Below are 121,896 nucleotides of genomic sequence, written 5' to 3' on the forward strand. Positions count from 1 at the left end.
TCTGTTACCCAGGTTGGAGTGCAGTGGTGTGATCTCTGCTCACTGCAACCTCTGCCCCCCAGGTTCAAGCAATTCTCCTGCCTCAGCCTCCTGAGTAGCTGGGATTACAGGAGCGTGCCACCACGCCTGGCTAATTTTTGTATTTTTAGTAGAGACAGGGTCTCACCATGTTGGTCAGGCTGATCTCGAACTCCTGACCTCAAGTGATCTGCCTGCGTCGGCCTCCCGAAGTGCTGGGATTACAGACGTGAGCCACCATGCTCGGCCAATTTCTAATTTTTTAAGAAATCCCCTGCCTCAGCCTCCCAAGTAGCTTGGACCACAGGCGCACACCACCATGCCCAGCTAGTTTTTGTATTTTTCGTAAAGACAGAGTTTCACCATGTTGTCTAGACTGGCCTCCAACTCCGGAGGTCAAGCGTTCAGTCTGCATGGGCCTCCCAAAATGTTGGGATTACAGGCGTGAGCCACTGCACCCAGCCACTATTTCTAATTCATTGGCCTCCATTCATCTGTTTTTATCTGCATAATAAAACATTACCCTCTATTGTAAGGTCTCCAATTTTTGGATCATCTTTGGGGAACTCTTTAGTAGGTAGAGGTGCTAAGATATCTTGCATATCTTTCATAAAGATATGAAAGAACAGATTTAGAGGTGAGGAAATAGACTAAAATTCCTCATGCTTTGTAGTAAAAGTTTATTATTATTTAAGATAGGAGACATACTGTGTAGCCGGGCGCGGTGGCTCAAGCCTGTAATCCCAGCACTTTGGGAGGCCAAGGCGGGCGGATCACGAGGTCAGGAGATTGAGACCATCCTGGCTAACACGGTGAAACCCAGTCTCTACTAAAAATACAAGAAAATTAGCCGGGCGAGGTGGCGGGCGCCTGTAGACCCAGCTACTCGGGAGGCTGAGGCAGGAGAATGGCGTCAACCCGGTGGGGCGGAGCTTGCAGTGAGCTGAGATCCGGCCACTGCACTCCAGCCTGGGGCACAGAGCAAGACTCCGTCTCAAAAAAAAAAAAGGAGACATACTGTGTAATAAATGGCTTATACACATATTCCTAGAAATAAATTCTGAATTAATTCTGGCTAACTTTTTATTATGTATGGATAAGTACAGCTGTAGATATTCAGGATTATAACAAATATGAACACTACTATTTTAACTCCGATAAATATTTATGGATTATGCAGTGAATTGAGAAAAATGACATCACTTTCTGTTGTTAGCTCTTCCTGAACTATGGGATGAATTCACTCAAGCCGTTTATTTTTTTTTTTTTTTTTTTTTTTTTTGTTGAGACGGAGTCTGGCTCTGTCACCCGGGCTGGAGTGCAGTGGCCGGATCTCAGCTCACTGCAAGCTCCGCCTCCCGGGTTTACGCCATTCTCCTGCCTCAGCCTCCCGAGTAGCTGGGACTACAGGCGCCCGCCGCCTCGCCCGGCTAGTTTTTTGTATTTTTTTAGTAGAGACGGGGTTTCACCGTGTTCGCCAGGATGGTCTCGATCTCCTGACCTCGTGATCCGCCCGTCTCGGCCTCCCAAAGTGCTGGGATTACAGGCTTGAGCCACCGCGCCCGGCCAAGCCGTTTATTTTTAATTCACTTGATTTTATTTTTAATTCCTTTGATTTTATTCAAAATTGTTTTTCTGCAAATTACAATGGAGCGCTTCTTGTAAATTAACGCCACCTAGACACCCTGGACATGATGATTCTCTTCATCTCCTTTTGTGTCTTCAATCATAGCTGCAGAACATGGTTTCCAATGAAGACGGATTTCATTATCAAGTCCTCTAAAGGAAAATGGCTAGCCAGGCATGGTGGCTCACGCCTGTAATCCCAGCACTTTGAGAGGCTGAGGCGGGCAGATCACCTGAGGTCAGGAGTTTGAGACCAGCCTGGCCAAAATGGTGAAACCCTGTCTCTACTAAAAATACAAAAAAAAATTAGCCAAGTGTAATGGCGCACGCCTATAGTCCCAGCTACTTGGGAGGCTGAGGCAGGGGAATCGCTTGAACCCGGGAGGCAGGGGTCGCAGTGAGCCGAGATCATGCCATTGCACTCCAGCCTCGGTGACAAGAGCAGAACTCAGTCTCAAAAAATAAAAAAAAATAAATAAAAAGGGGAAAAAAATGTCCAAACTCATATAGATGAGTAGTCAATTTTATTTTATATATATAAAAAATATATTTTTTTGATATATATATAATATATATGTTTTTGATATATATATAACAAATATATATATATCTCTCTCAAATTCCTGACCTCAAGTGATCCACTAGCCTCAGCCTTTCAACGTGCTGGGATTATAGGCATGAGCCACGTGCCCAGCTCAAGTAGTCAATTTAAATTAATTTATTATTTTGAGTTTGGTGAAATCCTTTAATGAATATTTGAGATATTCACTTATTTTTTCATTCAATAGACTATTATATGGCACCTACAATGCCCTAATTCATTCCTTTCTTATCTCAAACCTACTGAGTACTGAGTGCTCTGTTAGACTCTGAGGATACCATGTTGAGAGAGACGAACGTGCCATCTGCCCTCATGGGGCTTGCACTCTAGCAGAGGGAAAGACATATACACATCAGTGCAAACTACAGGTGCATGAGACTAGTATGCTGGGGAACAGTTCAGGGAAAAAGAATAAGATCAAAAAATGCATCTCAGCGAGAGGAGTCGTGTAAAAGATGAGGAGATGCTTATTGTCCAAAAGAATGATGATATCCTGACAGCGATGTGGGAGGAAGAAGAGGGAGAAGCTGGACTAGGCAGGAGGACAAGGTGACTGATGACAGGACCCTGGACTAAGGGGCAGCAGTGGAGGGAGAGAGAAGGGAAGAGATGCTGTATAAGGTAAAGAGATAGGAACATGTCTTGCCTGGATTTGAGGAGTAAAAGAAATAAGAGGTGACCGGGCATGGTGACTCACACCTGTAATCCCAGCACTTTAGGAGGCCAAGGAGGGTGGACTGCTTGAGCCCACGAGCCAGCCAGGGCAACATGGCGAGACCCTGTCTCTACAAAAAATAAAACAAAAAAAAAATTAGCTAGGCATGGTGTCGAGTACCTGTAGTTCCAGCTACCCAAGAGGCTGAGGCAGGAGGATCATGTGAGCCTGGGAGTTAGAAGCTGCAGTGAACCAAGATCACACCACTGCACTCCAACCTCGGCAACACAGCAAAACGCTGTCTCAAAAAAACAAAACAAAACAAACAAAAAACAAGGAAGACTCCTAAGTTGGGAAGCCTTAGAAGTTCCCTAGGAGTATGGATATTGCTACTGTCCCTGGACACGGGAACAGGTTTGGTAGAGACGAACAAACTGAGTTTGAAGCACCTGTGAGACCCTAAGTGTGTATGGGCCTGAAGTCAGGGAGAGTCTGGGCCAGAAACACAGATTTGGGAGGCATCTGTATCTAAGAGCTACACACCAATGACAGCTAGGAAACAGCCCAGTGCTTAGTTTAGTCTAAGCCCAACACTTAGACTCTCAATTATTATATTCACAGAACTACTCTTTTATTTTTTTTAATTTATTTTTTGTTTTTGTTTTTGTTTTTGTTTTGAGATGGAGTCTCGCTCTGTCGCCCAGGCTAGAGTGCAGTGGACGGATCTCAGCTCACTGCAAGCTCCACCTCCCGGGTTTACGCCATTCTCCTGCCTCAGCCTCCCGAGTAGCTGGGACTACAGGCGCCCGCCACCTTGCCCGGCTAGTTTTTTTTTGTATTTTTTAGTAGAGATGGGGTTTCACCGGGTTAGCCAGGATGGTCTCAATCTCCTGACCTCGTGATCCGCCCGTCTCGGCCTCCCAAAGTGCTGGGATTACAGGCTTGAGCCACCGCGCCCAGCCTTATTTTTTATTTTTTATTTTTTTGAGATGGAGTCTCATTCGGTCGTCCAGGCTGGAGTGCTGTGGCATGATCTTGGCTCACTGCAACCTCTGCCTCCTGGGTTCAAGCGATTCTCCTGCCTCAGCCTCCCGAGTAGCTGGGATTACAGGCGCCTGCCACTATGCCCGGCTAATTTTTGTATTTTTAGTAGAGACGGGGTTTCCCCATGTTGGCCAGGCTGGTCTTGAACTCCAGACCTGAAGTGATCTGCCTGTCTTGGCCTCCCAAAGTGCAAGGATTACAGACATGAGCCACAGGGCCCAGCCTAGAACTGTTCTTTCATTTCCACTATTTCAAATTATTCATCCCATAAAGGAAAATTCCCAGTAATAGTTAATCACAGCAACTGTAATGACTAACTTTACATTATAATCAGCTTGGAAGTTTGAAAATAGAGTCCTGGATCCCACCCCTGAGAGATTCTGATTCAGTAGATGAGGCAGAGACATTCAACGCTCATCAGATATCCCAGCCTCCCCGCTCCCAACCCCTCACTCCTACTCAGCCCCTGGCACTGAGCGGGCTCCTGGAACAAGTTCCAGCCACCAGCTTGTGAGTAAACGTGGAAGGGGCTTCCACTCTCTTCTTCTCCACCAGAGCAGCAGTAAGGGGACCTGTCTCCAGGTGATGGAGCCACGAAGAAGAAATAGCGTGCTCCAAACCTCTGCTTGACAGGTTCCCTGCAGGATTCTCAAACCCAAAGTGGATTTTACATGAGGGACAAACAAACTTTTTAGTGTTAAACTGCTGCGTTTTTAGTGTGTGTCTGTTACTGCAGCACAGCCTCGTCCGTCCAGCACTTTTTTTTTTTTTTTTTGGATGGAGTCTCACTCTGTTGCCCAGGCTGGAGCGCAGTGGCACGATCTCGGTTCACTGCAGCCTCTGCCTCCCAGGTTCAAGTGATTCTCCTGGCTCAACCTCCAGAGTAGCTGGGATTACAGCCACCTGCCATCATGCCCGGCTAATTTTTGTATTTTTAGTAGAGATGGGGCTTCACCATGTTGGCCAGACTTGTTTTGAACTCCTGATCTCAAGTGATCCTCCCACCTCAGCCTCCCAAAGTGCTGGGATTACAGGCATGGGCCATGGCACCAGGCAGAAACCAGCTTTTTTATTTTATTTTATTTTTTTGAGACAGTGTCTTGCTCTGTCACCCAGGCTGGAGTGCAGTGGCACAATCACGGCTCACTGCAGCCTCAACCTCCCAGGCTCAATTAATCCTCCCACCTTTGCTTTCCCAAGTGCTGGGATTACAAGCATGAGTCACCACGCCCAGCCAAGACCAGCTTTTTTTTTCTTCTTCTTCTTTTTTTTTTTAATGGAGTCTCGCTTTTTTATCCAGGCTGGGATGCAGTGGTGTGATCTCAGCTCACTGCAGCCTCTGCCTCCCAGGTTGAAGCAATTCTCCTGCCTCAGCCTCCCGAGTAGCTGAGATTACAGGCGCCTGCCACTGTGCCCGGCTAATTTTTTGTATTCTTAGTAGAGACGGGGTTCTGCCATGTTGCCCAGGCTGGTCTCGAACTCCTAGGTTCAAGTGATCCTCCCGCCTTGGCTTCCCAAAGTGTTGGGATTACAGTCGTGAGCCACAACACCCAGCTAAGACCAGTTTTTTAAACAAGCATTGGTGATGCAGGTGCAGTGGCCCCTTTGGGACCAAAGCCTGGACTGACATTTTATGATGGCATAGGTGTCACAGGTACCTTAGAAACTTTCTCAATCCCAGTAGGTTAGATCTGCCATAAAGGAGGCTTGGCTAGCAAATGGTGTGCGCTTCATTCAGAAATGTTAATGGCATATGTCATAAAGGAAGCATGACTCTTCAGTATAAGTAATGTGTTAATCACAGTTTGAGCATTTACTATGCACAAGGCATAGTACTAAGTACTTCACATGTGTGATCTCATTGTCTCCACCCTTGTGAGGTAGATAATGATTCTGCACAGGTTTGAAGTGTTAGAGTGTGATTTGAACCCAATTCTGTCTGATTCCAAACTTGTACTTTTACTTACATGCTCTCAATTTGCAAACTACTCCCTTGATACTGTAGAGCTGGGGGCTCACAGTTGAGGATGACTTTAGTTGCCCCCATCAGAATGATTTGCAAAGGTTGTGGTAATACTAAAGGTTTTTATAATTTTAAATAGTAAAAGAAAATTTTTTTTTTTTTTTGAGACGGAGTCTCGCTCTGCCGCCCAGGCTGGAGTGCAGTGGCCGGATCTCAGCTCACTGCAAGCTCCGCCTCCCGGGTTCACGCCATTCTCCTGCCTCAGCCTCCAGAGTAGTTGGGACTACAGGCGCCCACCACCGCGCCCGGCTAGTTTTTTGTATTTTTTAGTTGAGACGGGGTTTCACCGTGTTAGCCAGGATGGTCTCGATCTCCTGACCTCGTGATCCGCCCGTCTCGGCCTCCCAAAGTGCTGGGATTACAGGCTTGAGCCACCGCGCCCGGCAGTAAAAGAAAATTTTAAAACTGTTTTCAGGTTTTCAGTCTGGGCACGGTGGCTCACACCTGTAATCCCAGCACTTTGGGAGGCCAAGGTGGGAGGATCGCTTGAGCCCAGGAGTTTGAGGCCCTCCTGGGCAACATGGTGAGACTCCATCTCTACAAAAAAATAAAATAAAATATTAGCCAGGCACAGTGACATGTGCCTGTGGTCCTAGCTACTGGAGAGGCTGAGGAGGTTTGCTTGAGCCTAGGAGTTTGAGGCTGTAATGAGTTTTAATTGCACCACTGCACTCCAGCCTGGGTGACAGTGTGAGTCCCTATCTCAAAAAAATAAATAAAATCAGATCTTCAGCTAAGCATTTTTCAGGCTTTGGAGATTGCTATGTAGCATACTCTCAATTTTCCTAACAATACATGAGTATTTTTTTTATTTCTAAGGGCTGCAAATGACATTTGTTGTGGGATTACAATTCCTTCTCTGCAGATCCCAGACTTGAATGAGTTTGCATACCAACAAACCAAATCGAGAGTACATATTACTGATAACAGAATTTCTTTTTTTTTTTTTTTTTTTTTTTTGAGGCGGAGTCTCCCTCTGTCACCCAGACTGGAGTGCAGTGGCCTGATCTCAGCTCACTGCAAGCTCCGCCTCCCGGGTTTACGCCATTCTCCTGCCTCAGCCTCCCGAGTAGCTGGGACCACAGGCGCCCGCCACCTCGCCCGGCTAGTTTTTTGTATTTTTTAGTAGAGATGGGGTTTCACCGGGTTAGCCAGGATGGTCTCGATCTCCTGACCTCGTGATCCACCCATCTCGGCCTCCCAAAGTGCTGGGATTACAGGCTTGAGCCACCGTGCCCGGCCTGATAACAGAATTTCTTTACAAGTTCTAGGCATTGACTATGTCTAGAAGTCTAAAAACTACTCTCCAAATTGGCAGTCTACATGGTTCACGCTCCCTGGATTCTCAGCTACTCACTGTCCTCTTCTACTTAAAAGAAGAACTGTTTCTTCTTGAGGTGCAAGGATTAAATTCTCCCAATCTCCTCCTGGCCATTTTGCAGCCTCTTCAGGGCAGGTGGCAGGATGGTTCCTGCAAACAAAGAGAATGGTTATGACCCCCTCAGAGTTTGTCTAACTAATAGATGGACAGTGGAGTTGCTGGGAATGTTTCAGTAAGCAAGAACAATCACCACCACCACCAAATACCTCAGAAGCCTTCTCAGCAAGAAACACTGTCTTTCCAACAGACTGTGGATGTGCTTTTTAAACTGCTAAATGTCAAACCAACTGATAGGGTCAAATATTGACAAGCATTCAAATGGACTTTTTCTCATCAAATAGAGAACCTTGTTGTAAAATCATTATTTACAGTCTACAACAGTTGATTATCTTGTTAGAAACCTTGACTAAGGCTGGATGCAGTGGCTCATGCCTATAATCCCAGCACTTTGGGAGGCCAAGGTGGGTAGATGACTTGAGGTCAGGATTTTGATGCCAGCCTGGCCAACATAGTGAAACTCCATCTCTACTAAAAATACAAAAATTAACCGGACTTGGTGGTGCACGCCTGTAATCCTAGCTACTTAGGAGGCTGAGGCAGGAGAATTGCTTGAACCCAGGAGGCGGAGGTTGCAGTGTGCCAAGATTGAACCACTGCACTCCAGCCTGGGTGACAGAACCAGACTTCATCTAAAAAAAAAAGAAAAAAAAATTAGCCAGGCATGGTGGCACACACCTGTAATCCCAGCTACTCAGGAGGCTGAGGCAGGAGAATCGCTTGAACCTGGGAGGTGGAGGTTGCAGTGAGCTGAGATTGCACCACTGCACTCCAGCCTGGGTGACAGAGGGAGACTCCGTCTCAAAAAAACAAACAAATAAACAAACAAAAAACCTTGACTAAAAGGCCTGTTTTTTTGTTTTTGTTTTTGTTTTTTTTAGACAGGGTCTGACTCTGTCACCCAGGCTGGAGTGCAGTGGTACAATCACAGGTCACTGCAGCCTCGACCTCCAGGGCTCAGGCCAATCCTCTCACCTCAGCCTCCTGAGTAGCTGGGATACAGGTGCACACCACCATGTCTGGCTAATTTTTGTACTTTCATTGAGATAGGGTTTCACCATGTTGCCCAGGCTGGTCTCAAACTCCTGGGCTCAAGTGATCCTCCTGCTTCAGCCTCCCAAAGTGCTGGGATTACAGGTGTGAGCCACCACATTCAGCCTGGATTTTTTTTTTTTTAACTTCCCCTCAGAAATGTGTGGTATAGAGGGAGGAGTAACCATGAGGTACCATAACTGGGAAAGTGATTTTCCCTGCTATTGCTAAGAAGATTGGTTGGTTGATATAATTTAATGCCAACTTCCAGAACAGTTGAAAATTTTAGAATAATTACATGCAAGCCCACGAAATATAACCAAGCATAATTTGCTCAGGTCCCATTTATAAACAAAGGAGCATGGAAGAAAAATGCGCCTGCAGTTCCAAAGTGCCCCCCATCCAGGAATCCACACCTTGCCTGTCATGAGGAGCCACAGAGGAAGGAATTTGCCCTGGGTGGAAAGTTCATTGAACATGCTGTGCTGACTATTTGAAAATTGCTTGTTCCAAAAGCCCTTCAGAAACCAGTAATCCTATTAGCCTGGAACAGTTACCTACCTGCAGTAAAAGGTAATTACAAGTGTCAGCCCGCAAATAATTGCTTCAGTGTCTAAATGAATGGGGAATCTTCTCTGGGAAGAATTACTGTTCCTAAATGAGTCAGCTCAGCCCATTGTCTCTGCCTTGGTTGCAGACGAATTGGGACATCTGCCTACACCAGTGAGGAAGGGTAAAAGGGTGAGGGAGCAGGGAAGGACAGGGCCTGCCCAGAGCTCATCAGGAGAAGGGCTCTCCTGAGCTCTACTGGAATGGAGGTGAGTGCTCTGCTGAGCCACCTTCAAGACTTTCCTGAAGTCATGGGCACCCCGGGCAAGTTTCACGTCCCAGACCTTGGCCACTGACTGCATCATAAAACCTCTGCAGTTCCGGCCCTTTCCTTCCATTCTTTGCCAGTGTTCCCTGAGCTTGACAAAGGGGTCTAGTAAACTGGGATCCCTGAGTACACAACTGGGTAACAGTGTAGGGGCAATAAGGTAGACTGTTTCCAAAGGAAATGAATGGGAAGGGTCTGGTAAGGGTGGAGGATCCATTTGTACAAGGAAAAAAATCCAATATATTGGCATCATATCTTCCCAGTAATACTCAAACACGTAGGTGTTCAGAACTCCTAAAGCAGGGGTCCCCAACCCCTGGGCTGTGGACCAGCACCCGTCCATGCCCTGTTAGGAACGAGGCCACACAGCAGGCCAGCGAGTGGCGGGCGGGCGAGCATTACCGCCTGAGCTCCATCTCCTGTTGAATCAGTAGCGGCATTGATTCTCCAAGGAGCACAAACCCTTTTGGGAACTGCGCGGGCCAGGGATCTAGGCTGCAGGCTCCTTATGAGAATCCAATGCCTGATATGAAGTGGAACAGTTTCATCCCCAAATCATCCCTTCCCTTCAATCTCCCCTCCCCCTTCCCCGCCCCATCCGTGGACAAACTGTCTTCCACAAAACCAGTCTCTGGTGCCAAAAGGTTGGGGACCATTAGGGACCGCTATCCTAAGGGACCCTACTTGCACCTCCTGAAAAGCCAGCTCTCTTTTGTTTGGTGTTTCCACCGTCACCAATAGCTGGAAGGGCTGGGATCCCGCGAAGCCTACCCCGGACTGGGAGGAGCCAGGCTAAGAGCCAGCTGCCTGGTCTGTGGCTCAGATCTCAGATTTTCCAGACCTCCTTGTCATCTCCTGTAACATTTTACACAGGAGCAGTGGCTGTTGTGAGCTCTACTGTTTTGAAATTCTCCTCTGGGCTTAGGGCGCAGCTGCGCTGTGTCGTCTGAGCACTGGTGGAATGCAGTGGCTAGCCAGCTTTGGGGATGAGGGTTTGGTGGAGGGCTCCAGTGATTTTTTTTTTTTTTTTAAGATAAGAGTCTCACTCATCGCCCAGGCTGGAGTGCAGTGACACAATCTCGGCTCACTGCAACCTCCGCCTCCTGGGTGCAAGCGATTCTCCTGCCTCAGTTACCCAAGTAGCTGGGATTATAGGGATGTGCCACCATGCACAGCTAATTTTTGTATTTTTAGTAGAGGTAGGGTTTTGCCATGTTGGCCAGGCTGGTCTCGAACCCCTGACCTTAGGTGATCTGCCCACCTTGGCCTCCCAGAGTGCTAGGCTTACAGGCATGAGCCACCACACCCGGCCTCCAGTGATTTCTTTCTGGAGCTCTTAGAAGCTTAGTGGAAAGGTTTTTAGCAGGCCCTCTATGTGTGGATGCCCAAAGGGGCTGGCTTAAGTCCAGAAGGAAACTTAGAGACACATAACTGCTGCAGATTGGGGAAGGCATAGATTGTCAGGTGAGGCCTGGTCTAACATTGCTATGTGCCTGGAGGCTGGGACCTATGCAAGTGGCTGTACTTTCCTGGCCTTGATATTAGCCATTATCCTCTTCAAATAAAGACAAGCACTTGCCCGAACCTTCTACTAGTGAGCACCATGGACATGAAGAACAAGCCCCATCTTTTGAGCCACCAGCTTCCTGCTTGGTCTTCCATTTCAGTAACGCCTAATTAGGCAACTTGGGGCTGGGCACAGTGGCTCACATCCGTAATCCCGGCACTTTGGTAGGCCAAGGCGGGTGGATCACTTTAAGTTAGGAGTTCAAGACTAGCCTGGCCAACATGGTGAAACCTTGTCTCTAATAAAAATACAAAAATTAGCCAGGCGTGGTGGTGTACACCTGTAATCCCAGCTACTTAGGAGACTGAGGCAGGTGAATCTCTTGAACCCAGGAGGCAGAAGTTTCAGTGAGCCAAGATCATGCCACTGCATGCCAGCCTGGGCAACAGAGTGAGACTCTGAAAAAAAAAAAAAAATTAGGCAACTTGGAGTTGCCTGCGTAACAGGCGAGAAAATGGTTACGTAGCTGTGCACTAGCCCATTTTTTTGTTCTCTCTTCAGCCCAAGTTTAAAATTAATATTGATTCATAATATTGAACACCTAACTTAGCTGTGAACACATTTACTCCTTAGAGACCAACAATATCAGTTTAGAATGTGTTCTAAGAAGACCCGAATTCTCTCCTAAATAATTATGCCCAGAGTTAGTTACATTTGTAATAGTAATTAATCAAATGCCTGAGATGACTATTTATTAATCATTAATTCAAAGTGTATTTTCTTTCTCTCCACTTTAAATTGACTTTGTAATCATATCTATGACAAATGTGACTATAAACGTGTGTATTTACTATACACCTATTAAAGATGTCATTTGACATGCAGTGCACTGCTTTAAGTTGCTTAGCAACTACGATGCTTTTGTAAATAACCATTTTGAATGCAAGGACTAGGGCAATAATTCATCTACTTATTACAAAGTACTTTGTTCGACATATTTTGCTGGCAAATTTTGACCATGTGAAACTCCCAATCCCCTTTAGATAGGAAGGGGTTTTATTTTATTTCTTAGAGATGAGGTCTTGCTATTTTTTGAAGGGGGTTTGTACATCCTTATGAGTGGAATTGCTGGGTGATAGATATACATATGTTCAGCTTTAGTAGGTGCTGCCATACAGTTTTCCATAGTAGCTGTACCAATTTACATCCCCACCTGCAGTGCATGAGTGTAGGTTACTCCCTATCCTTATCAATCTGGGCATTTTCTTTCTTTTTCTTTTTTCTTCTTTTTTTTTTTGAGACAGAGTTTTTGCTCTGTTGCCCGGGCTGGAGTGCAGTCGTGTGATCTTGGCTCACTGCAACCTTCGCCTTCCAGGTTCAAGTGATTCTCCAACCTCAGCCTCCCCAGTAGCTGGGACTATAGGAATGTACCACCTCGCCCAGCCAGTTTTGTATTTTTTGGCAGAGACCATGTTGGTCAGGCAGGTTTTGAACTCCTGACTTCAGGCAATCCGCTCATCTTGGCCTCCCAAAGTGCTGGGATTACAGGTGTTAGCCACCTCGCCCAGCCTGGCATTTTCTTTTCTTTTCATTTTAGCTATTCTGGTGGTTAGGTCATAGTATTGTATTATTTAAATTTGAATTTTCAGGATGGCTAGTGAAGTTGAGCACCTCTCAAAAGTTAATTAGGCATTTATTTTTAGTTTTTAACTTTTATTTTAGGTTCAAGTTCTTGCTATGTTGCCCAATCTGGACTTAAACTCCTGGGCTCAAGCCATCCTCTCACCTTGGCCTCCTGAGTAGCTGAGACTACAGGTGTGCCCAGCTCCATATGTTTTTATTTATTTATTTATTTTGAGATGGAGTTTCGCCCAGGCTGGAGTGCAATGGCACGATCTCGGCTCACCACAACCTCTGCCTCCCGGATTCAAGTGATTCTCCTGCCTCAGCTTCCCGAGTAGCTGGGATTACAGGCATGTGCCACCACACCCGGCTAATTTCTGTATTATTAGTAGAGACGGGGTTTCACCATATTGGCTAGGCTGGTCTCGAACTCCTGACCTCAGGTGATCCACCTGCCTCTGACTCCCAAAGTGCTGGGATTACAGGCATGAGCCATCGCGCCTGGCCTCCATATGTTTTATTTTCAATATAACATTCCACATTTATTCTGTAAGTGTCAAGTGCTAGTCTCGCCTAAGTACTGGGCTAGGCGCCTAAGTGCAGTAGAAATTGAGAATAAGCACTTGACTGCTTTCTGCTTTTATTTACCTTGGAGCGTTCATCCATTTACAAGGGTTTACGCTCTGTGCAGATATTTTTTCTAATGTTTATTATATATTAACATTTATTATAATAATATTATTATGTATTACGATATATATCATATTAACATTTCCAAATATTTATACTCCGGAGCCACATGCCCACTCAGTTATTCTTCGTCTGAAACCAAACTCTCTCTGGGCCGGTCTTGGTGTGTGAAGCATCTTTTACTGGGTCTTGAAGTGTGGATAGGTGTGGGGAAGTGGGTATGGGAGGGGTTCTTGGGAAGAAAGCAGCAAACAAATTAGGAATAGAGGTGAAGTGGTGGCGCCAAGGTGAGTAGACTAGCCTGACTCCTGCAAACCTTTCAGACGAGACGAGACTGGGCGTGTTCAGGGTGGTATGGCTGTAGACTCCTGCAGATCGTTCAGACAGACAGGAGTGAGAGCAGCTAGCCCCTGTCTTCCATAGATTGAAGCAATGATGTTGCGTCCTTGTCCCGAATGGGCTGGAAGGAGGAGATGGGAGGGACCTAGTCAGGATGCTGGTTTTTGTTTTGTTTTGTTTTGTGTTTTGAGACAGGGTTTTGCTCCGTTGCTCAGGCTGGAGTGCAGTGGCACGATCTAGACTCCCTGCAACCTCCGCCTCCTGGGTTCAAGCTATTCTCCTGCCTCAGCCTCCTGAGTAGTTGGGATTGCAGGCGCTCATCACCATGTCCAGCTAATTTTTTTTTTTTTTTTTTTCCTGAGACAGAGTCTCGCTCTGTCGCTGAGGCTGGAGTGCAGTGGTGCGACCTGGGCTCACCGCAAGCTCCGCCTCCTGGGTCCACGCCATGCTCCTGCCTCAGCCTCCTGAGTAGCTGGGACTACATGCTCAGCTACTTTTTTTGTATTTTTAGTAGAAACGGGGTTTCATCGTGTTAGCCAGGATGGTCTCGATCTCCTGACCTCGTATCTGCCTGCCTGGGCCTCCCAAAGTGCTGGGATTACAGGTGTGAGCCACTGAGTCCGGCCTTTTTTTGTATTTTTAGTAGAGAAGGGGTTTCACCATGTTGACCAGGCTGGTCTCGAACCCCTGATCTCAAGTGATCCGCCCACCTCAGCTTCCCAAAGTGCTGGGATTAAAGGTGTGAGCCACCGCGCCCAGCTGCTTTTAGTAGTACTAGTAAGGGAGGAGACCACCCCTCATATTGTCTTATGCCCAATTTCTGCCTCCAAAGAAAGAAAAAGTAAAAACTAAAAGGCAGAAGTGAAATCCACAAACAGACAGCCTGGCACCACATCCTGGGCCTGGTAGTTAAAGATCGACCCCTGACCTAATTGGTTATGTTATCTATAGATTACAGACAGAGAAAAGCACTGTGAAGATCCCTATCCTGTTTTGTTCCGATCTAATTACTGGTGCATGCAGCCCCCAGTCACGTACCCCCTGCTTGCACAACCGATCACGACCCTCTCACGCGCACCCCCTGAGAGTTATGAGCCCTTAAAAGGGACCGGAATTGCTCACTCAGGGAGCTCGGCTCTTGAGACTGGAGTCTTGGTGATGCCCCTGGCCCAATAAACCCCTTCCTTCTTTAACTCGGTGTCTGAGGAGTTTTGTCTGCCGCTCGTCCTGCTACACTAGTATTACGTGGTGATGGCATGGATTAAAATGGCAGATCATTTTGATCCTTTTGGAGGAGGAGAGAGCCATGGATTCCTTGAGAATAGCATGAAAATGATGAGTCTTCAGAAAAATATGCATACATATACTAAGTAATTTGGGGAGGTTCATGAGTCCCTGTGGGTGAGAAAAATAAATGAATTTGGGATCCCAAAGGGAAGAGATATATTTGCACAGGGCAGCTGATGGAAATCAATAGGGAAACTTGAAAGAGGAAGTAGTTTGGGAAAGAATTTAACAAGTTTATTTTCATGCAACAGGACATGTGACCGGAGCTGTGCTTTTCGCAGCATGTGGGGGGCAGGGGGCAGAGATCTGAGTCATTTGGTTAAATCGCAGCGGTTCTATTTTGAGAATGAATGAGCTCCCTGAATTAACACAGAAGCAGACAGCAATTAAGTATTTCCCAAAATAAATAATAGGGGCAATATTTGTGCAGGTAACAGTCATAGAAGAGTATGGAATCACTGTGATTAAAACCATACAAAAAAAATAGACACCAGGTGAATTCCTAAGTAAATTATTCCACTAATATTCATTGTAAAGCTTACAAATTCAGTTGTAAGAGTCAAGATCAGAATAGAAGAAGATAATTTAAAATTACAGTTATAATAAGCTTGGCTGGACACCGTGGCTCACACCTGTAATCCTAGCACTTTGGGAGGCGGATCACTTGAGCCTAGGAGTTCGAGACCAGCCTGGCCAACATGGCGAAAACTTGTCTCCACAAAAAATACAAAAATTAGCTGGGTATGGTAGCACATGCCTGTAATCCCAGCTACTCCGGAGGCTGAGGCACAAGAATTGCTTGAACTCGTGAGGTGGAGGCTGCAGTGAGGTGAGATCACACCACTGCACTCCAGCCTGGGCAGCAGAGTGAAACCCTGTCTCAAAAATAAAAATATAATAATAAAATAAAATTATAGTTATAATAAGCTTAAGATGAACAGACACGTCAAGATCTCTGAACTTTTCAAAGTCGCTTTCCCAGCACCTCTTTGCTGCATGGAAGCAGTGTGAGTCGAAATAGCACACCTCTTTGCTGTTCTAGGTTCTCTGCCTAAATCACCCACTTGGCAGCTGGGGCATCAGGGTCTTTTGACCCTGTAACCTGTACTCAGATGGGAACTCTTTGGTGACCGCTTTCCTAAGAGAGGTAAGGGAAAACAATATGGTTAGTTTCCAAAATATCTGGGGCTCTCATTCACCTTGTACAAGAAATCATAACTCTGACATTTGGACTTGGGGAATTGATCAGTTCTGACTGGGAGCAAAGTGACACACCTATTCCAGACACTGAGATGGGAGGTCTCTCTGAATCTTCCCTCAGTCTCCCTCCCAGGCCGTTGTCACCTTCCCGAAGGGTCTGGTGGTCCTTGGACAGGCCACACAGAACACTGCATGGGTCCAGGCTGGGACTGACCATGCCATATCCACCCCAGCTATGAACGCCAGTCATGACTCTCAGAACCTACACCCTCTGTTCACTATAACTTGTACTTGATCTCTCCATCCGGGTTCTTCAGATAACCTGAAAGCAGACACTTTCAATTAGAATGCATTATTTGGGTATTTCTGGGCAGAGAGGTTTATTTGCTAAAATAATTTTCTGTGTCAGTTTCAGAGGCCAAAAGTAGTCTTTACTTCCCAGGGGCTACCTAGCCTTTGGGACCCATTAGGGTGGATATGGCATAATAGGCCTAAAAGACCGTCACTCTCCAGACCTTGCAAAAACTGGAATTATTATATTTTATTTATTTATTTTATAGATGGGGTCTCACTCTGTTGCCCAGACTAGAGTACAGTGGCACAGTCATAGCTTACTGCAGCCTCGAACTCCTGGCCTCAAGGAATCCCGCATCTTTGGTTTCCCAAAGTCTGTCATTTGTTTAGTTATTTGTTTATTTATTTAAGAAGAGTCTTGCTCTGTCGCCCAGGCTGGAGTGCAGTGGTACGATCTCAGCTCACTGCAACCTCCGCCTCCCGGTTTGAGCGATTCTCCTGCCTCAGCCTACTGAGTAGCTGGGATTACAGGCATGCACCACCATGCCCAGCTAATTTTTCTATTTTTTGGTAGAGATGGGGTTTCACCATATTGGCCAGGCTGGTCTTGAATTCCAGACTTCAAGTGATCCTCCCACCTCGGCCTCCCAAAGTGCTGGGATTACAAGTGTGAGCCACCACGCCCAGCCAGATGCATATCTGATTGCCTCCTTTGGAAAGGCTAATCAGAAACTCAGAAGAATGCAGCCATTTGCGTCTCACCTATCTGTGACCTGGAAGCTCCCTCCCTGCTTCCTGCCTTTGCTTCACGTTGTTCTGCCTTTCCAAACGGAGCCAACATACTTCTTACATATATTGATTGATATCTCGTGTCTCCCTAAAATGTATAAAGCCAAGCTGTGCCCCAACCACCTTGGGCACATGTTGTCAGGACTTTCTGAGGCTGTGTCACGGGTGCGTCCTCAACCTTGGCAAAATAAACTTTCTAAATTAACTGAGACCTGTCTCAGATTTCCTGGGTCCACAACAATAAGACTTGAAGCAAAAGATTTTTCTCCTTGGCTCCAAAAAAGCAAATGATCCAAACCTGCCTTGATTCTGCTCAGCTGGAGGAAACAGGGTCTGCTTGGTGGGCACCTGTCCTGAGTGAGGAGCTCCTGGAGGATCTTACACAGGCCTCATCAAAGGGACAGGTTTAAGTCAAGGAGGATTCAGGGAAGGAGCTCAAGCCTCAAACTTCCAGGCTCAAGCCATCCTCCCACCTCAGCCTCCTGAGTAGTTGGGACTTTTAAATTTTTTGTAGAGAAGGGGGTTTCACCTCCATTTCTGAGCATGCTGCTTTCAATGTGGACTTCATGAGCAAGAAAATTCACCTGACCGAGAATGGGATAAGGGCGGATATACAATAATCTACCTGGTTCATTAAACTCATGCAAGTAGGCCGGGCACAGTGGCTCACGCCTGTAATCCCAGCACTTTGGAAGGCCGAGGTGGGTGGATCACCTGAGGTCAGGAGTTCAAGACCAGCCTGGGCAACATGGCGAAAACCCGTCTCTGCTAAAAATACAAAAATTAGCCGGGCTTGGTGGCAGGTGCCTGTAATCCCAGCTACTTGGGAGGGTGAGGCAGGAGAATTGCTTGAACCTGGGAGGCAGAGGTTGCAGTGAGCCGAGATCGTGCCATTGCACTCCAGCCTGGGCAACAAGAACGTGACTCCCTCTCAAAAAAAAAAATAAATAAATAAAATAAAATAAACTCACACAAGTTGGAGATTTATCCTGGTTTCTAGGAATACTACTACTCTCATTGTGTCTACCCATTGGCTATCAGAACCTTAGGCTGGACCTCAATAGATTGATTTCTTTTCTAACCACCCAATTCTGCACGTAATCATAATTCTACCCTAAGTCATCTTTGATTTCTGGACCTAATAAAATTTTTCCCCTTCAAAAAAAAAAAAAAAAAAAAATTGCCAGGTGTGGTGGCTCACGCCTGTAATCCCAGCACTTTGGGAGGCTGAGGTGGGTGGATCACCTGGCTGAGGCCAGGAGTTCAAGATCAGTCTGGCCAACATGGTGAAACCCTGTCTCGACTAAAAATACAAAAATTAGCCGGGTGTGGTGGCGGGCACCTGTAATCGCAGCTACTCAGGAGGCTGAGGCAGGAGAATTGCTTGAACCTGAGAGGCAAAGGTTGCAGTGAGCTGAGATCACGCCACTGCACTCCAGCCTGGGCAACAAGAGTGAAACTCCGTCTCAAAAAATAAAAAAGAAAAGAAAAAGAAAAAAGACAAGTGGGTTTCACTATGTTGCCCAGGCTGATCTTGAACCCCTGGGCTCAAGCTATTTTCCCACCTTTGCCTCCCTAAATGCTGGGATTATAGGCATGAGGCAACACACCTGTCCTGAAACACTTCCCTTTCAATTGGCACATTTTTTTCCTTTTGTTTTTTATCGGCACATTTTAAATAACTGTAGATCTAGGACCACCAGGCAGAGTGGGCTGAACAGACTGGAAGAAACCTTCGCTCCAGGGACTACTTGCAATCCCTGTGGCTGTGTGTTTACCACAGTCAGGCCAGCCGGGCTTGCAGGTGCTGAATTTGGACTCCCACTGAGCCCATTTGCGGCTTCTGTCGCCTTGCCAACGGCTCCTCCTCTCTCCCCACTGCTCTAGAAGTGATTCTGGAAGCAGCCCAATGAGGCCTCCTCTAACCTTTCTTTGCCTCAGCCTCACCTCCCTGTGAGTTTTACAGCAGGGACCATGTTCCAGTGGCATGCCCCTCCTGGCAATGACACAGGGTTTCCAGGAGATTAAAGCCTCCCCCGGGAGCATGTCATCTTGCTGTTATATGCTCTCAATCCCTAGAGCACAGGACAGTGCTAGGAATCTTGTCAGGGCTTTATCAAATATAGGAAAAGAAATCAAATGCGTGGACACATTGAGGTCTTGGTGCATAGCATAGCAATCACTGATGGCACTTCTAAAGGTTTGTAGGATGATATGACACACTGTCAGTCCTTTCAAAATCTCAGCTTCCTCTTGCTAATACGCTGGATGCTAGAGATTCCTGCTTTTGAGCTCTGTGGATAAGGATGGCTTGCTATGACTTGTACAGTGACTCAAAGGCAGAAGACCAGGATTTCCCATGCATTCTGGTTGGGAAAGGTTCACTTCTGGAAGGTGATTCACAAGCTCACAAGCATGGAAACCAATGTCTCTGGCTGGCACATTAGAGATTCTAATGTAGTCTTTTGTCTTTATTACTGGATCCCATTTAAAAGAAAATCTCCCCAGCACTGTTTATCTGGTTTCTCAGAGTATCATGCTGTGATGCATAAAGTTTTACAGTAATCGAAAAAGTAATGACTAACACCCAAGGCGGTAAATAAATCACCAAGTGCATTAATTCAAAGCACTGAATGTCCACTACAGCACGATGTAAAATAACATTACCCGACAGCATAAAAATGGGAAAGTGGGAATTAATTTTAATTTTTAATACACTTTGGCTGATAAAAAAACATATTAAACGTTAACAAAATTTAACATATACGCTGGCATTTATTAAACCACTGATCTGTGAGCAAAATAAGTGACATGTTTTTTTTTTATTTTTATTTTTGAGATAGGGTCTCTCTGTGTCGCCCAGGCTGGAGTGCAGTGGTGGACTTGGCTCACTACAAGCTCCGCCTCCCGGGTTCACACCATCCTCCTGCCTCAGCCCCCTGAGTAGCTGGGACTATAGGTGCCCGCCACCACACCCGGCTAATTTTTGTATTTTTAGTAGAGATGAGGTTTCACTACGTTGGTCAGGCTGGTCTCGAACTCCTGACCTCTTGATCCACCCGCCTTGGCCTCCCAAATTGCTGGGATTACAGGCGTGAACCACCACGCCGGGCCAAGTGACATGTACTTTTAAAGCATTAAAGATTCCCTGGTGATAATTAGCTTGAAGGTCAAGGAGGAAACCATTATCAGCATATTCTGCAGAATCCCCTGTAGATTATACAGCCCATATGCTGAAGGAATGTGAAAAGTTGCAGTCAGCTGCTTGATACTCTTGAGAGATGTTGAAAGACATTATGCTCTCACTAGTTCTGATGAATCTGTTAGCGAAACATTTGAGGATAGTGAAAAGTAAGGGGGCGAATTTCCATCCTCGATGCCACCTTTCGGTCTAACGTGGAAAGATCTGTCTTCTGCTTAAGCCAATCAAGCTGCATTGTGGGGGTTCTGTCCATGACATAAGCATCTCTAATGAGGCAGGATGGAGAACTGCACTAGGAACGTTGCTTCGTCTAAATGACTGTCACCACCATGCAACATTTCATTGCTGAGGTCTTTGAATTTAAGGGCCCTGACTTGAATTTTGATTCTTTAAATACAAAAACGCCTTCAAAATAAGAAGCAAATAGGGATGATTTTTCACTAAGGGAAAGCGATGTCACGCCTGGGACGGAATTAGTCGGTAAACCAATCAGGTACAATACCAATATGTGCTGATGTGATTTTTTGTCCCTAGTTATAAAACTGGATTTATCTGCAGAATTCCATTCGGCTGGAATACACAAAACCCCTCTGTCCTTAGACCTAACTCATGATAGCGGTTGTTTTGGGGGAGACAGTGGATGCAAGTACATTCGGGTTTGGGGAGGGGTACCAAGGGACTTCGATTTTATGTATAATATTTTATGTATTTTATTTAAATTGGAGTTTTTCAGTCTCAGCACTACTGACATTTGAGGCCAGGTAATTCTTTGTGGTAGGGGCAGTCCTGGGCATTGTAGGATGTTCAGCAGCATCCCTGGCCTCTCTCCTCTAGATGCCAATAGCACCCCAAATTGTGACCACCCAAAGTATCTCCAGCCTTTGCCAAAAGTCCCCTGGGAAATAAAATTGCTTCCCCCACACCGCCCCCACTCCCCACACCATCATAAAAAGCAAATAAGCACAAATAGAACAAATGAAGAAAATCTTAGCATGTGCTAAATTGGGGGTGGGAGAGAGCACTTAATCATTTGTTTTATGATTATTATTATCATTATTTATTAATTCATTTTTCGAAAGAGAGTCTTACTCTGTCACCCAGGCTGGAGTGCAGTGGTGTGATCTTGGCTCACTGCAACCTCAAACCTCCCAGGCTCAATCCTCCCAAGTAGCTGGGACCACAGGGGTGCACCACCATGCGTGGGTAATTTTTATATTTTTTATAGAGAGAGAGTTTCACCACCTTGCCCAAACTGGTCTCAAACTCCTGGGCTCAAGTGATCTGCCCACCTTGGCCTCCCAAAGTGCTGGGATTATAGGCATGAGCCACTGCATCTGGCCTGTTTTATTATTTTGTATTTTTAAATTCTTCCCAAAAACTCAAAAGGAAAATGTATCTTTAAAAGACCCAAATCTGGGCTTGGCACGGTGGCTCACGCCTGTAATCCCTGCATTTTGGGAGGCCCAAGGAGGGCGGATCACGGGGTCAGAAGATCAAGACCATCTTGGCCAACATGATGAAACCCTGTCTCTACTAAAATACAAAAAAAAAAAAAATTATCCAGGCGTGGTGGCACGTGCCTGTAGTCCCAGCTACTTGGGAGGCTGAGGCAGGGGAATTGCTTGAACCCGGGAGGCAGAGGTTGCAGTGAGCTGAGATGCGCCACTGCACTCCAGCCCGGTGACAGAACGAGACTCTGTCTCAAAAACGAAACAACACACAGAAACAAACAAACAAAAAACAAATCCTTTAGCCTACCAGTAATCTAAAGTGATAAGTTGCCAACTGTTCCACGCCAGGCTGGTCACATGCAGAACTAAACCCTGGAGGTGCTGCTCTTTCATCTGCCTCTTCGCACACATATTTCACAGATATGTTTGTAATTCATTCTCTTAAACACACTGTTGTCCTAAATGTTAACTCAAAAAGAACAGTCTCACTCCTGATCACTGTATGCTGGCCTGGTTTATTGATCATCCCGATTCCTAGCCATCTGCAACACACCCTCCTTCATATTCTACCCTGTCTAATCCATTCTTTATACTGTCGCAGACTGGTTTTTCTGACACAAGTATTTGGTATTTCCTTACTTAAAACTTTTCAAAATAAGGTGTATGCATTATGAAATACTGCAACGCAATTCCTTTTTTTTTTTTTTTTTGAGACGGAGTCTCGATCTGTTGCCCAGGCTGGAGTACAGTAGCCTGATCTTGGCTCACTGCCACCTCCACCTCCTGGGCTCAAGTGATTCTCCTGCCTCAGCCTCACTAGTAGCTGGAATTACAGATGTGCCACCATGCCTGGCTAATTTTTGTATTTTTAGTAGAGACAGGGTTTCAACATGTTGGCCAGGCTGGTCCAAACTCCTGATCTCAAGGGATCCACCCACCTCAGTTTCCCAAAGTGATGGGATTACAGGCATGAGCCACTGAGCCCAGTCGACAGTGCCATTCTTATGTGAGGCACCCAGAGTAAGCACAGACTCCACAGATTCAAGGGCATAGTTCCCAGCTAGACCACCCTGACTTCAGATGCCAGCTACAAGTTCCAGATGTCCCCAGGCCACCCACTCTTTCTTTTTTTTTTCTCTTTTTTTTTTTTTTTGAGACAGAGTTTCACTCTTGTTACCCAGGCTGGAGTGCAATGGCACAATCTTGGCTCACTGCAACCTCCGCCTCCTGAGTTCAAGCGATTCTCCTGCCTCAGCCTCCGGAGTAGCTGGGATTACAGGCATGTGCCACCATGCCTGACTAATTTTGCATTTTTAGTAGAGACCGGGTTTCTCCATGTTGGTCAGTCTAGTCTCGAACTCCTGACCTCAGGTGGTCCTTCCACCTCAGCCTCCCAAAGTGCTGGGATTGCGCGTGAGCCACCACGCCCAGCCTCTCCTTCCTTCCTGCCTGCCTGCCTGCCTGCCTTCCTTCCTTTTCTTTCTTTCTTTCTCTCTTTCTTTTCCTTGCTTCCCTCTTTCTTTTCTTTCTTTCTCTCTCTCTCTTTTCTTTCTTTCTTTTTTTTTTTTTTTGGCAGGGTCTCGCTCTGTCACCCAGGCTGGAGTGCACTGGCACAATCTCAGCTCACTGCAGCCTTGACCTCCTGGGCTCTTCCTGATCCTCATCTCACCCTCCCAAGTAGCTGGGACTACAGGGATGTGCCATGACATGTGGCTAATTTTTGGTATTTTTTGTAGAGATGGGGTTTCACCATGTTTCTCAGGCTGGTCTTAAACTCTCCTGAGCTCAAGAGATCCTCCCGCCTCAGCCTCCCAAAGTGCTGAGATTGCAAGTGTGAGCCAGTGGCACCCAGTGGCTCAAGTGGCAACAAATTTGGAAGTTTCCATGGCACTCTCGGGTTCAAAAATTCTCTAGAATGACTTGTAGAACTCAGGAGAGTGCTATACTTACTATTACAGTTTTATTATAAAGGATACAAATCAGGGCCAGGCACGGTGGCTCATGCCTGTAATCCTATCACTTTGGGAGGCCAAGGCGGGTGGATCACTTGGGGCCAGGAGTCGGAGACCAACACGGCGAAACCCCATCTCTACTAAAAATATAGACAATAGCTGGGCATAGTTGTGCATACTTGTAATCCCAGCTACTTGAGGCTGAGGCACAAGAATCCCTTGAGCCTGGGAGGCAGAGGTTGCAGTGAGCAGATTGTGCCACTGCACTCCATCCCGGGCAATAGAGCGAGACTGCCTAAAAAAAAAAAAAAAGATACCAATCAGGACCAGCCAAATGACAGTTCTGAGAGGGTCCTGAATATGGAATTTCTGTGCCCTCTGAGAATCAGGATGCATGCTGTCGTGTTTACCGACCAGGAAGCTTGCTCAGCCTGTGTCTAGAGTTTTACTGGGGTTTCATGACATAGGAATGATGGACTGAATTACTGGCGCGTTATTCAATATGATCAAATTCAGCCTCTAGCTACCTTTACTCCCTAGAGGTCGGGCTGGCTAGAAACCCCTCCTCTCTAATCACAGAGTTGGTCTTTCTAGGCATCCTCCATCTGAGTTATCTTGTTAGCATAAACTCAGGTGTAGGCCACCATGAATAACAAAGACACTCCTATCCTATCACCGGGGAAACTCCAAAGATTCAGAGTTTAACACCTGGGAAGAACCATTATTATTATTATTATTATTATTATTATTATTATTATTTTGAGACAGAATCTTGCTCTGTCACCCAGGCTGGAGTGCAGTGGCATGATCTCGGCTCACTGTAACCTCCGCCTCCCAGGTTCAAGCCATTCTCCTCCCTCAGCCTCCTGAGTAGCTGGGACTACAGGCGTGCACTACCACGTCCGGCTAATTTTTTGTATTTTCAGCAGAGATGGGGTTTCACCATGTTAGCCAGGATGGTCTTGATCTCCTGACCTCGTGATTCCCCCGCCTCGGCCTCCCAAAGTGCTGGGATTACAGGCATGAGCCACCGTGCCCAGCGGAACTAGGGACAAATTATTAAACCACCTATGACATCAGAGTTCTTCATGTCCGGATCCCACACAGTCTTTGCAGGCCCCCAGCCTCTCCTATCACATTGTGGCCAGAGAACCCTTGAGGATCTTTGAACACACTTTGCTGTTTTATAACCTGGGACTTCTGTGCATGCTGCTTTCTCGGCCTATGTTTGTTTTCTCCTTCATCTGTCCCAGGGACTACTTCTCATTTGTAAGACCCGGGTAAGTAGCTCCACTTCCTTGGATTCATCCAAAGGGGCAGAGTTAATCTCCACCTCCGCGGTGCTGGTAGTAATCCTTTGTTCATTTATAGATCATCTTTGCACTTAACTCTTCAGGCAGACTTGTTTGTTGAGATGTCCGTATGTACCTTTGACACATAGCGTATGGCCTTTGCTGAATATGCTTTGAGTAGAACCTTGCCTTTATTATCTGAAGTTGTATTTGTCTGCTTTTTTTTTTTTTTTTTTTTGAGATGGAGTTTCACTCTTCTTGCTCAGGGTGGAGTGCAATGGTACAATCTCAGCTCGCTGCAACTTCTGCCTTCCGGGTTCAAACGATTCTCCTGCCTCAGCCTCCTGAGTAGCTGGGATTATAGGCGCCCACCACCACACCTGGCTAATTTTTGTATTATTAGTAGAGATGGGATTTCACCAGGTCGGTCAGGCTGGTCTCGAACTCCTGACCTCAGGTAATCCTCCCACCTCAGCCTCCCAAAGTGCTGGGATTACAGGCGTGAGCCACCGCACCCAGACATATTTATCTTTTTAGAAAGTGTCATTGTGCCCCTCTTGATTGCTTTTTTCACACCTCATTCCTCATGCTCCAGTGAAATGGCTGTTCGTCATCAACAATGTCTGTCTTGGCTGCTGGTGGACAAGCTACAACTTAAAATCCTATGGTTGGCAGGGCACAGTAGCTCACACCTGTAATGCCAGCACTTTGAGAGGCAGAGGTGGGTGGATCCCTTGAGGTCAGGAGTTTGAGACCAGCCTGGCCAACATGGTGAAACCTCCTCTCTACTAAAAATACAAAAATTAGCTGGGCATGGTGGTGGGTTTCTGTAATCCCAGCTATTTGGGAGACTGAGGGAGGAGTATCACTTAAACCCAGAAAGCGGAGGTGGCAGTGAGCTGAGATCATGCCACTGCACTCCAGCCTGGGTGACAGAGCAAGACTCCGTCTCAAAAAATAAAATAAAATAAAATCCTATGGTTGACAATCCTGACCAGCCAGTTCACAGTTTGGAGAACTCATAGATAACATTGATGAGATGACATAAGAGGTGAGGTTTGCTAAATACCTAGCTACAGGGAGTCATTAAGTATATTGTAATTCCATCCATTGAATGAAATATTATGCATCCTTTCAATGCCATTCCTCATTGAAAGGAATGGCAAAAACCACACTTACTTTTGCACCAATCTAATAATACATGTTTATGAGGTCTGTAATAAAACAGAAATGCTTTTGTATAACATTAAGAGAAAGAGCAATCACAACTATGATGAAAAAAATTATCCATAATCTAAGATACAGGAAAAACGTAAAAGAAAGAAAGACCTGTAATCCCAGCTACTCAGGAGGCTGAAGCAGGAGGATTGCTTGAACCCATGGATTTGAGGCTGCAATGCACTATGATCGTACCATGGCACTCCAGTTTGGGCAACAGAGCAAGACTCCATCTCTAAGAAAACAAAACAAAGCCTGGGCAACAAAATGAGACCCCATCTCTACAAAAAATTTAAAAATTACCTGATATGATGATGTGCGCCTGTCGTCCCAGCTACACAGGAGGCTGAGACAGGAAGATCCCTTGAGCCTAGGAGGCTGAGGCTGCAGTGAGCTGTGATCTCACCATTGCTTTCCAGCCTGGGGGACAGAGGGAGACTTGTCTGAATAATTAAAAATGTAAAATAAAATAAAATGTAAAACAAAACAAACTCCAAAATAATATTTGTCTTTATTTTGGGTAATGGAAACATGGGTGATCATTCCCATCTTTTTTATACTTTTCTGTATTGAAAACTTTTCTTGCATCATGCTTAAAATGGTAGGAGAGAATAGTTCCTCTCTGTATTCCTAAATAAATAGGCAAAAGGTGAAAACAAATTTAATATGGATACTTTCCCCTGTAACTGGAAATTTACAGGTGAAAAAATTCACACTTTCACTCTTTTTGGCAATGAGAGGAGGCAATGAAAAGAGGTGCAGATGTTAATACAAGGGGGAAGATAGGAACCAGCCAACACCTCTGACCACACTTTAAAAATGGGCACCCACAAGCCAGGAGAATTGCCAGAGAGACAAACATCAACAAGATTAAGGAAATTTTAAATGGAGACTGGGACCAAACCAGTTCTTAAAATGTCATTTTTCTAGTCAAAGAAAGGCAGCCTGAACAGTGGTGATTTAACTATTTGCCTATTTGTAAATCAGTTTTTAAAAAAGAGGTTTGTGTTGTTTCGTTGATCTCTTTCACTATCAACATAACATAAAACCTATCACCTTCTGGAAGAGCTATAATCACAACGAAAGCTGAAAATTGTTTCAGAGCATCTTGGGAAGAAGTGCTAGTTTAAGAGTGAGCTACCCAAGAAGATTGATTTAATCTTTTAAAACTCTGGTTAGGGCCAGGCGCGGTGGCTCATGCCTGTAATCCCAGCACTTTGGGAGGCCAAGGTGGGCAGATCACCTGAGGTCGGGAGTTTGAGACCAGCCTACCTACATGGAGAAACCCCATCTCTACTAAAAATACAAAATTAGCCAGGATTGGTGGCGCATGCCTGTAATCCCAGCTACTTGGGAAGGCTGAGGCAGGAGAATCGCTTGAACATGGGAGGTGGAGGTTGTGGTGAGCTGAGGTTGTGCCATTGCACTCCAGCCTGGGCAACAAGAGCAAAACTGTGTCTCAAAAAACTAAAATAAAAAATAAAATAAAATAAAAAATAAAACTCTGGTTAAAGTCACTCTTATCCAAGGCTCTTAAAAATGTACCCCAGCCTCCATTTAGGACAGTAAACCCAAGCAGGGTTCTCTTAATGATTATTCTAGACTACAGTATAGTTATTAAGTGTTATTGGTGTCCCTCTTCTCTATTTTCTGCATAACTTTACATATTTTAGCAGGTTCTGGAGTGCGTGAATTGTGAGTTAGGCATAAATAGGCTGGTTAACTATGACTGAAGATCTGTTACTTGGGATTGTGTCCACATATTGAGACATTTCCAACCTGAGACCCCCATCACCCCAAAACAAAACAAAATAAAATAAAACAGAAAAAAGATCACACCAGTGAAGTGGCTCAGGCTGTTTGATTTCCTTGCTGATATTTCTGATTTCCAAAGGGCACATTTTCTTTCGTTTGACTTCATAGGAACTACCAGAAAATTCCTTAAGATTGATGGAGTTGATAGACCCGTTTCTCCGGTTTTCTTGATCAGTGAGTGAGGATTCTTTCCCTCTTCAGATGAATGGAGTTTGTTTATACATGTTCTGAGTAGACCATTTTAAAAGTGTCATTTGTCATTCAAACTATCAACAATTGGAGTATCCTCAGGTTCGGAGATTGTGACTTTGAGTGTGGAAATGGTATCATTTATTCATTCACTCGTTCATTCTGTATCATTTAGGACTCTTGGTAGCAAGTGACAGAATTTGTTTACTGAAATGTGAAATGTATCATAAGGATATTGGGCTGTTTCCTAGAACGCAAGCCTAGGAATGAGGCTGAGCTCTAGGGAGAATTAGAATTTGAGTTCCAAAACCCCGGGGCCGTCCTGTCCAGCTCACTCCTGGTTTTATCTTCTCTCCACAGGCAGTTTACTCTGCATCTCTACTCCTGGACTATTATATCTTGCAGTCTACACACAAACAGAGATAACTTTTTCCTTTTCAGTTCTGGTTTCAAAATTCATGGAAAAGAACTTTGCTTGGCCTGGCTTGGGTCAGAGCTGGGTTGAGCACCTATCAACTAAGGACATGACCGAGCTGGGTCACGCACTTATCCTAACCCGTCAGATGGGGCTGGGACAGCCAGACCACATTGTGCTGACAAGACTTCTTGTGGATTCAGAAAGGAGCCTGCCACCTAAACTAAACTAAACAAAGCATGTTCACTACCTATTCCTTTTTCTTTTTTAAGTTTTATTTAAAAAATGATAGAGATGGGGTTTCACTATATTGCCCAGGCTGGTCTCGAACTTCTTGGCTCAAGCAATCCAACTGCCTCAGCCTCCCAAAGTGCTAGGATTATAGGCATGAGACACCATGGCTGGCCCCCTATTCCTTTTCTATAATATCCTTTTCCAAAAGTGAGTGGGAATTATATATGCAGTATTTTGCCAACAAACAAGTACTGACTACCTACCTATTTTGTATCTAGCTGCCTCTTGCCGATCCTTTTGTTCATATCATGTCTTCTGGAATGACCTAAAGGCTGTTTTCTATAGTTTTTAGCTCTCACTCATACCCACCTCTTTTCCGTTCCTTTTTTTTTACCTTTTCCTTTTTTTGAGACAGGGTCTCGCTTTGTTGTCCAGGCTGGAGTGCAGTGGTGCGATCATGGCTCACTGCAGCCTTGATCTCCTGGGCTCAAGAAATTCTCCTGCCTCAGCCTCCCGAGTAGCTGGGACCACAGGTATGCACCACCATGCCTGGCTAATTTTTAAATTTTTCTGTAGAAACGGTATCTCACCTTGTTGCCCAGGCTGGTCTCAAACACTTTATCCTCCCACCTTGGCCTCCCAAAGTGTTGGCATTACAGGCATGAGCCACTGCACCCAGCCTCTCGTTTGTTTTTTTTTTTCTGGACAGACTAGCTGCCTGCTTTACTTCTTTTTTTTTTTTTTTTTTTTTTTGAGAAGGAGTCTCGCTCTGTCACCCAGGCTGGAGTCCAGTGGCCAGATCTCAGCTCACTGCAAGCTCTGCCTCCCGGGTTTACACCATTCTCCTGCCTCAGCCTCCCGAGTAGCTGGGACTACAGGCGCCCGCCACCTCGCCCGGCTAGTTTTCTGTATCTTTTTAGTAGAGACGGGGTTTCACCGTGTTAGCCAGGATGGTCTCGATCTCCTGACCTCGTGATCCACCCGTCTCGGCCTCCCAAAGTGCTGGGATTACAGGCTTGAGCCACCGCGCCCGGCCTAAGTTGTTCTTGTGAGAAGGGTCTCCTGAGCAACATTCTCTTATACATTTGTAAGTACACAATATACCTAAATACCCAGATTCCTTCGTATTACAGAAACATTATTATGGTTTTAATTTCTTAAAACTTCCATATTAATTCTTACTTTTCTGGGGTGGAAAGATAGGAGGCATTGGGATAGACTATTTCCATCCCAGTTACCTGAAGTGATCTGCTGAGAAAGACAAATGCTGCCCCAATTAATTGAGGTAACTTAGAGTCAAAGATTTTGGCAGAACCTGAGATTTAAAGTTGAAGACATGCAGGAATTACTGCCCCTATTGTCATACTAAGCTCCTTTTTGTAAGTACTCTGCCAGGGACTTCAAAGCTTTAAGGGTGTCTATTTTGGACTCATAGAACCTAATTCTTATGCAGGTCTGCAGCCTTCGTTAGAGTCTATCCATTCCTTGATTAGATGATTACATTTGCATCTCTGGTTTCTAATGTATTTCCTATCTAATACAGATCTTTAACTCCCTGGGATCCTAATAAATATATCTTCATTTACCTACCTATTTTCTCTTGCAAATACTTCAGTATATATCTCTAATATATAAGAACTTTAAAAAGTCATCACAGGCTGGGTGCGGTGGCTCAGGCACAGGCACCCAACACTTTGGGAGGCTGAGGGGGGCAGATCGCTTGAGCCCAGGAGTTCGAGACCAGCCTGGGCAACATGGTGAAACCCTGCCTCTACCTGAAAAAAAAAAAAAAAAATTTGCCAGACATGGTGGTATAGCCTGTGGTCCCAGCCACTTGGGAGGCTGAGGTGAGGGGATTGCTTGAATCAAGGAGTTTGAGGCTGTAATGAACAGAGGTCGCACCACTGCACTCCAGCCTGGGCGACAGAAGGAGACCTTGTCTCAAAATAAATACATAAAAGTCACCTCAGTGATATCAGTACCTTAGTAATTCTAACAGAATTCACAAGAATTACTTACGAATTGCTTGTACTCTGCGTACCTTCTTATTTCTCCATCTATCTTAAAAAGGTCTTTTTACAGTTTGTCCAATCAGAATCATAATGAGGTGAGGCCAAAGATACATTGCATTTGCTTGATGTGTCTGTAAGATCTTCGTATCTATTACAATCTCCTGTGCTCTTAAAGCCATTGATATGTGAAGGAAGCACAGTTGTTTTCTATAATTTCCCACATACTAAATTTGGCTACTTGTTTCTTGGTGGTACAAAGTCTTCTAAGTTGTTCCTTTATTCTCTATATTTCTGGTAGCAGGTGTGATTAGATTTTCGGTGGGGGGAACCAGGGTCAAGAATGCTTCATAGACAGGTATTTCATAATTATCAAAGACCCTTGAACTTGATGGGACTTTCCACTTTTCCTTGTTGTGGGGTATTTAATATGATAACCTGATTGAAGTTTGGATATCTCACATGACTTTGAGCCGAACTTGCAATCATAATTCACAAAATAACTAACACATATTAAGTGCTTTTCATGGGCCGGACTCAATGCTAGGCCCTTTATAAATATGTTCATTTAATCTTCTCAACATTTTGCAGATAGGGAAACAGATGCTTAGAGCGTTTAAGTTGACCCAGTTAGCAAGGATAGTGTGAATTTAGGGGTCGAATTGGAATCCCAATTTCCTTAGTCCCTTTCCGCCGTGAACAATTCCCTCCCCCGGTTTTCGCAGTTCCGGTTCTCACAGGGTCCCAACCACTAGGAACCCGTCACTTCTCGCCCCGCCCCCCTTGGCCCCGCCCTGCCCTGATTTGCCCTGCCTCGCCCTGCCCCGCCGCGCCCCCGTCCCTTGGCCACCCTCCCCTCTGGGCCCCGCCCCTCCCGCTTCAGGGTCAAGCCCCAGCTAGCGCTGCGAAAACCACATTTCCCAGAGTGTACCGCGACGGCCGGGGTCCTCACACCGATGCTCGCTCGCCGACGCCATCTCTATAGAGAGGAACTGCGGTACGGCCTGTGGTCATGGCGCTGTTCCCGGCCTTTGCGGGGATTAGTGAGGCTCCCGATAGCGGGAGCTCCAGGAAAGGTAAGCACACAAACGAGCCGAAGAAGGCACTTGGGGGGCTTAAGAGGCCGTTTTTCGGGCCCAGGTCTAGCCTTTTGCCTTGGATTTTTGTATCCCAGAGTTCTCCGCGGCGCTGCAAAGCCTTCTGGGAAAGGCTCAAGACCTCCTCCGAGGTCTGGGGCCCAAAGGCCTGTTCTGGGCCGAGGTTGTAGAGTTATGGAGGGGTGGAGAGAGACCAGCAGATGCCCTGGAGCTGGGACTTCTCTACGATGTTGTTAGGTCCTGTTCTTTTTTCGAGCCTCAGTTACTTCATCTTTAAATTGGGAATAGTGATACTCGACATCTCAAGGAAACCCTTGATGCAAATGCAGAATGTTTTTATTACGTATTCCTTCCTTTCCTGTTTTACTTATTTGTGAAATGCTTATTAGGTTGGTATTACTTAGCAGCCTAGAGCTAGGGGATTAGTATCCAAAATCTAATCATTTTCTCTCTGGACGGGCACAGCACCCAGTGAAAAGAACTAACTTTTATTCTTGAGGGCCTACTGTATATCAGGTTATGGCTTTACACATTTTACTTAAGTCCCAGACATTTCCAGCAGAGCTGCATTGTTCAAAATTGGGGTACATAGTTCATTTAAGAAGTAATTAATCCTGGCCAGGAGCGGTGGCCCACACATGTAGGTGGAAGGATAGTTTGAGCCCGGGAGTTCATGACCATCATGGTCAACATAGCGAGACTCCTGTCTCTTAAAAAAAAGCTGGGCATGGTGGTACACACCTGTAGTACCAGCTGCTCAAGAGGCCGAGGTGAGAGGATTGCTTGAGCCCAGAAGTTTGAGGCTGCAGTGAGCCATGATCTTGCCGCTGCATCCCGCCCTGGGGGGCGGACCTTGTCTCTTAAAAAAAAAAGAAAAAGTAATTCTAAATTATGTGCCATATGCGACAGAGCCCAATTGAGTCTTACACGTCTGTTACATCCTCTCATATAGTTCCTACACTTTTTGTAACGTTTCTCCTAATTTTTTTTTTTCTTTTGAGACAGGGTCTCACTCTGTTGCCCAGGCTGGAGTGCAGTGGCGCTGTCATAACTCACTGCCGCCTCAGACTCCTGGGCTCAACTTCCTGCCTCAGCCTCATGAATAGCTGGAACTACAGGTGTGCACCACCAGGCCTGGCTAATTTTTTTTAATATTTAGTAGAGACGAGGTCTCACTGTGTTGACCAGGCTGGTCTCAAACTCCTGAGCTCAAGCGATCCTCTGCCTTGGTGCTCCCAAAGTGCTAGGATTACAGGCATGAGCCGCTGCGCTCGTCCTGTTTCTTATAATTGTGAGTAATTTCTTGTGTAAAGTTGTAGTCTTCCCTTACTAGACTGTAATCTCTATCAGGTTGTGCAGTGTTTGTCTGTTCATTGGAGCATAGTTAGCCCCAGCACAGGTCCAAAATATAATAGGTGTTAAATAAATATTTTCTAGATGTACAGATAGATAGTAGTTACTTAATAATTATGTGTTGCACGAATGCATGAGTGCACCTAAAAAGTGTATAGTACAAGATAGGATGTTATACATATCGTAGGTTAACTACAGGATTAATTACTTCTTCTTTTTATTTATTTATTTATTTATTTTTTGAGACCAAGTCTTGCTCTGTCGCCCAAGCTGGAGTGTAGTTGTACGATCTTGCCTCACTGCAGCCTCCTCCTCCCAGGTTCAAGTGTTTCTCCTGCCTCAGCCTCCCAAGTAGCTGGGACTACAGGCACTCGCCACCATGCCTGGCTAATTTTTGTGTTTTTGGGAGAGACGGGATTTCACCGTTTTGGCCAGGCTGGTCTCGAACTCCTAACTTTAAAGTGATTTGCCCGCCGCAGCCTCCCAAAGTGCTGGGATTACACTTGTGAGCCACTGCACCCAGCCCAGGAATAATTACTTCTAATAGAAGGTTCAAAGAAGGCTTTATGTAGGAACTAATTTTTTTTTCTTTTACTTTTTTTTTTTTTTGAGGCAGTCTCAGTCTGTCACCCAGGGTGGAGTGCAGTGGTACAATCTCAGCTCACTGCAACCTCTGCCTCCCGGCTTCAAGTGATTCTTGTGCCTCAGTCTCCCGAGTAGCTTGGATTACAGGCGTGCGCCACCACTCCCAGCTAATTTTTTGTATTTTTAGTAGAAATGGGGTTTCACCATGTTGTCTAGCCTGGTCTGGAACTCCTGAGCTTAGAGGATCCGCCCACCTTGGCCTCCCAAAGTGCTGGGATTACAGGTATGAGCCAATGTGCCCGGCCTGCTTCTTTTTTTTTTTTCTTAAGTAGAGACAGGGTCTTGCTATGTTGCCCAGGCTGATCTCAGACTGCTGGGCTCAAGTGATCCTCCTGCCTCAGCCTGCCAAAGTTCTGGGATTACAGGCATGAGCCACTGTGCCTAGCCAAGAGTTAAGTTTTGGATGGATCTTCAGGAGAGTAGGATTTGGACAAATAAAGATGGTGGAAGGGTATACCAGGGCCTTCAAGTCCTGCAGAAGAAAAACATGAGAACTGCAAATCATCTAGTTTGTTTGGAGATATAGTGGCATAAAGAGGAGCCTTGGGAAATGTGGTTGGGCTGGTGGTGATGAAGGGTAGTGATCTTCAATAACAAAGCTTTATCCTTTTATTTTGAGAGGGGGAAATCGAAGTTTTGCAGAGGAGTCTTACTCTTAAATAATATTTATTTGACATCCTCTGGATATCTACGATCAGGAAAATGTGTGTAAAAGTATGTTTTATAGCCGGGCGCGGTGGCTCAAGCCTGTAATCCCAGCACTTTGGGAGGCCGAGACGGGCGGATCACGAGGTCAGGAGATCGAGACCATCCTGGCTAACACAGTGAAACCCCGTCTCTACTAAAAATACAAAAACTTAGCCGGGCGAGGTGGCAGGCGCCTGTAGTCCCAGCTACTCGGGAGGCTGAGGCAGGAGAATGGCGTAAACCCGGGAGGCGGAGCTTGCAGTGAGCTGAGATCCGGCCACTGCACTCCAGCCTGGGTGACAGAGCGAGACTCCGTCTCAAAAAAAAAAAAAAAAAGTATGTTTTATAAAGTATTGTCTTTTGAAAAAATGTAAACACAACATTATCTCCTGTAGTGAAAACAAGCCATAGTTCTTTTCTGGTCATTTTCACTTACCAGTCAGTGTTCACGTTTCACAAGATGTTTCAAAAATGGGATTTTACAGTTGGATTGTTCAAGTCAATTTCCAAAATAAAGCCAACGTTGCATTTTGTGGATGTATGCCTTAGGTCTCTTTCAATATAGGTCAGTTTTTCCCTCTCCTTCATTCCATGTGGTCGATTTTTTGAGGAAACCGTGTTATTTGTCCTGTAAACGTTTCCCACCAAATCCTCATAGTGTCACTTAACATGCTTCTGTATCCCAGTATTTCATATAAACTGGTATTTAGCTCTAGTCAATTAGTTATTCAGATTTAATCTTTTTGTTGAAAGTACCTCATTGGGGGAGCAGTGCACTTACTATGGAATCATATCAGGAGGATGCCCTGTCTGACGTTTTCTGTTTTAGTGATGTTAAGATTGACCAGTGGATTCATGTGTTTGCAACCTGTTTCATCCCATATGAAGCAGCCTGTGAACCTTACAGCTAATGATTTTTGCAGCCATTTATGATTATTGTTTAGATTCATTATTATTTCATTGAGGTTGCAAAATGGTTATTTTCTAATCGTATCGTTCCTCCTGTATTTATTAACATCAGTTATTCTATGAAGAACTATTGGGATACCCTGAATACAGTTTAGGTAGGAAGGAAATATAGGATAAATACTTTTTTCTTTTTATCTTTTTCTGAGACAGAGTCTAGCTGTCGCCCAGGCTGGAGTGCAGTGGTGAGATCTGGCTCACTTCAACCTCCACCTGTGGTTCAAGTGATTCTCCTGCCTCATCTTCCCAAGTAACTGGGACTACAGGCATGTGCCACCACTCCTGGCTAATTTTTGTATTTTTAGTAGAGACAGAGTTTTACCATGTTGGCCAGGCTGGTCTCAAACTCCTGACCTCAAACGATCCACCTGCCTTGGCCTCCCAAAGTGCGTGAGCCACCTCGCCTGGCCTAGGATAATTACTTGATTACTTGATTCATTCCTTTCGTTAGTTTCAGAATAATGAGTTGGGGTCCCAGTAACTTCTCGAGGTGACCAGTGAGGTATGAAGTCTTTTGTTTTCATTATGAAGTCATGAATTTTTAACGTTTATATTTCAATCCATTGCAGGTAGGCTTTTTTTTTTTTTTTTTTTTTTAAAGAGATGAGGTTTCACCCTGTCGCCCAGGTTGGAGTGTAGTGGCGCGATCATAGCTCACTGCAATCTCCAATTCCTGGGCTCAAGCAGTCTTCCTGTCTCAGCCTCCTGAGTAGCTAGGACTACTAGTGTGCACCACCACACTCAGCTGATTGATTTATGTTTTTAGAGATAGGGTCTTGCTACATTGGTCAGGCTGATCTTGAACTCCTGGCGTCAGGCGGTGCTCCCGCCATAGCCTCCCAGAATGCTGGGATTACAGGCATGAGCCATCATGCCGGGCCTGACCCAATCATCTTTATTTAATAGCTTTCTTGCTTTCTGTCCAAAGAGATGTCCAGGAATCATCACTTATATTTTCTGTTGTGGCCTGGAGTTGGCCATTTCTCCAGGGAATCCTGGTTTCTTTTAGTGGAAAATGGTATGGATATATGAAAACCACACACTGGGTTGTTAGGGGTATCATCACCACTGTGTTGTCATTACTTCTAGACTTTTTCAGTGGATGGAACCAGGAAGAGAAAAATACATCAGGAATTCATATTAGTATTTCCACTCCAAATGTAAGATTATGAACCTTTTACTTCTTTGATTTAATTTTAAAATTTCTGTATATGTTCAAAATAACAGTGTTAATGTGACTAATACTAAGAGTTTCAGATTTTTTTATGGTTCTATTTGTTTTAAGGACGTAGCCCACAGTGGATATGCGGTCAATTTACTGAGTTTGAAAATCACTTGAAACAATTCCCTGTGTGATTTTACCACCAGTTTGATATATGGTGATATAAATGTAAATGTTTTCCATTTTTAGGCATTGTTTTTCTTTTTAATTTGATTTTGCTTTATAATGTTATAAAACACTTAGTCTAATGTTAAAATTGTAAACCAGGTATATTCAGAGAAGAAAAGCCTTCCATCTCTGTTTATCCAACATGTCACTTTCCTTCCCCTGCAGACTAACATTTTCATTATCCCATGGTATCTTCCCATTTTTTTTTCTTCCTTTCTGTATCTATAAGCAACTACATTTCCCCTCTCTTTCTTAAATGCGTACTATTCTGCATTTTACCTTGGATCCTGGAGATCGCTCTACACTCTATAGAGATCTTCCTCATTTCTTTTTACTAGTGCACAGAACTCCATCGTGTGGCTGTCACATGCTTTATTCAACTAGTCCCCTATTAAGGACATTTGGACTCTTTCCAGTCTTTTACTGTTATAAATAGAAGCAGTGTACTTTTTGCCTTACACTATAAAAATGTTATAAAAATGTAAAATAGTATTAGCAAGAAGTGGGTGCAGAGTTTCAATTAAAAAAAAAAAAATGTTAAACTCCTGGACAGGAAAGACAGCCAATACCAAAATGAGTGAGAGGGGCGCTGTTCTCCTCTTTCTGGCTGCCATTAAAAGTTAGGCCAGGGGCCAGGCACAGTGGCTTACACCTGAAACCCCAGCACTTTGGGAGGCCAAGGCGGGCAGATCACTTGAGCTTAGGAGTTTGAGACCAGCCTGGGCTCTAATAACAACAACAAAAACTAGCAGGGTGTGGTGGCGTGTTCCTGTGGTCCCAGCTACTCGGGAGGTTGAGGTGGGAGGATTGCTTAAGCCTGGGAGTTGGAGGTTACAGTGAGCTGAGGGCTCACCACTGCACTCCAGCCTGGGTGACATAGTGAGAGACTCCATCTTAGAAAAAAACAAAGAGGCCAGGATTTAAGTAGGTATCACATTCAGTAATGAGCCTGGTGGGGCTATGTTTAGTAAAATTCATTCTTTCAACCAACAGGAATAGGAGCATCCATTGTGTCAAGAGCAGCAGAGAGCGCCCAGTATCTAACCCCTTCAGTTCTGGAGCTTTTCTTCCTACCCTCAGATTGTTGACTAGGATTGTGTACCCTAAAACATTGTTGCTTGGGAATCAAATATTTGACAGATTTGGAATGGAAGATGGTGTATTAGTTTATTTAATCTTCGTATTATATGAAGCATATTATCCGTATTTGGGGAAGAAACTAAACACATTATCTTTTTCCTCCAAACCTTTTTCTTCTTGTGTCCAAACATCAGAAAATGGCACTACCATTCACCCAAACCGAAACTTAGACACACACCCATTCAGTTCTTTAGTCCTTCCAAACAACTCTGAAAGTCCTTAGTTTCTCCGTAGGCTTACTACCACTACCTAACTTTTGTCCCCTGGATTACTACAACAGCCTCCTAAAATAGCATCCCCACCACTAGTCCTACCATTGCTCCCTGAGCCACTCGCCACACTGTAGCAAGAATTTTAAAATGTCTTTATTTAAAAACAACACTATGTGACACTGGCTGGTTTAAATGCCTTACAACTACTAACCTACTGAATTCTCATAACAACTGTATGAAATTAATACTCTTCAAATGTAGGCACAGAGGGAGCCGGTAAGTAACTTCTGAAGGTCCCATGGTTAGTAAGTCACAGAGTCAGGATTTGAACTCAGGCAATTTAGCTTCAAAGTGTTTGCTCTTTTTTTTTTTTTTTTTTTTTTTTTTTGAGATGGAGTCTCACTCTGTCGCCCAGGCTAGAGTGCAGTGGCATCTCCGCCCACTCTGAGAGCAACCTCTGCCTCCAGGGCTCAAATGATTCTCCTCCCTCAGCCTCCTGAGTAACTGGGATTACAGGTGTGCGCCACCACACCTGGCTAATTTTTGTATTTCTAGTAGAGATGGGGTTTTACCATGTTGGCCAGGCTAGTCTCGAACTCCTGACCTCAAGTGATCCACCCGCCTCAGCCTCCCAAAATGCTGGGATTGCAGGCACGAGCCACCATGCCTGGTCTAAAATGTGTGCTCTTAAATGCTGTTCTTTGCTGCTGATCTTTCAAACAGTATATCTGATTTTGTCACTCTCATTCAAAACATGACCATCTACCCATTGCTCTTAGGGTAATGCTAAGCTCTCAAACATGTTTTTTAAGGCCCTACCTCTCCTGCCTCATTTTGCCCCCATTTTCCCTCAGTCCCAATGTCCAAGCCACAATCACTTCTCCTATTTCTCAGTGTCTATTTCCCAGACACTTTCTAGGAGCATATTTCCTTCACTCCTCCTCCTTTAGATCTTAGCTGAGATATTTTCTAAGGCAGTTTTCTCTGATTCAGACCTTGTTTGAATTAGGGAGCGTGCTCTCATTATTCCCTGTCTATTTTCTCTCTCTCTGCATTTGTCACATTGCGTAGAAGTGACTGCTAGTAGGGTAGCTCCATGAAGGGAGTGCTGGGTTTGTCTTACTCATCGTGCATTCCTAGCACCTAGACCAATACCTGGCTGTTGGTAAAAAATTGCCAAATGAAAAAAAAGAGACTCAGAGAAGTTACTTTGTTCAGAGTTGCACAACCAAGAAACAACCAGTTTGAACATAGGTCCTTCTAACTACAGAACTTGTGTTATAAACCATGCTATGGTATTAGAACATTGAGGTTTTGGTCCTTTATATAATACCTTTGGAATTCCTGGGCCTCTTCAAATTGTAGGTTAACTGCTATGGAAGGGCTGACTTTGCTCAGGTTCTCTGTAATAATCATCTTAAATGCAGTTCTCAGCCATGTTTGCTGGTGCTTTTTGTATAAATAAGTTTGTGCTCCCAGATCCTTTGTTAGGCTTATTTATTTTAAAGGAACAAATCTCTTCCATAATATATACACTACTTTATTTATACAATTGGCCCTAGAAATGTTTTTTGAATTACCGTCTCAGGAGGAGCACTTACGTCTGAGTTCACTCAAAGGAACTAGTAATCAGTGCTATTTCGTTATAATAGAAGGGGAATGGATGTAGAACTTGGATATTTTATCCAATTATAGTTAAAAATCTATTTTAAAGTTCAGATCTTTTCATGGCAATTCCTTCCTCCCTCTATGTGTAATAGAATTAAAGCATTTTTACTAGTGATGGAGAAATGGGGTTACATAATAAATGTTCATAAAAAGTATTTCAGCTGAAATTATTCAGTGGTGATTCATTATATTATTTTCTGTTAAATTATGCTGAAAATTTATACATGCTACATTTCTACCAGATACCTGCCTATTTTTGTTAGGCAGTAGTTCTAACGTGGTTTTTCTGCCTGATGTTTCCACATTGCTTGGTGTGTATGCATAATAAAATGTATGGCAGAGTGTTAATTTCCAGGCACATTCTAACTCGTAATTTACTAACCTGCAAGGACAAAAGCCTTGTCAGCCAGTGGGATTCTCTTTCTTAAATTGTAGGTATTTGGTGTGCTGCTGGTCTTCTCTATAAATGTTACATCTTGCTTAGTATTGGCACAATTACCTATGTACACATTTTATATCCATCAAGTATGTAAATTACGTGAGGATGTAACTGTTGAAAAGGACTTTGCAATCTGATTAATAAAGCGTCTGTTCATCTCAGATCACTTTCTCCAGAATTCTGTTGAATTAAAATTGAATTTAACAATGCAAGTTTTTATTTGACAGTGAAGGTTATAATTATAAGCCCCATGTGAGCAGAACCTTTCTTGTTCCCCACTGTACCCCCAATACCTCGACCTGTGCCTGGGCGTGGAGTTGGTGTTCAGCAACTTATGTCATGATTAAATATACATTTACAGTGAAGAAAGGAAGAATTATACTAGTTGTACTTTATACCTAGATAATGGATTTTTTTTGAAGATTTCAAATTTCTTCAGTTCATTTGATTAGGTGTTGGAGTATAAACATGCAAAGATGTGGTGCATATCCCCATTCATTTTATTTATTCAACAGATATTTATCGAGTCCAGTTGCTTTGTACCAAGGCACTGTGCTAGGAGTTGGGAATACAGTAGAGAATAGTCATGGCCCTGCCCTCATGGGGCCTATAGTTTGGGAAGTGACAGATGGGAGGAGGGGAGGGAGCTGGAAACTTGGATATAAGAGTTGTAAGCCAGTGGTGTTTCTTTTTTCTTTTGCCACTTGTGTAGTATCACAGTAGTCATTACTAATCTGGTCCCTATAAGGATTTGAGTTGTTGACCCTTGGCTTAGAGTATAGTGGGAAGATAATGAGATTACAATGTGAAGATTGCCATAAGAGCCCCGTGTACTAACTGCAGGGAGACTTTAGGAGAACAAGCCCCCTTAGCTGAGAAAGTGAAGAGAAGCTCCCATGGTGTGGGATGGAGAGAACTGGATGAAGAGTCACAGATTCAGGTTCAGATGCTTGCCCTTGGCCACAGCTGGGACTCCAGCTGTTGGTCTATAAGGGAGGGGGTGGTGTCCAGGTTGAGCTCTGAAGAGCCATCTCAGACCCAGCCCCTCCCTCTGAACTCCCAACTAGAGAGCATCCCTGCCTTTTCTGTTCTTCATGTTGGACTTCTCTGCAAGATTCTCTTTGAAAAGTGAGTTCCTTGGCTAAGAAAAGTTTGAAAATTCATGGACTAGAGGACTTCCAAAATCTTTCCAAGCCTGCCATACAGTGAGTATTACTTCTGATATTCCCTGCATGTCTACTGCTAATATGCTATCAAAAAATAAAATAAAACACAACTACTTGTCAGGTGAAAATACCTTTTGCTCCACAGAAGGTCATTTGATTGTCATGAAGGTCACAGAGGATCCATCATGATTCAGGTTCAAAACCCAAGAGCTTTTTTTTTTTTTTTTTAAATAGAGTTGGAGTCTTCCTTATGTTGCCCAGGCTGGTCTTGAACTCCTGGGCTCAAGTGGTCCTCCCTCCTCAGCTTCCCAAAGTGCTAGTATAATAGATGCACTGGCCAAATTTTCTTTCTTTCTGAATTTTTTTCCCCCATAGTAGTGCCATACAGCAAAGCCTCAATTGCATCCTTAAAAGCCTGGCACAGTGGTGGCACGCCTGTAGTCCCAGCTTCTTGGGAGGCTGAAGCAGGAGGATTGCTTGAGCGTAGGAGTTTGAGACCAGCTTGGGCAACACAGCAAGACCCCATTGCTCAAATTTAAAAAGCCTTTCTTGTGTCTTCTGAAGGACTTTCTTTGAAGAGTCTCGCGCTGTATGTTGTGATGTCTGTATTTCTTTACATTTTCTTCCAGCTGTCATCACTATCTAGAATATTTATGTAGAAATATACTGGAATTGTTTGAGAGCATCTTTTCCTGAATTCTGTTTGTTCCATCTTTTTCCACTTTTCCTTTTTCATGATAGAATCTGATTATTGTGGAAATAATTTTGATCTCAGTGAGCAACAGGAACTAGTTTCACATATCTTTTGCCAGGAATTAGGCCCAAGTGAAGGGAACCAACCTCAGAAGGAAAAAAACAGTAGAAAGTTGCATGAGCATTTGTTTAGCATTTACTAGGTATGACCTTACTAATTACTTAACCCCTTTGAGTCTTAGTTTTCTCTTCTATAAAATGGTGATCATAATACCTGCCATAGAGCCTTGTTGTGAGGATTAAAAGATGAAAAGGATTTAAGTGATTAGCCTGGTGTTTGGCCTGCTGTAGGCACTTAAGTTGGAATCTGTCACTTCTTTCCCTTTTTTCTGTGCTGTTTAATATTCCTTCCTTTCTTTGAGATTTTTCTTCCTTCCTCTTTTCCTTCTTTCTCACAAGTATTTGTTGAACACCTACTATAAGCCAGTGATTAAAACAGCACCTGTTGTCAGGAGGCATACATTCTGGTGTCTCCTCCATACTAAGATGCAAATACTGATACGGTTTGGCTCTGTGTGCCCCTCCAGATCTCATCTTGAATTGTAATCCCTATAATCCCCAAGTGTCAAGGGAGGAACCGGTGGGAGGTGATTGGATCCTGGGGGCAGTTCGTCCCGTGCTGTTCTCGCGATAGTGAGTGAGTTCTCATGAGATCTGATGGTTTTATAAGGGGCTCTTCCCCCTTGGTTCTTTACTCTTTTCTCTGCTGCCACCACATCAAGAAGGTCCTTGCTTCCTCTTTGCCTTCCACCATGATTGTGAGTTTCCTGAGGCCTCCCCAGCTATGTGGAACTGCAAGTCAGTTAGACTTCTTTCCTTTATGAATTACCCAGTCTTGGGTATTTCTTTATAGCAGTGTGAGAACGGACTAATACAGTTACTGTAAGGAGCTAGTATCCAGAATAAAGAACTTCTTCAAAGAATATCTGTGATTGGCTAATAAACACATGAAAAGATGTTCAGCATCATTAGTCATTAGGGAAATGGAAATCAAAACTACAGCAAGATAACCCATCACACCCACTAGGATGACTGTAATAAAAAAGATAATATAACAAAAAAGGATATGGAGAAATTGGAATTCTTGTACATTGTTAATGAGAATCTAAATGGTACAGCTACTTTGGAAAATAATCTGGCAGTTGCTCAAAATGTTAAACGTGAGTTACCGTATCACCCAGCAGTTCTGCTCCTAGGTGTCCACTCAGGAGAAGTGAAAATATGTCCATATGAAAACTTGTACAGAAATATTCCGAGTAGTAGTATTCATAATAGCTAAAAAGAAATAATCCAAGTGTTCATCAACTAACGGACAGGTAAAATGTGGTAAATCCATAAAATGGGATATTATCTGACAATAAAAAGGAATGCGGTTAGTGATAGACACTACAGCATGGATGAACCTTGAAAACTTTGTGGAAGGTTACAGAAGACCACATATATTATATGAGCTCATTTATATTAAATGTCCAAAATAGGCAAATCTAGAGCGATAGAAAACAGATTAGTGTTTGGCTAGGGGTGAGGTGGGCGGGGCAGGGAAGCAGGAGGTGGGTGATAGGGATGGACTGCTAATAGCTCTGGGGTTTTGTTTTGGGATGATGAAAATGTTTTAAAGTTCTGGAGATGGCTGCGCAACTCTGTAAATATACTAGAAATCTGTCAAATTGTACATGAATAATGGCTGAAACTTATGGTATGTAAATTATATCTCAATAAAACTGTTCAAAAATGCAGTTTCCCTCTTCTTTTGTATCTTCAACCATTTAACAGGTTCTTCCTCTTCAGGATATGAATATTCGCTGGCCTCCCATCCTAAAACAAAACAGGACAAAATACAAACCCCACTCTGGGCTCCCTTGCTGCTGCCATCCCATGTTTTTTCTTCCCTTCACAGCTAAGACTCCTAAAAGTTAGAAAATAAGTAATTTAGAAATAGTTCACTGTAGAAAAGTAAGAAATTATGGATAAGCAGAAAGAAGAAAATCTTTAGACATTTAATATAATCACCTAGAGATAATCACCACAGTATTAACATTTATATAATTTTACATTAAAAGTTGACATCTTGGGTTTTTATTTCCAAAGAAGAGTACTATTATAAGGAAAGGTTTGTTAAGTTAGTGTACTAAGGTAGAACATGGAATATTTTAAAAAATATCTTAATCTTCTGTAATAATGTTAAGCATGGTGGGCTTTTATGCATGATTTGATTTTGTTTTGTTTTGTTTTGTTTTGTTTTGTTTGAGGTGGAGTCTGACTCTGTCATCCATGCTGGAGTGCAGTAGCGCGATACTGGCTCACTGCAACCTCTGCCTCCTGGGTTCAAGCGATCTCCTGCCTGAGCCTCCCCAGTCGCTGGGTTTACAGGCGTGTGCTACCACCCCTGGCTAATTTTTGTATTTTTACTAGAGATGGTTTTTCGCCATGTTGGCCAGGCTGGTGTCGAACTGCCAGCCTCAGATGATCTGCCCTCCTCAGCTTCCCAAAGTGCTGGGATTACAGGTGTGAGGCACCACGCCCAGCCAGTTTGATTTTTTAACTTTTAGGAATTGTCTGAATCAAATTTGAGGTCATAAAAACCTAATGCATTGGAAGCTTTCACTCTCATTAGACAGTGTGGGTGGATGGAATGCATAATGCCTTGTTGCCTTTTAGCCCATACTTATTACATGGCTTTTGCTTAAGCTGCAACTTGATATCATGGAAGGATTTTGGTCTTGAATATTTTCGGGTGTTTTAAAGCCATGCCCTGTGAAATAAAAATTTCATGGATTCTGTTCAGCTTCTGCGGACTTTGGACTGACTGTTCAAAATTGGCTGACATTGGCTGTGAATTAGGATGTCAGCTGATAAGATGGATAGATCTCCTGCTTTAGAATCATATTGAACTAATTTCATTGATCTTTTCTCCTTTTGCCTGTGCAGAGTTAGACTGGCTGAGCAACCCAAGCTTTTGTGTTGGATCCATAACGTCCCTGAGCCAACAGACTGAAGCAGCCCCAGCCCATGTTTCTGAAGGGTCACCGCTGACAAGGTAGTTTTTGTTTGACAGATGTGTTTTCGTTTTTGTCAGTTTACTATCTATAGCTTAGCTGAAATGATGCTCCTTAGAAAACTCTAATAAAAGAGCTATGTAAAACTCTTACTTAAAGTAATGAGGTGATCTTTGACTATTTTCCCTTACCTCTTGTATTAATTTTTTTTTCTTTGCTTTGCAGTGGCAAGTACGTGACACAGTTAGTGCCTGTAATTAGGCCAAGAGGGAAATGGCATCATTGTGATTCTCAAGTAACTTTACTAGCCTCATTAGTAACCTTTAGAATATCATAATTCAGATTTTTTTTTAGTTGCATTTTCAACCCTTTTGTAAAAATAGAGGGAGCTTGTATAATATAAGATTAAAAATGGCATGAAAACATCAGGGAAAGCAAGATGGCACACATCTCTCCTCAACTGTGAAAGAGTTTTGTTTTAGATCATTGAACTGAGAAATAAGTTCTCTCACAAATATAGACTAGATGATTTCATTAATAGGGTTAATAGGCTATGAAACCCCATACTCTAAATGTGTAAGAAGCCTCTGGAAATTGAGAATAGTTGATGCGTGAGAGGAAGCTGGTAGATATTAGATACTTCAGTAATGAGGAAGAAGAGCTCATTGTCATCTCCGAAAACACGGACCACAATTAAATGTTTTGTTTTTTTCTATTAACGACATGCTGACATAATATGTGGCACTGAAAATAAACCTTTTATAATGATTTTTTTTTTGAAATTTGTTGTTTTTTTTTTTAAATAAAGATGAGGTCTTGCTACGTTGCCCAGGCTTGTCTCAAACTCCCGAGCACCTTCAACAGTCCTCTTGCCTTGGCATCCCAAAGTGCTAGGATTATAGGAGTGAGTCTCCACACCCAGTCAACCTTTAATAATGTCTTAAAAAATACTATATTTGATAAGTGGTAGGTTACTTTCATTTAAAGATGTGTAAGTATGAAAGTATAGGTTTAGAAACTATTAAAATTAGAATTTCTTCACCTGTTTTTATTTTAGGTCCAATTCCTGAGTCTTGCAGGTAAGGTGTAATCCAGGAAGTTACTGTATAATATATGGGCAAATAGTAAATCTGTGTGAACATGTATAGAGTTCCCTCTTAAATATTTGTTGACTTATTTACATAGTATTATTTTTCCTACATCTTTTTAGAAAGTAATTCTAATGTTGATTTTCCCAAACAGGAGTCCTCTGAAATCAGAGCCTTCGGATGAAAGTGACACTGACAAAAAGCTCAAACAAATAAGCAGAAAAAAGAAGAAAGAGAAAAAGAAAAAAAGGAAGCATCAGCATCATAAGAAAACAAAGAGGAAGCATGGGCAGTCGAGTAGCAGCAGGTCTGAGACAGACACCGATTCTGAAAAGGACAAACCTTCCAGAGGCGTCGTAGGCAGTAAAAGGCAATCTGAGAAACCGAAGTAGGTTGCTGTTCTCAAGCACCTATGATATTTTAAGTCCTGAGTTTTTCTCCCTTAATTGTTGTCACAAATTAGATATTCAAATAACCATGTAGTCACTCAATCAGAAGAGAGCTCTACCATTATATCAGCTTAAAAAAGAGAAGGGAAAAAATTAAGGACACGATTTTATTTGAGAAATGTTATTTAGACATAGTGACGATTGTGTGAGTCTGGTTCAGACAGCAAGTCCTTGGGATTTTCAGAAGATGGCAGATGTGCCGCGGCGGGTCTGTGAGCCAGTGCACCTCACAGATAAGGGATCCCCCTCTGAGGGCCGTGGGTCTCCACGCTCAGGGTAAGGGAAGCATCTCTCTCTGCCTTCATCTATCTTTCATTCAGTCACTGCTATCAACTCCTGTGTGTATACATGATCACACACCCTTTTAAGATTAACATAGCACTTAAATAATTGTTACATTTGTCCTTTTCCTTTTCTCTTTCATATTTGTTTAAGACCACTATGTCGAAGGTGGTGGAAAACAGCTCATGACTACAGTATTTCCATTCCTTGGGGGCTTTATTTCTCCCATATTTTACTCTGCTTTCTTTTTTTTTTTTTTTTTTTGTTGGCGGGGGGACAGGGTTTCACTTCTGTTACCCAGGCTGGAGTGCAGTGACGCGATCTCGGCTCACTGCAACCTCTACCTCCCGGATTCAAGTGATTCTCCTGCCTCAGCCTCCTGAGTAGCTGGGATTACAGGCGTCTGCCACCACGCCTAGCTAATTTTTTGTATTTTTAGTAGAAACAGGGTTTCACCGTGTTGGCCAGGCTGGTCTTGAACTCCTCACCTCAGGTGATCCACCCACCTTGGCCTCCCAAAGTGCTGGGATTACAGGCATGAGCCACTGTGGCCTACTCTGCTTTCTACCTTCAGCATATTGTTCAATTCATTCTGCAGGATGGCCACAGCATAGGTGCTCAATACACCTTTTTCTCTGTGCCTAGTTGAATGTCTTCCTAAGTAGAGGGGTATTTGCCTGTGGGTGGGACAGGTGGTATATGGTAAAACTACCTGAATTATTGCTCATTTAACTTTCTCCTTTTTTTGCTTATATGGTCTAGAAGAGAGAAAACCTAGGTACCTGTCTAGAACATCGCTAAAAAAGAAATAGTGCTGTTGAGATTTTTGCAACTCTTCAGGATTTTTTTTTTCCTTTTTTTAGATAGAGTCTCATTCTGTCACCCAGGCTGGTGTGCAGTGGTATGATCTTGCCTCACTGCAACCTCTGCCTCCCGGGTTCAAGCGATTCTCTTGCCTCACCCTCCCAAGTAACTGGGACTACGGGCACGCACCACCCCACCCAGCTAATTTTTGTATTTTTAGTAGAGATGGGGTTTTGCCGTGTTGGCCAGGCTGGTCTCGAATTCCTGGCCTCAAGCAGTCCACCTGCCGCAGCTTCCCAAAGTGCTGGGATTACAGGCATGAGCCACTGCACCTGGCCTTCAGGAGTTAGTTACTTCCATTGTGTGCTTAGAAGTCCCATTGATGTCAGCGAGGGCTCTGTGTTGGAGCAAGTCTGGAAACTGGCCCTTAATGTTTCCATTCCAAGAGACAGTCACTGCAGGCTTATGGGATCCCTCTGATGACAGATCAGTGTTGGAGAGCTCTACCTGTAACCCAAGCTTGTTTTTTTTTTTTTTTTTTTTTTGAGACAGGGTCTTGCTGTGTCGGCCAGGCTGGAGTGCAGTGGCACGATCTCAACTGACTGCAGTCTCCGCCTCCCGGGCTCAAGCAAGTCTCCTGCCTCGGCCTCCCAAGTAGCTAGGATTACAGGCATGTGCCACCATGCCTGGCTAGTTTTTGTATTTTTAGTAGAGATGGGGTTTCTCCATGTTGACTCGGCTGGTCCCGAACTCCTGACCTCAGGTAATCCGCCTGCCTCTGCCTCCCAAAGTGCTGAGATTACAGCCATGAGCCACCGCGCCTAGCCCCCAAGCTTGCTCTTTAGAGGAAAAAATAAAGCGGTTGAGCAAAAAGGTTCTGAATTTGACTGAATTTTTGAGGGTAGGAATCTGGCCTGTCTTGCTTACCACTATATTCCCACAGCACTTGATGCACAGGGCCCGATAGAGAGTAAGCACTGAATTCGTTTTTGTTACGTGAATGAATGAATATATTATTGGTATCCTTACTTTTTACTGTGTCTTTAAAGCAAGCTACTTTAATTGTTATGTCTTCCCAAAACTCACCTTTTAGCTACTTGTCCTTTTTTATAGCTGGGGACAATGAGTTTTAAAGGATTTCCCGAAACCACACAGAAACTGTCTTTAGAACTTGAAGGATAGTTAATTTCAGCCTATGCTTAATCATGTCAGGGAATCTTTATAGCCTCTTGATAGTTTTATGATCCAGATAGCATTTTTAAGTTTATTGATACTTTGTAGACTATCCTTATTAAGATTGTTCTTGTCCTTCTGTTTTACTGTCTTGTTATTAACTTACGTATTCTCTTCCTGAGAAGGTGACCTGGAAGAATTATTTATTTCCACATAGACAAGGACTGCAATACTAGTGAGTTGTGAGAGTCTTTCTGTGATGTCAGGAAAATGGGTTCATGAGGGTAGCAGACCCTGTGAGACTCTGTTTCAGGGTGATGACAAATGACCTTCCCCAGAGGCCACAGCTACTAACTGACCTTGAGTTTCTGGGATGAGCTTTCCCTTACCTTTAGGTGGAGGCAGCTCCTTCCTTGCACACAGCCCAGACTACCACATCCTGCTTCCTTAGCTCAGTACCACCAAGGGGAGAGGAAAGGACCTGTTGACTCCTCAGGGGTGGTCTGCAGCTGGCCTCTCCTTTTTTTCTCCCAGTTGGCTTTCCATTTCTTTCTTGAATGCATCAATCAGTTTGCAGTAGACTCTCCATCTTTTCATTGCCCCTTATGGCTTTTGTTGACAGAGAGCCCTCTGCAGTTGTTCTGAAGGGAAATGTGTTGAAATCTCCATACATTAACCTGAGGCTCATCATTCAACAACTATTTATTGAGTAGCTAGTGTTCCTGAAATGCCATTCCCTTGTATTCCCTGCCAAGAATAACTAAGAAGCCTCCAGAATCTTTGTTTGTACCTGGGCAGAGCTGAAAAGCAGAGATGGAGCAACAGTTAATGGCTGTTTTGACTACTTTGGCACCTTCTTGTGTCAGCAGCATTATGAACTGATTTTCTTTAGAGGAAGGAGATGTTAGATGCCAGAAAAACCTTCCCTCCCTCTCACTTAACGCCCCAGGAGTGGTTCCTTTTGTATCTGAGCTGAAAGTCTGCCAGCCTACACGTTGGTTCAGAGAGATAGATTAGGGTCTTGTCTTCAGGGGAGCCTCGTGATTCTGCCCTTTATGTACAAGGTCCAGACGTATAAGCAAAACGGCAAACACAGAGTCCAGACCATAAAAATGAGGCTGAGACCAAGCCTAAGTAATGTTGGAGGCTGAACAGTTCAGAGCAATGGCTTTTTTGAGAGGTTTTGAGTTGGAATAAACTATTGAGGCACTTTCAAGTAAGTTAGGTGAAGTTAGGGCAGTGCACTTGAATGTCAGTGGTTGTCACCTTGGGAGGTGTGGGAGTTCCCTCTGCCTAGCCCTGTAAGGTGCCTCAGAGCAGGAATACTTTAAAGACTTTGTTTATAAATATATTTGAAATTCAGGTTACAGTAATCTAAATGAAACATTTTAAAAGAACTCCTGTATACCTATATTCTTCAGGTTAATTTTTGAGATAGGAAGACTTTTGTTGGTAGAGTGTCATTTAGTGGTGACAGGTTTTGCTTTATTTTTTAAAACTCTTTGCCCAGAGTGAGAGTCCTCTTCCATCTCTGTGGCACATGTACATTTTATGTACTTGGGCGTGTTTGATGCTATGTGGAGTTTGAAGTGTTTAACTCTCATATTGCTGAAAATGCCAACTGTGTCACTGGAAGATTTTTAAAGTGCTTCTCCCTTCTTCTTCCTTTGTCTCACAGTCAAGGAAATAATGCTGCAGCTGATACTGGACATCGCTTTGTTTGGCTTGAGGACATTCAGGCTGTGACGGGAGAAACCTTCAGAACAGATAAGAAACCAGATCCTGCGAACTGGGAGTACAAGTCTCTCTACAGAGGGGATATAGCAAGGTAGCCACCTTGTTTTGCCCCAGTTTTCGCTGTAGGAAAGTAACTTTTTTCTCCTCGGAACTCTCTTGGCACTGTCTGTCTGCCTGTTTCTGTCTTTCATCAGTTCTGTTGGGTTTTATTTATTGCATTGTTCAGGCACGTGTCTTATCTCATATTCTAAAATGAAAGCTTAATGCTTGAATTCAAGTCAGATTAATCTTGTTTATTCCTGGTGCTTGCCATAGTGCCTGGCACAGTAGACGTTCAATAAGTATTTGTTGAATAAGTGAATCCAAAAGTACCTTGTAATAATTAATTGTGACAGATATCTGGTAACCATTTGGTCTAACCTATATGCCATTTTTTAAAGTGGCAAAGCTTTTATTTATCCACCCCCAACTTCTGTCATTTACAAAATGACATTTAGTGGTAAGGACTTTCTCAAAATGTTTCTAGCATATACCATCAGATAATCATAAAAATCATAAGAAAAAATCATAAAAAATAGGTGATACTTGCTTTAGTAATAGAGTTTGAACTTTTCCCCTCTAATCTGGCAATCAAAAATATTTGAGTACTTACTAAACCCTTTAGACCAAACTTGTCCAACCCAAATTTGTAAACTTTCTTAAAACATTATGACATTTTTTTGTGATTTTTTTTTTTTTAAACTCATCAGCTATTATTAGTGTTAGTGTATTTTATGTGTGGCCCAAGACAATTCTTCATCCCATGGGGCCCAGGGAAACCAAAAGATTGGGTACGGTATTAGTCCATTTTCGTACTGTTGTGAAGAAATACCCGAGACTAGGTAAATTATAAAGAAAAAGAGTTATAATGGACTCACAGTTCTACATGGCTGGGGAGACTTCACAATCATGGCAGAAGGTGAAAAAGGAGCAAAGGCACGTCTTACATGGTGGCTGCTCTTTATAAAACCAGGAGAATTGCCCTTTATAAAACCATCAGCTCTCGTGACACTCACTATCACAAGAATGGCACAGGAAAGACCTGCCCCATGATTCAATTACCTCCCACCAGGCCCCTCCCACGATGTGGGGATTATGGGAGCTACAGTTCAAGATGAGATTTGGGTGGGGACACAGCCAAACCGTATCTGATACCCCTGCTTTAGACATTTAGTACTTTGTGAGAAATCGTGAGGAACATAAAGAACAGTAACACACAATCTGTTCCCAAACAGTTTACAGATAATGAGAATTGAAGACAGAGAATCATCAGTTTTAGAATACAAAGACAAGAGGAGATCTTGAAGATCATTATTCTTTATAGACTAATGACTTTGTGAAATAAATTTCCATTTCCATTATTTTGCTGTGTCTCCAACTTTTAATCCTGTTGTCACTTACCTGACATTATACCTCACCATGTAAGCAATTCCAACTAAAATTTCCTTCCTGATGAGTTGTTTTATTCAGTACATATTTAATCTACCTACTGTCAGTAGAAACTTTATGGTTGAGCATAAATGACTATTATATTTTCAATGTATTCATGTATTTTTGAGTTATCTTAATGCTCCTTGAGGTATTACTTGGTTTTCTGTGCCACCAAAGGCACACCCAGATGTGGTAGATTCCCAAGAAAAGATGGGCAGTTGGGCCAGGCATGGTAGCTCATGCCTGTCATCCCAGCACTTTGGGAGGCCGAGGTGGGTGGATCACTTGAGGTCAGGAGTTCTAGACCAGCCTGGCCAACATGGTGAAACCCCATCTTCACTAAAAATACAAAAATTAGCTGGGCATGTTGTCGCATGCCTGTAATCCCAGCTACTGGGGGAGCTGAGGCAGGACAATCGCTTGAACCTGGGAGATGGAGGTTGCAGTGAGCCGAGATTGTGCTACTGCACTCCAGCCTGGGTGACAGAGTAAGACTCCATCTCAAAAAAAAAAAAAAGATGGGCAGTCAACAAACAGAGGTTGGACATGAGATAGTGGCCATGGTGCTGTGGCCATGGTGGTGTTTCACTTAAGTCAGCCTGTCTGATCCTCACAGCTGCTTGTGAGGAGGAGGAGGAGAACCCTGTTCATTTCACAAATGAGGAAAAGGAATTGCGGAGAGGTTAAGTAACTGCACAAGATCATGCAGCCAGGCAGCCGCAGGGTTGGGATTTGAACCCTCATGTCTCTGACTTCACATTTCAAATGTTCTTTCACTGCCCATGCAGAAAGATGAGACAGGGTGTGTGGTTTTCTAGATTTGGAAACAGAGGACTCTGGTTCTCATTCTGACTTTGCCATTTACTAGCAATATAGTTCCAGGCAAGTCATCCGACCTGTCTGAGGCTCTGTTGCTTCATTTGTAAATTGGAAATTGCAACTTCTGCCATGGCTTGTGCTCAAATATCAGAATATTTGATATGGAATTGGAAATTGGTATGCAAACATAAAGGGTTAGTATTTATTAATAGATGAAAAGAGGAGAACGTACTAACAAAGAGTGGCTCTTAAGCTTCTGCTAATGAATAGCACAGACTTAGGAAGAAAGTAATTGGAAACAGCCTTATTAATCTAAACCTCAAGGATGCCACTGCTAAAGGGCTTAGGGCATTGTGATTTCCTAGCCATTTGGTAAAGTTTACACAAGACACATCTTGCCTGGATTAGTAGCTGGATTAGTAACTGTTAGTGTCCCGTTCTGAGAAGATATTGATACTATGGCCGTCTGAGCTGGTCAGAAGACAGTGAGAATACTGTCAGTGAGCAATGGGCTTCATGCCTCAAGTGCATAGAAGTCAATACTATGGCACCAGCTTTTGAGAGAAGCAGCAGCTTTATTGCAAGGTCAACAGGAGGCAGCACTTGAATCTGTCTCCCCCAAATGGGGTCTGTGTTTTAGAGGAAGAGAGTAACTGTGAGGGAGATAGGAAACTGCATTGAGGCGTGATTTGATTGGGTTATGGAGACAGACAGTGTAGGGTTCTTGTCTCTTTTTTTTTTTTTTCTATTGAGACGGAGTCTCGCTCTGTCGCCCAGGCTGGAGTGCAGTGACGTGATCTTGACTCACTGCAACCTCCGCCTCCTGGGTTCAAATGATTCTCTGCCTCAGTCTCCTAAGTAACTGGGACTACAGGCATGTGCTACCATGCCCGACTAATTTTTTTTTTCCATATGCCACTAAAATTTGCCCAAGTTTATTCAACCTGCATTCATTTTGATTGCCTGGAGCTTTGGATTTAATTCTTCCATCCCACTTTGTATCTTTCATTTGCTTCACTCTCTCTAGCTTTTATTCTTTCTTTCTCTTTTCCATTGGGCCAGTGCACCTGACCCAACTCACATGCATGGACTCTGGGAAGGTAAATGCCTGGCTGATTTTTTGTATTTGTGTATTTTTAGTAGAGATGGGCTTTCACCATGTTAGCCAGGATGGTCTCAGTCTCCTGACCTCGTGATCCACCCACCTCAGCCTCACAAAGTGCTGAGATTACAGGCGTGAGCCACTGTGCCTGGCCTGTGGGTTCTTGGCTCTTAAGTTCATGTGGCAGCAACTCCCCTCACTTCTTAATTTGGTCCGTGCTCCTTGGTTCAGGTACCTTGGTTCCCTATGTGGTTAATTAACATTTTTGATCCCTGGCTTTGGGGTCACCAATTGAGCACACTTGATTCACCTGCACGAGCTTGTGACTGGCGAGCTGTGGGTCCATGCAACTGAAAAACAACTCATCGTTCTGTTATTGACAAAGTTGAAGTAGTTTGAACTGGTTCTGCAGTTAACAATTTTGTGTTGGGTACTGAATTTTCACACTTTAGGGGGAACACTGACACACTGAGAGCATTGAAATGAAGATGAACACTTAAAATTTGACTAGCACTGTCATGTAAGGACTAGATGGGCATTTAGCCTAGGCAGAGATATGATCATTGTTTTTTTTTTTCTTTTTTTCCCCCATCCCACCCCCGATCATTGTCTTTTAAGCTTGGTTGGACTGCCCTTTGGAGGCTGGATTGACAATGTTTTGTGTGGCTTGTGAAGTTAGAACCAGTACTAATGAGTGGAAGTTCCAGGAGGTCAGATTTGACTCCGTATAGAGTAGCACATCCTCTACTCCTATGAGCATCCCGCTGTGACACTGTGTACGGGAGGATTGTGGTGAGCAGGGGTTAGGTGCTAAAGTTAGTGTATAACTTGAGAAAATTGGAGTCAAACTATATTTGGAAAATTCCTTAAGACTAATATACTGTCTGATAGTGAAGTTCAGCTCAGTCCGTTTTTTCTCCGTTTTTGGAATAGACTGTTATTTCTTTGGCTATACACCAGATAAAATAGTTGGCTTATGTTTAGGAGCCAACTTTGATAAAATAATAGTTTAAACTTATCTAACCCTTACTGTATGGCAGACAGTCTTCTAAGGACTTTACATGTATAAAGATTTTTGGCCAAGTGCAGTGACCCACACTTGTAGTGCCAGCACTTTGGGAGGTCAAGACAGGAGGATTGCTTCAGGCTGGGGGTTCAAGACAAGGCTTAACAACATAGTGAGGCTGTGTCTCTACAAAAAATTTAAAAATTAGCTGAGTGTGGTGGTGTGTGCCTGTAGTCCAGCTATTCAGGAGGCTGAAGCGGGAGGACTGCTGAAGGAGTTTGAGGCTGCAGTGAGCTATATTGCATCACTGCACTCCAGCCTGGGCAACAGAGGGAAACACTACAAAATTTTTTGTAGACTGGTGCAGTGGCTCACACCTGTAATCCCTGTATTTTTAGTAGAGATGGGGTTTCACCATGTTAGCCAGGATGGTCTCAATCTCCTGACCTCGTGATCCGCCTACCTTGGCCTCCCAAAGTGCTGAGGTGGGCAGATCGCTTGAGGTCAGGAGTTCAAGACAGCCCGGCTAAATTTTGTATTTTTAGTAGAGATGGGGTTTTACCATGTTGGCCTTCATTGATCCACCCACCTCGGCCTCCCAAAGTTCTGGGATTACAGGTGTGAGCTACCACGCCTGGCCGTTAGTTGATTATTTGATAAGGATTTTATAGGAAAAGTGCCTTCATTTGGGGGAACTTTGTGTTAAATTACAGCCTAGGTCCTGTATAATTATTAAGATCTTATGCTAACTGATAAATTAGATACAACCTAAATGTCTAACAATTGGGAAATGGTTAAATAAATTATGGCACATTCATACAATGGAACAGTTTGAAGTCAATAAAAATTATATTTTCTAAGATTAATGGTATGGGGAGATGCTTAAAAGCAGGAAGGAAGGCCTGAAACTATGTGATACCAACTATTTTTAAAAAGGATGTATGTGCACACATATAAATACATACCGAAACATATATAGTGTCTGAAAGTAGATAATAATACAGGCCAGTAACATTTTTCCCCTTCCCTTATCATTTCCATCTAATTTGTTATAAAAATGCAGCTGTTAGTTTAAAGTCAGGAAACAGTAAACATTTTTCAAGAGATTATACGAATATCTAAAATACTGTATATTTTTTGTGAGACTAATGAGGAATCAATACTATTAAAAGAGGATTAAGGAGAACAAAACTAGCTTTTTGACTTTGTTCCTTAGGGAATAGTAGCCTTGTTTAGAACTACAGTAGTGCCATATATATATATATATATATATATGTTTTTTTTTGGACTGAGTCTCACTCTGTTGCCAGGCTGGAGTGCAGTGGCTTGATCCGGCTTGCTGCGAACCTCCACCTCCTGGGTTCAAAGCGATTCTCCTGCCTCAGCCTCCCAAGTAGCTGGGATTATAATTAAGTATGCCACCCATTGATTAATTTAGTATGTTAAAATTAGAGATGGGGTTTCATCATGTTAGCCAGACTGATCTCAAACTCTGACCTCTGGTAATCCGCCCACCTCGGCCTCCCAAAGTACCGGGATTACAGACGTGAGCCACCACGCCCGGCCTACATTAGTGCTATTTTATCTCATTACACCTTTGTTAAGGTTGTTTTTGACTCAAAAATGTAATGGCAAGAAATTATCATGAGATAGTCTAGAAAGAATTGGGAGGGAGGCTAGATAAAAGGTTTGAGAGAGAATGTTTATGTCTGTGTGAGAAAATAGTCCCCTGCCGTGAAATTTGCTGTGTTTGGTCAGTGAGGAGGGCAAAGGCGCTTAGAGAGGGGACCTGTTGACGGTGGAGAAGCCACAGAGGTGAGGGAGAGAGCCCGGCCCTGAACCAAGGTGAAGTGGAGCGGAGCTTCCTGGGAGCTGATAGAAGATAAAGGCAGTTCTCCCTTGCCTTTTTCTCCCCACAGCATTTCCAATTTTATTAGGAAAAAGTTATATAGCAAAAGTTGAAAGATTTTTACAGCAAATGTTCATATAACTGCCACCTACATCTACCATTAACTTTGTATTGTACTTGCTTTGCCATATCTGTCCATCCATCAGCCCATCCTATTTCTTTGATGCATTTCAAAGTAAACTGCAGATCAATAAACAACCCCCTATATACTTGAGCATGTGTATTATTAACTAGAGGTCAAGAGTCAATATTTATTTAGTTTTATTACTTTAATCGAAAATTTACATGCAATGTAATGCACAAAGCTTCATTCTCTTGAGTTTCGGGAAATGTATACACGCCTGTATAACCCGAACCTTTATTAAAATGTGAAATATTACTATGACCCCCAAAAGTTTCCTCGTGTTCTTTTCTGGTCAGTTTGCACCCCATTCTCCCAGAGGCAATCACTGTTCTCATTTGTTTCCACCATCAATTCATTTTACCTGTTCTAGAATGTCATGTAGGTGGAATTATGCAGTGTGTACTCTTCTGTATCTGGCTGCTTTCACTCAGCGTAATGTTTTTGAGATCATCCGTCCATAAGGCACTTACCAGTAGCTCCTTTTTACTGCTGGTAGTATTCCATTGTATGGCTGTACCTTCGTTTACTTATCCATCTTCTATTGATGGACACGTGGACTCTTTCAGTGTTTGGCTGTTAGGAATAAAGCTGTCGAGAACATTTGTGCTCACGTCTTTGTGTAGACATATGCTTTCCTTTTTCTTGGGTAAATATGTAGGAATAGAATTGCTGGGTCATAGGTTAGGTCTGTGTTGAGTTTTTTAAGAAATAGCCAGATCTTTTCCCAAAGTGATTATACCAGGTTACATTCCCGCTGACAGCGGATGAGAGTCCTGGTTCCTCCACAGGTTGCTCACCAACATTTGGTGTTGTCAGCCTTTTAAATATTAATTTAAAACTGTTCTAGATGGTGTGTAGGGTACCTCATTGTGGTTTTAATTTGCATGTCCTTGTTGACTAATGATGTTGAGTATTTTTTTTTATGTGCTTATTGGTTATTCATGTCTTCTTTTGTGGAATTTCAGTTCAGATCTTTTGCCCATTTTTAAAATTGAATTGTTTGCTAACATACATACAGAAGAATGTACAATTTTCCTTAGCTTTTGCCTGTGCAAATATTCAGTAGTCATGTGTTTGTTAACTCTGGGGACGCCTACACGTTCCATAAAAGCGTTTTAGAACCCAACCTCTTTTCCTCTAGAGTAGAAAATAACTAAATGTAATTTCATTTGACATACTTTGTTTCAGGATTAAAAAAAGAATCTTAGGCCTATATGTTACCTTCTTAAGTAGGGACACAGGAAAATATTGAGAAAACAGGACTGGTCTAGGAGACAGATGATCCAGGTTCCCAGGCCTCAGTGTCCTTATTTAGGAACAGTTAAGAGAGGGGATGATAATTTTTGCCTTGCCTGTCACATATGGCTGTGATGATCAAATGACATAATGTGTGTGACAGTTCTTTACAAGGCTCCAGGAAAATAGAAATTACTAAGATCTAGAAGACAGGCATGATCTGAAATTCATGAGATGTTAACAAAGAGTTGAAGTGTTATAGGAGGAAGTCAAGCCAGGCAGAAAAAAAGTTAATTGCTAGTCCTTGTGTATCTCCAGATAGAAACAATCTGAAGGTAAGGTGAATTTGGATCTATGCAGCGAACCTGCGTAACAAGAGTTGAGGTCTAATGCGCCTTCAGTCATTCAGAGGTAGTACACATATTCCCTCAGTAACTTTTTTTCTTTTTCTAATATCAGATACAAGAGGAAAGGAGACTCCTGCCTTGGCATTAACCCTAAGAAGCAGTGCATATCTTGGGAAGGGACTTCCACAGAGAAGAAGCATTCACGCAAGCAGGTTGAACGCTATTTTACTAAGAAGAGTGTGGGATTAATGAACATTGACGGAGCTGCCATCAGCAGTAAAACTGAACCTCCCTCATCTGAGCCCATCTCCTTTATACCAGTGAAGGACTTGGAAGATGCGGCTCCTGTTACAACCTGGTTGAATCCTCTGGGGATTTATGATCAGTCAACCACACAGTGGCTACAAGGACAGGGTCCTCCAGAGCAAGAATCAAAGCAGCCAGACACACAGCCAGACAGCGAGAGTGCGGCTCTCAAGGCCAAGGTGGAGGAGTTTAACAGGAGGGTGCGGGAGAATCCTCGGGATACGCAGCTGTGGATGGCTTTCGTTGATTTTCAGGTATGTGTTGCCATCCCAGTTCTCTTACCTTAGAAGGACATTCCTGATTTTGGGCAAACTGATGGACTCTGCAACAATTTTTGAGCTAATGAGGAAATTTGACACTGGGCATACAAAGATTATTAGAGGCTTTGCCCTGAGCTCGCTCAGAGTCCAGTGAGGAGAGTGGACATGTGAAGAATACGTGCAACCCTGGGGTAGTAAATGCTGTAATGTGTAACTTGGGAGTGGAGTGAGGGGATGATTTGCATTGAGGGAGGAGAAAGAGCTACCAAGAAGGAGAAGGTAAAGTTCAACAACACAATCTTGAAAGAAGAAGGAATGTTCACCAGATAGGGAAAGGCATTCCTGAAGTACAAACAGAAGAGGCAGAGCTCACAGAGTTGTGAAAGAGAGAGGGCTGCTCAGTGTATTACCCAGTAAGAGCCATGCATTCCCTTTCGAAAACTTGTGGGTTTGTCTGAGTCTCTCATTTTGAACCACTCATACAATTACCATATTTTGTGCCACATTTGGCCCTTTTATTGGTAAGGTCTGCTCTTCAGAAAAGACTTTCAAGGCATTGTATGCCAGTCATTGATACAGAAATCAAAGCCTAAAATGGCAGAGAATGGACAGTTAAGTGAGAAACACAAGATCAGACATACCAGGTGACACAAGCACCTTAGGATCCAAGTGTTCTTTAAAAGAAATTGTGGCGAACCGGTGGTTTAAGAAAGTCCCTAGGGGGTGGTAAGAAAATCACTAAGCTTTGTTGAAACTCTGAGGATCCCCCAGGTCCATTTGCATTTGTCAATTGGTGTTTTTGTTGTTGAGGACGAGGTCATGAAAAGTCCTGGCCTGTATGCCATCGAGGAAGGAGAGCAGGAAAAGCGAAAGAGGTCCCTGAAGCTCATTCTGGAGAAGAAGCTGGCCATTCTGGAGCGGGCCATTGAGAGCAACCAGAGCAGTGTGGATCTGAAACTGGCCAAGCTGAAGCTCTGCACAGAGTTCTGGGAGCCCTCCACTCTGGTCAAAGAGTGGCAGAAACTGATATTTTTGCATCCCAATAATACAGCCCTTTGGCAGAAATACCTTTTATTTTGCCAGAGCCAGTTTAGTACCTTTTCGATATCAAAAATTCACAGTCTTTATGGAAAATGCTTGAGCACTTTGTCTGCTGTTAAGGACGGCAGCATCTTATCTCACCCTGCGTTGCCTGGCACGGAAGAGGCCATGTTTGGTAAGGAGATAACCAGATCCAGTTACGTGGGAGGAGTTAGACTTTCTTTTGGCTTTACTTGAAAATGAAGATCTATTTTTGATTTATTCTAGAAAAAGTCTGAATTGTTTGATAGAACTGATTTTTTTAAAAAGTATTACGACTCTTTTTGATAACAAATTTGCCCCCAGCTCCCAGGGCAGGTGGGGCCAGTAGAGCCAGTAGAGTTAAGATATCACTGGACAAGGTTCTGCTGATTAGCCAAGTAAACAGGCAAATCTCTTAACTGCTTTGGCAGTCGATGGCCTTATCTGTTGAGATGCGTGTGCCTGTCTCACCCAATTATAGGGTCCCAGGCAGTGATGTCTGTGAGATGCCCTGACTGGGAACCACTGCATAAATAGAAGTTTTGGGCATTATTATGCTGCTAACATTTTTGGTCTGTCCTGAAGGAGCCTGGGATATAAATTTTGACAGCATTGAGATGTTGGAGGCTGCATGTTTTGCCGAGCCAGAGAGTATCACTCCTGACCTTGAATCCTGAAGGCTTTGCCCTTCACTGGCTCTGGTGTGTCCTTGGGCAGGTCCTCTTTGAGCCCCAGTTTCTCCATCAGCAACAATACTATAAACCTGCTTTACAGGACTGTGGTGCACAGTAAGCGAGATAATCTGTGGCAAGTCTAGCTCAATGTCCAGCATTTATTTGATCACAACCCCTGTTATTGAGTATTGATTACTATTGGCATCTAAAGATAGAAATACATTGCTCTCAAAATAATAAGCATTTATCACACTGACACAGAGTCTTGACTTTGTTACTGTTTGTGATCTACTCAAATAGTTTAGTGTTACTTAGTAGCTGGAATTGTACCACAAGTAAGATGAACTGGAATATTCAGACATGGAAACTTGATTTTTTTATAGCCGACTCTGAACATAGGATGAAAGTTGGCTGGCGAATAATGCCATCTAGTGATCAATTGAATACAGCTCTTTGCTTCCTGATAAAAATCTGCTACGCCATCCTGTTTCTACCATTTTTCTTGTAATAATGAGCTCTGATTATTTGATAGCATTCAGACCAACCTCTTGACTTATTTTTATGTACTATATATAGTTTTTATTGTTAATATTTGTGTTCTGTGGTTTCATACAAAAATTAGAACAAACATACTTGGTTTATAATACTGTGTGAGACGCTTTAAATCAGGATACGTATCACAGCTTTGTAAATTAACGGTGATTGCAGGTAAAAGATGTTCTCAGTGTGTTAATTGCCTGTTTTGAGAAGTACATTCTTTCCCTTTACTGGTATCAACCTGGCTTCTTCCCCTTTGCCCTCTGTTCGCAGCACTCTTCCTTCAGCAGTGCCACTTTCTGCGGCAGGCCGGCCACTCTGAGAAGGCCGTCTCATTGTTCCAGGCCATGGTGGACTTCACCTTCTTTAAACCTGACAGCGTGAAAGATCTGCCTACCAAAGGACAGGTACCCAGCTCTGCTCGCCTCATCTTTTCTTTCTGGCTCTTTGGAGGGAGGGAGAGGGGGAAGGTGTGGATAATGAGAGGTGGTGTGGATAATGAGAGGTGGTGTGGTAGTGTTTTTAAAATATCATATCCTCCTTTATATCAGTCTGCTGAGGAGGACTTCTCAGAAATAGTCCAGTGATCTGAGGAAAGTTTTGTAATGAAAGTGGTGAGATACGGATAGGTAAAGACGCTTCCCCTCCTTCACAACATAAAGGCTGTCTGAGGACCCACCCTCTCATCCTGCCTGCCTTCTTTCCTTTTCCTTTTCTTTTCCCTCCCTCCTTCCTCTCCTTCCTCCTCTTCTCCCTCCTCCCTGCTCCCCCTCCCCTCCCTTCCCCCTCCTCTCCCCCTTCCTCTCCCCTCCCCTCCCCCCTCCTCCCCTCCCCTCCTTTCCTCCCCTCTTCCCCTCCCCTCCTCCCCTCCCCTCCCCCCTCCCCTCCTCACCCCACTCCCCCCTTTCCCCTCTCCACTCCATCGCCTTTCCACCTTTGTTTCAATACTGGTTAACTCCCCCAGTCAGGGAATAAGTTGTCATGCCATTTTAAACTTTGTATTACTGTCTTCCATCCGTATGCATTCTAGTTTGGGTCTTGTGTCACTTCCCCAGTTAACCTTCTAATTACCCACAATCTTCGGTAGCGTTGCAAATGAAATTACACAAAGGCACCTTGTCAACAGTGAATCTTACTGGGGAAGGGTTAATCCTTTAGATGACAAGCGAGCATTGCCAGTGTTTGAGATAAGTGAAGATAAGTGAAGAAATAAAGAATTTTTATAGAGCTATGCATATAAGAAAACATATCTTTTCCCTTTTTGCACTAAAGAAAACTCAGTTTTCTACTCTGTAAAGATGTCTAGTGGAAGATAAATAGAATATATGAGTTTATGGTGAACATTCAAAAGTGTTTCTTGAGAGGCCAAGGTCTCCATCATGTGGGAATTTCATGAATTGCCAGTAAAGACCATTTTTATCATGATGCTACCTCTAGAAAAAATGGGATTAAAGAATTATACCAGTTAAATTACTCTAATCGATCATTAGTAAGCCATATAACAGAGTGATTTTAAGACATGCTGTGAGATTTTAAGAATAGCCTGTACTACAGAATTCTCAGCTGACTCTAAGGAGGCTTGTAGGTCAGGATCAGAATTTCTCTCACCCCCTCCCCTGCCCCTTTCCTAAGACCCACCGTGATAAGAACAGAGTGATGGGTGGAGGGTTCTGCCTACGAATGTGACCCATCAAAGATCCACGTGCTTGAGGTTTTAAACACGAACAGCACTTGTAATTCCAAAGTATTTACATGACAGATTTGGAATATAGTTTCTTACTTAATATTCCGTATTGCTTTTTTGACTGAGAGACATTGTTACCATAAACACAGTAGCATGCTTTGACACAGGCAGGTCTGATATTACTGGTCTGTGTTTCTGTGGAATAAACAAATAGATTATACTCATTTATCACACTATTTTTTAAAAAAAATCCTTTCTTGAGTAAACTTTCTTTCTTCACTCTTACAAGAACCAGACCTCTAAAGAGGGAGCGTCATCTTCCTGGTTCCCCTTCCTGAGGATGACTGACGTGTCAGGACATTTGCCCTGCCCTGACATGACTCTCCTGGACGCCATACTCTTCCAGGCATGCATGGCACTGCCCAGGGCTCAGGCTGGAGAATCCTGTGGCTCCTGGCCCATGCTGTGTCCACTGGAAGCCTGCTTGTCCTCTTCAAAAGGTTTCTTAGGAAAGCTTTTATTGAGTAGGTTATTGGCTCACTTTTACAGTCCTGTTTCGAGTCAGTAACATGATCACGTTTCTGTTCATTGCTGTGTTCACATTCTGTTCCATGGGGAAAGATTTATTGCCAGGGAGCTGCTTACCACACACTGCAGACCTAATGCCCCAATGAATGAGGGAGGCGCTAATGGGGCCAGGCTTTAAAATGCAGATCTTAGGCTGGGTGCGGTGGCTTATGCCTGTAATCCCAGCACTTTGGGAGGCTGAGGTGAGCAGATCACCTGAGATCGGGAGTTGGAGACCAGCCTGACCAACATGGAGAAACCCTGTCTCTACTAAAAAAATACAAAATTAGCTGGGCATGGTGACTCATGCCTGTAATCCCAGCTACTCGGGAGGCTGAGGTAGGAGAATCGCTTGAGCCCGGGAGGCGGAGGTTGCAGTGAGCCAAGATCACGCCACTGCACTCCAGCCTGGGCAACAAGAGTGAAACTTGTCTCACAAAAAAAAAAAAAAAAGCAGACCTTTTTACTCCCTGGTTGCCTACCTTGTTCAGATCTGTGCCAACAAGCGTTTACTGAGTCCCTGCTAGGCAGTGAGTATTGTGCCAGGTGTTAGGAATATATAGTTACTTAAGATATGGTTGTGCTCAGGAGCTCATGATCTTTCTTGTTGGAGCCTTCCTCTCAAAATACCTTGAAAGCGGCATGACTTTAGGAATTAGCTTGGGGGTCCAGTGGCACTAGGTGAACTGGCAGTGCCACTGTCCCTGGTTAGACTGGCCTGGCAGGATGAGAACTAGGAAACCACTCCCTTCCTACCCAGCTGGAGACCCTTCTTGCTGAACCTCAGCTAGTCTTTTTGTAACCTAATCTCGGGAGTGACCTTCCATCACTTTTGCCATATTGTGTGTGTTAGAATCACTAGGTCCAGCTCACATACGAGTGTGAAAACCACGAGGCAGGGGTAGTGTCATGGGGGCTATCTTGGAAGCTGCCTGCCACACTAGATAGTTCTTTTTTCTATCTTGGGGTGTGTAGCATGTATCTACTTCAAAGACTGATGGCAAACATGATTTCAAGGATTGTAAGCTTCTCTTATGTCCACCAGCACGGATTTTGCCCACTGACTCAGCAGTTTTGTACAAGTGAGGTCTAACATCCATTCTAAAATCTGAACAGGTGGAATTCTTTGAGCCCTTTTGGGACAGTGGAGAGCCCCGGGCTGGGGAGAAAGGAGCCCGAGGCTGGAAGGCATGGATGCACCAGCAGGAACGAGGTGGCTGGGTGGTCATCAACCCAGGTAAGTCCCTCTCAGTGAAGACGTGTACATTTTTTTCTTCTGGAATTTGTTTTTATGTCCTCTTGATTATTTGTTTATCTGCTTAAGCTATCAGTAGCTTCAGAACATTGCACAAACATCAAAATGTCAAAAATGTTAAGTGGATGTCATGGGTTCCCCTGAGAAGTTTTAAAGCAGTTGGCTTACTCCTTCAGTACAGGATGCTTTGAGGATTTGAAAGTTTCTGTAATTTTCCTTTTTCCTTTTAAAGGTTGCAACTGAAGAAGGAATCTTGTTAATAACTGCCCCAATCCCCATTCTTTTTTTTTTTTTTTTTTGAGACAGTGTCTCGCTCTGTCACCCAGGCTGGAGTGCAGTGGCACGATCTTGGCTCACTGCAGCCTCTGCCTCCTGGGTTCAAGCAGTTCTCATGCGTCAGACTCCTGAGTAGCCGGGATTCCAGGCACCTGCCACCACGCCCAGCTAATTTTTGTATTTTTGGTAGAGATACGGTCTCCATGTTGGCCAGGCTGGTCTCTCTGGTCTCAAACACCTGACCTCCAGTGATCTGCCCACCTTGGCCTCCCAAAGTGCTAGGATTACAGATGTGAGCCACCACGCCCAACCCCATTCTTTTTTAGTGTGTATTTCAGACAGTCTTTTTGTTATCCTGTCAATGTACAGACCAACAGATACTTTGAAAAATACCTTTTTAGGACTACTGTAAAGTAATTATTACCTAGCATTTACATAACTGTCATTCTAAATGACCCCAAAATACTTTCCAGATTTATACTCTAACACAGAGCTGCCCAGTATAAATATAATGTGAGCCTCTTGTATAATTTCAGATTTTCTAGTGGCCACATTAAAAAAGTAAAAAGGAACAGATGATGTTAATTTTGATAGTGTATTTTACTTAACCTAGTATATCAAAACATTTCAGCATGTAATCAATATTTTAAAATTATTAACCAGAGATTCAGATGCCAATTGCATGCTTTAAAAGGAAAAAAAATTATTAACTAGGTATTTTGCATTCTCTTTTTAGTACTCTTTGAAATCTGGTGTGTATTTTACACTTTTAGCAAATCTCAGTGCAGACTAGCTACTTTTTTTTTTTTCTGAGACAGAGTCTTGGTCTGTCGCCCAGGCTGGAATGTAGTGGGTCGATCTTGGCTCACTGCAACCTCTGCCTCCCAGGTTCAAGGGATTCTTGTGCCTCAGCTTCCCAAGTAGCTGGGATTACAGGCATGCACCACCACGCCCACCTAATTTTGTATTTTTAGTAGAGACAGGGTTTCACTATGTTGGTCCAGGCTGGTCTTGAACCCCTGACCTCAAGTAATCCACCCATCTCTGCCTCCCAAAGTGCTGGGATTACCGATGTGAGTCACCACACCCAGCCCAGACTAGCTACTTTTCAAGTGCTTGATAGCCACATATTAATGGCGATATATTGGACAGCACAACTCTTAGACATTCAGGAACTGCTTCACTCCCTGCAAAGGCAGTTCCAGCAGAGAGATCTGCCAGGCAGATGGTTTCGTCGAAAGTTCCATAGGGAAAGAGGGATGGACAAGGACTCAGGAGACTGGCTCCCTGCCTAGGCTCAGTGAGCCTCTTTCCACAGGTGTGGCCTTTCTTTGTTTATTCATTTGCACCATGAAGACTTTGGATTAGGCATTGTCTTGCATGACAGTTCAGAGCTCTGGGCCAGGGAGCATCTCTGTTACCATGAAGAAGCAAGAGGGCCCTTCAGGTGTTTTCGGATAACTCTCCTCTGGGCAGTGCTGTCAGGCAGTGATCATGCCTCACTTGGGGCTGTCAGAGTCTCAGCTGTTTAGATTTCCCTGGAGTGTTCTTTTCCAAAAAGAATGAGAACTATTCATCAGGCTGACCAGTGGTTTTACGTATGAAGAAAAAGAAAAGCCTGCATGAAACAGAAGTAGGTACTGCACTCAGCCACTGAGTCTGCAAGACTGCATAAGCAAGGGCCAAAACACGGAAGTCTGATTAGTAACTCTCCTCTCTGAGTGACTGACTTAGCATAGGTCTGTGTTTTTAGGCTTAGTTTTTTGTTTTTTTGGTTTTGTTTGGTTTTTGTTAGAGAGCGAGCCCATTACAATGCATAGTATCTGTTACACAGTTTGCTGTATTCTGCATTTCTGTGACAATAAAGTTTTCATAGCAGTGTCACAGACTAATTTTACTTCTGTGATAAGTTTCCAGATGTCTAATGGTCACTTAAAATCAGGTGTAAAGTTAGTTTTCTCCAAAAGGGAATGCAAATTAATACCAAAACCTTGACTTTTAGCATCAGGTTAGAGACTTGTGTTGGTATTTACATTCTCTGCAAGCTTCTCACACATTTCCATTATGGAGAAACTTCTGCTGAATTTATGAATTTCTTTCTAATGAATTTAGTGGAAGTCCTCCAAAAAACTAGGAGGGTCAAAAGAAAGGCTGAAAATTTTCTTGATTCCAGCAAACCTAATTAATAACAGTTTTTGTTTTTATTTTATTTTTAACTTCTCTTATTCATCCTGAAAGGTTAGCGTTTAAAGGGTAGTTGATTACATCAGGCAGTCGAGCATTTTTCATAGCATGTTTCTTCTCTCTTGCCCTCACTCGCTGTTCCTATGTAATTGTTATACATGAATGTCTGTCCAAAGCCATGTAATCTTTTGAGTCTTTCATGTAGTAAATTCAGGTATCTAAGTCTGATGTATGACTCACAAAGGTAATATCTCTTATAAGAGTTTTTCAGAGTGATTAAAGGATACTTTAAACATAGATCTTTAGAAGAAAGTGATAAATAAATTTAGTTTTCTTCTCTGAGAAACTCAGAAGAGCATTTAGGCAGAATATTGGTGGAATAATAGAATGCTAATATATACATTATGCTAATATATACTATATATAATGCTAATATATACAATATATAATATACTATAGATACACATTATGCATTTACATTTTTTTAAATATTTTATTTTGAAATAGTATAGAGTCACAAGAAGTAGAAAAAATGTACCAAGAGGTTTTGTGCACCCTTCACCCAGTTCCTTCCAGTGGTGGTACCACAGTACAGTGTCAGAACCAGGGAACGACATTGGTACAATCTGCAGAGTTGATTCACATTTCACCATTTTACATGCACTCATTTGTGTGTGTGTTTCTATAGTACCAGGCAGTTTCTATCACGTGTGTAGCTTTGTGTAATCACTACCGCAGTCAAGATACAGAACTGTTTGACCACTGCAAGGCTCCCTCGCGCTATCCTTTCTTAGTCACATCTGCCCCTTCCCTTCCCTAACTCCTGGGAACCACTAATCTGTTCTCTGTCTGTTTTCTGTTACCTCATGAAGGTTATATAAATGGAATCATAAGGTATATAACTGATTAACAAAATTGTTTTAGTTGTAAAATATATATGATAAAATTGATCATTTTTAAGTATACAGTTGAGTGACATTAAGTACATTCACACTGCCATGCAGCCATCACCTCTATCGACCTCCACAACTTTTTCATCCTCCCCAATTCTGTACCCATTAAAGACAAATTCCTCATTTCTCGCTCCCCTCAGGCCCCAGCAGTCATCGTTCTACTTTCTGTCTCTGTGAATGTGACTACTTTAGGAGCCCGGTAGATGTGGAATCATACAGTAGTTGACCTTCTGTGACTGGCTGATTCCACTTAGCACAGTGTTGTCAGGGTTCATCCGTGTCGCACCAGGATTTCCTTCCTTTTTAAAGCCGAACTTCTCCACTGTGTGTATATACCACAGTGGTTTAGCCATTCATTTGTCAGTGAACACTTTGGTTGCTTCCACCTCTGGGCCGTTGTGAATAATGCTGCTCTGAACATGGGTGTACACTATCTGTTTGAGTCTCTGCTTTCAGTTCTCCTGGGTAGATACTCAGCAGTGGAATTGCCTCATACGATAATCCTGTGTCTAGTATGCCGTGCTGTTTTCCATGCAGCAGACGGTAGCTGTACCATTTTACATTCCCAGCAGCAGGGCACCAGGGTTCCGATTTGTCCGCATCCCTGGGAACAGTTGCTTTTTTGTGTAACTTTTTGAGATTGGCTTTTTTATCTTAGCATAATTTTCCTGAGATACATACAAATTGTTGCATATATCAGTAGTTTGTTCATGTTTATTGCTGAGTAGTATTCCACTGTGTAAATAGACCACAGCTTAACTGTTCAACCTACTGAAGGATGTTTGGATTGTTTCCAGGTGTGGGCGATTATGCATAAAGCTGTTTCTGAGCATTAGCATATAGGTTTTTGTGTAAACATGGGTTTTCATTTATCTGGGATCAGTGCCCAAGAGTGCAGTTATGCTAAGTGTGTGTTTAGTTTTGTAAGAAACAGCCAAAATGATTTCCTGTGTGGCCATACCATTTATACACCTTCTTTATTTTCTAACCTTGAACTTTACAGATGACACTGGCTTTCCTCCTCTTCCATTCTGCACGTTCAGAGTTAGGAAACAAAGTGAAATAAATTATTGGAGATCCTGATTTGGCTTTTTTAAAGGCAAGCTCTAGTGAGCACAGGTCATAATTAATTACAAGGTCCCTGGCTAAAAATTCTGATGGCTTAAGAAAATCTAAACTAGTACCATCATTAAATGTCATTTAGCACTCTAAAACTATGTTGTCCAATATAGTAACCTCTAGCCACATGTGACTATTTAAAAATAAATAAAATTAAGAATTCAGGCCGGTGTGGTGACTCACACCTGTAATCCCAACACTTTGGGAGGCCAAGGCAGGTGGATCACCTGAGGTCAGGAGTTTGAAACCAGCCCGACCAACATGGTGAAACCCCGTCTCTACTAAATACAAAAAAATTAGCCAGGCGTGGTGGCACATACCTGTAATCTCAGCTACTCAGGAGGCTAAGGCAGAATTGCTTGAACTCGGGAGGCGGAGGTTGCAGTGATCCGAGATTGCGCCACTGCACTCCAGCCTGGGCGACAAGAGCGAGACTCCGTCTCAAAAAAAAGGAATTCAGTTCCTTTACTAGCTACATCTCACGTGCCCAGTGAGTCACATGTGGCTACCCCGTTAATGCAGATATATATGGCATTTTCATCATCACAGAGCATTCTGCTAAACAGTACTGTTCTAGAGTCTGTGTCATTTCCATTCTAATCACTATACTATTAATAATAATTTGATTTTATCACCTTGTCTTCCGTGGTTTCCTGAGGACTTGACTGATTACAAGGGAGGTCCTAAATGCCACTGAGTATCCTGGGAGGCTGGCATGGCTCTTACACATCTTGGCATTGCGGGTGCCCAGCCATCCCTGACATAGCAGGCTGATTGAGTGGCGGTGGTGGTTTTCTTTGCTGATGAGGTGAAGAAGTCTCATTCTTGTCTAGATGAAGATGACGATGAACCAGAAGAGGATGACCAGGAAATAAAAGATAAGACTCTGCCCCGGTGGCAGATCTGGCTTGCTGCTGAGCGTTCCCGAGACCAGAGGCACTGGCGGCCCTGGCGCCCTGATAAGACCAAGAAGCAAACTGAGGAAGACTGTGAGGATCCCGAGAGACAGGCATGTATCCTTCGCCCCAGGCAGGAAGCTGACCGGGGGCCTCTGCCTGCTTTCCATTCCCGTGCACTTTGGTTATCTGAAAGGAGGCCGCTGGAGCTCTCTTAGCAGTTGGCTAGCTTAGGAGATGGTAACCTGTTCCTGTTCTCATCTGTGAAACTTCCTTCCTGCTGGATATCAGTGTGGAATTTCCTTGGCTGCTGGTGATGAGGAAGCATATAGGCGCTTGACCAGAGAGCTCCTGTCCCCTAGTAGGTGGATGGGCCCTTGTGGTCACCCCTCTGGAGATTGACTTCCAGGTCATTCAGTGAATTTTTCATGTGGAACCCTGTGGGATACATACAGATTATTTAAAAAACTCGTAATCACCGTCCTAGATTCTTTCCTTGTGTCCACTTTCCCCACCCCACTCTTGGGTCCGTGAAGCTGTAGCAGATACAGACTGAACTCTAGAAGACAAGAGGGACTGGCTGTAGGGTCCTTGTTGGACAGTTGGCATCAGCGTGTCTTGCGGAAGAAGAAACTAGCATTTATTGAATACCTGTGGCGTGCCAGGCACTTCACCTGTGTTATCTCATTTACTGTTACCATGTGACTTGCTACATGCTGCCCCATGTTTAGTGGCCAGCAGCTCTGGAGGTTTTAAATTAAAATGAAGAAATGCTATCTTGATACCTGGAATTGATCCAGTTTCACAAGACACCAACTCTGTGTCTTGGAGCTCTGTAACCTTTTCTACAAATGAGGTACCCTGAAGGCAAGGAGTTTATCCCCTTTGTTTACTGCTGTGACGTCAGTGCCTAGAAGAGCATTCGTCCTGTGGTGAGCGCTCAGTGAATCCTCTTGGATGCGGAAGGAATATTTGTTTGATGACAGAGTGTCTGCTCTGGGCAGAAGGATCAGCACAGGTGAAGGCCCCAGAGTGCCAGGAGCGTTTGAGGAGTGGGGAATGGGGTGGCCAGACTGGAGTGAGGACACAGAGAAGTGGGGATAGAGACAGAGGTGATCTCTGGAGGAAGGAGGGGCCAGCTTCTAGGGAAGCCTCAACTCACTGGAGGTCTTGGAGAGGGGACTGCCCGTGAGGCCTCTTGCCTCGCTGAAGCTGAATGTCTGCAGAACAGTGGAATCTTTCTGGTAGAGTTCACAGCCACCCTTCTGGAAGTCGTTTCTCGAGGCTTGGAGTCCCAGCAGTCTCCTGGAAGCAGATTTCTGGAGCAGACTGCTGCTGCGAGCAGTTTCTTGCCATTTAGCTTTTTCTGTAATCAAAGCCTGGGGGAGAAAAGCTTTCTAATTTATTTTTAACATAGAGAAGCAGCTTTCTGATTAATTGATGGTTTTGATTGAATCCCACATACTCTAGTTTATTGTGCTTATGTTATGATTTCCTCTTTGCTGAGAGCCACAAAGACCAGTCAGATAAGCAGCACCAGGACACAAAAGGTGGCCTCCTTGGCCTTATGTTTTTAAATTATTACATGAACTCAGCTACAGACATTTACAGTTAGTATTAAGCTCTTATAATTGCTTTTAACATGCTCCATTGCTCCTGTAGGTTCCTTCTTACCTTGAGTCTGTTTATCTAGTTTTGAGCATGTTTTTCATTTCTTGGAGCAATTTTATACAAGGAAACCACAAATAGTAAAGTTCTTATCTTCCATCGTACAATAAAAATTTTTCACCATCATGCATTATCAAAGTACAAAAGCAATTATATACGCTTTCAGAAGTGAGCATGTTCTAGATTTTCTACAAATCCATCAGGATACTTTGAAAGCTTCTGGCTTAAACCTGTTCATGCCTTCTCTCCTTCCCAGGCTTTCCCATGTGTGGAAATGTTAATGGCACCACAGGGCTGCCTAACAGTTATTCTCCAGCTGTCCAGGCTCCTTGAGAGGCCTCTGGCTTTTGCTAACAGAGAGCTAAGCTTCTGTCTATTTAAAACGAATTTAATTTGAATAATGTTGAACCATTAGTACATGCACATAAAGAGAACTGTGAAAAATGTGCAGGTTTGGTTTTGTGACATGGGTCGCTTTATTTTGCCTTTGTTGCAGGTGTTGTTTGATGATATTGGGCAGTCTTTGATCAGACTTTCCAGCCACAATCTTCAGTTCCAGCTGGTGGAGGCCTTCCTGCAGTTCTTGGGTGTGCCTTCTGGCCTTACTCCTCCAGCCTCCTGTCTTTATCTGGCTATGGATGAGAACAGCATCTTTGATAATGGACTTTATGATGAAAAGCCCTTGACTTTTTTCAACCCCTCGTTTTCCGGGGCTAGCTGTGTTGGCCGCATGGATCGGTTGGGCTGTCCTCGCTGGACCAGGGGTCAGAACCGAGAGGGCGAGGAGTTCATCCGCAATGTCTTCCACCTTGTCATGCCTTTGTTTTCAGGCAAAGAGAAGTCCCAGCTCTGCTTCTCCTGGTTACAGTATGAGATTGCAAAGGTAATTCCAGACTCGTCCTCCTGTGTCTGGGGACTTTTCATTTCATGTCAGTGTTTATAAACGGGATTGTAAGCCTCTGAGTGCTCTCCCTGGAATATGCCCCAGCGCCGCCTCCTCCAGTGACCCTGAAGGCACCTTGTGTGTGTTTGCCCTTCTGAGGGGCCACAGCAAAGAGGAGTGAGACAGGAATGAGTCAGGCTACCTCAGTGACTCTCGAGCTGTTTATTGTATTATCTTGCACTACCCGGTCCCCGTCCATATATGAGCAGTGAGTGCTGAGAACAGTTTTAAAGCAGCGTCAGAGTACTCAGGGGTTTATTAAAATAGATAAGCTTTGGGCGCGATGGCTCGCACCTATAATCCCAGCACTCTGGGAGGCCGAGGTGGGGTGGTTCACACCTATAATCCCAGCACTCTGGGAGGCCGAGGCGGGGTGGCTCACGCCTATAATCCCAGCACTCTGGGAGGCCGAGGCGGGGTGGCTCACACCTATAATCCCAGCACTCTGGGAGGCCGAGGCGGGCGGATCACCTGAGGTCAGGAGTTCGAGACCAGCCTGGCCAACATGGCAAAACCTCGTCTCTACTAACAATGCAAAAATTCGCTGGGTGTGGTGGTACATGCCTGTAATCCCAGCTGCTCAGGAGGCTGAGGTAGGAGAATCCCTTGAACCTGGGAGGTGGGGGTTGCTGAGAGCTGAGATCACACCATTGCACTCCAGCCTAGGTGACAGAGTGAGACTCCATCTCAATAAATAAATAAATAAAAGATAAGCTACTTATAATACTTACCCTCCTCTTTCTGCTAGAAATGAGTCTGAGTCAGCTGTTCTGTCCTCTGCTGGCCACAGTTAGTATTGGCTCTCTTAGCACCCAAGTTCTGAAGCTTTAACTACAGATTACACACACCAGGTTGTATTGAAATAGTATGTTAAAATGTTGTAGCCACATCTCTTTGGAGAAGAACATTTGTAGGTATCAGCCTTGTTTATAGAGATTTCAGCTGCAACCCTGGATTGTAAATTTGGGCAGTTATGGCCCTGGTAAAAATCCTCATTTCTTTTCCAGCTTAGAGAGCCTCAGTGTTTACCAGACCCGTGATAAAGGGGGAAGTATAGACACCTTTTTCCCTGTCAGTGCTTTCTACCGTTGGCAGCAGAGGACGTCTTAATTACAGAGCGCCTGGGGTCATTCTTCTCTTTTTCCCTGTAGGTAATTTGGTGTCTGCACACTAAAAACAAGAAGAGATTAAAGTCACAAGGGAAGAACTGCAAAAAACTAGCCAAGAATCTCCTTAAGGAGCCAGAAAACCGCAACAACTTTTGCCTCTGGAAGCAGTATGCACATCTAGAGTGGTTGCTTGGCAACACGGAGGATGCCAGAAAAGTTTTTGACACAGCACTCGGCATGGCAGGAAGCAGAGAACTGAAAGACTCCGACCTCTGTGAGCTCAGTCTGCTCTATGCTGAGCTGGAGGTGGAGCTGTCGCTGGAAGTGAGAGGGGCTGCCACGGCCCGAGCTGTTCACATATTAACCAAGCTGACCGAGAGCAGCCCCTGTGGGCCCTACACTGGACAGGTGTTGGCTGTTCACATTTTGAAAGCGCGAAAGGCTTATGAGCACGCGCTGCAGGACTGTTTGGGTGACAGTTGTGTCTCCGATCCAGCTCCCGCCGATTCCTGTAGCCGCCTAATTAGCTTGGCTAAATGCTTCATGCTCTTCCAGTATTTGACCACAGGGATTGATGCTGCTGTGCGGATATACGAACAGGTATTTGCAAAACTGAACAGTTATGTTTTCCCAGAAGGCTCTGGCAAGGGGGACAGTGCCAGCTCCCAGAGTTGGACCAGTGTTCTCGAAGCCATCACACTGATGCATACGAGCCTGCTGAGGTTCCACATGAAAGTGAGTGTTTACCCGCTGGCCCCTCTGCGAGAGGCGCTCTCACAGGCTTTAAAGTTGTATCCGGGCAACCAGGTTCTTTGGAGGTCCTATGTACAGATTCAGAATAAGTCCCACAGTGCCAGCAAGACCAGGAGATTTTTTGACACAATCACCAGGTCTGCCAAAGCCTTGGAGCCTTGGTTGTTTGCAATTGAAGCTGAGAAACTGAGGAAGAGACTGGTGGAAACTGTCCAGAGGTAATTCCAGACCGTCCTGTTCGTGTGCCCCGCCAATGTTTATGAAATGCTTGCTGTGTTCCCCCCACCTTGCCGGGTCTCAGGAATACAGGGATGAACATGGCACGGTGCCCGGAACACCTGCTGTGGGGCTGTAGGTGTCGTAGAAAAATGGTTTGAAAGGTGATCAAGTCACAAAGTAGCGGCGCCTCTCAGGAGAGGGGTTGGTGGCGGTCGCCTGGGTGTGCTTCTCGGGAGTGTGAATGTTGCTTCTGTGTGCATGGGTGGTGGCCGTCAGACCACGGGAATGCTGAGAAGCCGTCACGGAAGCCTGGTGGCTGACAGCACAGGGGCTGGGCGGCAGCTCTGGATTCCAGTGCCAGCTCTTCTCGGCTGGGTGACTCGAGCAGGCCGCTTCCCCTCTCATAGCTCCCTCTCTGTCAAATGGGCATGAAGAAGCTACGTCATGGGGTCTCTCTGAGGGGGCAGTGAGGTAAGTGCTTGGCACAAAGTGTGTAACGACTGGGAGCTTTTGTCAGCATTCTTAGTGACAGCACTGTCATGTTTAAATACCATCTTCGATACGATATTTTCTTTTTTTTCTTTTCTTTTGAGACAGGGTCTCACTCTGTCACTCAGGCTGGAGTGCAGTGGTGCAGTCTCGGCTCACGGCAGCCTTGACCTCCTGGGCTCAAGTGATCCTCCCACCTCAGCCTCCCCGGTAGCTGGGACTACAGGCACCAACCACGCCTGGCTAATTTTTTTTTTTTTTATTTTTTGTAGAGATGGGGTTTTGCCATGTTGCACAGGCTGGTCTCCATCTCCTGAGCTTAAGTGGTCCTCCCATCTCAGCCTTCCAAAGTGCTGGGATTACAGGAGGGAGGCATGGCATCCGGCCTGATCCAGTATTTTCTCTCTAAAGGTTAAATGTTAATCTGGGGGACACATTAGCTTAGGCATCATTGTTTTCCCAGAATCTTTGCTGTTGCTTCACTCTGACCTTATAAATTAGCCAAAACTGTCTTTGAAAAATATTTCACTTGTTTTTTATTCCTTCATTGGGATTTTGTTCACTCCATGTGAGCCTTGCTTTCTCTACTATAAATCAAAAGGTCTTTTCTTCCTGTAAAGTAGAATTTGCATTCTGCTGATTAAAGGGTAGCTTTCTTTCTTTCTTTTCTTTCTTTTTTTTTTTCAGATGGAGTCTCACTCTGTTGCCCAGGCTGGAATGCAGTGACATGATCTCAGCTCACTGCAACCTCCGCCTCCCGGGTTCAAGCGATTCTCCAGCCTCAGCCTCCTGAGTAGCTGGGACTATAGGCACCTGCTAAATTTTGTATTTTTAGTAGAGACGAGGTTTCACCATATTGGCCAGGCTGGCCTTGAACTACTGACCTCATGTCTACCCACCTCAGCCTCCTGAAGTGCTGGGATTATAGGCATGAGCCACTGTGCCTGGCAAAGGGTAGCTTTCTTTAGAAAACGGGCGGGGGGGTTTTGGTGTGACTTCAAGACAGACTTGGTGTGGTGTAGAAACCACAGAACTCTTGCCTGTGCCTTCTCCTGGCCTTGGAGAAGCCCCGTGCACAGCGCCCTGTGCCTGAGGGACATCTCTTCCCTGACTGTCTCTGATCCGGCTGTTGCTGACACTTGTCATCACTAAGGCATCTCTCCCTCCTGTGATGTAGGATGAGAGAACTGTGTCAGAGTCACATGAGCCTTTGTCTTGCAGGTTAGACGGTAGAGAGATCCACGCCACAATTCCTGAGACCGGCTTAACGCATCGGATCCAAGCCCTGTTTGAAAACGCCATGCGCAGCGACAGTGGCAGCCGGTGCCCCTTGCTGTGGAGGATGTATTTGAACTTTCTGGTAAGAAAATATTGAGATGTTTTGTGTTCATGCAGAGCTCTACCTCTTCCTTCATTAATGAGAAAGTACGGCTGTCCAGAAGCCCCTGCCCGGGAGAGCTGGGAGGCCATATTTCACTCTCATCTTCTTGGCATTGGTGAATCCCTAAGAAATCCTGATGGGATAATGTCAGATCTCTCAGGACTTGGGAAGAGGTTGCAAGTGGTCCATCTCCTCAAAATATTTGGTAGAACGAAGTTGAAGAGTAGTTACTAGGCTATTGAGTGCAATAGGATTTAATGTGGGTTTCTCTAAGTTGACTTAAGTTGGCAACTTGCAAAATGGTCTAAGAGCTTTCCTTTGAAAGAGACCTATATTCTTTTTCATTCTGCTCATAGGAATTTCTAGGTCCTGATTGTTTTGTTTTTAAAAGAAAAGGTTCAGGATGGGTGCAATGGTTCAGGCTGTAGTCCCAGCACTTTCAGAGGCCAAGGCAGGAAAATTGCTTGAGCCCAAGAGTTCGAGACCAGCCTAAGCAAGATGGCGATACCGCATCTCTACAAAAAAATTTAAAAATTAGCTGGGCATTGTGGTGTGAGCCTTTGGTCCCAGCTACACCAGAGGTTGAGGCAGGAGGATTCCTTGAGTCCAGGAGTTTGAAGTAGCAGTGAGTTATGATCACACCACTGCACTCCGGCCTGGGTGACAAAGTGAGACCTTGTCTTTTAAAAAAAAAAAAAAAATGCAATCTAGAATGTAATTTTTAAAATCAACATTTCCGGCTGGGCACGTTGTCTCACGCCTATAATCTCAGCACTTTGGGAGGCCGAGGTGGGCGGATCACGAGGTCAGGAGATTGAGACCATCCTGCCTAACATGGTGAAACCCCGTCTCTACTAAAAGTACAAAAAATTAGCCGGGTGTGGTGGCAGGAGCCTATAGTCCCAGCTACTCGGGAGGCTGAGGCAGGAGAATCGCTTGAACCCGGGAGGCAGAGGCTGCAGTGAGCCAAGATTGCGCCACTGCACTCCAACCTGGGCCACAAAGCAAGACTCCATCTCAAAAAAAAAAAAAACTGCAAAAGTTTGTGCATTTCTCTTAACATTTATTCTTCAGACCCAGAAGCTCTGATCTTATGGTTTGACTCGTGTGTGAGCTGGAAACTTGCAGGCAGGACGCTGCTGTTGGTAGAGACGGCAGTTTGAGGCAGCAGAGTCAGGAGCCCGGGGTTTTAGTGAAACCTCCACTCCTGTCATCAGGCTGCTCAGCTGAGGGAGCAGGGCAGATGCTCCCTGATATTCCCAGCATAAAGATTCCACCCATCTTTACGTTTAAAATGGTGGAGCTCGCACATTTGCCAGTTTAACTTGCCCAGTCTTTTACAGGTAGAGGCAGGGTAAGGTGCAAATGTACCATATTTTTACTAAGAATCTGCCATTAGCCTAGTTTGGTTGGGTTGTGGACAAAAAGTGCTTTTTGGCTTTGGAAAAAATATCTGACCCCTTGGGGAATTTCTCTCTTTTTGGAAAGGTAGTATTGGAACTAAGGACCAATTAGAGCAGAGTGCCCATAGCAGTTCCTGAGGCAACTGGGCAGGCTCCTAGCACTTTGTTAACACAGGGAAAAATCACATTAGGGCCAGCATGCAAGAGGAAGGTAGCAAGTGTCTGAAGAGGCAGGAGAAGAGAGCCTGGCACGCCAGGGGGAAGGCTAAGGCTCCCTGGAGGAGGGCTGTGAGGCTGGTTGTGCGATTGTGCCTTTTTGTGTACATGTGCACATACATGCATGCTTATACATATGCACATACATACACTCTTGCAACATGCATGCAAGCGTATTTGCTTGTTTGCACTTTTTTTCCCTGTAAAAATGTTTGAAGGAGTTCGAGACCAGCCTGACCAAGATGGAGAAACCCCATCTCTACTAAAAATACAAAATTAGCCGGGTGTGGTGGCACATGCCTGTGATCCCAGCTACTCGGGAGGCTGAGGCAGGAGAATCACTTGAACCTGGGAGGCGGAGGTTGTGGTGAGCTGAGATCGCGCCACTGCACTCCAGCCTGTGCAACAAGAGCGAAACCCCGTCTAAAAAAAAAAAAAAAGAGTTTGAAGGAATTAAAGCTTATTCTTGGCCATGGAGAATATGGGAGGGAAAGGAATTGGACAAACAGCAGTTAAAATTTTCCACTAATGTTGGAACTTAGCAGGTTAAAACCTCACTTGTAAGAGAGACTTTCAAATGTGCTGTTTTGCATATACATTAACACTCTCCACCAAACTTTTTTTCTTTTCTTTTTTTTTGAGATAGGGTCTTACTCTATTGCCCAGGCTGCTGGACTGCAATGGCACTGTCACGACTCACTGCAGCCTCAACCTCCTGGGCTCATGCAATCCTCCCACGTCAGCCTCCTGAGTAGCTGGGACTACAGGCATGCACCACCATGCCTGGCTGGTTTTTTAAATTTTTTTGTAAAGATGGGGTCTCACATGTTGCCCAGGCTAGCCTCGACCTCCTGGCCTCAAGCAGTCCACTCACCTCAGCCTCCCAAAGTGTTCAGATTATGGGCGTGAGCCACTGTGCCTGGCTTGTTTATTGTTTTGTTGTTTTAGCTAAAATTGCAGTTATTTTCAAGATACTTAAAATCCTTTAATTTGGTCGTCTGCCTACACAATAAAGAAGGAACTATGAGTATATAAGCCAGTTAGCTGATTTCATGGGATTGATGAAAGACGTCGTAAATAAAAAGGGCACAGTGGCATTTCTGAATTGTGAATCATTAGATTTTCTTTTACCCTCTAGTATAACTTCTTCCATCCTGTTGACAGCTGGCAGGAATTGGTATATATTGAAAGGCCATCATTTACAAGATCTGGTGGGAGGGAAAAGAAGCCCCCTTTTTTTATCTATCAGAGATAAACCAGTAAACCTCTCAGCAGAGTGTCCGTCTTCTCTCAGGAGCACAAGGAGGGAGCGTTATAGAATGGATCTTTTTTGGTTTGGGCAAGGTTGGTCATGTTTTGTTAAATTAGTTAAAAAGCTGTATAAGGTAACAGTTGCTCAGATTTGTTTATAAGGAGGTAAAAAAAGAGAATCAAAATTTGCAAGAGCCTGAAGACCTTCAGCTTCCTTGTTTTCTTAGAGATGTTGCTTCCCCCATGGGGAGGCAGCACACGTCTGCTAAGAAGGTAGACAAATGCCAAAACAAGTGATTACGAGAAACCAGATAGCTTCTCTACATGGAGGGCTCAGACACTTGGGACGTTAGTGATGCAGCCGACAGGCAGCTGCCCGCCACTGTCACTCGTCTCCCCCGTGGTCCTGCGGGGAAGAATTATTAATGGCCCAGCTCAGGTCTGAGTCGTGAGCATTTTTTGTTTTTTTGAGACAGGGTCTTGCTCTGTCACGCAGGCTGGAATGCAGTGGCGTAATCTCAGCTCACTGCAACCTCAACCTCCTGAGCTCAAGCAACCCCCACACCTTAGCCAGGACCACAGGTGCGCGCCACCGTGCTGGGCTAATTTTTGTATTTTTGTAGAGACAGCATTTTGCCATGTTGCCCAGGCTGGTCTTGAACTACTGAGCTCGAGCAGCCCGCCTGCCTTAGCCTCCCAAAGTGCTGGGATTATAGGCGTGAGCCCCCGTGCCTGGCCAGCATCTTGTTGGCTGAGTTCTTCAGACGGTTTGTATGAGATTCAGTTCTTGGGGCTTCGTGTGAGGGAAAAGGCCTCTGTATGAAGTCTCCATTCCCGCTTCCCTCTGGGAGACTGCCCTTGGCCGAATCACACACTCACTCGGGGACCCATCAGGGCAGTTCTCCTCGATTAGCTGTTTTCTTAGGTTCCCAGCAAAGACCCTGTTGGTTCCCTGAGATGCTCCCAGTCCACCTGAGGAGACATTTACCTGGCCACAATCCCGTGGGGTGGCAGACACAGTACCGTGGGAACTCCAGCAAAGAAGAGTTGCCCCCTCTGTTAGGTTTCAGTCCTGACTTAGGAATTTCATGAGGAGTCTCAGTTGTCAATTCAGAAGGTGAGGAAGGAGGACCAGGAGAGCCAGATAGCGCCCATGAACTCTTCCCTCCCTTGAGACTCTGCACCAGTCAGAAGGCAAAGGTACACACAGGCCACGTCTCAGAATATGAAATCATGCACGGAAGCCACACATAGTCACAGCAAGCTTTCACTTGGCGTCAAGCCCTTCCAGACCTCCATACAGTAGGGGCGTCTCCAGCGCTGATGGAGGCTAGCCAGCTGTGTACCTGGATTTGTTGGGTTCCAGGATTAGCTGTGCATGGTGGAGAAAGTACAGTCATAAAGTTTTTCTTCTTTCTTTCAAAAACGACAAAAAATGTCTTAAATTTTGTCAGTATCTTAGGAAAGGACGCTGAAGTATGTTGGCATGGGAAGGAAAGACAGCGCTCAATGGCTCTTTGGTTATAAATTCAGAGGCTCAGCCTCAGAACTGGAGGCTCCCGCCAGGGAGGACACTCAGGAGTCCTCCGAGCCTCACAGCTGGCCCTGTGCGTGGCACTTGCAGAGGCTGGGGACAGACTGGGCCTTGCCTGAAGCAAGGTTATCACAGTTCCGGTCCCTGTGACTGTGGGAGTTAACAGTTGAGAAGGACCGGCCATGGAGTCCTGGCTACTTGGGAGACTGAGGTGGGAGGATTGCTCAAGCCCAGGAATTCAAGGCTAGCCTGGGCAACATAGACCGTGAAAAAAAAAAATTGAAAAAGGAAGGAGGCCATCCTTGGTAGATGGAGTTCCTGAGATGTAAATTGGAGATTGGAGTCCCTGGATGCCACTGTTCAGGTTTCTGGGAGGCCGGTCAGCAGCCCTCACTGGTCCCAGGCTGGATGCTGTGCCCCAGCCGCTTGGCTGGGCAAGGTTGGTGTCCCCTAGAACAGTCTTCTGAGGGAGGGGAGCCTGAAGGACGGGGTGGATGGAAACACAGAAACTTCAGCTCCACAAGCCCTGCCTGTGCCCACTCCTGGCTGCACAGCCAGCTACCTGTGGAGCTGCCCGTGTGGGCTGTGATTCCTTGGAGGGGCTGGAGAGGGGCTGTTGTCAGCGGAGGTCCCAGGCTGGGTCTCCTTCCACACTGGGCTGGGAAGGAGGCTGTGTGGCTGAGTCGCGATGGAGGGTTTTATATCTAGAGAACACGTGCTGAATATCCACACAGTGATGCTGAGATTGCTGATGGAACTTGCACCTTTAGTAAGGTAGTGATCACCGTCCTGGCCGCCTCGTTTCTCTAAAAGATGGTTTTCAGAAAATGGCAAGTATTAAAGCAAGTATCTTCTCTATGTTTTCTAAGATAAGTATCGTAGAAGATTTTCTCTATTTGTATGAGGTCTTCAGCCTCATCTCACCGACGCTGCTTGGTTTCAAGCGCTGTTATAACACCCAGACGTGACAGCCCACAGCAGAGGAGGAGATACGAGACTTTAAAAAGTCAGACGTGTTCAGGGTTGACACTCTTGGGCCGTTTGTATGGGAGGAAACAACCCCAATACAGCAGTGGCTTCTGAGAGTGCTCCCTGGCACCTGCCCCCATCCCACGGCCCCCGTGACGGTGACAGGCTCTCCGCACAGGCAGGCTCACTGAAGCTGAGGGGCTTGTGCCCGTCATCCAGGGGCGTTTGTGTAGCCTTAGCCTCTGTGTGTCAACGAATCATGTGTGTATTTTCTCCCCCTCACCCCAGGTTTCCTTAGGAAATAAAGAAAGAAGCAAAGGTGTATTCTACAAAGCGCTTCAGAACTGCCCTTGGGCAAAGGTAAGTGTTAAAGGCCATGGTGTCTCCAGCTTCCCGAAGACTTCCCGCCAGGGCTCCGTCCAGCTAGTGTCTTCCCGGCCTGCTCCGCGGCACCGGGGATGCTCAGCTCATGGATGCCATACCCTGTCCCAAGGTACATCCAGAGCCTTTTCCTGGTGGAGCTGTCCCCTGTGGAGTCAGAGCCTGGCCCTGCCTGGGGCTGGAGCTCATGGAAGTGTTGCCGTGGGTAGCAGGTTTCCCAGCATTTGCTGAGTTCAGCCCAGATGCCGAAAGAGTTGGGATATATCCCAGCCCGGCTGTGAGGGCCCAGGTCAGGTGACACTCAGAAGTCAAACTGAAGGTGACGGCCAGCAATTCGTGGCCCCGCTTTTGAAAGAGAAGGCCTCGCTTGGCGTTTGCTCGCTTTTGCGAATGTGGTGTCCTTCCTGGACGTGCCCAGTGCTGCCCGAGTTAAGAAAGTCTGAGCCAAGGGGAGCAGGGGCCGTGGGGGGCGACAGGATGGCAGGGTCCCCAGGAACCTGGCCCTTGCTTCCTGAGTTCCTCCAGCATGACAGGAAGTGGAGGCTGAGTGGGGTGGCCTTCCTGCCTGCCCCTAGGTGTTATACCTGGACGCTGTGGAGTACTTCCCCGACGAGATGCAGGAGATCCTGGACCTGATGACTGAGAAGGAGCTCCGGGTGCGCCTGCCGCTGGAGGAGCTGGAGCTGCTGCTGGAGGATTAGAGAGCAGCAAGGCCAAGTCGCCCACCCTGCAGAGCTAGGAGGCGTGAGCGGAGAACGTGTGTGTTAGGAGACCTCGGCTTTCGAAATGTTCTTTCTCGATGGTAATAATGTGGGCTGCCAGCCTCTTCACATCTTGCACACTTTTTGGGTGTGTAAATGACACAAAAGCTATTTACATATTATATATGTGAATATGTGTATATTTGTATATAGCCAGAGAGTCATGCCAAGGGGTCATTAAACCGATGATGATTGACGTGTGGCAGCGTCCTTGCTCATTCTCTCCCTGTGCGCAGCCAGCACCGGCCCCTGCATGGTGAGTGAGTCCCCTCCGCTGGCGGCGTGGTGGCCCTGCCAGGCCCTCTCTGAGATAAAGGGCTGGTTTTTCAGCACTAGGATGTTTTCCCCAGGCTGGTGAGCAGATTTTACCCTTGTGTTCAGACCCGCAGTTAACGCTTGATGTTCTGGCCTGCACGCAGGGTGTGGAAAGTTCCCTGAGTTTACCCCCGCGATGCCTCCGCCTGGAGCTGGAGAGGCAGCGTGCCCTGGGGCTGCTGAAAAACTCAGGCCTGACCAACAAGATGTCGAGAGCATCACTGTTGTTTTTTAAAAGCCTGTTTGAGATTGCTGACATGAAGTTCTGAAAGACGACTCCGTGCCTCCCAAGACTAACTGTCAGCTCGGAGGGCTGAGAAGGGGGTTCTGAGCTTGAGTCAAACAGTGGCTCATGCGCTTCATTAGGAGCGCTCATTTCCTCAAAGGAGCCACTGACCATGTCAGACCACAGTGGTCGGCCCGCCGCGGGTTTGGGACAGTGTTCTTTCCTGGAATGAAGCAGGGGCAGTGCCTTTGGCACAGGATTGCTGGGCCTGTGGAGGCCAGGAGGCACCTCTGTGTGGTGTCCCCAGTAGGAGGAGGCAGCTACTACTTGTAAGGCACACATACTATTTTGCGTTGGAAAAGTGAAGTTGGGCTTGCTGCAGAGGGAGTGATGGGAGAGTTCACCTTAAATGGTTCTACTGAGGAAGGGCTCCAAAGAGCCGGTGGGTTTTTCGCAGGCAGACAGGGCTCTCCCTGTCCGGCTCACCAGTGTAGGAAGCCAGGGAAGAAATTGCTATGGGAATTCTATTACTTCACAAGCACTTACCCCTGCATTCCTGCACTTGGCACTGCAGGCCTCAGTGGCCAGCTGCTGAAACGGTAATTTCAGCATTTTGGTCAACAAGCAAACTGGAGAAGCAGCTGGGGTGGGGTACAGTTCAGCCTGCTACCCTGACACTCTAGGCCCTGGCGTTTGCTTTAGCTGCTTTTGTAGGATTGACATGAGGGAGACTGTCCTCTAGAGGAAAAGGCTCAGCTATTACCAATAAGGAAAAGGCAATACTGATGTGCTGGGTTTTATTTTGTTTTTTAATTTCAAACTTCGGGAAAAGGTGCAAGTCCGTTACAAAGAAGTTTCTTTCCTGAACCATGTGAGAGGCAGTTGCCGATAGTCTGCTTCCCGCTCACGATACAGACACTGAGCAGGAAGTCGGCATGGACACGGTACTCCCAGCGGGTCCTCAGGCCGGTCACATCCTCTAGGAAAAGGTCCAGTTCAGGAGCAGGAGCTGCATTTGGTTGTCATCTCTTTGGTCTTCCAACTGGAAGCTTTTTGACTTCCAAGATGTGGATACTTTTGAAATGTTCTGAATTTGTAGAATGTTCCTCAGTTTGTGTTTGCCTGGTGTTTCCTCATCACTGGATTCAGGCTAAGCATCTTTGGCAGGAGTGTGACAGCAGTGACACTCTTGGGTGGCACGTACTGTCAAAGTGCCCATTACCGATGTGCATTTTGACCACTTGGCGAAGACGGTGTCTGCTGCGCTTCTCCAGTGGGACTTTCCTTTCTAACTGAACGGTGTTTTGTGGGATACTCTCAAACTCTGTAAATACCCCTTCCTCAGCAAACTTTCAGATCAATTCATATGTAGTGGTATGTGTGTGTAGTTCCCTATTTAAAGGGCTGTACTGAATTCCATTAATAGTTAGCTGTTAGGATGCTCAGATTGTCCCAGGTTTGGCCAGTGGAAGCCCCTTCACATAGGCTTCGGTGTCCTTTGGACATGTCCCTATCATTCCTTGAGCATTCCCTTGCTTTCTGGCAAAACAGACTTTGGGTTCATCTTGTCCTTTCCCTGCCTAGCCCTGGAATCAGCCCTCACTCCTTAATGGAGAATAATACATAGAAGCAAAGGTCTGGGTCTAGGGGCGCTTGCTGCAGCTGGGGTGTCACTGTTCCTAGGCGCTCCCAGTGGACAGGGGTCCTTCTCGTTTTCTCCTTTCTGTGTCTAACTCCTCAGAGAAACCTGGCGCCCACCGTCCTGTTTCCCTACCTGACTGCCTCCATACATAAGCAGCCTCCCTCCCCTGCCACCGGCCCGTCCCTGCAGATGCCTTCCTCACCCACTTGGGCTCTCGTACTACACATCGGGCTGCCCATATTGACTCCCCGTATTGGACCACCCCAGCCCTGCACGTATACCCCACACGGATGCCACCCTCCCCCTGCCCATGCTGAGTCCCCGTGCTGTGGGGCTTCTCCACACAGACAGCTCCACACCCTGCTTGGGCTGACACCCGCCTTCCCCACGAGCACCCTGTCCTCACCCTGCACTGGGCCACCCCCATGTGTGAATGTCCTCTGTGGTAGGCAGAGTGGCGCCCCTAAAGATGGCCACACCCTAAGCCCTGGAACCTGTGGATGTTACATGGCAAAAGGAACTTTGCAGATAAAAATTAAGATTGTAAACTTTGAAACAGGGAAATTATCCTGGATTATCTGCGCGGGTCCAATGTAATCACAAGGATCCGTAAGAGTAGAAAAGGCAGAGAGAAAGAAGGGTCAGCTGGAGAGAGGGACTGGGCCTGCTGCTGCAGGCGGAAGATGAAGGGCCGCGAGTCAGGAGGGAGGGTGGCCTTCACAGACGGGCAAAGGCCTCAGCTGGCAGCCAGCAGGGAAATGCTGACCTCGGCCCCACAACTCCAAGAAACAGAATTCTGCCAACAATGCTCAGCAAGGAAACGGATTCTCCCTTAGAGACGCCAGAGAGAAAGGTCCTGCCAACAGCATGACTTTAGCCTGGAGACATCGTGTTGGACTTCTGACCAACAGAACTGAGATTAAATTGTGGTCTTCATTTTTATTTTTTTAAATTTAATTTTATTTTGAGACGGAGTCTCGCTCTGTCACCCAGGCTGGAGTGCAGCGATGCAATCTTGGCTCACTACAACCTCCGCCTCCTGGGTTCAAGCGATTCTCCTGCCTCAGCTTCCTGAGTAGCTGGGACTACAGGCACCCGTCACCACTCATGGCTAATTTTTGTATTTTTAGTAAAGATGGGGTTTCACCATGTTGGCCAGACTGGTCTCGAACTACTGACCTTGTGATACGCCTGCCTCAGCTTCCCAAAGTGCTGGGATTACAGGCATGAGCCACCGTGCCTGGCCAAATTGTGCTGTTTTTAAACAAAGCCTGCGGTAACCTGTTATGGTATTAACAAAAAACGAATACACCCTCCTCATTCAACATGGGCCCCTACAACCCACGCCAGGCCACCTGTCGAGGGAATGCTTACCTTGATCTGCGCCACTTAATAGCTTTAGGCCTGATTTGTTCAGAAAGAGAAATGAAGGAAATAGATGGAGAAAGGGAAGGGGAAGTTCTGACATGTTTCTGAACACCTTGAAAGGGATGAGGTTTCTAAGCCCAAGAACAAGGGCTTTCAAGATATCTCTAGGAATCCTCAGTCTCTTGGGAACACCAGTAGTTATTTTCTGCCCTCAGAGTGCTGAAACACGCATGGTCCACAAAACTTCCAAAAAGGAATGCTGGACTTCCTTTAGAAGCAACAGCCACATTAACTCAGCCTTTATTAAACAACGAATATCCCTGGCTCTGTGGTAGTGACCATTTCCCGCCGTAATTACTGTTGAACGCCAGCTCTGGGGGTGTGACGCGGGGAACGCATAGTGAGGTCCACACTCCTTGTGACTGCAGCCTGAGTTCCTATCCACAGGCTTCCCTGCAGCTGGGTCCACCCACAGGCTGCTGCTGAGCGGTAGGTGTGTGTGGAGACTGCAGAAACAGGAAGTGCTTGTGAAAGAGCACGCTTTATTGGGAAGCAGACTGCTGCACAGTGACCAACAGACAGACCACCCAATGGGCACTTACACATCGTACTCCAAAAGACACAGGATGCTTTGCTAATAAAAATCAATGGGAACACGGATTCCTCTGGGCAACTCCCGCAACCTCATCCCTTTCAGGGATTGAGAAATTTCCCAACCATTTTCCTGATGGCAGCCGTGGTTCACTAGAGATACAGCCCCTCAGGGGTGCCTTCCTGTTTCTTATAAAGAACATTTTCTTTAGATTTTTTGAAGTCTTCATTTGTTACTTTCATTCTACGTTCTCTTAAGGCCATCAGACCAGCTTCTGTACAGATTGCCTGTAAGAAAGAACAGTGTGTTCAGAAAGTGAAATACTTATTTTTATTCTAACAAGGAATTCCGAAAACGCTATTCTGAAGCTGGGCGCAGTGGCTCACACCTGTAATCCCAGCACCAAGGCAGGCGGATCGCCTGAGGTCAGGAGTTCAAGACCAGCCTGGCCAACATGGTGAAACCCCGTTTCTACTAAAAACAGAAAACATTAGCCAGGGACAGTGGCAGGCACCTGTAATCCCAGCTACTCGGGAGGCTGAGGCAGGAGAATTGCTTGAACCCAGGAGGCGGAGGTTGCAGTGAGCCAAGATCATGCCACTGTACTCTAGCCTGGGCAACAAGCAAAACTCCATCTCAAAAAAAAAAAAAAAATCTATTCTGAAATAAAGCATGAGACACCTAGACTGAACACAAATTGCTTATTTGGGAAAGATTTTTATTTTTTAAAAAATGTTTTAAGCATCCTATTTTCTGAAAGGATGTGAAGTGGCTTAAACTGGGAGTTACTGTAACTAAGAAGACTGGCCCAAGGGTTGGGGCTGTGGGTTCTAGTTTTGGCTCAGGTTCTAACAAGCTATGTGGCTTGGCAAGTCAGTAAATTCTTACAGCACCACTTTCCTTAAAGAGAATAATATTCCTAGGAAACAAACGAAATTATGCCCTGAAACTTAGAGGCAATTGACAGTATATGTCTATTTCATTTACCTATAGTCATAAGAGAACATGTATTCTGGTTAGATACTCTTTAAGTGGCAGTATCTATACTATGGAGTAATACTATAGAGTATAGCATTTATTCCAATCTATTTAATTTCTCAGTAATTACTTGCCCAAAGTAAAAGAAAACAATAACCCATGTTACATGGGTTACTGTTATTGTTTTAGGCCTGATCTGTTTAGAAAGGAAAGAGAAATGAAGGAAATAGATAGAGAGGGACAGCAAATGAACATGTTACATGGGTTATTATTACTGTTTTCTTCTTCTTTTGGCCAGTAATTACTGTGGCAAAAACATGATGGGGGAAAAAACACAATCCTGGCACAGAAGTTTGTTTGGTGATGGCCATGAGGTCATTTACTTCAAATGGTTCGGGTGAAAGTTTTGTGTATAGAAAGAGAAAAGGCAAACGGGTAAAATGTTAACTCTTGGCAAATCACTGTGCTATTGTTGCAACTCTTTTGAAGGCTTGAAAATTGTCAAAGTAAGTTTTTATCTTAAAAATAAAATGTTAAGATCTTTCAGTTTTTAAAAAAGAAGATAGATTTTACTCACCAACAGAGACACCTAGTTCTCTACGACTAACTGCCAATGATCCGTGGGCTCAGGGCAGGTGCTGACCTGGAAAGGCACTGCTTGTGCTGTCCCTACCTAACCATGGCACTTATGACCGACGAAAACCCCGCTCTTCCCAGGGAAAGCAGCTTGAACCCATATTCAACACTGCCAGGCCTTGCTGTAAATTCTGGTCAGCTGGGAGGAAATGTCCTAACTCATGTACATTTGTCATAAAACCAAGAGGTGTAATCTGGTAGAACCTTTCAGAACACAGATTGGGACATGAATGCGGTGGGTGCTTGGTCCCCACTCTGCAGCTCTGGGGAGAGTTCTCCCAGGACATAACCCTTCCCTTGACCTGGGACTGAGCAGCTACATTGGACACACCTTGAGAAAGTCACCTGGGCCTAAGGCAGCTTAGTACCAGCAACTCAGCCTTGTGACTACAGCCTTAGGGTCATTCACTGCATAAAATGATGCATTAAAAATGACTTCAGATAACAAGTACATATACTATTTGGATGTAATCATAAACCAATATGATGATTAAAATACAGACACCCATCTGTCCAGGCCAACCACCATCCCAAGAGCACATACAGACTTTTTCCTGATTGATGGCCACATTCTCAGAAATGAGCTGACACGGCTAGGCTCTCACCTTGATGTCAGCACCAGAGAGGTCATCTTTAGCCATGATCAAGTCGTCCAGGGTTACATCATCAGCCAGCGTCATCCTGCTTGTGTGAATCTGAAAGATGCGCTTCTTGGTCTTTTCATCAGGCAGGGGGAACTCAATCTTCCTGTCAATGCGGCCTGCAGGTACGAAAAGTTTTTAAGTCACACCACCATCAAAACCCAGGCTTGGCCATGGCTCAGAGGCCTCAGCCCATCTCCTTACATATGAAGTTTCAGTCAGACAGTATTCTGTGGGAAGGATGTCCAAATCTTAAAAAGTAACCATACATTTTTGTAGTTTGTAAATTTCTACATTTGAATTCTCTTCATTTAAAAGAAACTCTGTCTACTTTGGTACCTTCAGAAATAAATGAAAGGAGCAATTCCTGAGTGAAATTGGACAGACCTATCGTGTTAAAAACATTACAAAAGACAGCAAACAAATCACTGTTTCTTCTGATGCTACCTGAATGTAAAAACAACAAATCCTACCATCACATGAATTATTTCTTCCAGAAAAAGCAGCCAGTTATTGAGGCTAAAAAGGGAATATTATGGAAAAGAAAAGATCAAGACATAAGACTGGAATTCAAAGGGCCAAGGTGCACAGACTGTATCATGTTCTGTTTTAACTCTCATTTCAAGGGGACCTATTTTTGGTAAATTATCCTAAGTTTCACTGCAGTTTTTGCTTTTTTATGTATCATTTTATAGGCCTCCCAAAGCACACTTAAATATATAAACACATTAATCTCCACGACGAAACAAAAGCAGATTTAACCTGGCCTGATAAGTGCTGGATCCAAAGTTTCTATTCGGTTTGTGGCCATGATAACTTTCACATCTCCCCTAGAATCAAATCCATCCAACTGGTTCAGCAGTTCCAACATTGTTCGCTGAATTTCTCTCTCCCCACCAGAATTGGAGTCATATCTTTGGGGAAAAAAAGGGAAGGAATGAAGACCCAACTGATCGCCTGCTCAAGAGGAATTACAGCAAAGACCTCATTGTGACAAAATACCTTAACAAACATTGCTGTTAAACTCACATGGCACTCCCTCAATTACGCTCAGAAAAAAATAAATTCAGCACCCCTTGCCATGGTCTGAATGTATTTCCCCAAATTTATGTGTTAAAACTTAATCCCTACTGGGTGGTTAAGAGATGAGGCCTTTTGGAAAGGGCTATAAGGCATGAGGCAGAGCCTTATACTGCATGAGTTCCTTATAAAAAAAGGCCTTGTACAGCATGTATTCCTTACAAAAATGCTGCAGGGAACTAGCATAGGCCCTTTTTGCTCTTCCGTTTGTCTCCTGAACATTTGTCCCCTTTGCAGAACAAGTGCCATCTCAGAAGCAGAGAGCAGCCCTCACTAGACATCAATGCCAGTGCCTTGATCCTGGGCTTCTCAGCCTCCAGACCTGTGGGAAATACATTTTCTATTCTTTATACAAAATACCAGTCCCAAGGCATTTTGTTACAGCAGCACAAATGGACTAAGACACTCCCCATCAGCCAAGTTACAGATCATATTTTTCCATAGCAGTTTCTGTGCCTGAAACTGTATCATTTATTTTGTTTCCATGTTTGGTGTCTGATCCCTACAACCTGACTGTGAGCTCCTCCAGGGCAGAGGCTGTTGTGCTCACAGCTGTGTCCCTAGAGTCCAGATGGTCCTGGCTCAGGGTGTGTGCTCAAGACATGGTTATTCACAACTGAACAATCTCCAGACGTTCACAGCTCCTGGGCAGTTGTTACCTGGCTCCTGGGAGAGCAGAGCCTAAAGCATCCATGGAAGGCCACGCACGGCAAGAACTGTGGCCAGAGAGAGAGCCCCCCCGAGATGGTTCATTCTCAAGAGAAGAACTATGCGGTGTTCCCTCTAAACAAGGCGAAATAAGCATGAGAAAGTCTACCTTTTTGTCCCAATGGCGTCAATTTCATCAATAAACACGATGGACGGTGCATGTTCTTCAGCAACTCGAAACAATTCCCGTACGAGTTTGGGCCCATCACCTAGGTACTTCTGAATAAGTTCAGAGCCAACCACTCTCAAGAAAGTGGCTGAGGTTTGGTTTGCTACAGCTTTGGCTAACAAGGTTTTACCTATTTTAGATGAAAAAAGATTTAAAAAGACACCTCAAGTGCTGTTTTAACTTAAAAACTCGTATCATTACCACCTTAAATGGACACCAAAAACAGGTGGGCCCCCATGCTAAGGCATGTCACCAATTCAGGTGTCACCACATTCCGTTGTCCTGAGTAGACAAGAGGACATTTAGAAAAATCTACTAACATGTTTGGATTATCCTTAGCTATTTTCCTAAACTTATCATGATAACGTCAGAAAATACTTCTTACTTGGTTATTTTCCAACCTTGACCCAGTTTCCCCTGAAGAACTGCGAACTATAATTACCCGTATGAAGAAATGCTTCGTACTATTAATGAAATAAATCTCATTTTTTTTCTCTGGTTGAGCCTTTCTTGGGCCCCTTCAAAGTTGCATACATTAACCTGACCCACCCAACCCAGGGCTGGAGAGCCAAACTAAACTCCTAGGAAACGATCAGTGCTGGAAAAAAAGGTCTGGGAATCCTAGCTTTGGCCCTAAGGAGACACACACAGTGTTCCTGAGCTCCAGGCATGCAGTGCCCGCTGCTCCAGAAGAGTAGCTACTGGGTGGGCTTGCTGCCAGCTCAGACAGCTGAGACAGGACCAGCTCTCGATGAAGCCCACAATGAGAGCTGCTGTGACATGCCCTTCCAAGGCAGAGGCAGTTCCTCCCACTGATCTCAGGGAAGAGCTCAAACATCATTTCCAATACTGCTCTACTTGCTGATATTTCACTTTCAGGTTAAAAACAAGAGTCAGCCGGCCGGGCGTAGTGGCTCATGCCTGTAATCCCAGCACTTTGGGAGGCTGAGGCGGGAGGATCACCTGAGGCCGGGAGTTCACGACCAGCCTGACCAACATGGAGAAACCCTGTCTCTACTAAAAAAATTACAATATTAGCCGGCACATGCTTGTAATCCTAGCTACTCAGGAGGCTGAGGCAGGAGAATCGCTTGAACCCGGGAGGCTAAGGCAGGAGAATCGCTTGAACCCGGGAGGCGGAAGTTGCGGTGAGCCAAGATCATGCCATTGCACTCCAGCTTGGGCAACAAGAGTGAAACTCCGCCTCAAAAAAAAAGAAAGAAAGAAAAGAAAAACAAGAGTCAGCAAAGAGTGCCCAACCTGAGAATTTTTGAATTGGAAGACCTAGGACCCTTTGGTGGTCTGTGAGGTACCTGGCAAGAGCTGGGTGGGTGCCTCAGGATACAGAGGCAGTTAGGGGTAGAACTGGCAGCCTCAGGCTGGCACAGGAGTGTGGAGGCGGCTAGCTGGTATGTGACAGGGAAGACTTCCCAGAAATGGGATGGCTGACACAAAGCTCAGCTTTGCAACATGTGGCAATGATGTTCCTTTTAGACAGGCAGAGTAGCAGATGCAAAGGCTGAACTGCTCCCTGAAAGCATCAGTGAGGGAAGGTGAACAGAAAATAAACAGGATCTTTTCAGTGGATAGGATCTTACAGTGCAGAAGCAGCCAAGTCTAGCCACTGGGCTGCTTCTGTGGTCAGAGGGCTCACTGAACAAGCTGCCTGCTCCTCTGACAGACTTGCCTGTCCAGTCCTGCCTCCCAGCCCTGTACCGCAGCCCCTTTAGTACTAGAGCCCCACAGAGGGCCTACAGCTGTGGGTCAGGAGGCCTGTGTTCCAGCTCCAGCCCTGTTACTAGCTCAACTCCCAGAGGGGCCTTGGGCTAGTCACCAGCCGCTCTGAAACATAATTTCCTAAGCTGTAAGTTGAGGGGCTGTAGGAGAGCGATCTCTTCTAGCTCTCGGCCTCTGGGTACAGGCGTCTCCCAGTCTCTCCATTGTGGGCACCCCTCAGCATGGATCCTCTTAGGAACACTGTCAATTCTCTCAAATGACTGTGCTTAAATGAATCTGATACCGCAGAATAGAGCTTTTTTTTTTAGGAGACAGTCTCGCTCTGTCACCCAGGCTGGAATGCAGTGGCATGATCTCAGCTCACTGCAACCTCTGTATCCCAGGTTCGAGTGGTTTTCCTGCCTCAGCCTCCCGAGTAGCTGGACTACAGATGTGCACCACCACACCCAGCCAGTTTTTGTATTTTTAGTAGAGACGGGGTTTCGCCACATTGGCCAGGCTGGTCTTGAACTCCTGGCCTCAAGTCATCCACCCACCTTGACCTCCCAAAGTACTGGGATTACTGGCATGAGCCACCATGCTCAGAATAGAGCTTTTAAAGTAGCACTTCTCCACTATGGCTCCCAGGCTTGGTCATACTCCAGATGAATAGATCAAAATCTTTGGGGATGGGGCCAGGCATCATTTTTTTTTTTTCCCATATTTTTTTTTTTCTTTTTTTGAGACAGGTTCTCACTCTGTTGCCCAGGCTGGAATGCAGTGGTGTGATCATAGCTCACTGTAGCCTCGACCTCCAGGGCTCAAGTGATCCCCCTACCTCAGCCTCTTGGGTAGCTGGGACTACAGGCATGCACCACCACACCTGGCTAATTTTTTATAGAGACGGGGTTTCGCCAGGTTGCTCAGGCTTTTTTTTTTTGCATCAGTATTTTTAAAGCTCCCAAGGTGATTCCAACATGTAGACAAGGTTGAGCAGCCCTGTTTTAAACTAAGGAATTGTGGTGTCCTCACTTACTAGTTCAGTAATTATAACTAGCCAATGCTGCTACTCAAGAGACCAGCTGGGTGCCTGGAAAGTGTCAAAAATAGAGCATACCTGTGCCAGGTGGACCATAGAGAATGACCCCCTTAGGAGGCTTTATACCCATCTCTTCATAATATTCAGGATGGGTGAGAGGAAGCTCCACAGATTCCTATGAAAAGTAGTAAAAATGAAAGGCTTTACTGAAATTATTAGCATATTTACTAATTGGCAACATAAGAATATCTTGCTTTCAACAAAAATAAGTAAAAATCTCAATTCCTCTTCTTAGAGACAATGTGCTTGATTTCTATTAGCGGCAAAGACATACTGAAGATGACACCTGTCCTACTTGAGTTCCCTGCACCCGTTCCATCTCCCTGTCACACCCAATTCCCCTTTTACTTTCTAGTAGAAGTCAGCCTGGAGCTCTTCTTCAGCAAGAGAGACTTAAGAAAGCTAAAGTTCACCCTTTTCAATTAAACTACAGATAGGACCGGGAAAGGCTCTTCCCATCTAGGGACATCATGGCTATTTCCCAGCTGCCTCAGAGGTCCTTGGCAGAGATCTGTGATGGCTCGGAATGACTTCCCTATGAAAGAACATGCAGACAGCCCACAGCCATCCTCAATGACCATATCCCCTGCAGCCCCCAGGGCCGCTGAAGGCACTGGGATTATGCTCCAACCCCACCACTGTCTAAATGTGTGCAAGTACACATGCTAGCTCCACAAAGCACTGGAGGCTTCCAGATAAACACAACTGAAGTCAACACAGTCAGAAACATTACATATTCACACAGACAATGCAGTCAACATTACATATAAAAAGAATGAAGCTGCAGCTGCTGCAGGAACCATCACACAACTGATTGTTATTTCTATCACCTAACCCAGTATTAACAAATACAAAAATACCACAACTGGCAAGCTCTGTCTCAGCTACTGGCTTGATTAATAAACAAGCAAACATATCAAACAATTCCAAAGTATCCTAAATGGGACAGCAGAAACCAAAACTCAGAAAAAACCCAGAGATGGTTACCAATCATACCTTAATTTCCTGAATTTGGTTGTCCAACCCCCCAATATCCGCATAGGTCTCCTGGGGGGCCTTTTCCACCTTCATCACTGTGACCAGGGGATCCGTGTCATCCATCAGCACCCCTATCACGGCATGCACCTAACAGGAAACATCAAGGTTTAACACAGGAACGTGAGGTTCGCTGGATCTGTTTATGGCAAAGCAATGCCAATCATGACATCCTTCTCCTGCCTCAGGAGTGCTTTGGTGATCTACTTCCATGGGACAGGAAGATGGACCTAAGTGAAAAGAGAAAGCACTTCCATGGGCTTTTGAAAAAGACTATCACCTCACCTTGTGATTGAGCAGGACCGAGCAGCCAGGTTCCAGCAGATCCTTGTCTACAAATGAAAGAATGCTGACGTAGTGTTCTGAGCCCACAGATGTAGACACGATGGCATGATTGTCATCAATGATCTCTTCCAAGGTTCCTACTGACATCGGGGTCCCCCTCAGATCATCCACTTTTGATCTTTCCTCCTATATATGAAAATGCCAAGGAAAAAAAGCAGACTAGACCTAAAAGTAGATGATCCTGATAGTTCGCTAGATTTGCAAAGCAGCTGATGCTCGTAAAAGGCAACTAATAATACTTCATGAAAGCCTGGACAGGTTCAACTACTTGAATTTCATTTATTTGTTGACAATTTTAGGTTCTAAATAGAATTCAATTTGTAAAAAAGAAAATGAAGTAACTTTTCAACTCACCTCTTGCTTTTCTTCTAATGGTTTCATTTGTTCCTGATTTCTAATGAATTCTTCCTCCATGAGAAGATAGTCTTTAATTCTCTCTAACTTCAGTAATTTTAACCGGCACTGAGTGTGAGGTGTCACTGAAATTAAAATATCAAGTTTCATTATACGTGGACCCTGAAGTTTGCAAGAAAGGAATTAAGATTTTAAAATAAGCTCATTTTTATTGGAGATAGCTTCAGAAAAATTCAGTTTAGTAACTCTAAGTAAGCAGGTGCCAAAATGGAAAGGGGAGTTTGGCCGTTATATAATCAAGACTTTCAAAATGGGGATGGGGTTTATGACCAAATAGCTAGCCCCAAATGACATACCCTGGCTGAATAGTCTGTATAAAGAAGAAAAAAGCTACTGACCCATCAGATACCTGGGTCTGGTTCATTTTTTCCCATAGGTACTAATAAAAAGTTACATATGTTTCTCAGTCCAGTATATACACTGTTGCATGCTGGCTGTATACATACTCATCTATTTGTAGAATTTTGAAATATCAGGGATATTAACCCTGTTTATCACATATATGGTAAATACGTTTTCCATGTATTATTGTTTCTTTTGGCTTTGAAGTCTCAAGTCACATAGGAATTGTGTCTTTTTTTTTTTTTTTTGAGACAGAGTCTTGCTCTGTCACCCAGGCTGGAGTGCAGTGGCGCCATCTCGGCTCATTGCAACCTCTGCCTCTTGGGTTCAAGTGATTCTCCTGCCTCAGCCTCCTGAGTAGTTGGAATTACAGGCGTGTGCCACCACACCCGGCTAACTTTTTGGATTTTTAGTAGAGATGGGGTTTCAACGTGTTAGCCAGGATGGTTCCAATCTCCTGACCTCGTGATCCACCCGCCTTGGCCTCTCAAAGTGCTGGGAATTGTATCATTTTTATAGACAAATATGTCAACCTTTTCTTTTATGGTTTCTGGGTTTTCCCATTTACTTCAAAAACTTTCTTCTTCCCTAAGGTTAATTTTCATTTATTTATTTTCACACATATACCTGTATTCCATTTGGCAAGAGTCAAGAATCTAATTTCATTTTCTTTGGACAAAAATTTTTGAAATGCCTTTTATATATACTTAAAAAAATTTTTTTTATTATACTTTAAGTTCTAGGGTACATGTGCACAACATGCAGGTTTGTTACGTATGTATACATGTGCCATGTTGGTGTGCTGCACCCATTAACTCGTCATTTACATTAGGTATATCTCCTAATGCTATCCCTCCCCCCTCCCCCCACCTCACAACAGGCCCCGGTGTGTGATGCTCCCCACCCTGTGTCCAAGTGTTCTCATTGTTCAATTCCCACCTATGAGTGAGAACATGCAGTGTTTGGTTTTCTGTCCTTGCGATAGTTTGCTCAGAATGATGGTTTCCAGCTTCATCCATGTCCCTATAAAGGACGTGAACTTTTTTATGGCTGCATAGTATTCCATGGTGTATATGTGCCACATTTTCTTAATCTAGTCTATCATTACTGGACATTTGGGTTGGTTCCAAGTCTTTGCTATTGCGAATAGTGCTACAATAAACATACGTGTGCATGTGTCTTTATAGCAGCATGATTTATAATCCTTTGGGTATATACCCAGTAATGGGATGGCTGGGTCAAATGGTATTTCTAGTTCTAGATCCTTGAGGAATCGCCACACTGTCTTCCACAATGGTTGAACTAGTTTACAGTTCCACCAACGTGTAAAAGTGTTCCCATTTCTTTCTCCACATCGCCATTCTAACTGGTGTGAGATGGTATCTCACTGTGGTTTTGATTTGCGTTTCTCTGATGGAAATGCCTTGCATATTAAATAACCCATCCTATTCCCCACAGACCTGAAGTGGCACCTTCAGTGTATATTAAATATCCATGTAACATGACTGTTTTTGGACTTCCTACTCTGTTCTGGTAGCCTGTCTTTTTCTGTACCAACACCATACCAATTCGTTATGGTAGACTAATGGCTGGTTTTACTGATTTCCTTCAATTAACTGAACAATGTTTTTTAAAGTAGTTTAAGTATTTCTTCTTAGTTTTTTCTTCTAAGCAGGGAGGAGCATATTTAGATGAGGGTTTGGGGAGGTATTTGAGCTGAAGCCTGAGAGATGATGAGAAACAAGTAGCCATGAGAAGAACTGGGGGAAGAAGATTTTAGGCAGAGGAATGAGTGAGGCAAAGGCCCTGATATGTACAAAAGTCAAAAAAACATAAGGCAGGCAGTGTGTCCAATGAGCAAGGGGGAGTGGCAGGGCTGAGATCGGAGAGGTGGGCTGGGTCAGGTTGCCTGGTATGAATTTTATTCTATGTTCGGCAGGAAGCCATTGAAAAATTTTATTGTAACTTCAGGCATTGCATGATCTGAATTTCAACACAGTGGCATTTCATTTCAAATACACATGATTCTGAGTTACTAAAGTTCAACCTGCGTTTTATAATTTAAAACTATATTTTTATTTATTTATTTATTTTGAGATGGAGTCTTGGTCTGTCATCCAGGCTAGAGTACAGTGACGCAATCTTGGCTCACTGCAATCCACCTCCTAGGTTCAAGCGATTCTCCTGCCTTAGCCTCCCAAGTTAACACTATACTTTTAATCCACTAAAGGAGCCTTTAAAGAAAAATGGTGACATTTCTTAAAGTGAGACACAATCATATAATACTGTGTTTTAAAACAAAAGATAACTTGTATGCCAACCTAGTGGAATGTCACACTCAAGAGTCAGGTGAAATTGAATCACAAAGCTAGAGCTTCAGTTGCCCTCTACTTCCTGTTTCCCCTTTCAGACTCTAAGCTGCATGCACAGAGATGGTTTCTCCTAAGAACTGGAAAGATGGCAAGGAGGAGCCATGTCATTACCCAGTGGCAGTTTGCTGGCAGCGTCTGGTCCCTTCGTTTTCTTCTTCTTTTTCCCCACTCTAGTTGGTACAGGAGGTTCATATTTCTTTTTCTTGTCCTTGAGTTGTTAGAACAGCAGGAAAAAAAAAGTCACATGAAAATCATATTAAAACACAAATTTATTTCTGTACCATCATCATCTATTTTCAGGTGGTACAATTTTCTTTATCTTTTAGGATGTTATTAAAAACCTGACTTGTTTCACATTCCTGCAATTTTAATAAGTAAATATGACAGGTAAATGTAAGCTGGGCGCGGTGGCTCACGTCTGTAATCCCAGCAATTTGGGAGGCTGAGGCAGGCAGATCACTTGTGGTCAGGAGTTTGAGACCAGCTTGGCCAACATGGCGAAACCCTGTCTCTACTAAAAATACAAAAATTAGCCGGGTGTGGTGGTGGACACCTGTAATCCCAGTTACTTGGGAGGCTGAGACAGGAGAATTGCTTGAACCTGGGAGGCAGAGGTTGCAGTGAGCCAAGATCGCACCACTGCACTCCAGCCTGGGCGACAGAGCAAGATTCCATCTCAAATAATAATAATAAATGAAAATAAATGTAATCTTTTTACCATACACGTAAGTGAAAATGAGTCATATTATTCCAATAAGGTATAGAGGGGTAAGAATCAAGTTATACGCCAAAAGTTTAGGTAACCTGAGGCAATCTTCATACCTCAGGATATTAGACACCAAAATTATAGGCAATTTAATACTTCTATAAGGTCATTGCTTTTACACACTTAAATACCTATTTGATGGTTAGGTCAATAACCTTTTCTAAAGCATGAAAAGCATACTTATTCTATCTGTAGGACAGGCTAGTTTAAAAACTACTGGATCACTCTACTTTTTAAAACTCATGAATCCCCATAGAACTTCTCAGCCGAGACCACATTTTCTACAATTTGCTCGTATCACAGGACAAATCTGGCATATTTACCTTGTCATCCTTCTTGCCACCTCCAGGACCATGACCACCACTCTGACTTTGACCCTGTGGGAGAAAAATCAGACACAGATGTAAATTCAGAATATGATCACTTGAAAAGAACGCCTTCATACTATCCTGTGAGTCTGTAACGTCCTGTGAGTCTGTAACATTTCTCCCTCGTTTCAACATTTCTGAACACAAGAGGTAATACTTGCAGTCAATGTGTGCATTTAGTGTGGCAGAATTTCTTTTTCCCTGAAAAGATGTTTGATGGATTACTGGTACACCTGGCAATTGATTGCATCTTAGAATCAAGAACAACTCTATTGAGAAGTAGATATAACCAAAGAGGCTGAGTGTCTTAAGATCACCCCCTCTTGAGGGGAAAATATGGAGCTTCCCAGCTTTTGATAGGAAACTACCAGACTGAAGCTATCAAGAATATATTCCACAAAATCAGGCTATGAAAGCTAAGTCATTTTACACGCTTGGAAAATGTTTACCAATCATTTACCCCTTACTTAGATCACACCAAGATCCAGAAGACTTTCCTTCCAATAGCACCTTATCTAATTCCTGCCCCTAAAGTCAGGGGGCTTCCGGGCAGGTCTTTCTTCTCAATCTGAAAAGCTCTATCACTTTAAGGTGTTAAGAACTTAGTGTATTAATAAACTCCGTGGGATTCTGGATTTTAAAAGGCCCTTCAGTTATAGGACAAAGCTTAACACTGAACAATGTCTCAGAAATGGTGGCATTTTAAATATGAAGATGAGTGAACTTCCTGATTAGAAGGGCCCACTCAGCTCCCTCAGATCAGCCCCACGCAGGCACTTCTAAATGAATACACCAACACTTCTTCACTTCTTGGGCATTTTACATGTTTCTCAGTCTCAAATAACAAGTACACCAATTACTGAACCCCTACTATATGCCAAGCAGTGTCCTAAACATTCTCCAAGTATTATCCCACTTAATTCTTACAAACACTATGATACTGGTACTATCATTACCCTCCCCACCATTTGCAGATAAGAAAACTAAGTCCCAGAGAGCTTAAATGACTTGCCTGTTGTCACAAAGCCTGTCAGAGATGGAGCCAGAAATCACACTCGGGTTTGCTGAATGCCAAAACCTAGGTGTTTCTCTACTGTTCTAGAAAAAACCGATGGGGTTTGTGTTCCAGCACAGCCACTTACTGTGTTTCCATTTCTTCCTTATCAAAATAAGGACAGTAGTAATTACCTCGAGGGAACTGTTGTAATAAATGAGAAAATGCTGGAAAAGTACTTGGCACATGCTTAGAATACTACCCAGAAATCCGTGTAAGACCTCTATGAGGCCGGGTGCGGTGGCTCACGCCTATAATCCCACTTTGGGAGGCCTAGGCAGGCGGATCACAAGGTCAGGAGTTCAGGACCAGCCTGGCCAACATAGTGAAACGCCGTCTCTACAAAAATACAAAAATTAGCCGGGTGTAGTGGCGGGCGCCTGTAGTTGCAGCTACTTGGGAGGCTGAGGCAGGAGAATCGCTTGAACCCGGGAGGCGGAGATCGCGCCACTGCACTTGCGCCACCGCACTCTAGCCTGGACAGACCAAGACTCCGTCTCAAAAAAACAAAACAAAACAAAACAAAACAAAACGACCTCTATGAGATCTGACTTTCATGATACAGGTTAAACATTCCCATCTCAGGTTCTTTGCATGTGCTGTATCTTCTGCCTGGACCACATTTCCCTCAGACATCTGCAGGAGTTACTCCCTCAATTTCGGTCCGCGCAAATTTCACCTCCTCAGAGCGACATTCGCTGACTCTATAAAAAGCAGCCACCCCTCCATGTTATCCCTTTCTATACAATAACCATACAACAATGACCACCCCACCCCTGACATCATATTTCTGATTATTGTCTGCCTTCTGCTCTAGAATGTACGCACTATGAAGGCAGGGACTTCATCAATCCCGCTCACCCCCTGTATCCTCAGTGTCTGGAACAGAAGCTAGCCAAAAGTTTAACAACAACAACAAGAAAACACCAAGTGCTCAGTAAATACTTGTTTAGTGAATTGATGAATAAATGCTAGCTGTTTTTATTATTACTACTGCACCACGGGCCCTTGCCGTTTGAGCTCCGCCTGTCATAATAGCGTCTTTAAGGCCTCCTTCAAACGCCGCCAGCTCCGAAAGGCCTTCCACGACTCCGCTCTCCCCTCCTCAGGTGGAACGAATCCCACCCTCTTCTCCAGCACCCTTCGGCTGCCCGACTCAAAAAGCATTTTTCCCGGTGACTCGAGGAGGCGCCCCCGAAATTCCCAGCGCGGATCAGCAAAGCCCTGGTCGGCGGAGCAGCAAAGCCAGGGACCTGATCCGTTCTGCCGCCCCACGCAGGAGACCTCTCTGCGCTGAGCCCCGGCCCCAGGACCCCCGGGTAAGGCCCGCTAGTCGGCCCTGGCCCGCGGTGGACCTGAGCGCGGTCCCTGGGAGCCTCCACCCGGCGAGAAGATCAGGCCGGCAGGAGGAGAAGAGGGCAGTCCCAGTTCCTCGGGCAGCCGCCTCTGTCTCTCGCCTCAGGCCGCGGCGACCCCATCGCACTGCGACCACCAGCGGAAAGAAACCCTTAGTCACTCACCATCTTGCCTTGGCCACTTGAGCTGCCGCTGCCGGAAGTTCCTCCACCACGGCGGCCCGCCAGAGGCGGAAGTCGTTAGGGACGCTACGGAAGCCGATAGGAACCAAATTGTGCGCAGACCAAGTTGTGCTCTAAGGGCTTGTGCGGGCGAACTAGGGCAACGCAGTGCTTTATAAGCATAACGTGAACTTTATAAATATTTTACTTGAAAGAAATTTTGAATACCCGTTATGAGGCGCTAGTGAACAACTTAAGACAATGACCCCAACTATCAAAGAGCTAGGACAATCGTGAAAATATACAATATTTAAATTATGCAAAATTTATAACTGGTAAGAACTTTATTGTTCTAAAAACTGGAATGGCATTTGGAACCGGGAAGTTGACATATACATTTGCACAAATATTTCAGTTATTATTCAGCTTCTGGAATTAACCTGCACACCTGGGAGTATGTGTGTGTGTAATGAGTCATCTAAACCTGTCTTTTTCTGATGACCTGTGACTTGTGATGATGCCAGATGTAAATTCCTCTTCTTGAAGCTGATTGGTAAAGTTAATCATTTGTTACACCCTCCAGGACATCAGAAAAATGTCAAGAATCCCTTCTATTTCTGGAAATTCCATTAACAAGTGCTCAAAATGCTGCATCTTTCTGGAGAGATGAATTTTTTTTTTCTGCTCCAGATTAATTTAGGGATTTTAGTTGTGAAATACTAAAAATATTTCCCTTATGAACACACAACAGGTACACTTCTTCCTTTTTATCATTACTGGAACACGGTAATGGAAAGTCTTAGCACTATCAACCTCTGTTAACAAATTTGGCATCTAGTGTACATGACACATGAAATCACACGATAGGATGGGGCAAGATGATTATCCCTTCACAAATGCTGAAAGCAATGCCAGTGTGGTATGGAAGGTCTAGGCAATCTGTGTATAACCTGGAAAAGTATGGGGTTCCTGAGATGGTGACACGTGCAAAGAAATATAGGCTGACGACTAAAACTGAAGACCTTAATTCTGGAGGACATGCTGATGGAGGAAGTGCCCTCTTAATGCACAGCAACCCTACTTCTCTCTCTCCCTCTCTTTGTGTCTCTCTTTTAAGAGAGTCTCATTGCCCAGGCTGGAGTGCAGTGGCGTGATCTCAGCTCACTGCAACCTCTGCCTCCTAGGTTCAAGCGATTCTCCTGCCTCAGCCTTCCAAGTAGCTGGGAATACAGGCACCAGCCACCACACCGGGCTAATTTTTTGCATTTTTAGTAGGGATGAGGTTTCACCATGTTGGCAGGCTGGTTTTGAATTCCTGACCTCAAGTGATTTGCGTACCTCGGCCTCCCAAAGTGCTGGGATTACAGGCGTGAGGACCACGCTCGGCCCCGTTCATCAATTTTGCCTTATGGCAGACTCTCTCAATCCTCCCCACCTGGTTGACAGCCATCTCTGCAACTCTCCCTCTTTTCCACTTGCAATTTCCAGCCTCCCATCCTGGCGGGGCCAGGGTGGACAGAGGGGGCGGGGCCGAGGTGGACAGAGGGCAGGTGCCAGAGGCAAGTGTGCATCCTGTTCAATAGCCCTCCCGCAACCTCAAGCACATCAGAACCAGCCCGGATGCTGACAAAATGCAGACTCTGGTGCCATCCCCCAGAGACTGTGATTCTGTAGGCCCATGGCAGGGCCCAGACACCTACATTTTAACGGATACCCCAAGGGATTCTGAGGCTGGGTGGCTCATACACCACATTTTTTGAGCCGGAACTCCAGAACAGTGGTCTACAAAGCAGGGCAGCCACACCCTGGTGGCCCAGGGGCCCATTCGTGTGTTGGAAGAAGCCATCAGAATGACTTTTTATTTAAAAAATAAGAATAATTACTAGGCAAACAGCCAAGGGGTTAACAATGTGGGCCCCACCGCCAGGTCTCCTTTCCAGCCTTGTCACCAGTGAGCTGTGTTGTTGTGTCTCAGTTCTGTTGTCTGTGAAATGGGAACCTTTATAGTTCCTCCCTCATGGTGCCATTGTTTAAGGACTTAAGCAAAATTCTGAGAATTGCACCTGGCATAGGACAATTACTCTAGGTATCAGCTACTCTGATTATTATTATTATTTTGAGACAAGGTCTCATGCTGTTACCCATGCTGGAGTGCAGTGACACAATCTTGGCTCAACTCCACCTCCCGGGTTCAAGCAATTCTCCTGCCTCAGCCTCCCAAGTAGCTGGGATTACAGGCACCCATCCCCATGCCTAGCTAATTTTTGTATTTTTAGTAGAGATGGGTTTTCACCATGCTGGCCAGGCTGGTCTCCAATTCCTGACCTCAAGTGATAAACCCACCTCGGCCTCCCAAAGTGTGACAGGTGTGAGCCTCCGCACCTGGCCTTATTAGTATTTTTTAAAAATATACAAATTGCCATTGGCGCCCTCATTCAGTGCATATATTAGATGGTCCCGTATCCCACTCAAAATTTATAATCTCTTGGTAGAGTGGTACAGTGATCTTCAAACACATTTCTTCATGCATTCTCAAAAGTAATTTGCAAAATGTATTTCTTGACACATTTCTAGGTTAGCATCTAAATTTCATATAAGTTTAAATAGCTGCAAATGATCCACTTGCCAGAAAGTTTTAAGTATTGACACTTTAATGTATATACACAAAGGAATCTAACTGTCATGATAGTTTGATATTTCATCCATTTCAAACTTATGTACGCAGGCTTTTTTCTAGCATTGAAAATATTTGCTTTCATCTCTTCCCTTTGAAGTGAACATTTCCATTCCATTTATCATGCATACTTTTATCCTAATATCATGTATGTTGATGCTGAAAAACATTTTATTGATTGACCTCTCGCACATTTTTGCAAAAGTTTTATAAGTCAGAATTTTTTCATGTATTTTATTTTCTGTGTCTTTTGGGTCCTGCATGCTAAAAATGTTTTCTGGATTTGGAGTTATTATCAGTTACCACTAGTACGCACTTGATCAAGATGATATACAGTCTGTGGTAAGTTAGTGTTCATTTCACCTATCCATGGATGGATATGACAATGTCAGAATGAGGCAGGGTTCAGCACCAATTCTAGTCTCATTAGTTGTTGTTTATAGATGCTTGGGCTGAGAATTCTCATTCACATGAATGGGAAAGAAAATAATTTTGTCATGAAAATGTCATGCAATTCTTTCCAATCCTATATCCTAAACAAAAAAAATCACACAGTGATTGATCCACAAAATCTATTATTAATGATAACTTGAAATAAGTCTTTCTTCAATGTGGTTGCAAGGAACTAGAAAACACTGTAGGTGCAAAACAATTCGTTCACCAGTGATTAGGGTCATTCAGTTTCTCAGTTTCTGGGAAATGCACCCAAGAGGCTTTCCCATGACTTACCAAATACTATCCATGAAGACATGTTACTCTTTCACTCAGAGCTTAAACTGATCGCCTGAAAAAGAACTGGAAATTTTTTAATATCATTAATCTTATTATACCCCTGGAAATACAATTTTTTTTTTTTTTTTTGAGGCAGGGTCTTGCTCTGTTGCCCAAGCTGGAGTGCAGTGGCACGATCTGGGCTCATTGCAACCTCCACCTCCCAGGTTCAAGCCGTTCTCCTGCCTCAGCCTCCTGAGTAGCTGCGACTACAGGCACTTGCCACCATGCCTGGCTAATTTTTGTAATTTTTGTAGAGAGGAGGTTTCACCATCTTGGTCAGGCTGGTCTCAAACTCCTGACCTCAAGTGATCCACCCACCTCGGCCTCCCAAAGTGCTGGGTTTACAGGTGTGAGCCACCGCACCTGGCCTGGAAATACAATATTTTTCATAATATTTTAAGATCATAGGAATTTAAAAGTTAACTTTCTTTAAATACATTTTTGTCAAAGCCATGGAGCAGCAGAGTTTTAGAGCCTTCTATTTCTGAAAAATGTCCAATGGAAAATTAGTGCTCCACTTCAACCCATTTAGCCAAATCAGATTTATTACTTGGGAGGAAAAAAAAAAAAAACCCTCAACTTTTATTTTTCAATTACACAAACCTCTTCATATGTAAATCAAGAAATACTATTTTTAGAATGACAGAGATAAATTATAGAATGCAACTCATAAGACAAATAATCAGAAACAGTTAAGATAAAATTAAAATAATATATTCACTTTATAAAGTTATATGGTAAGAAAAAATTAATAATATTTGTTTCTCTTAATTTTTAATAATGCAATTATGTAGCTAAAAATATGAGTTATCTGTGAAGCAAGGATTATAATAAAATGTATGGTATTCTTGGGTAAATATGTGTGTGTGTGAATTTTTAAATTAACACTTGGAGAAACCCCGTCTCTACTAAAAATACAAAATTAGCTGGGCGTGGTGGCGCATGCTTGTAATCCCAGCTACTCGCAAGGCTGAGGCAGGAGAATCGCCTGAACCCGGGAGGCAGAGGTTGCAGTGAGCTGAGATCATGCCATTGCACTCCAGCTTGGGCAACAAGAGCGAAACTCCATCTCAAAAAAAAAAAAAAAAAAAGAATCAAGCATAAAAATCAGAATAATTACATTAATTTTATAAGATATTATCAGGATTAAACATTTTCATTTCAGGGAAGAGAAAATAAATATATAGGATTGTTAAAATTTAATTTTTCTGGCAAATACATTTCAAAAATAGGAAGTAGAAAACAAAAACATTTTTAAAGATGAAATAAGATGAGAATTTATTCTGACAATCAGAATAAATATTTCATATGACTGGATAAAAATAACTTTTAGCAACTTCATTGAATAATACATGCTAAATCTGAAAGAAATTAAGTTAGGGTTTAATCAATGGGTTTTTGTTTTATCTAAAGCATCCTGAAATATCGAGTAGCCCCAGCAAACCCTGTAGTTACCCTGAAAAGACTATTACAAACCAATATTGTTTCTGCTGTTCTAATTTACATTTTGTCCTAAGGGCAGGTATTGAGATCAGCTGAAGAAAGTGCTCCTGTTTAAATGCATTTTAAAAAGTCATTTTCAGCCTCAATGTCTGTTACCAATGCTTGTTTGCTTTACTCTCCAAGGAGGCTCTGTCAAGACTGATGCATTTCATGTCAATGCATTTTATGCAAAAGATAGGTCATCAAGGTTGGGTGCGGTGGCTCACGCCTGTAATCCCAGCACTTTGAGAGGCCAAGACAGGCAGATCACTTGAGGTCAGGGGTTCAAGACCAGCCTGGCTAACATGGTGAAACTCCGTCTCTCCTAAAAATACAAAAAAAGAAAAAATTAGCTGGGCGTGGTGGCAGTTACCTGTAGTTCCCGTTGCAGGAGTCAGGCCTAGGGTTGGTCTAAAAAAAAGTTCCAAATTTATCTATTTTGCAAGCTATCATCTGGGTCTTTAATTGTGCCTTCTTCCTTTTGCTGTATTTGGCATAACATTTACAAGAGATCTATAATGCTAATACAGTGACAAATACCATAAAGATAGCAAAGATTAGGCATCCAAGAAGGTTATAGGTAGAGTCAGGGGGCAGTACACAACCTAACCAGCCAAAAAAACACTGCATGCATCATCATATTCTTTGGTCAGACTCACAATGTGTTTACCCTCCTTATCAAGGGTCATTTGAACCTTATGATAAATCTTATTTGAGGATTATAGGACCAACACTAAATCAGAGTCCAGTAAATTTAATCTCTCTTCCGGCCATTTTATCGCTACAGGTATAGCATCCTGAGGAGGGTATAAATCAAATGCAAGGAACGCCTGGCCCTCAATGTCTAAATTGTTGTAGGACTTGTTAACAGTGGACAAATCGATTTTTCCCACCACTTTTGTATTGCCCCAAATACTGGTATTTGGGTGGGGGGGGGGGGGCGGGGGCGTGGAAAGAGGTTTTGTCACAAGAGAAGTCATATAATTATACAGTATCATTTTGTCATCCCTCCCAACAGACATGGCCCTTCCCCATACACTAGATGCTATGTGCCATGGGGGTGGATATTAGAGGCCAAGTCTGGGAAAACTCAGGCTTCCAAGTGGTTTGAGGGCATAGCCATTCTCATTTTCTGTTTTCACAACCTGAAAGGGAGATGGATGCCATGTGTTATTATCAGCTGAAATAGCCCAGGGGGAGTATTTCCCAGAGGGTGTATTCTTGTATTGTTTACAATAGTCCCATTGTCTGCCAGTTGGATGACAGAGTACCTTTGAGCCTCATTTAACTTTGGTGCCTGTGCTCTGAGAATACAATGTGTTTTTTGTTGTTGTTGTTGTTGTTGTTTGTTTGTTTGCTTGCTTTTCTTTCTTTCTTTGAGATGGAGTTTCGCTCAGTTGCCCAGGCTGGAGTGCAATGGTGCGACGTGATCTCAGCTCACCGTAACCTCCGCCTCCCGGGTTCAAGTGATTCTTCCGCCTCAGTCTCCTGAATAGCAGGGATTACAGGCATAGCCACCACGCCTGGCTAATTTTGTATTTTTAGTAGAGACAGGGCTTCTCCACGTTGGTCAGGCTGGTCTCAAACTCCCGATTTCAGGTGATCCGCCCGCCTCAGCCTCCCAAAGTGCTGGGATTACAGGCATGAGCCACTGTGCCCAGCTGAGAATACAATGTTTAAGGTCACGTTTACTGTGCAAAAATCCCCATAAGTTTGGGGGACCAAATATTTTCCACAGGCGACTGGATTGTGCGTCAGTACTGAGGATTGTAGGCCGTTGCTTCATAGCCACCCCAGATTCCATATGTAGTAAAATAGATATGAGCCCCTGTTGGGTAAGAGTACATGCTCATTCCCATCTTTGGTTTTGGGATTATGTTTTCACGGTTTTTCTGGTTTCTTTTATCCATTTGATGAGTGCTGTGTTATCTTTTAAAGCAGCTTCCCATCCTTTTCTTTCTTCCTGGAATAGCATTCCTTCTATGTGGTCTATCTTCAATGGGGAATTTTTTTCTAAAGAATGTCTCTTCATTAGCCAGGAACTCAGCTTGCCCCTATATGCCTAGCCCAGCTCCAACTCCTCCACTGAGGTCATGCTTTAGTGTTTTGGGTGGCCAATTTTGGTGTATCCACCAGGAATGCTGTTGCTGTTGTATACTGATGGCATTTGTACAATTTGGATAAATGGAGTCAATCCAGAACCGCTGGGTATCCCATACAATTGTTAGGTGAGTGGAGGTTACACCTCAGTACACCCTTGCCTGGGTATTCCATAAGGCTTCCCAGAAGCGCCCTGGTCCTAGGGTGGAATTTGTCCCATCGGGGACCTCTGTCCCCTAATTAACTCCCATAAATAGTTCCTCAAAGGCAGTGTCAGCACCTGTGGTCCTGGATAGGGGCATCCAGCCATAAGCACAGGACTGGTGGTTATTTGGACAGGCCATGCTACGGCAGTTTACACAGGAGGCAGCTAGATTTTTCCCATTATAACCAGGCAATTGCCTCAACTGATTATCCCCAATATCTACTGTTACGCAATGTTCTAACTGGTTAGACCCCCTCAGTGATGTCCTGAGGCATTGTTAGGTGAGTATTCCTGCAGGGCGTCATGTTTGGTTGCAGCCCTATAATGGAGATACCCTAAGAAGGGGGAAACCTCAGGGAATGTTTAGAATGGTGCTGTTCCACATAACAGTCTTCATTTTGTTCCGGTCTATATCATACCAAATGATGTGGGCTCTGCCTGCAGGAAGATTGCTGAGGTTTGCAGGGGACCAGGAGAAAATTTCAGGTTTGAAAAGAGAAGAAGTGTGGTATAGGCAGACAGAGGAGATTGTGGGAATAAGAATGAACAAGTAAAACATTTTTCTGGCTTTAGCTAGGGAATGTACGGCCACACCCATTTTAGAAAGTTATACCAAGGAAGATTGCATAGATTCTTAGGACTAAGCTCTGATTTTTTTTATCTTGTCCAAATTCCTATTAAGGGGTCTGAGGAGTCATGCCCCACAAACCATAAATTCTCAGATGGGTTTTATTTGACCCTGTATATTATGACTTACTTTCCAATCTGACTCTGGCATAACAAGGAAGAAAATCAAAATGTTTTACCCCAAAATTATATTTCCTTGCCATACCTTGAAATTGCCCTGCAAAGTCTCTTGTGGGAGAAATCAACAACGTTCTATAGGAATGCCCTTTCACCTTTGTTTTCCTTCCTTCCTTTCCAGATCCAGGAGATAATCAACCAAGAACCAGGCACTACCCCTTCTTCCTTTTTTTTTTGTTTTTTGTTTTTTGTTTTTTTTTTTGAGACAGAGTCTCACTCTGTTGCCTAGGCTGGAGTGCAGTGGCACAATCTCGGCTCACCGCAACCTCCATCTCCGGGGTTCAAGCAATTCTTTGCCTCAGCCTCCCAAGTAGCTGAGATTACAGATGCCCGTCACCACGCCCAGCTAATTTTTTTGTATTTTTAGTAGAAACGAGGTTCCACCATCTTGGACAGGCTGGTCTTGAATTCTTGACCTTGAGATCCACCCGCCTGGGCCTCCCAAAGTGCCAGGATTACATGCGTGAGCCACCACACCTGGCCTGAGCCAAACACCCTTTTAAGTCTGATAAGAAACATTTCACAACCTGCTGTCTCTGAAGTCTGCTATCTGAAAGCTTCCTCTGCACAATAAAACTTGATCTCCACAACCTTAACCTGAACATTCCTTTCCATTAATCCCAGGTCTTTAGATAAACTCAACCAATTGTCAACCAGAAAATGTTAAAATTTACCTATAGCCTGGAAGCCCCCACTTTGAGTTGTCCTGCCTTTCTGAACCAAACCAATGTATTTCTTAAATGAATTTGATTGATGTCTCATGCCTCCCTAAAATATATAAAGCCAGGCTGCACCCCAACCACCTTGGACACATGTTCTCAGGACCTCCTGAGGGCTGTGGCATGGGCCATGCCCATGGGAGTGCAATGGTGCAATCTTAGCTCACTGCAACCTCTGCCTTCCCAGGTTCAAGCGATTCTCCTGCCTCAGGGTCCTGAGTAGCTTGGATTACAGGCATACACCACCACACCCAGCTAATTTTGTATTTTTAGTAGAGACAGGGTTTCTCCATGTTGGTCAGGCTGGTCTCGAACTCCCGACCTCAGGTCGTCCGCCCGCCTCGGCCTCCCAAAGTGCTGGGATTACAGGTGTGAGCCACCATGCCTGGCTGCCAGGTTTGTTTCTCTTGAGGGGTAGATGCTTGTTGACATTGTAAAAGAATGTTAGTGCGGGTGTTTGTAGGATGAAAGGTACATTTCCCTACAGGACAGGCCTTCTTTCCAGCATTCTTTGCTGCAGCATTAGCTAGATTGTTTCCTTTTGTTTCTTCAGTGTTATCCTATGAGTGCCCAGGAATTTGTATGATTGCAAGTTTCTTTGGCATCTGAATTGCTTCTAGTAACTCTGAGACTTGGTGTCCATTTCATATGGGCTGTCCTGATGAAGTCAGAAATCCTCTCTGTTTCCATAGCATACCAAAATCATGGGCTACTCCGAAAGCATATCAGCTCTCAGTACGTATATTTGCCACTTTTCCTTTAGTTAATTTACAAGCTCTAGTTAATGCGATTAATTCAGCCATCTGGGCTGAGTTGACTCCTTGGAGCTGGGCACTTTCTATTATGTCTGCTATGGAAGTGATGGTATATCCTGCCCTGTAATGCCCCTGGTTTTCCCTTAAATAAGAACCCGCCATGAACCACATTAATTCAGCATATTATCAATGGGAGTTTCCTGTAAAGCTTCTCTAGGGGAGAGTAAGATGTTAGTAGATTGCAGTCATGTTCCTCTTCCTCTTCTTGTTCTCCCGGAAAGAGGAGCAGGGTAGCAGGGTTAAGAGTGTTACAACACTTCAACTGCGTGCGGTGGCTCACGCCTGTAATCCCAGAACTTTGGGAGGCTGAGGTGGGTGGATCACCTGAGGTTAGGAGTTCGAGACCAGTCTGACCAATATGGTGAAGCCCCATCTCTACTAAAAATACAAAAATTAGCCAGGCGTGGTGGCAGGTGCCTGTAATCGCAGCTACTCAGGAGGCTGAGGCAGGAGAATTGCTTGAACTCAGGAGGCGGAGGTTGCAGTGAACCAAGATCATGCCATTGCACTCCAACCCCAGGTGACAGAGTGAAACTCTGTCTCAAAATAAAAGAAGAAGACATTTCACAGAGTGAGGGGCATAGATGGGCAGAGGGTACCCTAGGACAAATTCTTCCCTGTTCTGCATAGGGTGGCTGCAGCTGATACAGTCCTCATACAAGGAGGGTGCCCCCTTGCAACTGGATCTAACTATTGACTGAAATAACAAATGGGTCTGTGATTGTCACCATGTTTTTGAGTTAATACTCCTAGAGCATTCCCGTTTATTTCATGTACAAAGAGGGAAAAAGGAAGGCTGTAAATGGGGTGGCCTAGAGCAAGTGCTTGGGTGAGAGCCTGTTTTAGATCTTCTCGTGTTGGGTTTCCCCCTCTTCCCAGTGGATTGGTTCTGCCTGGGTCTGTTTTAGTTTCTTCTGTAGGGGCTGGGTCATGAAGGAGTAGTTTGGAATCCAACTCCTGCAATAGCCTGTTAACCCTAAGCATCCTCATAATTGCTTTTCAGTTTGGGGCATGGGAAAGATCATAACAGCAGAGATTCTCTCAGGGTTTATTAATAGCCACCTTGAGGAAATCATATGTCCCAAATATTTAACTTGGAGAAGGCAAAATTTTAATTTATCTTTTGACACTTTGTGTCCCTTAAAAGCAAGCTGTTGTAATAGGTGGACAGTACCTTCTCTGCCTTTTGGTAGTGAGGATGAACACAACGATAAATCATTCATATACTGAATTAGAGTAGATTCATTTGAAAATTCAGTGTCATCTAAATCTGCCTTTAGTATTCGAGAAAAATAAGTAGGACTTTAAGGAGAGCATTAGAAAAAACACCAAATGCATGCAGGGCTTAAAACCTAGATGACGGGTTGATGGATGAAGCAAAACCATGGCACATGTATACCTATGTAACAAACCCGCACATTCTGCACATCTATCCCAGAACTTAAAGTAAAAAAAAAAAAAAAGTAAAAAATAAAAGAGGCTGGATATGGTGGCTCACGCCTGTAATCCCAGCACTTTAGGAGGCCAAGGCAGGTGGATCACCTGAGCTCAGGAGTTTGAGAACAGCTTGGCCAACACAGCTAAACACCGTCTGTACTAAAAATACAAAAATTAGCCAGGCATGGGGGCAGGCACCTGTAATCCAAGCTACTTGGGAGGATGAGGCAGGAGAACCACTTGAACCCAGGAGGGAGAGGTTGCAGTGAGCAGAGATCGCGCCACTGTACTCCAGCCTGGCTGATAGAGCAAGACAAAAAAAAAAAAAAAAAAAAATATGTAGGACTTTCAGAGTAGCCCTGGGGTAAGACTATCCATGTGTACTGGCGATTTTCCAAAGTGAAAGCAATATACTGGCTATTTTGCTCTACAGGTATGCTGAAAAATGCACCACCTTATTACAGAGAAGTGGCTGGGAGTGATAGGAATATTGGACAATAAGGTGTGGGAGTTGGGAACAACAGGGTATCTGGAAATTATTATTTTATTTATAACTCTTAGATCTTGAACAAATCTCCAGCATTTCCCATTTTTTTTTTTTTTTTTTGAGACAGAGTCTTGCTCTGTTGGCCAGGCTGCACTGCAGTGGCATGATCTCAGCTCGTTGCAACCTCTGCCTCCCGGGGTCAAGTGATTCTCCTGCCTCAGCCTCCCAAGTAACTGGGATTACAGGTGCCTGCCAACATGTCCAGCTAATTTTTGTGTTTTCAGTAGAGACAGCGTTTCGTCGTATTGGCTAGGCTGGTCTGGAACTCCTGACCTCAGGTGATCCACCCACCTCAGCCTCCCAAAGTGCTGGGATTACAGGCATGAGTCACCATGCCTGGCCCCCATTTGGCTTGTTAACTGGGAGGATTGGTGTATTGCAAGGGCTGGTGCAGGGTATTATGAGTCCTTTGTATAAATAGTCCTGAATGATTGGTTTGATTCCTAGTAAGGCTTCTGGTCTAAGGAGATATTGCCTTACATTTGGCAGGGGTTTGGATAGATTTGTGGTTACCTCTATAGGGACTGCTGAGTTAATTTACCCAGTATCTGTGGGAGAGTTTGCCCATAAGAAGTCTGGGACCTTAGATAACAAAGGTTCTAATTTTTCCTATCCAGAATCTTGATTAATTTTCCCAAGCGTAATATTACTTGTGGGCTTTTCTAAGTCTTCTATGTCTCCCAAGTTGAGTATCATTTCTCCCTCTGTGAAAACGAGGTGTGAGCATTATGGGTCTCTAGGAAATCCCGTCCCAGCAGGTGTATGGGGGCACTATCTACTAGAAGAAAAACGTGATGCCCCATTAGTTTTCCTGATTGAAATTGAAGGGGATTTGATTTAAAGGCTCCAATAGGAGAGTTTGAAACCCCTACCATTTGGACTTTTTCTTTACTCCAAAGGAAAGGGTTTTTAATCAAGGTAGGGTTAAAAACTGACAGGGTAGCGCTGGTGTTGACAAGGACTTTGGTATCTTCCCCATTTATGGGTAGTTCTACTTCTCCTAAAGCATTAGTTAGAAGTAGGGGGAAAGCCGTCTCTATTCCCTCGGAGCATCCCTATTCTGATTTTTGAATTGTTCGGGTGCCTTCCTCTGGGGCCCTTTGCCCCCTTTGTGCAAGCGCCCATTTAAGTTTTTTGCATTCTTTTTTAAAGTGTCCTTTCTTGGCTGGGCACAGTGGCTCGTGCCTATAATCCTAGTACTTTGGGAGGCCGAGGAGTGTGGATTGCCTGAGCTCAGGAGTTTGAGATCAGCCTGGGCAACATAGCGAAACCCCGTCTCTATCAAAATACAAAAAATTAGCCAGGTGTGGTGGTGTGCATCTGTAATACCAGCTACTTGGGAGGCTGAGGCAGGAGAATCACTTGAACTCAGGAAGCGGAGGTTGCAGTGAGCCCAGACCATGCATTGCACTCCAGCCTGGGCAACAGAGTGAGACTCCGTCTCAACAACAACAAACAAAAGTCCTTTCTTTTTGCAATAGTGGCAAATTGCTTCCTCTTGGGGTGGCTTAGATCTCTGGGGACCATGGGACCCTTGCAAGCTCCCAACTTGGTTACTAAGTTGTTTTAGTTTTAGACTTATAATTTTAGAGACTGTTTCATTTTCTTTCTTAATGATTGTTTGTGACAATTAGTCAGCTAGGGTGACTAGGTGGCTAGTGGTCAAGGAAGCCCAAGCCACATTGTTCTGCTTTATTAGGGTTGCTAACTCCTTATCCAAACCTTGAATAAACCCAGAATTTAGTAAGATGTCACTTCTACCATGTTTGAAGTTTTAGGAGGTATTCCTGAAAACTATTTGAGTGTCTTTTCAAACCTGATATAAAAGTCAGGCATGGTTTCATTTGGGCATATGTTACATTGTTGCAACTTTGCTCAATCTATAACCTTGGGGAATATCCATGATACAGTTTCACGGAGGTGATTGCAAAGCTTCTCTGCATCTCTCTCTTCCAGGTGCATCTATTTTATCAAAATCTTCTAAAAGCTGTTTCTAATTTGCTACTCTAAACCATTCTGCAGCTGTGTTTTTGGAGACCAGTAACTCCATCAGCTGATACAGGTTAGAGAACCCTGGATCATAAGTCTAAAGCGTTAATTGGAATTCCTTAGCAAATCCAAAGGTATCTACTTCAGATTGGGGAATCCAGATACCAGGGCCTTTAAGTCTGACTTGGTCCAGGGTTTATATATTATGTTAGCATCCCCTCTGCCAGCGGGTTTTACTCTAAAAGGAACAATTACAGTATTATTTTCTCCAGCTATTTCTGGTCCCCCTGTGGCTTGAGGCAAGAGAGTAGGGGAAGGAGGAGGAAAAATGAAATTGCCCAGACAAGGAAGTTCAGAGAGAAGAGGGTCAGGAGGAGCAGAAGGGGAGACAGTTTCTGGAGTCTTCCTGATTTCAGAAGGGACTTCTACTAATTTCTTTAATTCTGAGACAGTTTCAAAAAACTTTTAATTAACTTCCTGGAGGGAGGAAAGCTTATTATTCTCTCTTTCTGATGATTCTAGGTGCCAGCTAAAGTACAATTCCCATTCATTTTCTTCAATTTTTTAGCCTAATTTTTCTAATCTAGAGTGCAAAAAAAATCAATTTAGGGATATCAAAAGTTCCCCATTTTGGAAACTTAGACCTAGGTCATTTTTAGTAAGATCTTCCCATTTACATAAATACTCAGAAGTAAAGAGGCCATAGTTATTAAACCTAAACCTAGCTGGGTGCCCATAGGGGGCCACTCTCCTTGCCTTTCCTCTTTTTTTTGGAGGGTTTTATTTCCCCTTTTTTTGGAACTTGGCCAGGCCTGGTGGCGCATGCCTTTAATCCCAGCACTTTGGGAGACTGAGACGGGCAGATCACTTGAGGTCAGGAGTTCCAGGCCAGCCTTGTCAACATGGCAAAACCCCATCTCTACCAAAAATATAAAAATTAGCAGGGAATGGTGGCATGCACCTGTAATCTCAGGTACTTGGGAGGCTGAGGAGAATCACTTGAACCCAGAAGGCAGAGGTTGCAGTGAGCTGAGGCCATACCACTGCACTCCAGGCTGGGTGACAGAGTGAGATACTGCCTCAAAAATAAATAAATAAATAAATAAATAAGAACTGACCTGTGGCCTAAGGTTTTGTGTGGTGGACTGATACGTGCTGCTTGTGGGCAGGACTCCACAGTGTGTCACCACTGAGTCATTTCCACCCTCTTACATGTCTCAGTTTCTTTCTTCAGAGGTCTGTCACCTCTGAGTGGGCTTAAAAGGCTGAGCGATCAGCCCTTACACATATTTCCTGGACGAGCCTTTTTAAATTAATATTTGTTGGGAGTTTCCTATAGGGCCACTGCAAGTCTTGGGTGGGTCAACCCCCCAGACACTCCCACAAGGCCCCCAGTCACCCTGAGGTGACTTTCAGCTGGGAAGAGCAAAATGTCCTTTCTCTTTGGAGCTGAAGAACTCAGTCTCTCATTTACTTATGAAAAATAACAGTTCAGTTCCATGAGCACAGTGCCCACAAGTCAATTGAGATTAATTTTGAGAGAAAAGGCAATGGATAAAGGCCGGCCCTTTTGAATGCACCACTGAACCTAAAATTAAGGTTTTAATCAACTTCCTAGAAGAAAAGAGAGGGAGAGAGAGAGAGAGAGAGAGAGAGAGAGAAACAGCCCAGGATAAATAAAGGACCATCAACCAAAATGGGAGGTCCAAGGCTCAGGAGGACTTACCAGTCCCACCAGAGGAGAAGCTCAAACTTAGTAAGGCTTCAGTGAGCTCCTGCTGGTTCCTCAGCTCCAGTTTCAGGCAACTCCTTCAGGGTCCTGAGTCTTCTCAGAGGCCCCATGTTGGGCGCCAGATTATTGTCGATGAAAAGAGTCAACCTCTGTAAAATATTTGAGGAGGTTTATTCTGAGCCAAATATGAGTGACCATGGCTCATGACACAGTCCTCAGGAGATCCTGAGAACATGTGCCCAAGGCAGTCAGAGTAATGCTTGGTTTTACATATTTTAGGAAGGCATGGGTCATCAATCAAATACATTTAAGAAATACATTGGTTTGGTTCGGAAAGGCGGGACAACTCAAAGCAGGGGCTTCCAGGCTATAGGTAAATTTAAACATTTTCTGGTTGACAATTGGTTGAGTTTATCTGAAGACCTGGGATCAATAGAAAGGAATGTTCAGTTAACATAAAGGATGTGGAGACCAAATTTGTTGTGCAGAGGAATCTCAGGTAGCAGGCTTCAGAGAGAAAGTAGGTTATAAAATGTTTCTTATTAGCCCTAAAAGGGTGCCTGGATCTTAGCTGATTGTCTCCTAGATCTGGAAAGAAAGGAAGGTAAACAAAGGGGGAAGAGGATTCTCTATAGAATGTGGATTTTTCTTACAAGAGACTTTGCAGGGCAATTTCAAGGTATGGCAAGGAAATATAATTTTGGGATTAAATATTTTTTTCCTTGTCTCATAATGTTATTCCAAAGTCAGACTGGAAAGTAAGTCATGATATATAGGGCCACATAAAACAGATCTGATAAGAATTTATGGGGTGTAGGACATGACTCCCTAGGCCCCTTAGGTGAGAATTTGGGCAAGATAAAAATCAGAGCTTAGTCCACAGATCAAATTTTAGGAAAGAGAACACAGGGACAACTGAGGAACATGAAATAGATCCCAAGACCCTAGTGGAGTGCATGTCCAAGTGGAAAGAACTCTATGGTGGCATCTGTATATAAATACACATATGGGGATTTGTTTACACAAACAGATAATAAGTACATGCATACGCAAATGAGACTTGGTGCTCAACTTTAAAAAAGACACTGATGGGTAAGTTATCCAAGCATCTTGGAGACCACAGGCAGCCTCCAGGAGCAGCGGCTAAGGCAGTCACCCTTGGCCTCCATACTTTTTTATTTTGTCACCTCTCCTCTCCTCTCTTGGCTCCTTGGACTTCCCCTATATCTTCTCCTGCTCCATTCCTGCCTTTGTTCTTTTTTTTTTCCTTCTGAGATAGAGTCTCACTCTGGCCCAGGCTGGAGTGCAGTGCCTCGATCTCTGCTCACTGCAACCTCCGCCTCCTGGGTTCAAGTGATTCTCCTGCCTCAGTCTCCTAAGTAGCTGGGATTACAGGCACCTGCCACCATGCCCAGCCAACTTTTGTATTTTTAGTAGAGACGGGATACCACCATGCTGCCCAGGCTGGTCTTGAACTCCTGACCTCAAGTGATTGGCCTGCCTTGGCCTCCCAAATTGCTGGGATTACAGGTGTGAGCCACTGCACCCAGCCTGCCTTTGCTCTTTGTTCATGTTGTTCCCCCATTAGGTGGCGTGGTGGGATAATCACCTCTAAATACTCACCAACGCCTGTTTCTCCAATGTCTTCTTTTGCTCTTTGCCATCTCCTCCATTCAGCTGGGCTGTCCTGGACTCATTGCTGCAGGAAGGGATGGGGAGGTTGGCACCAAGCAGAGGACAGGGAGTCTCTGCTCTTGACTTTCTTCTTCTTCTTTTTTCTTTCTTTTTTTTTGGGACAGAGTCTTGCTCTGTTGCCCAGGCTGGAGTGCAACCTCTGCCTCCCGAGTTCAAGTGATTCTCCTGCCTCAGCCTCCCAAGTAGCTGGGACTACAGGCACGTGTCACCACACCTGGCTAATTTTTTGCATTTTTAGTAGATATGGGTTTCACCATGTTAGCTAGGATGGTCTCAATCTCCTGACCCCATGATCCACCCACTTCGGCCTCCCAAAGTGCTGGAATTACAGGCGTGAGCTACCATGCCTGACCTGCTCTTGACTTTCATAAGCTTCAGGGAGACCTCAGGACATAGAAAGCAGATTCAACAGAAACCACCCATAATAAGCAGGAAGTTTCTCCCTCCCCAGACTGCTGGGGGTTGGAGGTGGGTGGGGAAAGTAGGAAGAGAATCTGGGGGCCTTACTCAGTGTTCTTACCTTTAAAAAGAATAATGAGGGGAACAGTCTAGAAGTTTCTCAAAAGGTTAAACATAATTACCATATGAGCCAGAAATTCCACTCCTATGTACATACCTGAGAAAATTGAAAACATATGTCCCCCCAAAACTTGTATATGAAATTTTATAGCAGTATTATTCATAATTGCAAAAGAGTGCAAACAACCCAACTGTTCATCAGTTGAGGAATGTGAAACACCATGTGCTATATCCATACATGGGAATATTATTCAGACATGAAAGGAGTGAGGTATGATGCATATATTACATGAATGAGCCCTGAAAATATTGCGTTACATGAAAGAAGTCAGTCACCAAACAGCACATACTATTTGCTCCCATTCATACGAAACGTTCAGATTAAGTGAAGTCATAGAGAACAGAAAGTAGGTTGGTGAGCTAGGCATGGTAGCTCATGCCTGTGATCCAAGCACTTTGTGAGGCCAAGGCAGGCAAATCCCTTGAGCTCAAAATTTTGAGACCAGCCTAGGAAACACGGTGAAATCTTATCTCTACAAAATACGAAACTTAGCTGTGTGTTCTGGCGTGTGCCTTTGGACACATTTACTTGGGAGGCTAAGGCAAGAGCAGCACTTGAGCCTGGGAGGTCAAGACTGCAGTGAGCTGTGATTGCACCACTGCACTCCAGCCTGGGCAACAGAGAGACACTTTGAGGAAGAAAGAAAGAAAAAAGAGAAGAAAGAAAGAAAGAAAGAGAGAGAGAAAGAAGGAAGGGAGGGAGGAAGGAAGGAAGAAAGGAAAGAAAGAAAGAAAGAGGAAGGGAGGGAGGGAAAGAAGGAAGAAAGAAAGAGAAAGAAAAGAGTAAAGAAAGGAAGAAGAAAGAAAGAAGAAAGAAAGAGGAAAGAAAGGAAAGAAAGAAAGAAAGAAAGAGAAAGAAGGAAAGAAAGAAAGAGGAAAGATTAGTGGTTTTCTGGGGGTAGGAAGGAGGGGACGGGGAGTGAGTGCAAATGGGTAAGGGGCTTTTTTGGGGAGTATTAAAATGCTCTAAAATGTACTCTGGTGATGGCTGCAGACACCTGTGACAGCACTAAAAACCGCTGAGTTGTGGGTTTTAAGTGGGTGAACTGTATGGTATGTGAATTGTAACTCAATTAAGCTGTTTTATATATATATATATATATATATGAGGGGCAGGTACTGGAATGGTGAAGTGCAGGCGCCCTGTGGCCGGGTTTCCTGGGTGCCCCCCGGTTGCCGCTGGCATGGCATGTCAGCGTGTGAGCCCCGGCGCCAGTGTCCTCATCTGTAAAA

The 121,896-nt window shown here is 44.4% G+C and overlaps 2 protein-coding genes and 1 long non-coding RNA gene across 9 annotated transcripts; 1 reads left to right on the forward strand and 2 right to left on the reverse strand.

The window, feature by feature from the left end:
- Window positions 1-7,208: 7,208 nt before the first annotated feature.
- LOC116275695 lies at window positions 7,209-9,324 on the reverse strand. Its single transcript, XR_004184820.1, has 2 exons — window positions 8,999-9,324; window positions 7,209-7,438 (listed from the first exon to the last, which is right to left on the reverse strand). It is a non-coding gene; the product is annotated as an uncharacterized LOC116275695 (long non-coding RNA).
- Window positions 9,325-31,599: 22,275 nt separating this feature from the next.
- NRDE2 (NRDE-2, necessary for RNA interference, domain containing) lies at window positions 31,600-83,924 on the forward strand. 5 transcript variants are annotated; one of them, XM_003902154.3, is made up of 14 exons: window positions 31,600-31,896; window positions 45,265-45,373; window positions 46,575-46,808; window positions 50,807-50,956; window positions 58,991-59,438; window positions 60,255-60,660; window positions 61,991-62,124; window positions 65,085-65,205; window positions 70,589-70,764; window positions 72,816-73,202; window positions 74,414-75,342; window positions 77,054-77,192; window positions 82,875-82,946; window positions 83,543-83,924. In XM_003902154.3, the coding sequence occupies exons 1-14, from the start codon at window positions 31,833-31,835 to the stop codon at window positions 83,666-83,668; spliced, it is 3,495 nt and encodes a 1,164-aa protein (XP_003902203.2). In that variant the 5' UTR covers window positions 31,600-31,832; the 3' UTR covers window positions 83,669-83,924. The 5 variants fall into 5 exon arrangements, with proteins under 5 accessions (XP_003902203.2, XP_009210391.2, XP_031523774.1 ...); XM_031667914.1 differs by lacking the exon at window positions 31,600-31,896 and adding an exon at window positions 42,941-42,973; XM_009212127.4 differs by lacking the exons at window positions 82,875-82,946; window positions 83,543-83,924 and having other exon boundaries at window positions 74,414-74,971; window positions 77,054-77,180.
- Window positions 83,925-87,801: 3,877 nt separating this feature from the next.
- Window positions 87,802-103,215, reverse strand: PSMC1 (proteasome 26S subunit, ATPase 1). 3 transcript variants are annotated; one of them, XM_009212126.1, is made up of 11 exons: window positions 103,115-103,215; window positions 100,496-100,549; window positions 99,518-99,614; window positions 96,633-96,757; window positions 96,219-96,404; window positions 95,895-96,023; window positions 94,917-95,013; window positions 92,024-92,213; window positions 90,889-91,040; window positions 90,091-90,245; window positions 87,802-88,158 (listed from the first exon to the last, which is right to left on the reverse strand). In XM_009212126.1, the coding sequence occupies exons 1-11, from the start codon at window positions 103,115-103,117 to the stop codon at window positions 88,024-88,026; spliced, it is 1,323 nt and encodes a 440-aa protein (XP_009210390.1). In that variant the 5' UTR covers window positions 103,118-103,215; the 3' UTR covers window positions 87,802-88,023. The 3 variants fall into 3 exon arrangements, with proteins under 3 accessions (XP_009210390.1, XP_031523776.1, XP_021797154.1); XM_031667916.1 differs by lacking the exon at window positions 103,115-103,215 and adding an exon at window positions 101,553-101,857; XM_021941462.2 differs by lacking the exon at window positions 103,115-103,215 and adding an exon at window positions 101,001-101,509.
- Between the last annotated feature and the right edge of the window lie 18,681 nt (window positions 103,216-121,896).

The sequence above is a fragment of the Papio anubis genome, chromosome 7, assembly GCF_008728515.1.
Source record: "Papio anubis isolate 15944 chromosome 7, Panubis1.0, whole genome shotgun sequence".
Classification (NCBI taxonomy): Eukaryota; Metazoa; Chordata; class Mammalia; order Primates; family Cercopithecidae; genus Papio; species Papio anubis.

Bases quoted from the DNA above. Each gene is read 5' to 3' on its own strand.
- NRDE2 (XM_003902154.3), top strand. From the start codon at position 31,833: ATGGCGCTGTTCCCGGCCTTTGCGGGGATTAGTGAGGCTCCCGATAGC. The intron at 73,203-74,413 runs GTAATTCCAGAC...TTTTCCCTGTAG, and splicing joins TACAGTATGAGATTGCAAAG to GTAATTTGGTGTCTGCACAC. The intron at 77,193-82,874 runs GTAAGAAAATAT...CCCTCACCCCAG, and splicing joins GGATGTATTTGAACTTTCTG to GTTTCCTTAGGAAATAAAGA.
- PSMC1 (XM_009212126.1), bottom strand. The intron at 95,014-95,894 runs GTATGATTGGTA...TACTTTTCATAG, and splicing joins ACCAAATTCAGGAAATTAAG to GAATCTGTGGAGCTTCCTCT. The intron at 91,041-92,023 runs GTAGACTTTCTC...TTTTCCCCAAAG, and splicing joins GACGCCATTGGGACAAAAAG to ATATGACTCCAATTCTGGTG.